The 117,290-nt window shown below is 49.6% G+C and overlaps 5 protein-coding genes across 23 annotated transcripts; 4 read left to right on the top strand and 1 right to left on the bottom strand.

Moving 5' to 3' along the window:
• Positions 1-1,224: 1,224 nt before the first annotated feature.
• LOC130513176 (actin, alpha cardiac muscle) lies at positions 1,225-4,221 on the top strand. The gene is made up of 9 exons (XM_057011827.1): positions 1,225-1,357; positions 2,131-2,281; positions 2,377-2,505; positions 2,699-2,809; positions 2,889-2,973; positions 3,196-3,357; positions 3,442-3,633; positions 3,705-3,886; positions 3,977-4,221. Exons 2-9 carry the CDS (start codon positions 2,153-2,155, stop codon positions 4,118-4,120), a joined length of 1,134 nt encoding a protein of 377 aa, XP_056867807.1. The 5' UTR covers positions 1,225-1,357; positions 2,131-2,152; the 3' UTR covers positions 4,121-4,221.
• A 741-nt stretch (positions 4,222-4,962) lies between these two features.
• On the top strand, positions 4,963-11,257 carry arhgap11a (Rho GTPase activating protein 11A). 2 transcript variants are annotated; one of them, XM_057058795.1, is made up of 12 exons: positions 4,963-5,634; positions 6,332-6,399; positions 6,494-6,590; positions 6,682-6,938; positions 7,030-7,193; positions 7,267-7,407; positions 7,524-7,598; positions 7,866-8,039; positions 8,122-8,251; positions 8,347-8,455; positions 9,060-9,174; positions 9,259-11,257. In XM_057058795.1, exons 1-12 carry the CDS (start codon positions 5,509-5,511, stop codon positions 10,710-10,712), a joined length of 2,910 nt encoding a protein of 969 aa, XP_056914775.1. In that variant the 5' UTR covers positions 4,963-5,508; the 3' UTR covers positions 10,713-11,257. The 2 variants fall into 2 exon arrangements, with proteins under 2 accessions (XP_056914775.1, XP_056914774.1); XM_057058794.1 differs by lacking the exon at positions 7,524-7,598 and having other exon boundaries at positions 4,966-5,634; positions 6,332-6,590.
• A 320-nt stretch (positions 11,258-11,577) lies between these two features.
• grem1b (gremlin 1b) lies at positions 11,578-13,924 on the top strand. The gene is made up of 2 exons (XM_057058796.1): positions 11,578-12,404; positions 12,813-13,924. The coding sequence occupies exon 2, from the start codon at positions 12,814-12,816 to the stop codon at positions 13,360-13,362; it is 549 nt and encodes a 182-aa protein (XP_056914776.1). The 5' UTR covers positions 11,578-12,404; position 12,813; the 3' UTR covers positions 13,363-13,924.
• Positions 13,925-14,405: 481 nt separating this feature from the next.
• On the bottom strand, positions 14,406-46,847 carry LOC130539988 (formin-1-like). Its single transcript, XM_057058793.1, has 19 exons — positions 46,695-46,847; positions 44,475-46,008; positions 40,549-40,715; positions 37,071-37,191; positions 36,380-36,441; positions 34,944-35,617; positions 33,084-33,225; positions 29,823-29,910; positions 27,804-27,865; positions 27,615-27,703; positions 26,859-26,988; positions 26,642-26,788; positions 26,498-26,557; positions 26,306-26,426; positions 22,283-22,375; positions 19,858-19,909; positions 16,802-16,951; positions 15,766-15,847; positions 14,406-15,683 (listed from the first exon to the last, which is right to left on the bottom strand). The coding sequence occupies exons 2-19, from the start codon at positions 45,958-45,960 to the stop codon at positions 15,639-15,641; spliced, it is 3,771 nt and encodes a 1,256-aa protein (XP_056914773.1). The 5' UTR covers positions 45,961-46,008; positions 46,695-46,847; the 3' UTR covers positions 14,406-15,638.
• A 1,517-nt stretch (positions 46,848-48,364) lies between these two features.
• Positions 48,365-114,012, top strand: LOC130540053 (ryanodine receptor 3-like). Of its 18 annotated transcripts, none has more exons than XM_057058912.1 (105): positions 48,366-48,734; positions 60,530-60,649; positions 63,286-63,390; positions 65,990-66,004; positions 66,470-66,544; positions 66,671-66,749; positions 67,098-67,210; positions 68,019-68,118; positions 68,208-68,301; positions 68,988-69,062; positions 69,306-69,462; positions 69,775-69,939; positions 70,208-70,329; positions 70,925-71,105; positions 71,881-72,016; positions 72,996-73,091; positions 73,194-73,312; positions 74,044-74,177; positions 74,365-74,606; positions 74,706-74,898; positions 76,038-76,254; positions 76,329-76,433; positions 77,828-77,931; positions 78,290-78,373; positions 78,660-78,819; positions 79,231-79,378; positions 79,463-79,665; positions 79,741-79,915; positions 80,189-80,397; positions 80,455-80,654; positions 80,731-80,797; positions 80,870-81,030; positions 81,198-81,363; positions 81,765-81,851; positions 82,296-82,522; positions 82,615-83,422; positions 83,787-83,987; positions 85,427-85,529; positions 85,876-86,007; positions 88,391-88,664; positions 88,766-88,880; positions 89,192-89,324; positions 89,496-89,599; positions 89,682-89,817; positions 89,912-90,098; positions 90,198-90,306; positions 90,383-90,503; positions 90,642-90,811; positions 91,349-91,569; positions 91,775-91,865; positions 92,272-92,412; positions 92,908-93,071; positions 93,184-93,262; positions 93,352-93,441; positions 93,539-93,685; positions 93,864-93,926; positions 94,013-94,088; positions 94,621-94,744; positions 94,822-94,937; positions 95,019-95,086; positions 95,163-95,284; positions 95,424-95,473; positions 96,258-96,318; positions 97,042-97,280; positions 97,378-97,459; positions 97,526-97,656; positions 97,740-98,063; positions 98,153-98,393; positions 98,482-98,569; positions 98,651-98,743; positions 99,038-99,052; positions 99,953-100,123; positions 100,207-100,266; positions 100,350-100,484; positions 100,564-100,676; positions 101,297-101,396; positions 102,657-102,766; positions 102,917-102,968; positions 103,043-103,093; positions 103,173-103,272; positions 103,348-103,427; positions 103,503-103,579; positions 103,689-103,762; positions 104,513-104,530; positions 105,158-105,238; positions 105,312-105,400; positions 105,472-105,600; positions 105,675-105,779; positions 106,354-106,435; positions 106,541-107,853; positions 107,934-107,992; positions 108,634-108,808; positions 108,897-108,983; positions 109,056-109,250; positions 109,344-109,474; positions 109,557-109,599; positions 109,682-109,809; positions 109,915-109,975; positions 110,067-110,213; positions 111,185-111,319; positions 111,387-111,543; positions 111,629-111,693; positions 111,761-111,861; positions 112,680-112,731; positions 113,072-114,012. In XM_057058912.1, the coding sequence occupies exons 1-105, from the start codon at positions 48,687-48,689 to the stop codon at positions 113,165-113,167; spliced, it is 14,673 nt and encodes a 4,890-aa protein (XP_056914892.1). In that variant the 5' UTR covers positions 48,366-48,686; the 3' UTR covers positions 113,168-114,012. The 18 variants fall into 18 exon arrangements, with proteins under 18 accessions (XP_056914893.1, XP_056914892.1, XP_056914890.1 ...); XM_057058910.1 differs by having other exon boundaries at positions 78,660-78,834; XM_057058916.1 differs by lacking the exon at positions 101,297-101,396 and adding an exon at positions 101,711-101,807 and having other exon boundaries at positions 48,367-48,734.
• Positions 114,013-117,290: the final 3,278 nt, after the last annotated feature.

Genomic DNA, 117,290 nt, shown 5'->3' with positions numbered 1-117,290 from the left:
GCTGGACCTATTTATTACAGAGCTAACACTCATATCTGCAGCATCAGACTCACCAATCAAACTGTACTGCGTGTTTTTGGTCTGTGGGAGGAACTTTAATTTCAAAACCTTCATGATTTAATGGTGAATACCGCCTCTCTCTACCACGTGACAGATATGCCTGGTCATGAATTACACTCCTTGTTAAAACATAATCATCACATCGATGCAAGCCTTCTCTAGGCATGCACAGAGAGATGCTAAGAGCCCTTAGCTCTGGCGATAGAGTAAATCTGCTAAAAATAGAGAGATCTGGTAGCTGTTGAGCTGAAATAAATGGTCTCACATACTTCTTGTTATGTTATAACTCATGTATGTTATATTTTTGCTTTACAGAAAAAAATGCTAGTCGGTTTCTGAAAGCTTAAAACTATAAATCCCCTTTATTGTCCCAAAGACATGATTTCTCCCTCTTGTCCCTCATTGTATATAATATTTTGTCTGGGAATGAAGTTGTATCAACAAAACAGTCCATCAAATATGCGCATCGTCTTTGCCTGAATGAGATTATTACCACATAAGGTTCAATGTACGTAAATGAAATATATGTTTAAGCGGCTGGCACATATATGGAACTCCCGTTTGCGAACGCAGCTCGAGAACCTCAGCGGCTGCACATTTGTGACCTCGCCTGTTCACCATAACCGTACAAGGAGACAGCCGGACCAATCAGCTGCGAGCACTGACACCAGCAGGCCCAGGGCTCAGACAGTCAGACGAGACGCAGAGCCGAGGCTGCTCTCACCATCAGCTGTTCGGCACGCTGAGGAGGTTTAGCGCTGCCACATGCCAGCGGCATAGTTAGCAGCCGTGCACAATGTTTTCATCCCCGCAAATGGGACGGCAATGACACCGGCCCCACTGGGTCACCACTGTGAGCTGAATATGAGCAGAATCACACCACTGACGTCTTCCAGAACATATTGCATTTACAGTGATGCCTGATCAGATAGTCCAGATGCAAACATGATGCTTCTTTTTACACAGTTAATAAAACGATCTTATCTTAACAAGGAATTTGTGGGACAATTGAGCCACATGAAACCATCGCTATATGTTGATGGCTTACACATTTAATTGTTAATGTTTTAGTGTTTAAACATCATCCTCTGGGTTGGTGCGGAGATTTCCATACATGTATGTAAAACCCACTTTCCTGTGGCTTGATGATTTTTGCTCCAAGCTCTTATTTGGACTTGTGAGAACCCCCTTAGCTCCACCCCCTGGTCCCTAAACTCAGTCTGTGTCATATTTAAGGGGGCTCCTCTCAGCCCCTGCCTTTGTCCCAGTGGAAGCATCCGCCTACCAGTGCACCTTGGTGAGTACAAGTCATGGCTTGATTCTTGGATTCACTGATATGTTGAACTGACCTGAGCTACTGATCCTCAGCCAAAAGAGCAAAAAGTCTGTTGGGTTTTTTAAATGTCGCAGCAGCTGATAGTTACAGACGGAGTTTCAGCTCGGGAGGTTGAACATGCGACACTTTGCTGCTAATGAATAAAAACATATGGGGCGTATCTAAAGCTTATGATGATGCAGGTTAGCCAGATCGGCCTGTGCTTGCATGAATGAAGTGAGGAGACAGCTGAGGTGTGGAGCTGCATAGTAAAACAAGATCCCACGAATGTGCAGACAGATGGGTCCTGGCCTGGCTCTTGATGAGCACTTGCAGACCTGAAATAGCAGGAGATCCATGTGTCACTTGTTTCAGCCCCCCCTACACACACACACACACACACACAACACACACACACACACACACACACACCACACACCAAGGTGTGGAGGTGATGAGCTTTAAATAGAGCACGGTTATCTCTATGTTATGCCCCTTTTTGGTGCTACCTCAGCAGCTCTGAAACTTTCTAGGAACCATTCTGGTTGTGGAGATACGGTTATCAGAGACTGTGCAGCAAGGTTAGCACTGAAATAGCACCTTTAATTAATGTTCTATTGATAGCTGGCTGTTAATGCGGGACATATTCGTGTTGGGAGGTGATCATTTCTTTGGACCAGATTGTGAGCGAGTGCTGAAAGACCCCAGCTGGGGATTTAGAAGACTGAGTCAGTTTGGGTTCTACTCGATTCTAGACCATCCCAGTCAAACGTAACCATGTGTGACGACGACGAGACTACCGCCCTTGTGTGCGACAACGGTTCTGGCTTGGTCAAGGCTGGATTTGCTGGAGATGACGCTCCCCGTGCTGTCTTCCCTTCCATCGTTGGAAGGCCACGCCACCAGGTACGAGCTCAAATTGGTACTTTTGCCAAAGACGATATCTACGACAGGATGCTCGAGTAGCCGTCTGACGTCCAGCGCCGCGCTGCTTTCCTCAGGGTGTGATGGTGGGTATGGGTCAGAAGGACAGCTACGTCGGTGACGAGGCCCAGAGCAAGAGGGGCATCCTGACTCTGAAGTACCCCATCGAACACGGCATCATCACCAACTGGGATGACATGGAGAAGGTGAGCGTTGACAGCGTGGCTCATTGACAACATTGGCAACAGCTGAACTTTGGCATCCTTGAGGATTCACAGCCTGGCTGCTGCCGTTAAGCCTCCTTGTTCCTGCGCTTTATTTAGAAGCGCTGCCTGTTGTTTATTCAGACGAGGGCGCTTTTCAGACAGACATCAGCTGTCCTTTGTCCTTCTCTGTCAGATCTGGCACCACACCTTCTACAATGAGCTGCGCGTGGCCCCTGAGGAGCACCCCACCCTGCTGACCGAGGCCCCCCTCAACCCTAAAGCCAACAGGGAGAAGATGACCCAGGTACTTGATTGTCACCCATGGACCAAGCTCTTGAGATCGAGACTCGCCGTTAACAACCCTTCCCCGATGATTCTTTCAGATCATGTTTGAGACCTTCAACGTTCCCGCCATGTATGTGGCCATCCAGGCTGTCCTGTCCCTGTACGCCTCAGGCCGTACCACCGGTCAGTACTTTCACGCGCATGTAACAAGGTGACATTTCCACAGAGGAGGGTGTCAGTCTGTTTCTTTTTCTGGAGGAGGTGTTAATCCCACTCTGATGGGCTCCTAGCCAAGTGGTTTTAGCAGCATTGCTTAGTTTACCATGTAATACAAAGGTCACGCTTTCTATCCCTCACCAGCCGGTCATGGCTGATTTATTAAGGTCCCTCTCCCGCTTGCTGCAGGTATCGTTCTGGACTCTGGCGATGGTGTGACCCACAACGTTCCCATCTATGAGGGCTACGCTCTGCCACACGCCATCATGCGTCTGGACTTGGCCGGACGTGACCTCACTGACTACCTGATGAAGATCCTGACCGAGCGCGGTTATTCCTTCGTCACCACCGGTAGGGCTGACCACACCGCCCAGGTCGATTTGTTTATATGAAAGGCGTTGCTGTATCTAAACCTTGTGTCCTTGTGTCTCTTAGCCGAGCGTGAGATCGTGCGTGACATCAAGGAAAAGCTGTGCTACGTCGCCCTTGACTTTGAGAATGAGATGGCCACGGCTGCCTCCTCCTCCTCACTGGAAAAGAGCTACGAGCTGCCCGACGGTCAGGTCATCACCATCGGTAACGAGCGTTTCCGTTGCCCAGAGACCCTCTTCCAGCCTTCTTTCATTGGTGAGGTTTCTTTTTTGGCATTTTACTGTATTTTACCAGTGTAAACCTAATCGTTGCCCACCATCAACCAGGTATGGAGTCTGCTGGCATCCATGAGACAGCCTACAACAGCATCATGAAGTGTGACATTGACATCCGTAAGGACCTGTACGCCAACAACGTGCTGTCTGGTGGTACCACCATGTACCCTGGTATTGCTGACCGTATGCAGAAGGAGATCACAGCTCTGGCCCCCAGCACCATGAAGATCAAGGTGAAATAACTATGCAACTGTTTGAATTCCACCGTGTGGTGATGAGTTTCTGTATTTAATAACTGTATTTTCTCTATTAACTGTCTATAGATCATCGCTCCACCAGAGAGGAAGTACTCTGTTTGGATCGGTGGCTCCATCCTGGCTTCCCTGTCCACCTTCCAGCAGATGTGGATCAGCAAACAGGAGTATGATGAGGCCGGTCCTTCCATCGTCCACAGGAAATGCTTCTAAACATACAACCAAACTCTTTCTGACCATGGATTTGTTCAATGCCGTCTCCTGTATATATATCTGTATGTTGTACTGTAATAAAGATGAGCCCTTTGAGAGTATCTTATACACTGTTGTTCTTTTGGACTGACAAATCTGTGGAATAAGCAGTTAAATGTCTTTTTCAAACGACATGATTTAGGCCCATTTTACAAACCTGACAGTGATTTGACTCCCTATGATTAATGCTAAACTAGCTATTAAACTACCTAGTGCTGACAGTAACCCTGACTCCGACCATCTAATTAATAAATGAAGTTGAACATTTATATTGTTGCTTCAAACAGGGTCAGCGTCGCTTTGGCGTTACACTGCCACCCAGTGGCCACGCAGAGTAACGATCGCTCAATTCTCCAAAACAAGAGGCGCTTTCTTCAAGGCAGAACAGAGCAGCTTTTCATTAAACCTCGCCGTTAAAGTTTTCGCGCACTAAACAGCCTTCTCAGTATTTGACGTGCTATGACACTGCATTTACTGTCTTGTGTCTGTAGGGTTCTGTCAATTTATTATTAACTGTAACCGTAAAAGTTTCCGAAATCAGATGTAGGAATGGAATGACTTCTTTTTGACCTGAAACTAAATAAACTTCCATATAATTACGTTAAAATGCTATCAGCACATAAAAGCTATTGTGTGCAGTAATTGCGTTCGTTTATTTAAATGTCCGACTGGTTTCTATCACAGAGTCAGCCGGTAGATTAAAAACGATCGCCTGAAAGTGGCCATTCAGGAACCGCCCCGCCCATTTAACTTTCCCTGTAGATAAAACACACACACCCCTTTCAACGCATTCAACCAATCGCTGTGTGAGACGTAGGGAGCGCCGCTGTTTGAATACTCTGCGGAACAAGACGGCCCAGAAGGTCGACAGAGACTTTTATCAGCAATGCAGTTAGCCATCTACCGACAATAGCAAGTTCGTTTGGACAGGACCTCAATTGAAGGGCGTTAAAAAGCGTCTTCCAGTCGTCCGATAGGAGGACGGACCATTATTCGTAGATCCGGAACGACTTAAACGAGACTCGTTAACCTAGCATGCTAATGCTGGTTAGCTACCTGCAGTGCAAGTGAAGTCATTCGTGGACGCTTCGTGGCATAAAGTTAGGGGAGGCGTAAGTAACCCTTTGGGATAGCCTTGTAGTTCTTACTATTCGGTTATAGTTTCTATTCGGTTATAGCCAACATCTTTTCTTTCCGTCTGGTGTTTTTTGTGTGCGAGCGTAACATGAGGATGAGTTAGCGGAAGTCTGGAGAAAGCAATAAAGTTAGAGAGCCTGGATCGAGTTAAAAGTGCATCCGATGCGGAGCCTGCTTCAGTCCTGGTAGTACATTTAAAAGTAGAGATTACGATGAAAGCCATGGAGAAAAACGTGATGCGCCTGGTGGCCGTGCAGCATTTGCGCACAGCCTACAGCATCAAGACAAAGAACTGGAACAAACACAAAGCGACGAGCTGCAAGACGACCAGCACCTCTGTGAGTAAAACACCCAGCATGTGTCACATCTGTTAGATCACTGGAGATCTGCACCGAGATCTGCAGGTCGCGCCACCATTGTCTTTGAATTCACACATTCCCGAACTCTTTGTTTGGCTTCATTCACACTTTTATATCTTACAAACAATAGAAAACCACAACAAGAAGAAGAAGCAGGAAATGAATCATCTCTGTTGGGGATATAAATCAATTTAGGGCGACGTTGCTGCTCATTTTAAGTCTGCAGCTGCTAAATTGAATAAAGATGCCTCTAATTCTACCTTGATGACCTGGCAGGAGTCACGTGGTTGGAAGCCTTGTGACTTTTTGAAACTGCATTTGCAGCTAAAGCTGTGTTGCAACCATGAGCAAAGTGAGTGACCCCTGAAAGAAATAATTCCTCTTTCTGAGACAAAGGTCATCAGTCTCAGCCAAACTGGGCAGAGTGTGTTTTTTCCAGCCAGCTGGCCGATAAAATGACTGTTTGGACGATGTACCGACACGCCAACATTCCTCCCTCGGCTCATGAATTGTGCAGCGTTTTATTAACGCAGTGGTGAATAAATCGTCACGCTCCTGTTATGACACCGTTCTAAACACCAGGAGCTTTTATTTGGCATGTTCTTTGTGTGATTCCTCGCTAAATGTCCTCAGAATGCTGCTGAATTCCAATTTTTTTATTGCTTTGTTCCCCCAGGTGAAGGTTTTTGGGGTACCGCTGGAGAGTTTACCGTATTATAATATGGACTGTGGGAGCGTGCCGAGGCAAGTTACTTGTACTTGAGGCAACAGCTGGTATGTTTTCCTTCTTGTCCCTCCCCCTTTTACCCTTTTATGACACTCTCCTATTCTCGTCTAGCTTTCTCGTGGACGCGTGCATGAGGCTGATGGCGCACGTTAACACGGAGGGCCTGTTTAGGAAGTCCGGTTCCGTGGTTCGTCTGAAAGCACTCAAGGTGAAGAACCTGAAATTGACCTTGCAGCCTTTAAGGCTACTGGGCCTTGAGAATTCCTACCAATTACAAACCCTGTTTGTTGATCGTCCAGGCCAAACTGGATGCCGGTGAGGAGTGCCTGTCCACCGCGCTCCCCTGCGACATCGCTGGGCTTGTGAAGCAGTTCTTCAGGGAGCTGCCGGAGCCCGTGCTGCCCTCGGAGCTGCAGGAGGCTTTTATTAAAGCCCAGCAGCTTCCCAGCGAGGAGGAGCGGACCTCGGCCACCATGCTGCTCTCCTGCGTGCTGCCAGACAGAAACTTAACCACTCTGCGCCACTTCTTCGACTTCCTCCAAAATGTCTCCAAGAGGTGCCACAATTTCTCCGCGCAGCGCCGTTCCAGCATTTCGGATGCTGTCGAACCTCGCTTGGGCGCCGTTTTAACACCTTTTGTGTGACAGGAGCGCGGAGAACAAGATGGACAGCAGTAACCTGGCCGTGATATTGGCCCCCAACCTCCTCCACTTTGGCGACGGGACGGAAAAAATGAACGCCAGCACAGAGCGGCGCATCAAGCTCCAGGCGACAGTGGTGCACCGGTTCATCGAGAACGCCAGCAGCTTCGGTGCGGCTCAAGAGTCTCCCACGCGTCACTCTGGCGTTGAGCTTCGTGGCTAACTTTCTTTTACGTTTCTCAGGCGTGCTGCCACAGTTTCTTCAGGGCAAAGTTCCAGCCATGATGGGCTGCGAGTCTGGGGTTCTCTCCCCCAACCTGGACGAGCTTGAGGAGCCTGACGTCATCTCTGGGGTGAAGAAGAGAAACAGACGGAGCTTTGGAGGTAAGACTCCGCATGACAGGTCGGTTGTACGGGATAAAGCTGTCCCACAGCCACGATGGAAATAATGTCACGGAGTTGGAGCTGGAGCTTCAAGTTTGGTCTGTCTCACATTTCAGATGTGGTCAGTGGTGCTCTGAATAAGATAAAGAGTAATAGAACCCCCACCAGTGTCCCTCAGTCAGACAGTCTTGGTAGGTACTGAGCGGGTGTAGCATGATGAGTAATTATCTGCTGTGCACTCAGAATACTTCCTTTCTTCTGATGTGCTTCCAATCACGCTTCGAGAGTCCAGAACAGCCGTTTCTATTGGATTAATCAACGCGTTGCCTCATTTCCCTTAAATCGCTCCTGTTCTCTTTTCCTTACTGCGCCGTCTCGCATGGATTAGCTTCAACATCTTGCAAAGACCAAAGTTCTGCCTTTTATTTTGGTTCTGTTCTGCTCCGCTCCCCCGACAGTGTTTTCCTCCGTGACCCCTGTGATCGCAACACCTTCCTCAAAGCGGAAGCTTCCCTTGGAATCCGGTCATTCTTTTGGATTTTCAAACAAGAAGCGTCGATCTGTTAAAAAGAACCTGGGGATGGAATTACTTCCCAGTGCTTTGTTTAGCGGGACCTCGACTCCTGGATCAGGTATCGGTGTTTATGTTCCATCCCCACGTCAACATCAGCGGTTCCACCTTCTCAAATGTTTTCTTATTTCCATGTCGTCCAGCCTATAGTGCCTCCGGGGTGTTGGACTCTTCTCAGAATATCTTATCACCGGCCGGGAGGTCCCGAAGGCCACCAGCAACCTCTGTGAGGAGGAAGAGCCGGCGCCTTAGCAGCCGTAACGCCATCGCCAGGTAAGCCCCGCCCCTCACATTTGGCGTCACAGACCCGGGAGGGACCACACAGATGACACCAACTTGTATTAATTTCCGTCTGCTGTGTTTTTCAGAGTTGAGTCTGGGAGGACCGGCTGCTTTTCTCCGAGCGTCAACAAAAAAGAAGCACCGCGCAAATCGCTGCGCTTGCGTTTCAGCCTGGGGAAGAGCAGCAAAGATGCTGTAAGTGTGGCTGCTCGCTAAAAACTCTCACCCCACCGCGGTCAAACCCTGAACAGCGGTTTAGCCGGGTCGGGTGCCTTTAGGCACGTGTGCAATTAACAGTATTTACTAAACGTTGCATCCTTTTTGGTGCCCAATAGCACTTTTTGAAACTGTGAGCATGTTTACACGGATTTCCACGGCTAAAACACTAAAAAAAAGCTAGATTAGCACATTTTTGAGTTAATCATTTTCCACTTTTTGTAATAATATCAAAGTCGTTTCATTCTTCTGTGGTACAAAAACACTAAATATGGGTTGTGGTGAATGTTTTATATCTTTTTTTACTACCTTAATGGAACAGTGGAAAACGTCATCAGCGCTTAAACAGGATGCAGTAATAATGTGTATATTCTGGGTTCAATAAAGGCTGTTGACCAACAATTCCAGTATCTTGTTTCTTCTGAGTGAATTTTTTGATCCTCTGAAGAACTAACCACGTCAGCCATTGATTAACTTATCAGCATTGCATTCTGGGTAATTCCTCTGGGGTCCTTTTTAACATAATAATCCTCTCTGCCCTGTCTCTTCACCTTTCATCTCATTCCATGCCGGCGACAAAAAGGGATCCGAGTCCATCGGTTGGCGTCTCGCCACCCAGGAGAGCACCACCAGCTTTCGTTGCACCAAAGAGGCGGAGTTCAGTCCATCGTTTCGCCATGGAAACGCCGCGGCTAAAGGTGAGCCGCTGAGCGACCCTTCAGCTGTCTAAGGTGGGAGCGCTGTGGCGTTGCTGTATGTTTACAGCCCTCTCTGTTTTCCAGCCTGCAAGTACATCAGTAAGTCTGAGGACAACTTGCTGACCCCCTGCGGTGCCTCGAGCGCCCATCAGACGTCCTGGGGTGCGGAGACCCCTGCGGGGACCCGGGTGTTCAGTGGGGAATCCTTCTCTGACACTCCCATGAAGATGTGCCTGAAGAGCACCTACACCTCCGAGCCGGCCATGGTCGTGTCCAAGCCTCCGGCCGCAGCCGCACTTCCCAAGACGCTGTGCTGCGCTTCCAGCGCCGATAGCCTGGAGAGCCAGAACTTAGAGCTTAAAGTCCAGAACAGCACCAGTCCCACGCTGATAAAGGTAAAGAACACCGAGCCTGGGTGTGACCTGGGGGCCACAGAGCCCCGTGGCTCTACAGGAGCAAATGCAGCAAAACCATCCGACCGTGTCATCAATCCACCTCCAGAGACTCCAGAGGACAAAGTCCTGGCTGCTGATGCAGGAACCCCCAGTTTTCTGGGCCAGTGCAGATATCTGGCCAGCGATCAGAACATCACGTTTAGTCAGATTGAACTCGGAACTTTAACACCTTTACATATTGACAGCGTCATTTTTGAGCCAGACACATACAGAAGTCCCCCGAGAGAGAGTGAGAGAGCTTCCTTCTGGGTGGTACCGAGCAGGACCAGTTCCATGGTGGGAGAGGCTGAAAAGGAAGCGGAGCAGGTGACCTGCAGCCGGATGGTCGAGGCTCTGGACATCCACGGTCTCTTTGATGTGGGCGTCCACAGCGGCCTGCGGTCCACCCCATACAAGCTGAACAAGCTGGACGGAGAAGACGGAAAAGGGCCTGGAGCTACTTCTCAGACTGGGGCTGTTGCCAGTGCAGAACACACAGTTAATGAAGGTCATCCAGAGGTCGGATCTGAAGTCCAAAACCAACACGTTCAAGCGGCGGGCAGCCCAGAGACAGAAAAGCGCCGCGTGGCGGATCACATCCACCACTTCAACAAGCTCACCCTTCATTCTCCCAGAGCCTCCAGGCTCACCCAGATCCGATCACCACTCAAGTTCCAGCGCACCCCAGTCCGCCAGGCGGTCCGCAGAATCAACTCCCTGATGGGGGACAGCCGGAGGTGCAGTCAGACCCCCAGTCGGGTGGTCAAGGCGGTGAGTCTGGAGAGCGGGCTGTCGCCTCACCCTCAGCTTCAGTCCGTCCACACCGTGGGTCTGCCCAGCAGCGCTTGTCCCCTCAAGAGAGAACCTCCCGTCCCACCCAAAAAACCCAGCACGTTGTCCCGGAAACCAAAGGCCTGCGCCCTGGGTGACGTCACCAACAAGATCCAACCAAAGAGCAGAACAGACGGTTCTGTCTGCGATACAGCTGTTCAGAAACCAATCATGGATCAAATGGAGAAGGACATGAACCATTACAGAGGTTCCCCCAGGAACCCTCTCAACCAGGGACGGCTGATGTCGGCCACCAGGCCTGTAGATTTATAATCCGCTCCTTTTCTTTTTTTGACCTTTTGCTATTTGCTATGCAGCCTCTCGTGGGACCATGTCATATTAAGCGCCTCGTGTTTTTCCATGATTTCAGGAGTCATAATTTATTTTTTTAATTAGGTAGAAACAGAGATTTGGTTTGGGGCCTTAATGGGAAATGTTTGGATGCCTTAAGTTTATTTTTTGAATGTAGTGAAGCTAAAGAACGTGTCAAACAGGCTGTGTTGGGCGTGTGGAGACTAGTGTGTAGGCCAGATTCTGTGACTGAGATGACTGGAAATGTTGAGATTGAATCCCACTTTTATTTATGCATTTTATATCTGTAGACGCTTTAAAAAGGCTCAGCTTTTAATTTGTTACATTTTTCTTAAAGTCTGATCAAATGGGAGAAAACGCACCTTTTATTGGGAGTTTTGAGAAAGAAAAAAAAGAGAGAACCAAGCAGTATTTGTACATGTCCCTCAAATGTCCAATGAAACATTCACAATGTGACCCTTTAAAAAAAAAAAAAAAAAAAAACAAATAAAAAAACCAAAACGGAATATGAAGATTTCTTTTCGGCCTCTTCCCCCGGATGGGTAACTAACGCTGCCACAAGGGGGAGCCATCGAGCCGCGAGAGAACAACAGACCTGCTGCCAACATTTCCATCACAATCTGATGTCTGCCACATCTCCATCACCAGTTTGACTGTTGCCTAAATGCAATCAGAAGAGTTTGATTCCAGCCTCGGTGAAAAATGACCGTAAACATTTTAGACGGCTCGGAATGAACGCTGGCACCAACTGAGGTCATGTGCCTGTTCTGACACAAAGAGCACTCCCCCGCTACCCTGTAGCTTTACATGTGCATTTTCAGTAAAGCGTTAGAAGAAAGGTCAAAGGTCACCGCTTCGCCACAGTCCAGTGGAGATTCTTGCTCGCCGTCTTCAAGGTTTTCATCCGCGCCCTGGCTGAGGCTCCATGTTTACAGACGTGTGAAAACTTCAAATTACCCATCAGGAATATCTACTGACGCCTCTTCTCTCTCAGCTCTCTCCGTTTGTCACACTTGGGTGGAGTTCATAATAAGCAGTCATAAAAAAAAAAAGATGTCTGGATCTGCAGCAGCGTTTAAAACTGCAGATTTCTTCAACAATCATTTCCAGAAACAGACAATCAGTTAAGGCTGATTATCACAGAGCTTTGATTCAACAGGCAACACATGTGCCAAACGTGTCCCTAATATTTGGCTGAATTTACATAAACGTATCTTCTAAACCTCAGATAGCGCCATATCGCATGAATAACTGACTTTTTCCATGCGCGCATGAATCTCGGGCCTGTCCGTTCCCAGCCCCTCTCTTCTCTTCTCTTCCTCCTCCTCCTCCTCAGCCTGCCCACGCCGTTCCTCTGCTGTCTCTTTCCTTGAAGTGGGTTCAGGGAAGTGTTGAGGGGGCGGATAGTTTTGATTTTTCTCCGCGTTGTGCTCGGCCAATAATGTGGAGGGAGCTGTTTTGCGCATCTCAGCTGGCAGACATTTAAAAGGGAGACAGTCCGGCGCTTGAGCAATTTGTATTAAACTCTCTGGCCCCTGTCTATGGAGCTGTTAGTCCCCCACCTCTCATCAGTCCCGCCAGCGCACAGTCGACAGCAGTAGGTGTCGTGAAGGAGCGTGAAGATCACATTTGGAGCACTTGCGGCGCACACAGGTGAGTGGATTTGATAACAGCGGCGCGCTTCTGCTTTTACTTTTAAACCCTTATTTACGTTTTTGGTTTTGATTTAATGCTGTTATTTTATTTCTGTGGCCACGCGTGATTGGAGGGATGTTTTTTTTTAATCAGACAGAAAGCGCTTTCGCTTTGGATGCGTCTTTTTTGGCTTCGCGATGAAGTTACTGGCAGTTTGATTAAATTCGGAATAGTATGCACCGTACTAAGTTTCTTGGTGGATTTGCACAGGTCTGCACCACACAGCACTGACGTTGCACGCCGTTTTGTAAAAAGAGATAGAAAACAATCTCTAACTCTCCGTTTTACGCAGCGTAAAACCTATGACGCCTGCACGTCCAGCCTTGGAAACATTATCTTTACATTATCTTTCTTCTTCTCTCCAAGGATGGCTAACTCGACGCGTATCTTCTGCAGTATGGTTTTCATCATCGGGCTCCTGTTCTCTCCCGTGGACTGTAAACGAAACCGAGGCTCGCAGGGCGCCATTCCTCATCCCGACAAGAACAACCCAAACGAATCGGAGCAGCACCCGCAGCCGGGGCGGGCGGGTCCCGCTCCCCGGCAAAGGCACGGCTCAACCTCCCCGGCCGACGAAGTGCTGGAGTCCAGCCAGGAGGCTCTTCATGTGACGGAGCGCCAGTATCTGAAACGGGATTGGTGCAAGACGCAGCCCCTCAAGCAGACCATCCACGAGGAGGGCTGCGTCAGCCGCACCATCATCAACCGCTTCTGCTACGGACAGTGCAACTCCTTCTACATCCCCAGACACATCCGCAGAGAGGAGGGCGCTTTCCAGTCCTGCTCGTTCTGCAAGCCGAAGCGTTTTACCACCATGACGTTTACTTTGAACTGTCCGGATCAACAGCCCCCCACCAAGAAGAAGCGCATCCAGCGCGTCAAACAGTGCCGCTGTATATCCATAGACCTGGACTAAAGAGAAGCGCCACACACGGGTTCAAAATCCTCCTTTTTTGAATGTTTGAATGACCCTGCAAACTACGACTCTCTTCTCAACACGACGTGTGATCCAACACGGACATGCAACAGACCAGCACCACTGCGCGGGGAGGCTGACTCGGAATGGGCACGTTTTTACGCACGGCTTCCGCGCTTTAAGGGGACTGCATAACCACGGTTTTATATAGCCACTGTTGACGTGGGACCGGGAGACACTCCTGGCCGTCTTTATATTTTGCCTGCATATGTTGTCTGTTGAACTGGATGTTTCCACTGTGTGGAATTTGATGGATGCGTACAGATATCTGTGAAAGGGCGAGAGCGCAAGAACCCGTTATTTTATTTTGTTAGTATTTTTGGTTTTTAAGTTCGGTGACTACTCAACTAGAGACATTCTTTGTTAGTGACAACGGAGGGTGTACAACGGTGGTCTTGGTAAATAGCTGTAAAATGTAAAGCCGTCCTTGTAACCAGTCGGATTAATACGTTGATTAAATTATCCACGGATGATTTAAATAAATGAATGTTGGAATATCGTGCATGTGTTCCGTTACATCCAGAGCAGAGGAGGAAGGCTCTCCGCCACAAACAGCAGTCCCTTCCCCCGTTGGGAGCTGGAAGCACCAACTATCCTAATAATTTAGGTAATTGGTCTTAAATGAGTTGGGAGATTTTTGGGTCATTTGTTTTTAACTGCCGGAATTTAGCATCACAAACACGACACGCTGCATGGAAATAAGTCTGATTCAGCTGCTGATTTATGGACGTTACCACAAACTAACAAACTCGAGATGAAGAAACTCACAGCTCAGAAATGTGCACCTCATTAAATTTCACCATCTGGATTCCCTGATATGAGATATTCCTCCTGCCGGCCATCATCACTTGATTTCAGGCATCTGATGACTCCACTCTGACTCAGTTTATTGACCAGCTGATCAACATTTCACTGTATAATCGTGGCCTCCTCTCCGACATAAATAAATAAATAAAATCATATTAAAGACTCGGACATTCTGATCCAGTTTGTTTGGCATCCGGTAGTTTATTCTTACAATTGAAAACAATTCCAGGTAACACAAATGATCGCAGGCTACAGCAGGTCCTTCTTCAGCGGCGTTCCATTTCCCCCCGAAATATCTACGTCGATATGAATTTGACGGCACGCGTGAGAGAGTTTGGAGGTTTTATTCGTTTAAGGTGCGACTGAGGATGGAGGTCATGAGGTACCTGGGGGGCACTTTTAAACCAAACAACAAGCAGGACGTCTCCAAAACGGCAAAGAAAAGACAAACATCTCCGAAAAAATACTAAAACAACACAAGGAAAGTTCTGAAAGCAGATCTGAGACCCCGGTGCTGATAACAGAAACAAGACACAACAGGAACAACACAATTCCTCTTAAATAAATACACTTTCCTTCCCCCTTAAGGGTCACACCTTTAATAAAACATGAATCATTCGCTTCCTATATTAAAAACAAAACCAAACAGCCTTTAAGTGAACACGTCTTATCCACGTGGGAACCACGCGCTTGCATAGCAGAGTAGGTGCAAAAGAAAGTGTGAGACACCTGAAACGGGTGCAGCTAGTAGCGAGCTCTATGAGACGGGTGGGGGGGGGGGGGGCTTCCGCGAGCAGTAAAGTGCTGAAAGTGCTCTGGCCACAGTGTGGTGCACAGCGACACGTTCAGAGCCAATGTCACGTGTTCTTCAACTGTCTCGTGACTCTTAAGTTCAAAACAGGAGGTCAGCCTGGCGCCGTGCTACATACGGATTCATGCGCGAACACCCTCGCGTGCTCCCGGCCGGCTCGACAACATATTTACAAGACTCTGGCTGAAGGGAACAACGTTCCTCTCAGAGGGAATTCTCAGCGGGGTCTGTCCCGAAGCTTTGACGGCGCGCTATTATTCTTCTGTCGGATCAAAAAGAATCGCTTTCTCGGCTCTCGGAGGCCCAGACTGATTTGTTGGCGGGCTCTGTTGTGAGTCCCGCTGACCCCTCGCGACCTTTCACAAGCCGGGCACTCAGAGGTCACGCCGCGCTGGACGAACGAGATCGACCTTTGGCCTTTGAGACGCTCGTCATGTCGGCTGTGTCGGCCGTGCTCTGGTTCTGGGGGTGGAGGAGCGTATGTGTGTGGGGGGGTAAAACAGGGGTTCGATAGAGGGGACTGTCCGGAAGGGTTGCTGTCGCTGAGGCAGGTTGCGAGTTTTCCTTCACCACGTACGCCCTCCGCCGGGTGGTCTGCTCAGCTGGAGGAGACGCCAGTTTCCTTCAGTCGCAGCCTCTCTTTCTGTGGGCGAAAACACCACAAGAGACTCAGCAGCTGGAAGTTCACCAGCCGGAGATGTCAACCTCTGGTGCGCCGAGCTCACCAGACTGTTGGCGTTGATCTTCTTGGTCTCCACTCTTTTATCCGCCGTGATCTTCTTGATGTTCTCTTGAGCTTCCTTCAACCTGCGACCAAACAAACCCCCCAAAAGATGACATCTCCCGATCAAACGAGTGAAATCCCGAAAAGCCTAAAGCAATAAAAAGCTGGAGTCGATGTGACCTTGTAAAGCTGATTGTGCAGCGTCTGCCTGGGTCAGACGTGAGTGCACACACGCGCACACACACACACACACACACACACACACACACACACACACACACACAGTGGAAAGGAAAGACAGAAGGTTGATGAGATAATGAGGCCACCTTTAAAGAGCACTTGGCTTTTATGAGCGCGCAGACAGTATTTAAAAACAAGATAATTGAACATAAGCACAATCAGCTGTGAGTAATGCGAGACAAACCGACCGAGTAAACAATGAGGAGGCAGCGTGGGTTCACTTCAGCGGCGTGGACGCTAAACGTTAGCAGCGACGACCGTATGTCACGTCAGCACATCCAGCGTCGTTACGCCGTTTATCAGCTCTCCTATAACACGATGCCTTTAACGGCCACCGTCTGCCTGCTAGTAAAGCCAAGCAGCCGCCATGAGGGTCTGCTGTCCCCTCAGTGGAATGCCGCCTTGGGTCAGAGGAGCCGCCATAAATTCAAGGGCCCAGGCCTGCGGGCAGAAGGCCGAGGTCACTCTCGCTGGCCCCCGTTTGCACGGCCTCGCGCTGTGACTGTATTCAGATTCTCAACGTCAATATTGTACAAACAGAGCTACTTTAATGTTGCGGGAGGAATATTGGGAGCCCTATAAAACAGTAAATGAGGGAAAAATGCTGCCTGATATGAGGGCTGTGCATAGGATAATGTCTATTATTGTTTAATGCATCAGTCTTAATGGCCTCAGTGGCTGTGCGATATTATCCTCATTAAAAGTAATGAAGGGGTCTCTACTTTTTCAAGGTGGACAACATTACCCAGAATCCCGCTGTTCCTGACTGCGGCAGACCTTCGACAAGTCCGACTCACCTCTCCTTTGAGATGTTCTTGCTTTGTCGGACCCAGGCGTTCTTGAAGTCGCTGGAAAACTCGTACCAGAGCATGAAAACGTAACCGGGGGCCACTTCTTTGTCTCCGGACTTCGGCTTCACCCCGAAGTAGCTCACCATGTCCTGGAAACTGAGCAGAGGAACAAAAAGCGTTGACGCCTCTGAGTGGCACAGACACATAATGGCAAATAAAACCCGCAGCCGTTCGAGATTTGGTGATCAGATTAATACTATTTCCTGTTTTCTGTGCTTCATTCCTCTCTTTTGAAACATTTAAATGCTTTGACATCTGACACGCCACGCTCAACTCTACTGTCGCTGTCTGCGGCGGTTCCAGGAGCGGCCGCTTCCATCCATGATGTGAGAAAGCTAGTGTGTCCACCCCGCTGGGCCACGGGGGAGAGCCAGTAGCGCCAGCTCCATTATCGCATTGACCTCTGCAGCCTGAGGAGGAAAACACTGCCGGAGGAGCTGGAGACAGGGAGCGCAGGCTGCTGCTCCTCCAGACACAGCAACACGCACGCGCACGTGCGCACCACAGCGACACGTCTGCATTGTGGGAATAGTTGGTCACAGATCCGGGAAGAATCTCCAACTCCTGCTTGCTGAGAGCCGCAGTTTTACTTCTACTCCACCGTGTAACCGAAGCCAAAGTCTCCCGGCAGCTCAGGAGCGTCCCGAGGAGCAGCCTGCTGTTTCAGATTGTCTCTCTAACCCAAACATGAAAGCCATTTTCTACCCTGCCTGTCAAGCGCATGATTCAAGGGATGCTCCGAGTCTGTCCTCGCTGACACCCAAACAGGCCCTGACCTCCAGATGCTAGGTGGCTTTTTGCATCGCTAATCCAAGACAGAGTCAAATATGCTTTCCAGACGCTCCGCAAAGAAAACGTCGGAGCGATTTCCATCCTCTGAGGTTGCATCACTTTGCTTGGATGCTATAAAAAGTGATGTATGCTGCAAGAGGATTCCGGGACATTTCCAACCGTCCGTCCCGGGTAGCTTTGCTGCAGCTGGCCGGGTCTTTGCATGACAAACAGGGTCTCTCCAGCACGCCTTCTCCCCTGACCCTGGGTCATCGTGTCAAAGCAGGCACAAATCAAGCCTCCCTCCCGTACCAAACAAGCAGATACACACGACTTCACTCGAAACAGATGCAAAAACACTCGCACATGCGAGCATACCTAAACAAAATCAAGCAGACCTTCGTCTGAGCACAACAATTACACAAACACACACAAGTCTGCAATCCACAATGCCACCGCAGATAGCGGGCTTTACGGCAGCAGCCAGCATGCCTGTAAAGAGGAACCGTTACCAAAGCGCCAGCCCCAAAGTCAATCAGGGGAGGATCGCAAAGGTTCGGAGCGAGAAGGATCGCAGAGGTACGAGGGATTCATCAGAGGAGCGCCGCTCGCCTCGTACGGTATCTGAGTAGAGTCGCACACCTACTGGCAGCTTCAGACGGGGCGGCTGCAGACGAGCCGGCCAAACGAAACAGAGCACGCTGTGGAAGAGGGAAACCTAACGAGACGGAACGGATGACAGGGGCAGAAAAACCTCAGAGGAACCCAGACGTGAAAGCAGACAAATTGGGACTGCATGTCGGAGAACAAGGCATGCCCCCCCCACCGCCACACACACACACACACACATCTTCAGATGTCACTCTAGCGAGAGGACACCTGTTATCATGTCACATTATGATTATTCACATTCCATTAACCGTATTTAAAAACATTGGGAAATGATTAGTGCAGCCAGCTCCAGACAGCTGATCAAACACAGCCACTAGTGAAGAAGACTTCTGGTAATTGGGATGAACGATTTCCTGCTTTAGCAGACAAAATAATCAAGAAAATTTAATAACAACAACAACAACCACAGAACTCATGACCCACAGAACTCATGACCCTATCGTGTTTGATGTCAGTTTTTGGTCCCACGCACACAATTTGGCTTTGACCCTCCTCCTCCTCCTCCTCCTCCTCCTCCTCTTGAGGCCTTCGGTAGCCATGAGGATGTGATGGTTTCTTTATTAACACTGAAGCACAATCCTGCTGCTGGTATGTGTGTGTGTGTGTGTGTGTGTGTGAGGATCCCTCCCCTCACTCGGTGCAGATGTGAAAGCCCACCCAGGGCCCGGCGAGCCCGCTGACGCCCGTATCCATCAACAGCGTGTCACTTTTACGAGGTGGCTCTGTGGGAACCTGAGAAAGAGTCCCCCCCCACCTAGCGCCAGTCGGCCAGCCCCCACCTCAGATGAAATTAGAGGAAAACTTCATTAAAGCCAAAGGTGCGGGGGCCCTTTGGTGCGAGTTCCACGCCTCCGTTCCAGTGGTGGCAGGAGTCCCTCACAGGACCAATGAGGAGAAGAGATTCAAGCATTCGCTGAGTTCTAGTTTGTCCAAAGCAAATCAACCCCCTAATTGTTTATAGTTTCCATTTTCCTGCCCACTTTCTCCTTTATGTGCTTCGGTGATTTACTTTGGAAGTGGGGGGGGGGTGTTGCGATATAAAGCAAACAGTCCTGCTCGCTGTCCAAACAAGGCGAAAATAATCTTTTTGCTTTGTTTGTCTGCCCCACCATCTTTTTCCAATATGAAATGTTCCAGATATGATTTCAGCTCGGCGGCTGCCAGCGGGCCTCGCGCGCATAAATCAGATGCCTCTCGCTAAACTCTCGGGAGCCTTCTGCGAAAAGAGGGGCAGATAAGAATGATAGCAGCAGCAGGGGAGGGAGCAGGGGCACGGCTGCGTGCAGGCAGGCTGCTGTTGCTGCTGGCACCCCTCGCTGGACAAATCACACTTTGGCACAGGTGTATAAATACAGAAAATATTGCCTCCATAATCACAGTAAATAAATCACAACTGGCACCGAAAACTATACAAACTGTTAAATATCAGCCGGGTTGTCACTAAAAAAAAAAGGTTTCCCAGCGACAAACCAGCGCTGAAGGATGAAATCCAGAGAAGAGAAGCTGCTTTTCTCTCCAAGGACTGATTAAAAAGCTTATCCGTCACCGTGGTTTCCTACCTTTTCTGGGCGGCGTTGAGGCGATCCTCTTCGGCCGAGTGTTCTGTCTGTGCTGTAAAAGACAAACAAAAGAAAAAAGGGAATGATGATTAATCACAGATTACCGTACTTGTCTGTAACAGCAGCTGCTAATAAACCGTCCTGGGCACAGGGGGCGCTGTTGTCATCGGCCAGAGACTGTCAGTAGTGGAAGAGAAGAAGAAAACCTCAGGGTGGAGATCTCATTCACGGAGAGTGTGCGGTCCAAGTCCGGCACGTTGCAAAGCACCGCGATGACGCGGCGAGCGCCCGCATGATGCAGGCGGCGGTGCGTTCGCTGACATGTTCAGATCTGAAGCAGAGGTGCGGGTTTGAGAGCTTTGGGAACTGGAGGCTCCTGTGGACTCCTGCCATGTAAAAGTGTCTAAATGCAAGGCAGATGTGTGCGGCAGGCCGGGCCGAGGTGCAAGAATTTATCTAGGGCCAAAGAGTGCCTGTGATCTCAGATTTATTGCATTTTCCAGATTCATCCCTTTTACAATGATGGGGGACCTTTCCTACTTGAAGATTTAAGAGCGGGAAGTTTCCCAAAAAATTGTTCAAAGGCAGGTTTGGGGGGTCTTCTGGGAGAGGGGTGAGCCTTAGCCTCCGTCCAGCCATCCCTTTCACTTTTACATTCTTTATGCTTGTAAGGGGGCGGAGCCAGGCCTAATGAAAAGAGGTTGCAGCCACGTCTGGGATGGAAAGTGAGGCCGTGACCAATGGCGTTGGTCTCAGCGGGGGTCAGGCTGGCGCCTGAGGTACCCCTCCGGTGCGGCGACTGTGCAAAGGTGGCACTGGAGCCGAGAGGCCGGGGGAGAGAGAGAGAGAGGGAGAGCGGCTCAAAGGGAGAGGATGTGTGATGTTTCTCTTCCTCGACTCCCCGCGTAAACATGAAACCAGTAGTCGCTAACTAGAAAGTTATGAGATGTGCATGCTGAGAGAGGGACAATAAATTAGGGCTTTAAAACTCTGACACACTTTTCCAAGCCGCCGCGAGATAACAAAGACACGGAGAGCGGTGAATGCTGAGGAACGGCCGCCTTCGCCCGAACGCGCGTCTTCATCAAAACCAGCCGCTCGGGGTATATTCTGCCCGCTCTACGTCATCCTTCTGTCACCTGACAGAATGGAATTTTCGAGTTATTGGGGTCTGACTCACTCACAACAAAGGAAAACGCCGGGATGCGAGGATGCACGCACTTCCCAGAGATCCATCCGGATTTGTTTTCAATTAGCCGCGGCTCGCGCACAAAGGAGAAAACTATGGCCGTCAGAATCCCCCAGAGGTTTCAAAGGGATCCAGTTAACAAGGGAAACAACAAGAGTGTTGGGGGGAGGTTGTAGATGCTGGAACAATCACACTTCCATACGAAGGAGTTGGGGAGAGAGATAAAACACGCCGGTGTGAAGGCTTTATTTTTTAAAAATAGCTCGCTGGAACGAGCCAATGTGTGTTTTAACGGCGCAGTGATTCATCCCGACGTGGTTGGAGCAGACTGAGGTGAATAAGAGGAGCTGGAAGGTCGAGCCGAGCTTCCTCCTTCGTCTAATCCTCACGAGCGCTTTCTGATGGTGACGTCACCAGCTGTTCCCCGAACGCGCCCTGTCGTCACTTAACAAGGCCGAAGATTTCATAAGGTCAACGCAAACGAGCGAAAACGTGGATCCAGCTTTCAGAGGAACCTCCGAATATGCGAAATCAGGTGTGGAACACGTGCATCATAATGTCGCTCGTTCACAGACCGGAGGAGACATTAATGGCCTCTGGCGCTCTCTGTATATGAGCTTTGCCTTCTGAAGTCATGGAATAATCACTAACGATGATTATAAAGCGCCCCTGCCAAAACACAGCTAACGTGGCTCGAGGAATCCTGTTTATGAAAGAGAGGTTTACAAGTATTCAGCTGGAAAGCTCAGCCCCGAAACTCCACTCATTAAGGCACATCTCCCCTAAAATGGATGGCAGAAATATGAGCGCTCAAGCTAATATTAAAGAAATCCTATGTGAAAAAAGACGGGACGGGATTATCTTGGGCCTTCTGTGAGGGCGAGGGTTGTGGGCGGGTTGTGTGCTACTGTCACGGTGGTCGCCGGGCCTGATCCGCTGAGGTCGGGCCACGTTTACGAGCCCGCGGCCAGAGACGTCCCGCCAGCTTTATGGAGGCCGAGAGCACACGGGAGCCGTGTAAGAGGCAACGTGATCCCTTCTACAGGCCTGTAGACCGCTGTCTTCCTGCTGTCCTACAGTGTGCCGAGACGCCCTCTCCCACCGCAAACACACACACACACACACACACACACACACACACACAGGCAGAGCGAGTACCAACCGACTGACAGAAAGCGCTGACGTTCTCATTTCAGGTGGGAGTTTTCTCCAAAAACCTCACTGTGGCTGACTCACCAGTAGAGATAAAGCTCTCCATCTTGTCCTTGAAGGGCTGCAGGTTTTCCTCCGAGGAGTTGGCGCACACCTTCTGCACATCTTTCTCACACGCTGGAAGAGAGGAGAGGAGAGCAGACTGATGGAAACGATGACGCTGAGGCGAGAAGGACTAAATCGCAGTTTTGTTAGGGTCTCTCTGCGGATGATGAACGTGATTTTGTACTATAAAATAAACCAAACCGGGTGTATTTATCGGCCTACAATCTGCAGACATCCCTCTGAACTAGATAAAAAGGTTTTAAAAAGAGGCCCAAACTGGGGTTCGCTTAAGGTTAGACCAGGGAATTTTTCTAGTGTATCCAAGCCACTTTTTGAACATGAAGCCATAAACAGTTTTGAGCACGAGCTCATTTTTCCTCTTGTTTCAGCTGACGGACATCATCCCTACAAATCGCTAACACTTGGGCGCCTGTCGTGCGTGTTGCTGCCGCTTCCCGCGTCTTAATACCGCACATATGAGCGCAGCAGATGTGTTTGCTGTCTTTTTAATTCCGTGCGGCACCACATGAGCCGACTCACACAATGCTCAGAGGAAGGAGGGGAGAAGAAAAAAAAAACAAAAAAACAAAAAAAGCCGTGACTGAGCGTGTTCCAGACGAGCCTTTCTCATTTCCTCCCCGCGTTACCGTGCACACAAAGACGCCTGGCCAAAGGAACTCTGGCACAATCCTCCAACCTGTAACTCATTAATGGCTGCAATAAATACCTTCGCTTGCTCATGAGTGCATAGCTACGCGGCTCTGCAACACAACAAGAGCATTAACAGGTCTGACTGCTGTCTCACTTCGCTGCACCGCTGCCGTTTGATCCGGGCTTGGCGCTCGCGCCTTCGCATGTGAAGCCGCCGCACCTGCAGCTCTGTCGGTTACACCTTTTTATTTAGCGGCTAGCGTCGTAAATCGAAGAAAGCCCGTCTCTGCGCGTGAATGCTAGTAAATAAAACAAGAGGAATCAGCAGCCAGCCAAACATTAGAGGTATCCTGTTTGCAAAGACCACATTTCCGAACCAGAAATCCCCCCGACTCAAAAGAACCCATTAAAACAGTGTTCAAAACAGCAAGTCTGCAATTTACAGGCGGTTTTCTCCCAAATGTGGCTCAGACGGCAACGGCCACAGAGGAAACCCACAGAAACGCAGCAGCTGTAAAAAATAATAAAAAAAAGGATGCTGAGACTTTGTCTTGAAGCGACACGCTGACTGTCGGCCTGTACCCGGTTAGAGAGGGGACGTGTACGTGTTTATGGGTCAGAACAAGTCCGAATGTGTGTCAAAAGAGCCGCGAATGTTCATGTGGCGCCGGGAGTCTTTGATGGGACAAAAGAGGAATCAGACTCAAAGGGACGACACGAAGCTGCGGCGGCTGCTTTTAATGGTGCGTCCTGATGGAGACGTATGTATTTAATGTCACTCAAGTTAATGGGAATAATTCGACCTTTGATGAACTGAATGAGAACAGAAACAATAACACAAAGAGACACTGTGTCGTCTCTTCTGCTTTTATGTTTCTCTTTTTGGATTTGATGTTCCACGTGGACGATTCCGGTGATACAGTGTCTGTAGTTACAAGTGTTTTATGTTCTCAGTTTTGTTGTATTTAGGGAAATATTTGATGATAGTGATGATCATTATGGCTATTACGATACACAATTGGCTATTATCCATCTTTTACCATGTATTTAATGAAATATCAAATAAAAATATCTAAAATTTTGACTTTTTGTTCCGATTAAACTCTTTTATTCATGTTCCCATCCACTAGATGGAAAAAACACATTTTCCGGAAATATTAAGGAGCATTAAGGTCATTAAGGAGCTATGAACCAATGTTGAATGTCTCATTACAGAGCCCCCCCCCCAAAAAAGTAAACCCGAGGATCTGGCTGTGGGAGTGTTTGGGCTCAAATCACGGAAAAGTGTGAAACCGGAGAAACGAGCTGGTTGGAAAGCGCTCACGCTCGCAAACATGCGGCGGCATCTCCAGAAGAGCGATGGTCTGAGGCTGCAAACGGAGCCTCTAATGAGTGTGAAGTAAGCAGAGCCAGACGTCTGCTCCGGGATTTACACTGGGAGCATTGGAAAACGGGCCGAGAGAGAGAGAGAGAGAGAGAGAATAACAGAAGTACAAAAAGAAGACCTAAAAATGAGAGTGGTCGGCAGTTGTTTGGCTCTGGGTTCCCTCCGTGACAAGATGTTGGTCTTTTGCTGAAGAGGCCCTTAATCACTTGTGAAAACAACACCTAGCTTTGATGGTTTCCTTTCAAAAGAGCTAAAAATGAGCAAAGTTAAATATTTGCCTCATCCTCGGGGACGCACTCCTGCTTCCTTGTTGGGAAATCTGAACAAAGTGACTCATTTCAAACACTCTGATCTCTAAATGACGCGAGGTTTGTCGTGAGGCACGGCGATTAACCCCACCAGAGGTTCAGCCGCTGCTGCAGACCCAGACACGCTGTGACCTTATTCACACCAGAAAAGAAGTGAATTCTCCGGTCAATTCCCAGTTATCACCATAAAACACACAAAACATTTTCTCCCCTTTGTTGCGCCTTGTAAATCTGTCATATAATAAGCGTGTGCTTTTGTTCTTTCTTCCTGGCCTGCTGCGCACAGCTTTTGCAGGCATGTTGGCAATAAAAGCACAAGTGCAGAAAATCTGAACAACTGCGTCTGAATCCCCGATCCAGCGCCGGCCGTTGCCGACTGCTCTACGCGGGCGCTGAGCAGAGCTGAGGTCGTAAACGCGGGCTCAGGCTAAAGGCCCTGCCTGAACCTGACATTAAAAGCCATTTAAAAATGCGGACACTGTCTGATTCGCCACAGTGATGAAAGTCTAACTTGGTCCAGGCCGTCTGTGAAACACTAAACTCCTGTGAGCAGCCAACGAGCCCTCGGCGATCCCTTTTATAACCGCCGCGCTCCTCCCTCCGCTCCAACCCCCTTTAATCCGTCCGCTTGTATCAGAAGATGCTCGTGATTGGTGCTCGGTGTCGCCCTCTCACCCCCCCTCAGAGAGGTCACCACCTTCTCCCCAAACAGGAAGCCCCATCAAAAGAGGATTGTGTTCCCACCAAGTCCCCACCATTATACCGCCCAAAAAAAAAAAAGAGCGGGTGTATCCTACTGACGGTTCTGTCTGAGGCGAACCCAGCGCCAAGTCGCTTGACCTTTGACCCGAGCCCGGAGGGCAGGACACCGCAGCCGCCACCTCCGGATCACCCAGGTGAGGGGCGGGCAGCCTTATCCCCTCACCATGCGATCCAGTGCTCCAACGTGGATGGAAGCGATCGGCGTCAGCTCCGTAATTAAGACCACTTGCTTTCTTTAGGCAGGTTTATAATAGCCGGGCATAAATATTTATACCTGGAGGCTGAAGGGGATAAAAATGCTGGGAGTCAGAGGTGGAGCTCAGCACACATTCGCGATCCAACGCTCACCCTGTGATGCTGAATCCCTGGAGGACTACTGTGCCAGACGGTGCCGCGGCAGAGATCAAATAGGGCCCTTATGTTCCATTTATTGTCTTCGGCTCTTCTATTCTTCCTCATAAATGAGTGACAGATTGAGGCGGGCCTGGGCACTTCAGCGGGCTCGCTGTGTTTCCCCCCCGGGTCATGCAGGAGAGGACTTTAACAGCGATCTAAAAAAGCGTCGGGGAGAGCCGCGGCGCATATCTAATTGCTTTCATATGCCGTATTATTGGTTGATTTAAATAACCGCAGACACCAGGGCCACTGGGGGACATCGCCTTTAACCCCCACTTGGCCCTGGCCAAGACTGTCTGGCTGGCTGGGGTACAGAATGGCGCCCGCAGTGCTTCAGGTCTAGAATATGTGATTGTTTATTTATTTGTTGCTGCGCTGTGTGGGTGGACTTCATTAAAAGAATGCTTTTGACTGGGTTGGAACTGGAAAGCTCCTGGGGGGGGGGGGGGATTAATGAACGTTGGATGGAATGACTGTGGACAGTAGGACGGGTCCTACCAGTGAGGTCTCTCTTTAGCTTCCTGGTGTCCTTGATGAGGTCATCAAACTTCACCTGAGCAGCCTTAAAGAAATCCTGAGGGTCCGGAAGGGGGAAGACGCTCTTCTCTGTGCCGGCGTGCTGAAAGATCGGGCGCGAGTGAGGAGAAGACGCCACGTAGAAGCTTGTGAACGACGGTCACGGCGCCTCACCTTGTCAAAATTCCGCAGGTAGTACAGGACGACATAATCCACCAGGTTGGTTTTATTGTCCTGCAGAGAGAAATTTCCGGCGGTTAGGATCAAACTGGAGCGGAAGGGAGGCCCGGACGAAGGTGACGCCGTGTGGTCTCATACCCTGCTCTTCACGTCTTTAAGTTTGGGCAGGATCTCCAGTCCAAAACCGTCCGCCTGGCCTCTCGTCCTGTTCCCTCCGTTCATATAGTTCCCAAAGGCCAGAACAAGACCCATTATGTCCCGCAGATGTTCGCACTGTAACAGATCCTGACGGAAACAGGGAAAGACTTGGGGTGAGTCCACTATCCTGGTGTCCCGGCACCAATTCCTGTCTTACCTTGCAGACGTTCGAGACGATGGCCACCTTGCGTTGGATGGAGGAGACGGTGTCCAGGAACACCGACTGGAAGATGATGCAGTGGACCCGGTCGGCAAATTCGGGAATCTGGGAGAGCTCATAGAGAAACCTGGAAAACAGAGAGAAGGAAGGGGGAGGAGGGGGGTTGATGTGTTATGACAGAATTAAACAAAGCGTCCGACAGGAAGAACTATTTCGGGGCCTTGGCAGCCAGCGCGTAACCCCACACAGGCCGGCTGAGTCACTGGTGCTGCTCAGGAAGGCGGACGGCTGAAATCCACGAGCGGTGCCGCGTCGGGCGGCTGAGTCTGAAAGGTCCGCGGGGTCGGGCGGGAGGGGGGAGCAGCGATCAAAGGTAGATCTGGCCTGATGCGGGACGACTTATATAAACAGTGCTGTGTCAGAGGGGAGTGGAGCGGTAACATCCTGTGTGATTAGGCCCGGCTGACGGGGGGGGGCACCGAGGAGGGATGACTCGGGCAGCCGTAGTGACAGCTCTGGTCAAACATGGAAATGGGGAGGCGCGGCTGGGCGGCACCGCGGGATCCAGACCTTGTGAACCAGGCCAGACTGCTTAACCTTGACGGAACTATTAAACCACCCAAGCAAAGAGCAGATAATCCAAAAACCAAGACCTAAAGCTTCCTGTGGTTAATGTCAAAGGACCCCCCCCCCCCCCCCCCCCCCCACCGCCACCTCTTTGGTAGCATTTGACATGATAGGTTCTGATCTTACTGTTCAGGTTTGTCCAGAAGTTTGACCTCATCCTCTTTAGACTTTTCACAATGCCGCACGATCATGTCCAGCTCGTCGCCGGTGGCCCTCTGGAAAAAGACGAAAATCAGAAGACGCAGAGCGGCGACGTAGAGTGACACCGCTCCTTTCTGATGCGTTCTCTGCTCAATATCGGGTGGTGTATTTTACATTTTCATATAGGGCTTCGATGGTCTCCAAATCCACCACAGAGTTGTCCACGGTGAGAACAGCTGGGAGACAAAAGACAAAGAAAGATATAAGACACTATATTCTGATCAACCATAATTAATCAATGGGAACAAATGAAATGATATAGCCAAGGTCGCCACGGCGTGAGCGAAGCTGGCGATGGACTGGAGTCGCCCAAGGCCAGAACTTTGTCCAGCGTTGGTTAGTTTGGAGCGTTGCTGGGGGCAGGAGGTGGGAGGAGGTAAAGAATAAAAACGCCATCAGAGACCCTCAATTGAAAAGAACACTGGAAAAGAGGACGTATCCCCCCCCCCACTTCATCTGCAGGCCGCGTGGATGTCAAGCAGAACAGGGGAGGGAGGCGCAGAAAGGGAGAGGGACTCCTGCTCTGTGTCTGAGAGGTGTCACAGGTTTATTAGTGGTGGCGGAGGAGGGGGGATCAGCTGACAGTCGTCTGGTCGGTGTCAACCGGGGAACGCCGTGCGCCACCCACGGCCCTCCGATCAGTCTTTCCGCGTGATTAAAAAAAGCGTTGACGAGGACTGATGTGGCGGCGGCGACTCGTCCCGCCTTATCAAGGAGGTGGAATAGGTGGTGTCCTGGCTGGACGTGTTGAGATGGATGGCATTTGTTTGTTTGTTGGGGGCATTTATCACGTTTCCTCGCAGCTGTGCAGCGAAACAGCCGCACACGTGCGGCTTCCAGCTAACGAGGCGCCCCCCCCCCACTCTGGCCCCCGCTGGAGCGGAGCTGTCAATGTGGTCCTGATGTGTGGATCAGAGGGAGCGCTGGAGGTCCGTTTCCTACATCTTATTAGAGTGGATTATTCGGTCCCTCAGCCATGTAGCCGTCAATCACACACCAAAGGGGGGCCAGCTCCAGCGCGCACAGCAGCGCTCTGATCCGAGGTGGGGGGGGGCCGGATATCTCTCTACAGCGACAGATCAAAGCTTGCCTCCTGAACGCCTCACACCCTCTCTTTCCACTTTTCACTCTTTGGCTCTGGTGTGTGTGTGTGTGTGGGGGGGGGGGGGCTCTCTTTACCCCTGAACCATGGTGGCCCTTGAGGTCCCCGCAGTCACTCTGAGGGGAGCGCAGGACTCTGCTCTCCCTCCCTAGTAGCTCTAATTACATTACATGTCCCATGTCCTTTTAATTTGGCAACAAAGGGGCGGCGAGTAAAGGCGAGGCAACGGACCCCCCCCCCCCCCACAGGTGCTCTCAAAGTGCTGTCCTTCTCTGTCAGATTCGAGTTATTCATTAGATATCCACCTTCCATTAAAACACAAAGATCGAAGTCCCCCCCCCCGCTGCCTCTGTAAACTAACACTGGAACAGAGAGTGAAAAAAAGGCGGGGGGGGGGGGGGCTCTAAACAGAAAGGGCTTCCTGGCGTTATGTGGCGTTTGGCTTGTGTTTGAGGTGGTTTTATGTGGGAGCGCAGTGTCTGCTCACTGTGGAAGGTGGCTTTGTACATGCTCAGATCATTAGTGGGGTGTCAGTCCCATTAGGCCTGTGGAAACCGTCACTGGCTACAATAAACAGATCTGCTGGCCGCGTGCTCAGACTAGCAGGCGGCAGGCCGGGACAGGACCGCTTCCTAGCCCATCTAGTCCGTCCCTAACACGTGTGCGCGTAGCATAGCCACGGGAGCGCGGCCGCAAAACCCCGCGTTTCAAAAGCTCGAGCGGCGCGACGCGAAGAGTCGAGAGCCGCTCTCATCCCAGTGTCGCCGGCGGTTTGACAAATGGCGGCGTTTTGTTTCCCGCTGCGGTCGCTGGAAAAGTCATCCACATTCCGCTCCGAAACACAAACAAGCCCCCCCCATTAAAAAAAGTCCCTGGTTGAATATTAGTAGCTGTCAAGAGGTTGGAAATTATTCCGCGCGTCTGACTATCTCATCCATCGGAGTTATTGCTGCTGACTAAATAGCAGGTTAAATGATAACATGGCGAGGACGCGTCCCGGCGGGACGGGCTGGTGGCGGCGCGGTTTTCACCATGCTGGATGTCCTTCATCTCCAGATGCAGGCTCGATATGAGGATGCCAACTGCTTGTGAGCGTTTCCCGTCCAGCAGTTTAACAATCTGGAAAAAAACAGAAATAGCCAAATTCAAGCGTTTATTGACACCAAAAAAAAGATTCATTTTAAGATATACTTTAGCTTATTATCGGAATGTGATCTCACTGCCATTTAGCAGAAACAAAACATGTAATTATTTATCTAACGAGAGTTACAGTTATCAATGATTTAGAACAGGTTAATAAACATAATAAGGGTTTATAAATGATGAAATGCTAAAAGCGTTACCATGCACTTTGAATTCTTTTATTTAAGCTTATGTCATTTATTATGGCTGTAAGCTTTAGCTCATATTATTTCTTCAAAGCTGTGTTTATCATCAATTCTACGACCCGAACGCTGACATAAGACAAACGGAGGAACATCTGGTGAATAAAAAGTTAATTTCTGCAATGAGTGGCCAAGTAAAAATTGGTTAGTCACTTCCCCAGCTGTGGAAACAGATGATATATGGTGAGAGAGGTGGAGCGCCCGGTGCCGACCGTCATGGAAATAATCTGGACTGACCCACGGAGACCAGACTCAACGCGTCGGGGACGCGTCGCATCGGTGGGAGGAGCAACGCGGGGCAGAGGGACCGTCCGCGGGGCTCAAATCGACAATATCGCGTCGCGGGGAAAGTACAAAGGTGCGAGTGGCACCATAAAAGGACAGTTTAGAAGAGCAGAGCAAAGAGAAGCAGGCTCTTTATAACAAACTATAAATTCACAGGATTTTTATTTGTGCATACACATGGACACAATTACTTATGACTGAATTCGCCATAAAGCCAGAGAGCGTTTTGGCAAGGTAAAGGCCTGCTCTAAAAGTTAATGTGTCAGGCTTCTTCATTAGGTATTATGGTGTTGTCGGCTACTGGGCCGTCCACTGGGAGCTGCAGAGCAGAAGCCTTAGAAGTGGGTATTGCATTACAGAGCGTTAGTGGGTGCCATGCTGCTTCCAGCACCATTACCTGGATCACTGGGGATCTCCCACTCTAAGGAGCTGAGAACCAGGCTTTCCCAACACCTCTAATTAACCGCTTTGTACGGGCCGCACTAAAAGCGGCCCAGGGACCCGTCGGGTTCATGGCTGCAGAAATCGCCAATTAGTCCCAATGGTCGCGCTAATAAGAAAAGACAACTGATGCTGGACGTTGGGGTGTGTGTGTGTGTGTGTGTGTGGGGGGGGAACGGTCTGATGCTGATGCTGACCCAAGCAGATGCAGAACAGCTAACGGCTCCCCCCTGTGGGCAAAAGGAGAAGGAGCGGCGGGAGAGTGACCGAGCGGTCTGTGAAAATAAACACACTAATGGAAGGAGACAGCGCGACTGTCAGCGGTTTGAGCTGAAGCAGGTGGCTGCCGCTCGGCTGGCGAGGTGGGCTGGATGATGCGGAGGGTTCACACACACACGGCCGAGCGGCCGGGGCCGCTCCACGGTGTCCGTCCGTCTCCCTATCTGTCTGGAATCACCCAGATTTATGGCCGAAATCGCATTTCTTTCAACCAATTCAACGGCTCGATTGATTTCTTCTGATCTCCTTCCATTTCCCCCACTTTCCCCCACCTCCCTCCCGGGCCCTCGAATCAAGAATGCACTGACATGCCGCTCCCCCCCCCCTCCAATTCCTTTAGGTGCCCTGGCTTCATTTTCTCCCCTCGCCAGTGGAACGGAGCCACATGCCTGCAATTACAGCCCCGGTCCAGTCGAGTCCAGTCTTCCAAGACCTCTCTTCAATGTCATCTCCTCTGCTTTGATATGCTAAGTCGGGAGCGAGAGGAGGGCTCCAGAGTAAACAAGAGCTTTGATTTCTCTGTGGCACATATGATAAAGATTAGCTGACTCGCCGCGTTGCCCCTGAGTTTTAACTTTGGCCGCGTGAAGTTGTTGGAAAACGGGCAAATGGTTCATATGCATAATGTACACAGGCATTCCATTCCCTCACACTCACCTCCTCTCACCACAGAACCCCCTTCTCACACACGCAACCCCCCCCCCCCCCCATGATCTGGCAACACTTTCTGAGAAAGTGCATAAAAATGCTACTCGCAAGGATGTGCCATGATCGCACACGAGCTCACGTAGACGAACGCACGCCGACGCACAACCAAAGATGGCGATCGTGGTTGAATTTAAGGTTGGTAAATATTTAAGACCACCAATAGATAATCAAAGCAACGTGGCGGTTATTACACCTTTATAAGCATGTTCTCGTGTGTATAGATGTTGGATGTTTGATATGGGAAATTCCAATCAAATATCTTTTCCACCTGGTTCCCATTGATCTTACTCAGAAAATGCAGAGAATGATCATATTTATGGTTAAATGTGATCGGACGTGGAACCTAAAGTTACAGTATTAAAGGTGCAGCATTATAAATGGGGGGGTGAAAGTAACAAAAGGATTTTCTGCCTAATTTCGCTCAGACTTTCCAGGAATGAACAGACTGTGGGTCAGGGATGCAGGTGTGGAGCCCAGCAGGTGAGGCCCTGCTTGTGTGGCTGCGTGAGGCGTTCAAGTGCAGAACGATCTACGAGTTAGTTTCTGCAGCATTTCCACTGGAGGAAGGGGGGGGGTCAGCTCCTCTTTAAGGCTGATGTAAGCCCTGACAGGAGACTGCTGGCAGGATCTGTGTCTGGATGTGGCTGTCTGAGCCAGAGCTGCGGATGACGATCAAAGTCTGCGAGACACACACACACACACACACACACACACACACACACACACTCAACCACACGGCTGGGCCCTCTGGAGCGGAGTGGAACCCTGACAGATTGATCAGAACGGAGGACGCGTATGGATTTTGGAGAGGAGAGTCTGGGGCGACGGCCGATCTCCGACGGCTCGGACGCCAGCAGTGAGGAGCACGCCGGCGGGCCCAGCTGCTGACGCGGCACGGGGGCCGCAGCAGAGGTGCAGGATTGCAGCGTTTGACATCGGCGACGGGCGGGAGGGGGACCGGATCAATCTGGCGCAAACGCGCGCTTGCTAAGTTTTTCCCATCTCGCTTTTATCTTTGAATCGCTGAGAGAAAAAAACCCCGAACTCCCCCGACGGGCCCGTGTTTGCCCGGACCTTGGCAACGGCAGACAACAGTCTGGAGGACGAGACGCCATCAGTCCATCTCCTTCCCCTTCTGCTATTTCTTCCATAACTCATCCTTAATGGCCTTTTCAAAGACAAAGACAGAGCTACCTTCTTTGCTTTGGCCTTCTTCTCGTAGGTGTCCGACAGGGGCTTCTTCTTGGGCTGCGGCGTGGCTTTGGAGAAGAGGTCCTCGAACTCGTTGGCGTTGGCGATGTGGGGCTCCTCCAGGGATCCCCACAGCGTGTTGTTGCTGCGGGAGAAAAGAGCGGATTCTCCTGCGTAAATCTGCGAATCACAGACGGTGTGTCAAGCCCCAAACATCTAATCCTCGTTAAACAGACGCTCGGGTAAACCAACCCCCCCACCTCTAAGAAAACAACCTGGCCGCCTGTTTATGAGATAGGTGGTAAAAATGACAGAAGTCGAAGCCAAGTTTGTTTCTGTAATAACGAGCGTTTCCAGCAAAGGCGCGGCGATGCGCCGCCGCCGCCGCCGCCGCCGTGTTTGATGAGTTGCCGAGTAACCTGGAGAGAAAACAAAGAGGCTCTCCCAGAGTCGGGAGGACATTCCGGATCTCGGCGCTGCGCTTTTATCAACATATTCCATCTGTTTGGTCAAAATCAACACATCTGTCCGGGCCCCGCTTCCTGTTGACGAGATGACATTAACGGGATGATTACCGGTTCCTCTGATCGTCCCCTCCACTGACTCACGCCGCTCGTCTGAAACCCACGGGTCAATCTGGAGCTGGCCGGTACCAGATCAATCAACCGGGCTGCCAGAGAGTTTATTATGGTTGAGTAAGTCTGAACATAGTCGGGTGGGGTGGGTGGGGGGGACTATTTAGGGGAGCTGTTCTGTTCAGGACGTGATTCCACAAAAACCAGCCTCCGCCTCTGAACAGGGGCTCGGCTCGGAAAAGAAAATTGCAACCACACATTCAAAGACCCGTTTCAGTGCGGAGCGACTTTCCGCCGGAGCCGGTTCTGACAGTAACTGCATGTGATGGCCCCCGTCCCCCCGGAGAGGGAGACAGCCAGGCCCCCGCGTCCCGCCAACTGTAGCATGTGCGTTTGGCCTTCCCTTTTATATCCCTGGCGCCGGTTCAAACCTAACACCGTTCCCCCTCGTAATTCAGAACCGCACTCCATTAACATGGCGCAGCTGATCCAGCTGTAGTCAAACATCCCGGCCCATTAAACGCTGCTTAACCTGGCGCTTTACGGTTCCGTTTACAGCTGACGCGACGCCGCGGCCACGCAGTCAGCCGGTCCTCCTGCGCAGGCCCGGTGGGAAGAGCCGGCACGCGGACCGCAGCTCGGTTTCCCCCTAATAATCCAGCCATGGAAATACGAGGTCATAAAGCTAAAGAAGCTTGACACTAGCAACCGCAGCCGCTCCGAATGGGCTGAATAATCCATTTCTACAATTGCTGAAGATCGACTGCGCCGACCACAGTGACACAGCGGAATCCTAATAAAGCGGGGGCCCGTTGAGCTTCCGTGTCCGACGTGTCGTTGATAACGGGACGGGTGTTCCGGGGGGGGCTCCCTGTCAGATTGGGAACGCGGCCTCCGCGCGCCCACACGTGTCTGCAGAACTTTTGCTGTTTATCAGCCGTGCGAGCGCAGGCACGAGCTCCGGCCAATTATCTGAAAACACCACGTCTAAACATCACTTTATGACACTCTGCAGAACCCCCCCACATCCCCCCCCCCCCCCGAAAAAATCTAAACCTAATGAACTCAAGGAACCTCCGCCCAGACCAAACACCATTAATTATCCAATCAAATGCTCCATGTGTATTCTCGGGAGTTTCCCTCGGCTTTCGCTGCTCTGCACGTTCTGTTTCGATACGTCTGTGAAAGACAGCAGCGCCGCCCTGTTGGGCCTGATACCGGGCCCGTGTACCGGTCCAGAGCGCCCTGCGCTTTGGTATAAATGGATTTAAAGGGCTATTCCACATACTTGTTGTCCTGGATCTGGATCCGGTTCCAGTACAGCGGCTTCATGGGGCAGGTCGGTTCAATGGTGGGTTTCCGCGGGGCCTTCTCCTGCATTTGGCCGAAGCCCCCCATCGGTGGCGGAGGTGGTGGTCCACAGCCTGGAGGAGGGGGAGGGGGAGGCGGTACGGCTCCAGGTAAACCGGGAGGCGGAGGTGGCGGCGGTGGTGGTGGTGGACCTCCACCTGGGAGTGGCGGTGGGGGTGGGGGTGGTGGTGGTGCTCCCATGTTGCCCGGCAGAGGGGGAGGAGGCGGCGGCGGAGGTCCAGGGAGGCCTGATGGGAGAGGTGGGGGCGGCGGCGGAGGAGGCGGAGCCGGTGCTGCCCCGGCCTTCAGGTTCAGTCCAATGGCGTCCAGGTTGAGCTTTTTGGGAAGGGCCTGGGTGGGGCTCAGAGCGAGGCCGCCGGTCCCGTCGGGGCTCTTGATGAAGGTCTCCCTGTCCGTCTGGATGCTGACGGTGCGGCTGCTCTTCAGGACGGGGTCGTCAGCCGTCGACACGGCGACGTCGCAGACCTCGGGCCGGACCTGACCCGCGTTGTACGTCCTGTCCCGTCGCATCCTGGCGATGACCTCCTCCAGGCGAGACACCGTGACGGCGTGTTCCCCCCGGACCTCAAAAATGCGGAGCTCATAGTCGGACTGCGAGGGGAAATTCAGAGACCACCGTTTTATTAAAACCACCAGCGGAACTTAATTATTCCTGCACATTCCAGTTTTTAATGAATTCCCACGTTGCTCTAACCTGAAGATAAATATCTCAGTACCGCGGCGAAAACCTTCGTTTGGCATTTCAAACGGCGGAGAATAATCCAACCAAAGCAAACTATCGATCGGACACAGAAAGGAAATTGTTTTGTGATGAATCGGACACATGGTCCTTGTTAACGTTCTGTTCGTGTAGAAGCGGAATTAGGCACATTCCCATATTTTCCCGACCGTGAAACGCTTTAATGTTCGACATGATATCACAGGCCGTGGAACCGGTTCAAACGTGTCAAACGTGCATTACGAATAGTGTAATATTAGAGTTTAGACATTCTGGCCTCATAGAAGGAACAAAATTAGTAATAATACAATAGAAGAGGTAATAATGCCTTTGTATGAAAATGTTTTCATCTTGAAAAAATAAAAAGAAACTTAAGAAACACAAAAAAAGCCTCACTCTTGTGTAAAACCTCACAACCTGTGACGTCCATGAACATCAGCCCAGCTGCTGCCTTTAAACATGTGCCGGTTTCTTAGCGCCATCATGTGGTCAAATGAGATAACTGCAACTACGTCACAACCCCTTTTCCACAAGTGAATTCAACACGTGCTTTTATCCATCACAATTCGGGCATGTTTGGATTATCTGTAGTTCTTTTACATACTGAATTTAAAGGGATTTTTTTTTTCACTCACGTGCATCCTCTCCAGCTCTTCTTTGCACTCCCGCTTCAGCTGCAGGAGGGCAGCTTGGTGCTCTGCAACACACACACACACAACACACACACACACACACACACACACACACACACACACACACTTATTTCTACATAACATTTAGAAGATGAAGTGAATAATAGTTTATTGTAAGCCAGGAGAGACAACCCACTGCTGGCTGCTTCTATGAAAGAACAAAAGAATTCCGGGCTGGGTTTGAGTGCCACTAAAACAAACAGCCAACCTGTGTTCCGTCTAGGACTTGAATAAAGGGATGGTCACTTTCTCAAGATAACAACTCAGCCAACCAGTTTGGAACGACACAGTCAGCGGAAACAGCATTAGCAAAACAAAATAGCTAAAGGCTAACCAGAGCGGCTGGATCAGGATTTCTATTTACCTCATCTTTGGCTAGTATCCCTGGTAATGAACGCTTTACACCTGGGTCAGAGGTTCCACACCACAATTTTGGCACCCCCAGGAGCAGCGTCGCGTCATGGACGTCCCGACTGGGGTCTTAAGTGCACTTAAAGGATGTTTTACTCCCTGTTACTGTCCCAGCTATACGATATTTGCCCCCTCCCCCCCATAAATTGTTCCGTATCGCAGAATTGGTGACAGATTACAGGAATGTGGGCGTCATGTGACCTCAGCGGTCGGGGCTTCTTACCGGCCTCTGTGTACTTGAGTCCCACTTTCTCTTCTTCATCTCTGGGTTTGGGTGGGGGCCACACGGCCTGCAGGCGGCGCGGCGTGCGGTCCTCGCTGTCCGTGGGCGACGTGACCTCGGCCTGGGAAAGGACAACGCGTGGAGACACTTCAGACAAGGACAACGATTCTGCTCAGGCCTCCAAACGTGCGAGTTGAACTACGATTATGGGGGGGGGGGCTCGTACTTTAACCTCCGTCGGACTCGTGAGCTCTTTGCTGGGAGTTCGGGAGACTCTCTGGAAAATAGACTTGAGGTTTTCTTTGTCGGTCTTGAGTTTCCTTTTGACGGCCTCCAGGTCCACTTCCTCTGTTTTTTCCTTTTTGGCAGCTCTGGGGCCGAAGATGCCCCTGAAGGTCTCGTAGGCCAGGTCAGAGGTCGACCTCTTCTCGGGAGCGCCTGGGCCGTTCTCTCCCGGGGTGTCGTCTCCGTTCTCAGACGCTCTTCTGCCGGCGACGTCCTGCTGCCGATCGCTGGTGTTCGTCGGCTTGGCTTTGGTGGGGGAGGGCGTCTTCTGCTCGGGACGCAGCTTGGCTTTGTTCACGGGCTTCTTGAGGTTGAGGAGGGCCAGGTCGGCGTCCTTCTCCCTCTGCTTGATCTCCGCCGTCGTGTCCCGGTCTCCCCCCACCGCCCCTTTCTTCAGCACCCTCAACCCGCTGAAAAGAGCCGGCATGTGGAAGTTAGGCGGCGAGGGTGGGGTTGAGCCCCTGGAGGAGGAGACTGGGGGATCCGAAGGTTGTGCGTTCGTTTCTGGTGTCCTTGGAGCGGCGCTCTGCTGCGGCTCCGGCTGATGGTCACCCGCAGAGGCGGTTTGATCGACAGAACGCTCATCCAGACTGGGGGCCGGACTGGGGGCCGGACTGGGGTTTCAGGGCCGTCGCAAGATCCCGTCGTTCCCTCCAAATGCTCCGACGGAGAGGCGGCAGCAGCATCCCGACCTGCAGCTTCTGAGCCAGCAGGTCCAGAGATGATGGAAGGAACAGGAGGAGAACAACTGGCGCCGGCGTGCTCCTCGCTCCCAGCGGGTTCCTCCTCCCTCGGTGATTCCGTAACCTCCGGCACGCCGTTGCCGTCGGCTCCGGTTGGTCTCAAACCAGTCTTCCTCCCTGATTTCGCTGCGTGCAGCATGTTTTCTATGCAGGATCGGTCGAGGTTGTGTGTTCTGAACACAGGCACCTCACACGCGCCGTCGCCCTCGTCCCTCAGCTCATCCTCATCGCCTCTGGGCCCGGGGACGCCGCGGTGGGAGGCCTCCTCCTCCTCCTCATTTTCCGTATCACTGTGAGTTTCCACTCTGGTGACCTGGACCAGTTCTGGCTCGATGACACCGTTGGACTCACGTCCTCCTTCCTCGCTCTCTCTGGTATCAGGAAGCGGATCCTCACCTTCCGGCAGCTCCCTGAACGCGGTCAGCACCGCCGGCCCGTCGGCAGAGTCAGACCTGTCCCGACTGAACAGGCTGCTAAAGACATCCCGGACGGAGCTGGCGGGCTGCTTCCCGGACCCGTCCGAGCCACAAGCCTCACTGCTCATTTTCGCTTCACCAGACGGAACCCAAAATAATAAAACAAAACCAAAAGAGTTTTAGCAAGGAGGCGGTGAGAGGTTCATCTCTCCCCCACCTCTGGTTATCCAAGCTGCTCCCGTTCCACCTCCAGCCCGAGCTGGGAACAAAAAGCCTTTGTGTGGACAAATCTCCAGCTCCTCTTACCTCCTGCAGGATTGTGCCAGTTGTACCAACATTACTCCGTAAAAAGCCGCGGCGGCCTGACCCCTGCTCGCTGGCGCTGTTCTGCCTCTGTGAATGAGTTCCCAGTAGGCAGAGCCGTTCGGCGTCTGGAGACGCGTCCTTCCAGAATCTCCCCAGGAGAACAAGAGAGCAGAGTCCACCTGCCTCGCAGAGAAACGTTCCCAAACATTCAGACCCCCGTATCCATGGTTATCCCGCAATACGTTACGTCATGTCAACATTCCTCCAGTTCGGGCCGGTCTTCTTTAAGTTGTCTCGCGGTTGTAGGAAACTTCAGCGTGCTGGTTAACTTCTGGTTGCAGGGGGAAAAAAATGCGTCTCACTGGTCTGCCCTGCGTGGAGACGCCTCCGTTCTGGTTCCTCCCCTCCTGGGAGGAGACCTGCCGGGCCCGGCAGGCCAGGTGTCTGATTACCTTCCGTCAAACACGGAGCAAACGGAGGAGGGGGGGGGAGTGTTCAGGTGGAGAGCGCCATTTACTCAGTGCTGCGTCAGTTAGCGCAATACTGCTTAGTCTAGCTAGCTAGAGTCGGCTTTAGCTTATATGCTAACATGTATTTTTAGCATAGTGAACATGCTGCCGGAGAAATTCATTTAGAGAAGGAAACAGATCACAGTTTGGGTTATTTAGAAGCCATTAGATCATGAATCCATCCAGATACTATGGGTTTCTTGACCAAAAGTTCTTGTCCTGATTTAAATAGTCAAGAAACAGAGTAAGGGCTAGTGCCAAATGTTAATCCAGTTGCCATGGAAACAGAGCAACCCAAAAGAAAATAACAGTTCAGGGATTATTGAATGGAGAATCCGGTCAAATTTTCGCAGTGATAAAACAGATAAGCTGATAAATTGACCCCCCCCCCCCTCCCGTGAGGAGCCGAGGCCTTTCAGACGTGCACGTTAATCCCCAAAGAGGACGCGTGTGTTAGAAACAGGCCGAGCTCACAGAACACGTTCAGAACTCAACACTAATCTGACATAACATGAGCCCAAAGCCGCAGACGCTGCGTGCAAAAGCAGAACCCCCCCCAGCCTGACGTGTGGGCACATTCTACCGCGGCCCCTCCCTTCGTGTTTTTGAGAAGGCATCAGGTAACGCAGGCGTGTGACAACAGCGCCGTCACCTTTAACAACACAACAATAAAGAGTCTCTAATTCTGCACAAGAGGATCCTTGTCGTGGAATGCTGCTTACGCTGAGTTACTGTAGCCACACCCGGGTAATCGGCCTCATCTGGAGCGCATCGGAGACAGAGATGGAGTCATTTTAAACACATTTAAAGTCCACAAACACCTGGAGCCACAGCCAGAACCCTGTCTGGGGAGGACCTCATCCCACAGAAACTGTTTATCTGGTCTCGTGCTCGCCAGACATGTGAGGAAAGCTGGCGTTAATTAATCACGCCGCTAAATTAGGGGGGCCGATTCTCAGGAGATGGAGGGATTTTCCTGCTGTGAGGTAAAGTGGGTTCGAGTGGAATGAACTCTCAGGTCTGGCCCCGATCCCACTCTGAAGATCAAAATCCAGGACCAGCTAATCCATCTCTGAGAATTCACAGTCAGGTGATTAAACGCCCGAGCGGACAGAAATCCCCCCAGGTCCCACGAGGAGGAAAAAGAGGGGTGTTTAAAGGGACGGCAGAGTGTTTCAGAAACAGACATTTCCGTGTGTTTTGTGACTGTGTCCCTCACCATCCGCTCCAGTTTGGGACAGTACGGCGTGTCTCCGATGATGTCGTCCTCCGGGGGTGTGATGCGCAGGAAGTCCAGGTGATCGGGGCGCTGGGCGCGGCGGGTGGGCTCCTGAGGCTCATCGCCATCCAGCATCCATATGTCATCCTGACGCAACAGAGAGTCGTCTACAGAAAGGAAAACACACAGGAAACCACAAGGCCATTACAGCCCATTACTGTGTCGAAAGAGGCGATGACAAACACAAACAGGAGTGATTGTGTTTGAACCAGCAAAACCAAGTTTGCCTGTGTGGAGAACTAAGAAAATACCTGGAGATCAATGTCTGTTTTAATCCACAATCGATCTGTTGTAATTCGATGGAAGAATTCAGATTAGGAAATTCTGCCCCCTTCTGGTCATTACGGGGAATTGCGAGCGAGTAGTAAATTACGTCAAAACATAATGAAAGACTCAATATTGATTCCTCTTCTGCTGTGCTGATGTTGGATTTCTTCGCTGTGCTAAATTTATGCTCTGTTATTTATGCTTTATTCAATTTTTATAACTGCACCCCACAAACTTAATTCAAAGCCAGGGGAAATCCCACAGTTGTCATGTTGCTGAGCAGCAGTATCATGTCCACCCCCCATAGATTTAGTGTTTCTATAATCAGGTACACACTTTCTTTACGTTTAGACTCACCTTATTAAAATTATAGTGGTGGGAAATGAAATTTGCACCCAAATTTAACACACATGTCACGTGTCACCCGGCAGGTTTGGCCCAATCCACAACGGGTGGGCGACACTGCCGCCACCTGGACAGAACGAGGAAGTGCACATCTGTTTTCCTCATCCTCTATCACTCTCACTCACAAACACGGTGACCTCAAACCAACTGACCCGGGGAAAAAGCGCACTTATTTCCATTTAATCTCCCCCTGACTGCTTTAAAAGCCGAGAGACACCGCTAAGCTAACCGAATCAACCAGAAAAGACGCCGCCAACGGTCTTGTGGGGCGCAGCAGTCACGCCCAGCAGGGGTGTTTCCATGCTGCACACGGGATTAGCATTTAAACACTTAGCGTGGAAAAAAGGCTCGTCTAACGTGGAGATGAGACAGTGAGAAGAGTGTGTGGCCGATGCTGAGTCATCAAAACCAGCCGCCCCTGCCCCCCCCCCATCATCAGGGGACGTTTGGCTGGTAGCAGAGAAACCAAAGGGATGCTTCAAAGCATCAAAGAGCAGAGTGAGGATGTTTCTGAGGAGCTGCTGACCATCATCCATCATCCATCCATCATCCATCCATCATCCATCATCCATCCATCCATCATCCATCATCCATTCATCCATCATCCATCCATCATTCATCCATCCATCATCCATCCATCCATCATCCATCCATCCATCATTCATCCATCCATCATCCAGCCATCATCCATCCATCCATCCATCCATCCATCCATCATTCATCTATCCATCATCCAGCCATCATCCATCCATCATCCATCCATCATCCATCCATCTTGTGAAGGCAAGAGCAGTAATGCATCTTGGCGTGAGGGCAGGTCGCTGTGTGTGTGTGTGTGTGTGTGTGTATGTGGGGGGGGGCAGTTTCCCTGAGGCGGACAAGAGGAAATTTGGTAGATTTGGGTTCAGTCCGGCGGCGTGTCGATGAGGTAGATGAGAGGCCGTGAGACGGAGGACAGCAAACATTTAGCAGCAGTTATGGGGGCATGAGAGGGGCCATTGTGAGCAGCAGCCGCGCTCAGCGTGTTTGGCTGAATCCACTTCATTACCCGGACAGAAACGGGCCTCGTGGTCTCCGGGAGGAACAATGCTCCATGGTGGACCCGGTGGAATCTGATTCTGGTATTTTCTGCCGTATGCTAGACGGGAGAATGGGCAGAGAGCGGGTTTTCTGGTACACACCGATAAAAACAAAGGAAAAGATGTTACTTCTGTTATGTGATATTTCACATCCTCAGTCTGAGCAGGTGGTTTGTTTTTCTATTATCTGAGAGTCCGTCTACAGACCAACACATCCTTTTTTAATAACAGCTGCAGCTGATGGGCTGGATCAGATGACACGCAACAACATCAGGTTTCCCTAACAGAGACAACAAAGAAGTTAAATGACACCGTATAAATGACCATTTCACTGACCGACTAAAGGACAGAAAAAGTATTTTCCTTTTCATTCAGGCATGTGAGGGCAATAAAACCCAAACACTGGGTTTGATGTGTGGCGTGATTTGCCATTTTGTTTAAACATTGCCAATGTCCACGGGATATTGTGGGCTATAAAATATATTTGCACAACTGGGACAACATTAAAACCTGGGTGCGAGACCAAACTCCATCCTGCCTCCGTCCATGGGATTGATGCTAATGCTAATTTGTTCGTTACCGTCGAAGCTATCTGCTTCCCAGTTGTGTGTTACTTGTATCATTTTTTTTGGGGGGGGGGGCACGATTACATGTTTAAATAGAAGCTGTAAATGGGCACATGCATTGCATAAACACAGGAAACACGATAATCCTTTTCTATCGATAATTACGCTCGTTAAGATGCACAGAGCCTCAACCAGAGAACTCAGATCAAAAGAGCGGAGTAATGGGTTTGCAGCCGAGCCGTGCACTGACCCACTTAGCCTCTATTGCTGGACACTGTGATGTTCATTTATCCGTGTTAACATCTAAAGTGGACTGCATTAACAGGCTCACTGAGGTCTTAGCAAGCGGAGAAAAACAGAAAAAATGCTGCAAAATCCAAGTGCGCAGCGAGGAGCAGCTGTATCTGATAAGAACCTTTCCTGGACCTGTGCTCAGGAAATTACACACCGAATACACAAACAAGGAATGTAATTAAAATATAAAGGCGCTGTGGTCTGACGCCTGTGTGCTCATAACATGCTCAGGTCAGAAATGAGCTACACTCTTGTTAGCTCAGGCTAGCTTATCCTAGCCAGAACGCTGCTCTGCTTCTCCCTGTTGTTCCCGCTGAGCCAGGCATCTCATCCCTGTGATGTAACAATCCGAGTGCTCTGGGGCGTCCCGGACCACTGCAGCACGCTATCGTCTGGCCTCACGAGCAAGGCGCCCAGCAACAATCCAGATCGATTCATAAATGACGTCGGTAATGAAGGCGTTCGCTGCAGCAGATTAGGTTGCAGTGACTGAGAGGGGTGATCAACTCTGCTACAGACGTCCTACTGCAATATTAAAGAGGCCTTCCTCATAAACACCAGCCCGGCGGCATCAAATGGTGCAGCCGGGACCGATTCCAGCGGACGGGCTTGTAGACGAAAGCCTTCTCCTCCGAGACAACGGTGGCTGGTGTCAGTCATGCAGAAACAGAGGGGAAATAGTTGTGCAACTCCAGAGATTCTAATCCTTTCCTCGCCAGAACTGGATCCTTTTGTCGGTTTCCTGTGAACTGGAGAGGGCGCCTGTTGAGAGGATCCCAGTCGCGGATCCCCCCCCCCCTCCCAAAGGCCAAATTGGCGACGCTTCAGTTAACACTGCGCTCACGAGAACGCCGGACAGGTTGAAACCCGGGTCAGCGTCCAGGCTTTGATCAGGGACACCCCCGTTAATCCGGGCCCTTTCTGAACGGTGCGGGGGGAGTTAAAGGAGGGGGTCGGCGGGGCGACTCTCAGGCACCTCCTCGCCCCTCCTGCAACTCTGCTGGGTAGATTTTAATTTGTGGTCACACGTGCGAGCCTAAATCAGAACACAGCGGTCGGGGAAAACAGAGCACACTTGGGCTGACAAGTATAGGAAAAGCTCCATTTCAGCATCAGCCCCAAACACACACACCTGGATCTCCCGAGACAACTCTTGCTTTGAAGTTCATCAAAGAAGGGAAAATTCTGACAAGCCTTATTTATGGCGTGTTGATAAAAGCGCCGGGGAGCTCAAACAGGCTGAGCCACAACTCACCTGTTGTGGTGGAGTTACTGGAGGAGGTCCACTTGGCGTTGCTGGGCCGCCGGCCGAGGTTCAGGTCCAGACGGGTGGCGGTTCTCTTGTTGCCGTTCCTGTCGACCACCTCGGAGAACAGCCGGGGCTCGTCTGTGTCCTGCTCGTGCTCCGCGTCTTTATCCGACAGGACCAGGATGCGGTGGTTGAGCTGGGGGCTCTCCTGCTTGGAGGACAGTGGGGACAGCATCGGGGACATGCTCTGGAGACTGTTGGAGGCCGGGAAGGAGCTACTGAAGACCCCAGTCAGGGACGGGGACGCAGGGCTCCTCGCGTGACTCTTGCTTTGGGGATACGGTTCGTTGGTGTGCGATAGGGGCAACCTTAGCCCCTCTGGAAGTTTGTTACCTTCTCTTTTCCAGGTCCCTGAATGCACCACCGCCGGCCCTCCCGTCACCGGGCCCGTGCGGGTGACGTGTTGAACTCTCCCGTCGACCTCCTGCACCTTTGCCACCACCCTGGCCCCCGCGTTGCCCCGCTCCCCAAACACCTGCCGAGCAGCCTTGACATTCCCCGACGTCTCACCGGATGAATCGGAGCTCTTGACAGGCCGGAGGTTGCTCCCGCTTTCCCTTCGGTTGAGACCCTCCATCAGGCTGCAGAAGGACGACCCGTAGCCCAGCTCGCCGTCGTACTCGGAGAAGTCGTTGCAGAAGTCAATGTCGGGATCGAAGGCCCGGTTGTCCTCCATGAAGTCCCAGCTCTCCTTGGAGATCTGAAAGGGCTCCTCCATGGGCAGGATGGGACCGCTGGCCACGCCGATGTAAGAACCCGTGACCGAGCTGTCCGACGCATGGGTCAAAGGTCGGACTCCCTGCCCGCGCTTGGCTAATTTGTCGTCCACATTGGAGTCGCCGTTCTTAGAGGGACGCTCAGCAGACGATGCCTCGCTCAGAACTTTCTTCTTCACCTTAATCTGAGAGAAATCCTCGGTGCCATCGGGCCTCTTCCCTCCCAGTTTCTTTAGCCTTTTGCTCTTCGGGGCGGTTCTCTTGTTGTCTGGAGCCACAGCGTGAGAATAGCCGCCGCTGAGCGCCTGACCTCTGAAATGGGCCTCCTGGCCCTCCACGTACTCCTGCAGCCTCCCGTCCTGGTTGCCCATCCTGACGTTTTTGGCGCAGACCTTACACAGCGATAAGAGGTCCGCGAGCAGCTGCCGGTGCTCCTCCGCCAGCCAGCAGAGCTCTGCAACAGCTCCCTTTGTTGCCCGCTGGGCGTCGAGGAGGCTGTCGGAGGAGCGGGAAGACTGGCCCCTTTGTTTGGACCCCGTGAGATGGACCTCAGCGCGGCCATGGTCCTTACTGGCCGTTTCTGGACGAGGGGCGCGGTTCTTGTAGCGGTAGCTCGGGGCCCGCCTCTTGGGGAAGTACAGGCTGATGTTGCTGAGCTCATGGATGGGTGCATAGAGGAGCAACACCGTGTGCCTGCCCTCCATGGTGGGGGCCATGCTAATCACTCAGAGTAAGCGGGAGTCTCCAGGCTTGATCTTCATCACCTGAGCAGAAAACAACCAAACAAAAAACATGAAATAACATCCCAGAACACTGGCTATGTCCAGATGACCCTTCCCACGACCAACACACACATTTCCCCATCAAACACTAACTAAAGTCCCGCAGTGCACTGATGAGGGCAGCGTTCCCATCACTCATTAACATCCCCTGACTCTATTTTCCCCTCCGTCATCATTTCATAACTCGATCAAACCCCCTCTAAGCCGCATTTCATCAACATTTCACAGGCTGCCGCATGAAAGCACGGTGCGTGTCACACAAGGTGACGACACGCACATGCGGGACCTGCGGGACATTCTGATGTGTTTGCAAGCAATGCCGGAGCGTATTTTGCATTGACGCCAGTGCATTTCCTCCACATTTTGCAGCCTTTCTTGACCGTTGCCACCGTCACACTGTCACCTTGCAACAGTCGCGGATGCAGCAATAAGCAGTAAGATGGCAGCCAACGCGGACTAGTTTGGAGGGGTTACTGGGGTCTCTCCCGCCACGCAATCGCTGGATATTCAGCTTTAACTTCTTTAAAATGAAAAGTTAGTGCGATAAGATCGATATTTGCCTCGTGTCCGTTTTACTTTAAGGCTTAGATGTTGAATCAGGAGGCGACAGCAGCGAAACCCACCTGCAGCAGGCGAAAGTGCAAAGGCAGAAGATCAACATCACTTACCCGATTCGGCAGGATGGTGAATGTTCCTCCACATCTCTGTCCTGCAGCCTGCTCGCAGCTCGCCGCTGCTTCGCTGCGCTTCTCCTCTGTGATTGACAGCAGGGTTGGACCAATAGACGAGCCCAGCGTCCGCAGGCTGCCCTGTCATTGGTCCCTTTGCTCTCATCCCCGTCGGGGCGTGAGTCGGTGCGGCTGCAGCCCGCAGGTGGGCCATGTGACGGCTCTGAGAGCTGAGGATACAAGCATTTTACATGATATTTACATATCATCCAGGATACGACATCTGAACAGTGTTTTTAAATACCAAAAAGCCCTGGGAGTCATCCAGGCGTAATATGCACGTCATTATGTAGGAATAACAACTAAACACAAAACAGTGTTTAGTCATTAATGATTGTGTGGGATTTATACATTTGAGATTAAAGTTCCAACACGATTAGATTAATGTTATATTAATAGATAAAAACAGACCAGTAAAAAGTACCCCGGAAGTTCCATATTGTGCTAGTTGGTGCTCAACAGTGACCCCTACTGCCCAAAATATAAAACCACAACTCAATTAAAAGATTGGTTTTATACTTTTCAAATAAATGTATTTGTTTGCCTAAAACATCCATTGATGGGGTTAATCATTAACAAATTATGTGATGATTTTAAGGGGAAAATACGTAGATATTATATTTTTAATAGCATACAAAAAATGTCAGTCACCTTTAAATGACTGTTTTTATTTTGAAAATGAGCACAACATAATAATCTGTCAAGATATAATCGAAACACGAACACAGAAGTCGAAAGGACGCAGGTCCTTGTGATAAATCGACATTATTGACACTAGAGGGAGTCCTTGTACCATCAGATTAGTCAACATGCCTTTCTTTCTTTTTTCCCTTTTGAAACTTGGTCTTTTTTAGGTCGTTTTAGGCAACATCACACTAAACACTTCACACACAACACCGAGTTGTTGCTCTTGCACTGATTTCATTAAAATTGAAAACGAATGCAATGTGTTGATAACGAAGTATTTTACGCGAAGCCCGATTTTTAGACGTTATTCTTGTACGAAGGGAGTGTTTAAGACATTTAGACACCACGATCAAACCAGTTAATTGCAGAGTTACTACCCCTTTCACACATTTTTTATTAACGCATCAAACTGTTGAATATTTATTGAATAAAAGGTGCTCCAACCTTCGCCAACATTTAATTTCACTGCCTTGGAATTTGAACGTTATTAGCAGAGACGTCTACTAATAACGATGATTGTGGGTGGTGGTTCATTAAGCGTGATCATTAAGTGTAACACAGTTAGATCGTTATCCTTCTCATTTTCTCAGCTGTTCTGCCAAATAACGACCGATAATGACAGACTCGGAAAGACGCCGATCCGGGTGCGGGTGCGAGGAGCTGACCGTGGTTCTGATCTGGCAGCGGGGGCAATTACCGCCCTCGCTCCGCGTCGCGTGGCAGCGTCTCGCGCGTTCCTCCCTTCCGCGTGCGGGTAAAGGGCGGGAAAACCAAGCGTTTAAAGGCGTTCGAACGCTCGCGCGGCTCTAATTGATAAAGTCCGCCTGTGACGTAGACGATAAAGACCCCCCACCCCCCCTCCATCCGCCGCCGCGTGTTCGGCAACAGCGCGCGGCTGTCGCCACGCTTCCACTTCCGCACCGTCCTCAGTTGCTCCAGCCCGCCAGTGGCACGCGCACCTCCTCCGGGGCGGCAAGCGGGGATTGGGAACGGCGGCTCGAGTGACACATGCTGCGGTAGTCTCTCTCTCTCCCTCCCTCTCTCTCTCTCTCCATCCCTCTCTCTCCCTCCATCTCTCTCTCTCTCTCCCTCTCTACATCCCTCTCTCTCCCTCCATCTCTCTCTCTCTCCCTCTCTCTCTCCCTCTCTCTCCCCTCGCCGCCGCGTAGCCGTGGATTAGCTGTATGCTAATATCGAGCGTGGAGCGGAGCCAGCGGAGGCTGCTGAACGGGCTCCTGTGCAGCCATGGCTGAAGCTGGAGAAGGAGAGGATGAAATTCAGTTCCTCAGGACCGTAAGTACCCGGGCGGCCGCGGAATACATGTGCGGCTCTTTGTTTTGCATGTGTGCAGGACTCGCGACTGAGACTTGGCCTGCCTCGGAGAGGGGATCCGTCCCCTCCCGCCGGTGGTCACCCTTCCTGCGGGGGTCTCGGAGGCGGCGGCAGCGCTCCATTGTTTTGCGCATCGCTCGTTGACAGCTGTTGTCGGTCCAGAAGTTGACGCGTCGCGTCAAACTTGAGCGCGACGCGTTTCTGACAGCGACCCAACAGACTTAAAAAGGCTCTTCTGGTCACGTCACTTGGGTGCGATTGCGGGTTTGAAACTGTGCGCTCCCGGCGGTCCCCCCCCCCCCCCCCCATGGGTCCCGAGAAGCAGCAAAGGTCTGCGCAATGTAGCGGGCTCAGCGTCTCTGAATCCGTGGACATCAAACCAGTGAGTGTCCACGCAAAGAGGGTACGAGCCCACCTCCTCTTTCATGAATATTTAGATTTTGCACTAGTGTGTTTATTTAAAGCTGAAAATGAGTGTTTTTAGAAACAAATGGCACCGTTTTGATCCAACAGTGGACGGAGATTCATGAGATTCATGTTCTGGTAAAATCCACTGAGAGCAGGAGGAGGTTTTATTAGAATTATCGTCCCCTCGGTGCTGAGCTGGACACAGTTTGGAACATCCTGATGAAATAACGGTGTAATTATCTGAACGGAGACTGGAGATGTAACTGCTGTGGAAAATGCCCCTTCCACCCCCCTCATCCACGCCATAACCTTTTAACCACAGCTGATAGAGGTCACCGCATCAGCATGGCTGCCAGTCCACAAAACGGCTGACATTTCACCCCCCCACCCCCACTCCTCTTTGGGTTTCCAACGTAAATGCCACCGTCTCAGGGACGACCTCCGCGATGTTCGCTGGCCGTTGCTCCCGTTTGTTGTGGTTCCTGCATTCCATCAAACCCGCAACTGTTGTCGTTCGTTCCGAGGAAGGCGGCCAACAGGTTATGGCAAAACAGCTGTAGATATGGGTTCTTCTCCCAGCTCCTGGCTGCTACTCTGAATTAAAGAGACAGAGTCCAGCAGCTTGTTGCGTCCCTCCACATGGGGGAAACAGCTGACAGGCTGGATGGGATGGGCGGACTGTGAGCGTGTGTGTGTGTGTGTGTGTGTGTGATGAATTCAGATGTGATGCTGTTGCTGTGTGGTGCAGTCGGGCAGACCAGACATACCACAGCAGAGCACACAGCAGAAATTATTCATCCGTCCGAGCAGGCGCCGAACAACAGCATGGACAGACGTCTGGAAACCCCCCCCTGCCGCGCTAAATGCCCACATATGGCCCCTAACCCCCCCCCTCAAAAACGCGCCGTCTCTGCTCGCCCCCCTGGCCGCGGGCACCGCCGCAGATTTTTGTGCTGCCTTTTCCAAACGTTCCTTGTTATTGGCATCAAGGCGCTTGATGAAGCAGTTCACAAATTTAGAGTAATTTCCCTGGAGTGGTGGTGGAAATGACCCCTGCTGGGGCCGCTGCCCATAAAAACCCAGCCCGGTTGGAGGAGCGGAGCGGCGCCGGAGGAGAGGCTGGGAGCGAGGGTGTCTCAGCCGTGGGCAATTTGATGTTACGGGCCAGAAAAATCTGCCCTGAAACCGCAGTTTCACCTCTGGGAGTGAAGAGTCATCATGTTCTCCTTTGGTGTCACAGGTTGGAAAAATGGATGCGTCCCAACGTGCGGCGGCGTTAGCAGCACAGCAGCGTGAATCCAGCTCCTAGCTCAGATGGCCCATTATGTAAGAGCAGTTTGCTAAATGAAATGCTTGTCTTGTCTGCGTTGTGTCAGTGGAGCTGATGAGAGAAGGCAGAACTCCTGCAAACTCTCGCCGCCGTCGTTTCATTATTCTGAACAAAAGCCGCGCATGCTAGCCGTCTTTGCCGCGTGGATCCCTGCTAGGTCGCGTATCGGTTTCTGGCGATCTTATTAGCAGCCTGAGTGGGAGGAATGACTTTGAAAAGGCCAGACCGGGGCTTTGACTAATGCGGCGTGGCAGCGCTCGGCTTGTTTATGCGAAGGAGCCCATCTCGCTCTGCGTCCGGGCGGCAAACAGGCGCAGCGGGAGAAGCCTAACGAGCAAATGGAGGGGAAAAAAAATTAATCGGGCAATGCAAGTTAGGGAAAAAAAATGGTAAAAGTTTGTTTTGCGTCGCCGGCGCGACGAGAAGAGACGACGTTCGTGGGCTTCCGGGCTCTGGGCTCCAGTCTGGACTGTTGAAGATGGTTCCTAGCTGCCGCTGACCTTAAATCACACACATCAAAAGCGATTTTCCAGTTAGTCGTTCGTACATAATCTCTCACACGTCCCTGATAGCTCCATATTTGTCTCCCGCTGCCCTCACTTACCCCGTTCATAATTATTCCCAGGATTAGCATGAAATTATTCCCACCGATGGGAATTAAGTCCCGCTGGAGAAGAGCTTTAAAGTTCTTACGACGAGTTTGGCTGTCATTTCACACCCGAAGTCGAAAAATCTGAAGTAATAGGCGATTTCTTTTCTTTCTTTTTTTTTCGGATGCAATGACGTTTCACGGAACAGATGAACTTCAACGTGACTTCGAAGCAGATGTTTCACACGTCCCAGATGTTCCCGCTACTGGGGTTGAACCTCCAGGGTCGACGTCAGCTTTAATTGAGTCGTTGGCGTTCGCTGTTCCATCCTAGACAGCTCGGCCTCAAACTCAAAACGATGCCTTTTTATTTTTAGGATCTCGACGTTTTCGTGACTCAGAAGGGCGTTTCTCTGCGCCCCCTGATGAAGATGGACAGTTGGGATAAGGCTGTGCTGGGGGCGGGGGTGAAGCCGGCCTGCCCAGAGACAACCTCTCGTGAAGCCGCTTTAATGAGCTATCGATCCTGCCGACAAATGAAGAAAATTCTCTCGGATTGATCTGCTGTTTTGGAGCATGAATCTTTAATAAGGATGCTTCCTCCTTAATAAGACCGTGTCCTCTTTGTTTGTGGGTTTTTTGACCTCCAACATGTCTTCCTCTTAAAAGGTCCAGCTCTGGGACCGGGCGAGTCTGCCTGTTGCGGAGCGTGTGATCGATCTTGGGGCTAGGGGCGCGGCGGCGTGACGTCAGCACCGTGGTCCGCCTCATTCACAACGTTCAGTGAATAATTACGTGAAGACGCGTGAGCGTGTTTTGGTGTGGCCGGCGTCTAAATGAAGGTTTAATTATTAAAGGATCAGCGTCCTCTCTGCGTAGTATAAATACTGCATGTTACACTTCTCCTCTGCGGTAATTGCCTCTGGGAGAGGACTTTTTTACTAACTGAGAATAGCTTTTGTATACAATTAGAACCTGAATTCAATCAATAATCAGATTTACCGCAGCGATAACAAAGAATTAGCATCACACTTTACCTCTGGCTGCCTATAATCGGCCTGTACAAATCCACCCTTGGAGCTTTTGGTAGATTTTATCGATTCAAATCAAAGCGGCGGCGTCGCGACACGTGCGAAAGAGCTTTTGTGGCAGCTGGGACCAACCCAGACCCGTATCCAGGGCAGCCCCTCCCCACATGGCACACTTGACTTCGTCGGGGACAAAAGGATATTTTATGTTGCTTGTGGTTACCTGGAAGTTCTTTTGTGCCTCTAATAACCACGGCTAACTGCGTTGGACCAACAACAATGCAGGCCAATTACCAACCACTGTTAGAACACAGTCCCATTCGTATGGCAGCGTGATCGGGCGCCGTGTGGTGATTATTAGTGCAGTAATTAAGAGGTATCGTGCAGTAGATCTGAGCCGTCACTATGGTTCAGCTGTCACCATCTTGTTTATTTTTAATCAACATCAAATTTAAAAAATTCCCAATCTTTAGAGGCTTTTGCACTTCACTCTTCCATGTGGGCGGAGTCTTTATAACGAGGCGGCCCAAAGCGCTCGCGATGCTGTTAGCATGTAAACACAATTGGTTTTGTAATTGGTGATATTTTTGACCCTTTGTCTAGTTTCCAACAAGTTTGTGGCCAAGTCGAGGTGACTGGAAGTCCTTTCTTTTAAAATAAACACTTCCAGTTCTTCCTGCTTGTTCCGATATGTTCCTTGATTGTCCGATAATCGTCTTTAAGTTGTCGTGATATATCCGCTGGTGCCTCTGAGCGGCCGTTGGAGACTTCCAGGTAAACCTCATTTCAGTTCTAACCTCGTAGCTCCATCATCTCCCACCAAGCAAGGGGATGTCCTTGCTTGAAGCGGTGAACATTTATTTTGGAAAAGTAAGAAATATGCACCGTCACTGTTGCGGGGCTTTAAAAATGGCGAGTGTCAAGTTGCTCTTGCAAGTCATCAGTGACGTCAGTCCCGTGGCCAATCAGAGCCCCACTAGGCCCACATGAACCTAATAGCACCTAGAACCCCAGCTAAGTAAGTACGTTTACCTAGCGCGGTAAAAGCCTCTAACCGTACCGTGTCAGGTCGAGTCGCCCTTATGAGGTACTCGTATAAAAGAGGCATTTGTGTCAGAAAATCCCGTTTAGTGTTGATACGTGTGCACGTGTCTGTAAATAATAAGCCCGCTATAAAATGGCTGCTTTTGGGATATACAACGCTGCATCGTTCTCCTTAAAAATGTCACCGCTGTCATCGAACCCCCCCAACAAACAAACGAATCGGACCCGGGATTCAACATCACAGCCTTCCAGCAATGAGATCTGCGGCTCATTTAAGCACCACGCTGATGACATTTGATAGAAAAAAAAATCATTAAAACTTACTTTTGGCTGTTGTTTGTGAGCAGCTCTGCTACATAAAGCTTCTCTGGAATCTGCTGTAATTATATCCAATGTGCTGCCTCCTCTCTCTGCCCCTAATAGGCCATTTGGAAGAGTGTTTACTGCGGCACTCTGCCGCCGTCAAGCCGCACTTTCGCAACAAAGTCGAGCATCTTTCTTTCCGTCTTAAAGGACCGCGACAATTTTATGGAAAAGGAAGAAAGCAATCACTTTGCTCTGGACAAGGTTTGGGAATCCTGCTGACTCTGAACTAAGTTGCGTAATTGAGCGATTTGCCGGATTTGCGCCGCAGCGGGGAAGAAAAAATCCGGAGATGTCGCCCCGCCTCGAGGCAGATGGCAAAAGCCTCTTTTACGTCTGATATCGACAGCGTTTCCCACCTCGTTAAAGATTCATTCCTCTTTAACAGCCCGCGCATGGCGGCAGATGAGGCGACGTCGGCCCCTTTACTGAGCCCCGTTGCTGCAGAGTCAACGGCGTGTGTTAGCAACACAGTCCCCGCTGCCATCAACAAGGGATACATCAGGGATACGTACTCAGCCCGACAGTTTCTAGAACATTGCCGGAGCTTTTCCCAGCAAACCTCAGCATTGTTCCGGGGGATTCTTCTTCTATCCTTTGTTTCCCACCCAGCCGTTTCAACCACCAGCAGCGTTTTGAGAGCGCAGAAGCATTGATGTGGCAATGAGGTTGACAAGCTAACGCTTCAAATGCACCTCGCCACGCTCCTAACGGCCCCTCCTTGAAACACGTGCTCAGTCAGAGCCCGCAGGGCTCAGAGTCGATGCAGTAAAAGTTCTTCGGTGACAGGCGGGTCGTCTCACACCGAGCCCGAATGAGGTGAGATGTCTCTTCTGTCTTTGCAACAGCTTCGTCAAGGTGACGCGGTGCCTCTTTTTCTTCCACCTGGGCACCATCAGCAGTCCCTGAGCGAATAGAGTCTGACGCGGCGGCGTTTCGGCTGCAATTTAGTCTGACTTCACTTCTGCTCCAGCGGCTCCATTCACAACATGTGGATGAGCATGTATCTGAGTCAGGTCAGGCCTGTGAGGACCGTGGGTATTTTTATCTCACTGAAACTGATGCTGGGATCACCTTTGTTGAAGAAAGAAATAAGTGTTGACACGGGCTGCCAGGTGGACATTAAATAGGCTTCTCATGCTATAAAATGTAATAATCTCACTAAAAAACAATCAAATTCGGCTTCTGCATTAAATATCCTCAATATACCCGTGCTCATGTTTGATTGGGTGTTTTCTAAAGGCATCCTTTGATGGTAAACATATGCAGGTAATCCTTAATAGGCAGTTGTACCTTAGCTTCCACAAATAGTCACATATTACAAATGATAAAAGCTCTTTTCATTGAGGTTTAATACACTTTAATAAACACGGGTGAACTTAGATATTTCTGTCTAGTGCCTTTCTTTGAAGCAACAGTAACTGGTGCTGCAGGACAGAAAAACAGTTCTCAGCTCCTCTTGTTTTAATTTGGACAATGCTAAAGCTAAATGCTGAAGCTAAGCTAACCACACAGGTGGTGCAAAATAAAAATGTGTGACCTGCTGATGTGGAAAGCACACTAGTTTTCCTCTTTGAGTCACTTTTCCTGGTGCACCCTGAAGAAAACGTTCATGCGTTACCACTTAGTTAGCATGTGTTAGCACTGGCCACCCTTCAAAGCTCCACGGAAGCTTTCTCTCCAAAACTAAAACACATTGCTTATCAGGAAGCGGCTTACTTCTGTGTCTATGCGCTGTCACTAAAGGTCTGTATTCCCCTGGTGGAAGAGGCTACTCTTTGGGGAGGAAGCAGAGGGAGCTGGATCGTTTAATCTGTTTGTTCCCCCGTGCAGTCTTTGGTTTTACTGTCGCTGTTGTCCTGGTGTTGTCATGTAGACGGGGGGGAAAATGCAACCCTGCATCTTTCAGAGACGTTCAACCTGCCCACAAATCACAAAGGGTCCCCAGTAGCTTCCCCACAGCAAGTTTTTTTTTTTTTTAAATTTCCATCCGGTACAGTCGAGGCTGAAAGCAAAGAAGTGATGAAAACGCTTAGTTAGACTTTCACATTAAAGTCAGGGAGGAGGAACGGTGCAGTGAAACACTTTACTGCCTCCTCCCTCGGTTCCCTCGGTGCTGAACCGTGGAGACCACGTTAATGTCTTCAGACCTGCAGAGGGGGAGGGGCTTTTATCTGCCCTCAGGGTTGACTTAGGAGCACTTCTTTTATGAACTTTATCCTGAAGTGACTTCCTGTTTTCACTGAACTCATCTGCGTTCTCTGACACGTCCCGTGTCACTAGAGAGGCGACCGTTTCCCCCCTTCAGTTGAGACGGTTCGCTTTAGCCTATATAGTCCCAGCTGCAAACGTTCCACCAGCTCTGGTCTGTAGTTTAACTCTGGGTAATTCTACAAACCTCCAAACATCTGGACTCATAATTTACCCCTATGGCACCGTTTTCTGATGCTATACGTAGCAACTTTTCTCACTTTTAGGCAATCTAGACCATTCATTTTGCAAAGCTTAACCCTAACCAAGCTAATTATTTATTAAAATACTCATGATGTGGCCGACAGGACACCACGGCTCCTCTTGCTCTGCCTACCCGGGCCTGGTCTCGACCCGGATCCCCTCGGGGGGGAGACTGCAACCTTCCCTTGTAAACTCTTTCACCTGTTTTTAACCTATTTTAATTGATCTTATCCTTTTTACTATCCAATATTTTAATAATAAGAATTGTTTTAGAACTCCTTTTTAACCCCTCCTCGCAGAGGTGTTGTCACTGCTTTTTATTTTTCATCAATTGGCCTTCTAATCTTTCATTGGTTTCAAAATAAACCTATTAAAAGTTATTATTGAGCCTTGGTGGGGGTCTGCAATTATTTTGCCAGATTAATATGAAATTTTATTGTGAACTTTTATCAGCTGAATTTACTGTCCCTTCGCCGTTGCTGTCATCAAAGAGGTTCAAATTAAGTGTTCCCTCTTATTTATTAGGAATTCTCTCTGGATTTCAGTCCAGATCCAGAGCAGACGGAGCCGAAACGAGGATGTTGGTTTCAATGGTTTCAACAATGGAGCCGCACGTGTTTGTGCTGGTGACTGACTGCCAACAACACCAGTAAATAACCCCAACAAGCCTCTGAAAGGAGGATAAAATGTCTGCGGAAGTTGAGTTTTTATTTACGACGCCACCCTGACCTGGAGGTTTTAATGGTGTGTGTTTGTGTGTGTGTGTGTGTGTGTGTGTGTGTGTGTGTGAGAGAGAGAGAGATGAGCAGTAGCACTCCCATCTATACAGCAAAACTGAGTCATGGGGGGGGCAGCATTTTTCTTTCTTCATGTCAGTGACACATCGCAGGACAGGAGAGCGCTGGGAGCTCCAGACGGATTTCTGAGCAGCGTCACCACAGCGATGGCAGCCGGAGAATCAATGACTGGCCAATGAACACAGCAGTTATTTATATTGAGTTCCTGATGGATCTGGAATTGAGAGTACTTTTATTCATTTTTCCAGAATGAGCTAATTGAAACGGCTCCAGTTTTGTATTTGTGGAGAACATTAATCGAGCTAGAAGATCCCGCGAGGAGTGAGACATCATGTGGTTTCACCATATCTGGAAATATTTCACGTTGTAACACGGTAGCGATGCGTTCAAGTCCAGTTTGACGTTTGGCCTGAGCAAAAATGCTGCTCAGCCGCGCAGCACTTTTGTCCCGCAGAGGCGAAACGCCATGTGAACGCGTCCAGGACGAAGCCTCTCTGGTGATGGAGACTTATTACCCATTTACACAGCAGACCGCTGTTACATGGGGACACAGGCGAGTGGAGACAAGCACTGCAGAGCACGTGCGCGTGCGCCACTCAGCCCTCGATTCACCAGCTCCTCTGGCACAGATTCAATTAAAAAAAAAAAGTTTGAGCGAATTTGACCTCAGAGGAAGTTGCTGCAGCTGCAAAAGTGTGTCCGGGTTCCACGGCGACGGCCCTCACACCTCCTGCTGCCTCTGTCGCGCACGTGTCAGCCGTCTCCGTCGCAGGAAAACGGAAAGTCGGAGCGACATTAATAAAAACGTCACGTTGTCATGTTGCCGCTCCCGCGCTCCTTATAACACTGGTGTTTTCCACGTGGAGATCCCAGAAGAACGGAGACGTGCGACATAGCCTCGAGCACGGCTGAGAGGATTCTGCAACCTGTGGCGAGGCGGGAGGACGTGCTGCCATGGAAACCGACGCTGACCCGCACGAAAACTCATCAGGTGCATCTTATTGAGGCTGCAGGAAAGAGAGAGAGGCTGTAATCACCGTAACCTCGTCAATAGCGATCATTTATTTAGAGGTGTGTAAGTGCAGTGCAGGCGTGCTGCGGCTGCAGCGCCGGGGCTCTGACATGCTCCCGTATACATTTCACTGCATCGATTGGCTCCTCGCCGCCTGGTCAGAGGAGACCTCTGGTATGTCAACCTGTCACTAAGCAAAAATCTCCACCAATGTCTTCATCCGCCGCGCCCGTCTGGGGGACGCGATTGGCTGAACCCTCGGCAGAGCGCGTTGAATTCGCCTCGGCGCGCCTCTCCGAGGAGCTTTAAGCCGCTGTTGTGCGGAGACACACGTCTGCGCACATTTAGGCCAGCGCGCATGCACGAACCCACAGAGGAGACAGCCGTGTGGATTTACACGGAACAAAGGAGCCGATCGAGAGGATGTGGGAGACGGAGAATTAGGAGAGAGTGAAATTGAATCTCAAGGTGCCCTTGGAGAATCAACGCACGTCTCACATTGGAGGCTTGAATGAACGACGGTTTCCTTTAATCTACACAGATCTCACGTTAAACAGGGACCTCACACGTGGTTGGTGCCATTCGCAGAGCTCCCTTTCTGTAATAAATAGCTTTTTTAAAATCTGGAACAGATCTGCTGGATGAATACGTGGCTTTTTCTTCATCACACTGGGGTTTTTGGGCAAATTTAAAGCTGCATGTGACTTCAATCATGGTTTACTACCAGGATCGGTGGCCGCTGTGGCCGCTGGTTGAGGCGATCTTGATAATAAAACAGGAGGTTGTACAGCTGTCAGTGTTATATATGTGTGTGATTAGCCAAAGCGATAGCGCCACGCAGGCTTTATTGCTGTAGTTATGTGGTGTGTGTACAGGTCTGTGGCATTTAGGGGCCTCGCACAGATGTGCAGTAATGTTACAGCCTGCAATGGTGAAGCTGTGACAGTTAAATATTTGTTCAAACAGGCTGTTTGAAATGAGAATAGCAGTTATAAGTAGGTGAATGTTCATCGATGGGACTCATATGCAGTAGGTGCGTCCTAATGAGGTACAGAGCTGCTTTAATTTCCTAGCAGGTGTCATATTTTAATACGTATTTGATTAACCCGCTGATGTAAATCAAAGCGCTCTAATGCTATTTTAATTTGTGCGCAGAGTAAAACGCAATCAGTCACTTTCTTGGAATACATGAAGGGTGACCTGGAAGAAAGAGACGGACAGATGGAAAGACAAATTCTTCAGTTGATTCTACCTGAGGGCGTGCGTGCGTGCGCGTGCACCTTGGCGGTGAGGACCTGTGAGGAATCGATGCTGTCCTGACACGGCCCCGTTCAAGCCTCAGCCGTTCCCTTAAAAAGGAAACGATCACATGTTGATTAAACGAATTTAATTCTCGTCCTGATTTTCATATTGATTCGCCCGCATCACCCTCAATTAGGACAATCTGCAAATATAATTCAATACCACATTATTAACGGGCGTATTATGTATCGCTGCGTGTGACAGCCCTGGATATGATCCCGTCTCTTTATTAAAGTTAATAATCTGTTGATATTAGAATCTTCTGCTGCACATGAGTATCAACCAGGGAAGGAAAAGAAATGCCGAGCGTGCACTTTTCAGACCCCGAGGCCCTCTTCTCATTGATTTCCATGCAGTGTAAAACATCTGTACGAAACCCCACAGACACACACACACACACACGGCGACACGCAGGGGCCGTCGCCTCTTCACCACCTCATTATTCTGCAGTGTAACAGAGAATTTTCTCTGTATCACTGCCACCGCTGCAGTTGCATCGCCCTCCCCACAGATGCCCGTAACAGCATATTTTTGCTTACCCTGCTATCGTGAACGGTAAACAATATCCCATTCTGCATTGGGGGGGGGGGGCAATATAAACACAATCAGCTTATTTGCACAGCAGCAACATTATCAGATGTTTGTTCTCAGCCGAGGACAATAGAAATGCGTTTGGGGTAATTGCCTCCTACCTGCTCTCATAATTGCTTCAAGTAGCAACTCCGCGAAGGAAGACTGGGTGTAAAATACTCAACTTTAGCTTCAATACCTGCCAGAGGCCATAAAAACACCCTTTGGTGTCAGTGGCAAAAAATAAACGGCTTTTATCCCCAAGTCCTGCTGATTTGAGTCCGTGACCTGGGCCGTTCCTGCTGATCGCTGGCGATCAATACCAGGACTTTACACAGCACGTTGCTCCTCTGATGTCTGCGAAACGGCCAAATCCGTGTGTGTCAGATCAGAAAGACGCACTAAATATCAGATATCTCGAGGGAGGTTGCATATTAATGTGGAAAAACACTGTTTGGACCCAAATTGAATAACCAGATACAAATGTTCAATGGCGTGTTGGTGGAGCTGTAATCCAGAATGATGGGCTGGTCTTTAATCTGCACCATGACTGAGGATCTACCCAGAGTTAGCGTCTTGTTCAGAAGACCCATATCCAAATTGAAACTGCTGTTGACTATTTTATCAAGGGGGGTGGACCTTAAAGAGCATCAAAATGGATTTTTCACCTTGATTTTCAAACACAATCCTCAGCCGGGTTGAGGTGGGTTGTGTTCTGCACAGTAGATATTGTGAGTTTTGTGGTCACATCTGTATCTGTTTTTGCTTTACTGGACCAGAGTGGTGACGCACGTCTGGCTGAACGCACACGGACATGCTCCCACGTGCGTGCGGACTGAAGTTTGTTTTGTTCCGACAGGATGATGAAGTGGTGCTCCAGTGTGTGGCCTGTATCCAGAAGGAGAATCGCAAGTTCTGCCTGGCTGCCGAGGGGCTGGGCAACCGCCTGTGCTACCTGGAGCCCACGTCTGAGGCCAAGGTAGGCAAAATAACCCCGAATGTCCCCCACACGTGCTTCTGAGGCAGGATCCAGCTCAGTTATGAGCTGTGGAAGCGAGTGCATTCAGCACTTTTGAAAGAAGTGAGTCGGATGAAAGGATGCATTCACTGTGCTGAGAACTCCATGGAAACCAGACATCCAATTCATTCGCGTCGAGGTCTGGTAAAAGTGAAATCAGGCCGAGATGCACAAAAAAGCAGCTCAGTGTGCTGTCAGAGCCGCATAAAGACCCGCCGAGCTCTCTTGATGAGCTTTCCTTCCGAGCGTTGGCCGCGGCGACGGCACGCGGGCCCAATCACCAGATGACGACTCCCTGAAATTACGCCCCTGGATGCTTTTGATGGATTGTTTCATAAACAGCGGCGCCATTAGCTCTGAATTCCCCACTGCTTTTTATCAGCTGAGCAGCACGGCTGTTTTTACAGTGTTAATTACTGCAGATCGGGTCAATTGGATTTGTAATCAGCGGGTGGGATCTTTCAAAGGCATCCCGGCATCACCCTCTCAGCTCCAAATATTGAAGAAAAAATTTTGCAACGGCAAGATTACGTCTCTTTTCTGCAGCCCAATATGCTCTCCTGCATATACGGTTCTCAGACAATGGATGGTGGGCCTAATGGGCTTTTGCCGCACTAATTGGCTTTTAATCATAATAGCTCCTATTGTTTAAGATTATTTTTTTTCTCAAGAAAGAAAGCATAATGGGAAGAGAATAACATTTGGAAGCTGAAAGAAGGGGAAGATATGGCAACGTCTTCGGCCTCCAGAGCTGGAATATCGGCGTGATTATTTGCCGTAGGGGGAAGGGGGAGGAGTTATTGCGCAGAAGGAGGAAGGGCTTTCACCCCGCGCTGGATGGTAATTACACCCGACAGGTGTGATGGATGCTCTCCCAGCCCCTCCGTTTGTCTTCATTGCCTGCCACCACTATGAAAAGGCATCGCCCCACCTCTGGGACCAGCGAAGAAGAGACATAAGATGCCACTTCACAGTTGGGCCTGGGTGACCGAAAAACAATGCCTGCTTCCCTTCGGCGCGCCGCTCTAATAATGGCTGGCAGACGAAGGAGGACAGGCTGCGAACGATTTCAAATGTGCCGAGCTTAAACGGCCACAGTCAGACCTTTAGAAGCTACTCGATTGTGATGTATGACCAGCAACTCCGGCCTGTAAGGGACTCAGAGTGATGACCATTGGAGGGCAGACATCCATGCACATACCTGTTCTATGCACGATGTGGGAAACATATGATTCTAGCCATGTGCAATCATTTGCTTACACTCTTAACGGGCAGGAAACACGCAGGAAGTGGTCTACGCAAACTGTGTATGTGCAAAAAGGATTTGCTTTTTTCCCCCTCTAAAGCCTTTAAGAGCAGCGAGAACAAAGCGGCGAAACTGTGAGCCAGGAAACAAACATAAAGAAAAAAAGAGTCTATCATGAAAGAGCTGCTGTGTGGATGCGCGCCTGCGAGGCAAATGTTAGAAATGATTTGATCTCGTATCACAAAACTATCGACTTGCTGATTCAACAGATGCTTTGTGTGTATTTCTGCTCTACGACACATAATCAAAAGTATTATTTTACATAATTCATATGTCCGTCCACGTGTGTCCTTTTAGATTTAATGAAATTACGCCATGTTGCTACATTTAAGAGCAGCAAACTTATGTACATCTCCCATAAGCGAAGATCTTATGAAAGAACACAAGTTATTGTCTTTAATATGCTGATGACACACAGATTTACATCAGTGTTTCCCCAGTAAACTATAATTAATGAGTGGGCCTGGAAGGTAATTGTCTCCAAGCTGGGTCTCTATAGTGGCCTCAGTCAAGCATTCAGCCCACATCTGCTCTGTGTCCCCAAAACCAGAACTCTACAGGAAAGAAGAGGCTTTTCATCTCCGTCTTGACTTTGATATCACAAACACCTTTCTGGTTATTTTTGTCTTTCTTGGTGCTGAATCTCTCCTTTCTTCCTGTAATTGGGTTGTGCAAAGTTTGTGTGAATGAACCAGTTATAGTCGGGATCCTTTGAAGGAGGCCAGGGTGGGTGTTGAGGTTACTATCATTTATCTTCAGACCTCGCCCTGCTTTCCCACCATTCTGTCAGCCAACAGGCCCCATTGGCACCTGTAGCATTGTCCTCCTTTGAGAACCTATTTAGCATCTTTTTCGCGCCTGAGGCCTGGGTGATATATGCGTGTGTGTGTGTGTGTGTGTGTGTGTCCATCATCCTCATCTAAAAAAGGACAGTGGTGCTGGTGATGGGCTGTCACTTCTGTGGAACAGCTAATATTTTCCTTTACTGGCAAATTACGGAGATGTTTTCCTTTAAGCTCAGCTGAAAAAAAAAATCCATTAAACTCGATTGTGAACTTGATGACCTGCCTGTAGGCATGTCAAACTCAGTCCTCGAGGGCCACGATCTTGCTGGGTTTTCTAACCCACTGAATGCATTTTCAGCCTGGTCGGACAGAAAACCCGGCAGGATCGTGGCCCTCGAGGACTGAGTTTGACACATGTGATGTAACGCGAGGCTATTTCAGTGAGAGTGGGGGTGATCTGATATCAGCCGGGCTTTGAGGCGTGTTCCTGTTTGTTGTCGTTGCAGTATGTTCCTCCAGACCTGTGCATCTGCACCTTTGTGCTGGAGCAGTCCCTGTCGGTCCGGGCGCTGCAGGAGATGCTTGCCAACAGTGGACAAAACAGTGAGGGGGTGAGTGACGGTGAACACACACACACACACACACACACACACACACACACACACGGAAATAGGAGGCAGTTTTTCTCAAAGTCTCCTACAACCAAGAGAACTGCTGCTGGCATATTTGCGTGTGACAAATTTAAAGCCTTTCCAGGGGAGGGGGACATGTTCACGTCTTCATCGCCTTATCTGTCCTCTCAGACGCGCGTGCTCGTTACTCTCGCTGCTGCGAGAGACGTGTAATTTTCCTGTCTGTTTCGTCTACCCTCTCTGTTAATCCTACATCTCCCACATAAGACACGCCGCCCGGATCGATGGGTGCGTTCGCCACTCATCACCATTCCCTCCCAACCCGCCCAGTCCCAAGAACAGGACGCCAGCAGACGAGTCACATGACACGACTCACTCTCTCCACCAACCCCCCCCCCCCCCCCCCCCCTCCCCAGGCTTCTGTATCTGCAACAGCTGAATATTTGTCCTCGCATCCAAAATCAATAAAAATGCAAAGAGGATTCTGCACCGTGTATGATGGTATGGATTTTCTCTGCTGGATCCTGGCTGAGAGGATTGGGTGTGCGCTCCCAGCTGACGGAGACAAATAAAGTTCTGTATGGATTGACCAATAACACAACTCACTTCCTCTGCGGGAGAAGTGGCACAAACTCTGAATTAGAGTCAGATTAACACGAGTCGCGTCCTCATTTGGTTTCTACAGACGCATTGGAAATGCATCTTATTCTTCATTTCTTCTTTTACTCTTGCAATCTTTGCTGTTAAAACATGATTTTCACTCAATGTTGGCCAGTGTGGTCTGATGCCACATGTGTAATGTATTTATTTATTTTTTAAATAACCTGGGATAAGCCAAAAGAAAGCTTAATATATTTCTTTGTAATTCAGTTTGGGGAGATTGTTGCTGTATTTCTGCCTGTATTTTCTCAAACATCATGAACTCTGAGCAACATAGCACATTAGCTTTCTACTAAAGTTGCCAAAACTAAAGAAAATGTCAATAAAAGCACATCTCAAGCCATGTGATGACATGACCGTGCAGCACCCAACAGGCTTTTCAATGGCTGGCAATGGTTTGCTTTTGCTGTGTTTTAACTTCAGCTTTCTCTTAACTCGCATTTATCTGTTTTCGGTATCGACCACCCTACTCAATCATTCTCTGCCTACGCTGAAATGCCACTGGAGGAAGTGCCATTAAAGGCGAAACGGAGGTTGAATATGTCTGAGCGGCGCATCTGAAATCAATGCGTCTTTGAGCAGATGGGCTTATCAATGAACAGGCAGGCGTTGGAGCCGATGAGGGGCTGCTTTTGCGACGTAGGGAGGAACCGCGCATGCTGACAGCCTTCGTAAATGTCAGCCAGCTTTTAGCCGAGTTTCCAGTAACCCAGGGTGAGAACGCCAACTGCCTCGCTCACCTAAAAAGTGCCGACCCCATAAATGCAGGTCAGAAGGGTGAAAGACGTAATGAGTCTGTGGAGCTAAAGAGCATCTCCCCACATATTTGTGTTGCATTTCTTTTCCTCTGTAACACAATAACAGTCGGACTCCGGTATATCGCAGCATACCCTGATACTGGTCCACCTGGCACTAGATTCAGATGATCCTGTATTTTCCAGACTCTGATTTCAGCCAGCTCACAGTAACCAATACTGTATACTGTATATTGCTCATTTTCAGGCCTCTCGCTCTCTCAAAGCTTTTAGTATGGCTCCCATTAAAGCCCCTGTTGTATCTTGTTGAATATCCTGTTGATAAACAGCTTTTCAGCTTATGGCCGAAGCAGAATACGTCATCATTGATAATGCACCATATATTGCCTCTCCAATACTTTTTGATTTTTTTTTTTTTACATTATTTTCCCTTTAGATTTGATTTGTGTGTTGCTCCCTTGGTGTAGCTACGGGCCTCCTCATATCTCTATCCAGGTGTTAAGGTGTTTTTTTTTTTTTTACCCATCGACAGTAGAGCTGTCTATTTCATCTTTAAAGGTGTTTCGTATCCTTGCTGCAGTGTGTGCCCACGTTGATATAAGCTTCCGTTTTCCCCTCCCTCCACCTCCCTCCCTGCAGCGCCCAGTTGTGGTGTGAAACGACAGGGAGAGACTGGGGGTTTATTGGTTGTGGTGACTGCAACTGGATGCGCCTTGCCGCATTAAGCTTGGCACCTCGGTGTGCAGCGGCAGATAAGAGCACAGAAGGAGCCTGGGAGGCAGCGCTGCAGTCCGCACGACACCACAACATCAAATCACAGGCAAAAAAAATCAAAGATCGACGGTGAAGCAGAATCAAATAAATGCAAAACACGGGCTGAATTGGTCCGTCTTCAGATAAGGTTTTGACTGCATGTTATTAGTGTCCTGCAGCGCTTCAGTGTGGCGTTTTTATAGTTAGACCTCACTGTTTGATATCTGTTCAGCAGCGATTTTGTGCCAGTGGCGTTGCATTGAAAAAGGTTAAAGAATCTTTTCCATAATCCTTTTCGCAAGAGTGACTTTTTGGAAAACACGTGCACCCTCCAGGACTTTAATCACTCAGAGAGAGAGCCGTCGTTCTTTCTGATTAATGACAGTCTTTCTTACCTTAATGCTTCCTAGAGGCTCATAAGGAAGGTGAGTCACAAAGAAGAAGAAGGCCAAGCAAAGCTCTGTATCCTGCTTGCATCTCTACCGGTAGAGATACCATCCGTGCTCCCCCTGCATTTTGATCCAAACCCACATGAGTCACTCTCTGCTAATGCTGACAACGTATTGGAGCGCCGGTAGTGGCTGAGCATCCTTCCCACATTCCAGTAGTCGGGATGCTGGAAAGATGACCCTGTATCCCATCTGCTCATGAATAAGATGCAGCCGGGAGCTCCATCTTAGCAGATTGCATGTCTTCACTGGAGAGGGGTTGAAAAGCTCCCCAAGGGAGTTGCAGTGCCTGAAGCTTGTGGTCACCATCGTTGGTGTGAAGGCCCTGATCTCAGCACTCAGTGCCAGAGATCAGCCGGAGACTGAAATGAATGAGGGGGGGCAACTGGGACGGCGAGAGCTTTGCATGTTGTATCTAAATGCTTTTTGTGTGATTTGCAGGCGGCGCAGAGCGGTGGACACAAGACCCTCCTGTACGGACATGCCATCCTCCTGCGGCACTCCTTCAGCTCCATGGTAAGACTGACGCATGACGTTGCCATCTCGGGAACCTACCCGACGGGCGGGGAGTCAAACATCACAGCAGTTTAAGGTGCCACCGTCTGATTGTGTGTGACAGCCCTCTCTGTTTCCTAAACCCAGTACCTGGCCTGTTTGAAGACGTCCAGGTCGCAGACAGATAAGCTGTCTTTTGATGTTGGGCTGCAGGAGGATTCAACAGGTAAACAGGACAACTTTCACACTGTTTGATTTCATTTGGCCTGTCCCTCGATGCGACAGATTAGTTCGCACGAGTGCGTTTCATCGTTATCTCACTGCCCGCTGAGGATCGTGGTTGACAATTCCTGCCACGCATTCGCTAGGTCTCCGGCAGCGTCCTGATAGGTGCACCAATTTGCATTGTTATTATTTTCACGCAGCAGATAAGCAGCCTCGGTGACTCGCTCTTAATTTTCATTTTCGCCTCCACTTTTCCTAATCGCTGATGTTAACGGTCTTCTTTACATCCATTTCCTGCCGGGACAACCTGTGGCGGCAGCAGATACAGTCAGTGCATGTGTCGTTGTAGGTGAGGCCTGTTGGTGGACCATCCATCCAGCATCCAAGCAGCGATCCGAGGGAGAGAAAGTTCGGATCGGTGATGACCTCATCCTTGTCAGCTTGTCCTCAGAGCGATACCTTGTAAGTTTTTCCCTAAATCGTCCTTGTGATACGTCCCCGAAACTGTCTTCGATAAGGGTCCTGTTGATCTTCTGAACTGTCCCTTTTGTCCGTGGGCTGTGTTCCGACCTACAGACCCTCTACTTAACATCTATCGCTGTGGCCCGATAACCCTGGGAAATGTGTCTGCCGTGATCCGTGAATTTTCTGACAGCAGCCAGATCTTTTTAACCCCTCGTCCTTGCCGGCAGCTGGGGCGCCACCAGATTATCACTATTGCCTCCTCTAATGTGGACCGGGAGGTTCTGTCCCCACTCCTGTCTGACAGACAGAAACAAAAACAGTACATGTGCATTAGAGTTCCTTTTTTTAGCTTTACACTGATTACAGATGTTTGATCTTATTTTCTGGTTGCACAGACCAGTTTGAGCAGCCCGTAGGCAACAGTCTGCTGCACCTGTGCGCACCAAAACAAAGGATAATGGGTCCTGTAGCTGTAGCTGTGCAGGTCCAATCAGCACATTTTCTAGAATGAGAAGTCTCATTTTAAAGTCTATCTAAGGGTGCTGCTGTTACCAGTCTCCCTTCCAGATGATCTCTGTTCTACCCAAGGTCAGTTTTCCGTGTCAACCAGACTGTTCAGTTTTTCGTTGAAACTGAAGAAGCCGTCTGAATAGAAGGCGAAACGTCTTCAAGAGAAGAAAAACACAGAAACCTCACCTTGGATAACTATGACCTGGATGATTGAGAATCTACACATCTCTGTTCTACATACAGAGCGACTGCAGTGAAGTTAATGCTGCCTGTGTTTATTCCATCTCCCCTGCAGCATTTATCCATCTCCAACGGCAACATCCAGGTGGATGCTTCCTTTATGCAAACCCTGTGGAATGTCCATCCCATCTGTTCTGGGAGCAACGTGGAAGAAGGTAGAAACACGCACACCTTAAACTCTCTCTGTCTCTCTTTCTTTGCGTGAGTCACCCGAGTAAACCTCCTCCCCTCCTCCCTCCAATAGGCTACCTTTTGGGCGGTCACGTGATACGGTTGTTCCACGGACACGACGAAGTCGTCGCCATCCCGGGGTCAGACCAGAGCGAAGAGGAGCAGAGGTGCGAAAAACAGCTCACAAATAAGCAAGGCAAATTACGCCTTGGCGTCCGGGCTCACACGCCTCACCCGCCTGGTTCCTCTGCTGTCCCTGTGTTCATTAAAAAGAGCTTCTGACCGCTGGTGCGCTGCATTCGAGGGGGGCCAAAATTGTTATTTTTGTCAGCAGTGTGGCTGCCAACACAGACGTCACCCCCGCAGAAACTGGGCTTCAAGTGGGGCAACAAAAGCCCATTTACACTCTGCCGGGTCTCTGCAGATGTGTCTCCCTTTGCGGGGTGCACATTTAGTATCTATTTTTAGAACAGAGTGATACAAGTACAACACGGGTCGCAGAATTAGACCCAAATTTGGCAGCTTTAGCTTTAACGGACGGAACTGACACGATTTTCGAGCTGTCACCTGCCAGGCTGTGTTTTTATCTTTAGACCCAGTCACCCGTATCACTGAGGGACAGCGTAGCTCTGGGTTATCAGAGCTTCTCGGCAAAAATACGCAACCTTTCAGTCAGAGGATTAAACCGAACCTCGGCATTTATTTACACGTCTGAGGGAATAAGCTGTGGGAATCCGTGTGACAAATGACAATAAAGAGGTGGCGCTCTGCTAGGAGGCCACGTGTGACCTTGACAGCCTCGGCGGTGAGACGTTTGGTAGCCTCCCTCTTATGCCTATCTGGTTTCCCCCAGGATAGTCAACTATGAGACAGGCAAAGCCGGCGCCAAGGCTCGGTCCTTGTGGAGGCTGGAACCACTCCGAATCAGGTGTGTTGAGTCTAATCCGTCCTTCAGGATCCTTCCTGTCTTTGCTCCTGTTGTGCATAATTAGGGAAATTTGTCATATTTGATAACTGCACTGGACGGCTTGTTTGATAATTAACAGCTGGCAGCGATGCTTGGATCGGCTAATTAGCTGAACAGCTTCCAAGGGTTGTGAAGGACAACCTTTGTAGTGCTTTATATCTGTCTCTGTGTTTTATTTTGTAATTATTGTTGCGGCTCTGATAGCTGGAGCGGGAGCCACATCCGCTGGGGTCAGCCTTTCCGACTCCGTCACCTGACCACCGGTCACTACCTGGCGCTGACGGACGACAGAGGTCTGGTGCTACAGGACCGAGAACGCTCTGACACAGACGCCACCGCCTTTTGCTTCAGAGCCTCCAAGGTGAGGGCGCGTACCACGCACATGTTTGTGATGAATGTGCTCGACTCCAGGTTTTAGCTCAAGGTGACCTGTGTCACATGGGCTGAATCACTTAAATAAATAAAAAACATTCTTTTAAAGTGCAAATCATTGGAGTTAAATAGTGCTATGAAGGGTCACTGAGCTAAACTTTGAAGATTCTATTGAAATTTCTTTATGAGCGGAACATCTGAGCCAGTTAGGAACAACTCAGTAATATACATATAAATCCTATGACCTGCGTTTCCTGACAGCTTTGACACATAAACTTTCTCCACCCTCTTCCCGAAACAGGAAAAGCTGGAGCAAAGCCCCAAAAGGGACATCGAGGGCATGGGGGTGGCGGAGATTAAATACGGGGACTCGCTCTGCTTCATCATGCATGTGGCCACTGGACTCTGGCTGTCCTATCAGGCACCTGACGTCAAATCAGCCCGACTTGGTCCTCTGAAGAGAAGAGTGAGTGGAGAGGAACACCAACATAAATATAATGAATAACGGAATAGATTTGCTTCCCCAGAGCGTTTTGCTTAATATAAACCTTGGCTGTTGGCTCTGGTGACAGAAGTGATAGAGGCGCCTACACAATGATGCTTGACAACGTGTCCTCATGCTAACGCTGACAGCGTGTCAGCACCTGTGTTGCAGACACTGTGGCTCAGTGTCGGCTACAGACCTCCCCTGCCCTTTCTTCACCTTGTCATGTCTCCCCCCCAACCCTCTAAAGGCGTGCTTACATACTGAAGGCCACATGGATGACGGGCTGACCCTGCAACGGTGTCAGCACGAGGAGTCCCGTGCTGCACGCATCATCCGCAACACAACGCTGCTCTTCAACCGGTTCGTCAGGTGCGTTAAACAGCGGAATTCCACCGTTTTCATGGTAATGAGAGATGGCTCAAGTGGACCTGTTCGTGTCCAAAAACATCTCAGATGTGTCATGCCAGTGATCTTTAAAGCATAATTACTAGAGGTGTGGAGGTGCGGTGTGTGTGTGTGTGTGTGGGGGGGGGTCTCTGGTCCGGCCGTGTGTTTTCAAATCGCCAGCATTGCAGCAGTGTTGCTGTTTCAGCTATGACAATAGAAGCTGTGAAACACGTAAGTGCCCTTATTTGTTGTCCAATAAGGCTGCGGCCCACGGGGAGGCTCGGGGGCACTCATGTCTAGGACATGTGAGTGTTTCAGCTTTTCCCCTTGTGGCTATGACACACACTCCCCTCCCGCCTCATCACCCACGCTTACGACAGCAGCTATTTTTAGCCGACCAGAGGAAATCGGCATTTCAGCATGGGCGAATCTTGAGACTATACATTATTAGTCATCACGACCTCACACCCAGCCCGCTCTGTCTCCCGTTTTAATGTGTGTTATTGAAAACTGGTCACAAATGGCTGAGACTGATATATATATAATTATATATATATTTGCTTCTGCATTCTCTTAGAGACCTTGACTGTCTGGGTGTTAAGAACAGGGCAGTGGTCTTTCTGCCCGTCGAGGAGGTCCTCCAAACCCTCAACGACCTCATCGCCTATTTCCAGCTCCCAGACGTTGAGCTGGAGCACGAAGAGAGGCAGATCAAGCTGCGTTCGCTCAAGAACCGGCAGAACCTTTTCAAACAGGAAGTATGTTTTATTAGCAAGGTAGCACATTCTCAGTTATCGGACCATTAAGTAAGAGCATCGTGAGCTATGAATCAACGCAAAGTGAAAAAATACCAGTGTTAGTGAAGCAGTTTGAGTGGCTATAAATGAAACAATTGGCCGACTTACAAAAAACGAGAATGCGAGAGGCGACGCTAATCTTTAATGGTGTGTTTGAATGCTACCATGTAGTTGGAGGCATTGGCTGTGATGAGTTTTCTGAGCGTACTAAAGCTTTCTGCTAAGCCCCCGAGGGCCTAAATTGCTTTCATCAATTACCAAATGTCAGCCTGCATGCTGTGAAGTCAACAGCCCAGTCCAAACTTTCCCTCAGCTTTAACAGGTCAGCATACAACAGTGGGAAATTAGCCAAATGAACTACTGCTTGGCAGTCTGTTCCTATTATTTTTTTATCAATATTTGATATCAATATTTGCATATATCAGCAGTTTATCTAATTTGATTCCTCTAAAGTGTATGGGAATATCTCCTCTCTGTATTCCCTGTAATATATTACATTTAAAAGGTCACTTCGGGACTATATATGGCTGACTACTGATTTTTTTGGCACTATAAATCATCTCCCATTCCCATTTTATCTCCTCACAGCCAGGTTTTAGCATAACTCATTTTGGGTTTCTCCCCAGTAAATTACCATTGCAGAAGCTTTTACTTTAACAGGAAAGACTCACAGTTCTGTGTTCAGAGAAGATTGTTTTCTGGTTAACTGGTCTATGTTATGCTAATGTGTTGCCAGGGTATGCTAAATCTGGTGTCCAACTGCATCGACCGTCTCAACGTCTACAACAGTGCTGCCCATTTTGGGGAGTGTGCCGGGCAGGAGGCCGGGGCGGCCTGGAAGGACATCCTGAACCTGTTGTATGAGCTGCTCGGTATGATGGGACCAGTATGTTGTCAGAATCGTCTTCCATCCGGCAGCATCCAGGCTCCATGACTCTTCCTAACAGATTTAACTTCGCTTCAGTGTGTTTAGCACAAATTAACCAAAGGAGACGGCGTGGAAACAGGAAGTCTATCTGGCTGATTTAAAAATCCATAACTTGTTGCTTCGTGTTGCCTACACTCAAACAATCAAATTACTTCTGCCCCTGAAATTTGGCCTGCAGAGCAATGAGACGGCAGCAGTGTTGCTGCCGTTTCTAGCGCTCGTGCACATGCACGTGCAGGAGAAGACACAGCGCGGTGTTAATGAATACCTTCCTCATTTAAGAGGTGTTCCCGCGGTCATCGCACACACCCTCAGGCATGCAAAGGTTGGGTGCCGCCTGTGGACCTGTTGACATTCCGCACTTGTCGGCCCTGCTAATTCCCTTTCACCTCTCTCGTAATGTTGCTTTTTGGTGCTCTTTCACCGCGATTGGCCAGATTATTTTCCTTTCTAAAATATTTATAAGCCATGAGCAGCCGTGCCGTTTCCCCTGCGTTTCGGCTCACACCCTCCCTCTGCTGTAACCTTCATACACTTATTTACAGGGAACACACCTCCTGTTTTGTATTAGCGTTCCAGCCACGTCTCCCTCTTCCCTCCGTGTCCTCCTCCACACACCTGCTCCAGTGCACCTCTAAGTAGATTTGATATGCTTTACTCTTTTCTTCTCTGGCTGTCTTCAGCAGATGACCCATGTGAGGCGGGGGGAGGGGGAGGTGGCGGTGGGTTGCTGCTGTGTGTGTGTGTGTTTTTCTTCCCTCTCTGTCCTTGTCCTTGTCATTTCCATCTCCATCCTTGTCATTTCCTCACTGTGTCACTGACATCTTGTGAATATGTATAAGACATGGACACATTTTCTTATTATTTTTGGACCCGTCACGCCGCTGTTTTGACTCACGTTAGCTCGCTCTTGTCTCCGACAGCCGCATTAATTAGAGGGAACAGAAACAACTGCACCCAGTTCTCCAACAACTTGGACTGGCTGGTCAGCAAGTTGGAGAGGCTCGAGTCTTCATCGGGTACGCTCTCAGTCAGCCTGGCATCTTCATAAACACCGACGAGCATCGTCTTTCTGCGGGCGTCGGTGACTCGATGTGTGCATTTTTCCCGTGTGCGTGCAGGCATCCTGGAAGTGTTACACTGTATTTTAATTGAGAGCCCTGAAGCCCTGAACATCATCCAGAGAGGTCACATCAAGTCCATCATCTCGCTGCTCTACAAGCATGGGCGCAACCACAAGGTGAGCATCCGGAGGGGGAGTTAAACTCCTTCAGTTGACTCTGTGATACTGTGAGCTCAAAGCACAAAGGTTATGGGTTCTATTCCAGACTCCAACACATTTCTTTGTGCAGTTTGCGTGTCCCTCAGGTCTCCAGGTACTCTAGATTCCTCCCAGTCTAAAAACATGCGTGTGGATTCTGAAGACACTCAATTGCGTGAGTGTGTGTCCGGTCTAGGGTGGACGTCTGCCCCTTTGTAAAAATTTGGCCAGCTCCAACAGAATACTTCCTACTTTTTTAATAGAAAGCAGATCTTCTGTTTTAAGATAAGAGATTTTATAATGTGCGTATTTACCTGAAAGAAACACAAAATGAACTAATTATACGGCGCATCCATATATCACATCCCATCCTTGTGCTCATCCTCTGTAAGCATGCACAGCAGCATGCTTTCATCAATAAATCAGCCAGATGATGCTAAATCAATGGCTAGTTGGGCTCATCAGGCTCAGCTGAGGGTGGTTAAATTGAAGGCTAATGTCAAAATTATATTACTGGATGTTTTCCCTTATTAAACATCTGAGTAATTGTGCAGCGTTTGCACATTGGGCGTCCTCAGGGCACCGGTCAGGGAGAAAAAGAGATCATAAATCAGAAATAACAAATCCACAGGGAGTATTTTCATATCCAGGGAGAGAAACGTTGCGTGATCAATTGTTCCGAAGACGATCTGTTGCCGTATCTGTTTCAGATTCTGGACGTGCTGTGCTCGCTGTGTGTGTGCAACGGCGTCGCTGTGAGAACCAATCAGAACCTGATCTGCGATCACCTGCTGCCCAAGAGGGACCTGCTGCTGCAAAGCCAGCTGGTCAACGTCGTGCAGAGGTGAGAAAATCACATCTTTTGATGCTTTTGTCTGGTTTTTCCATCTGCAAGGTCGGATTTAAGGTCCCTAATTCAAAATTACATCAGCAGTGTTGTTGACTTTTCAAATCGATATATAAATGCATAACTGGGGAATAATTGGTCTGTCGAGGTCAAAATACTGGATTGCTGGTGTTTTATTTCCTAGTATGAGACCAAATATCTTCCTGGGCGTGAGCGAGGGCTCTGCCCAGTATAAGAAGTGGTACTACGAGCTGATGATCGATCAGGTGGACCACTTTGTGACCAGTGAGCCCACCCATCTGAGGGTGGGCTGGGCCAACACGAAAGGCTATGCTCCCTACCCCGGTGGAGGGGAGGGCTGGGGGGGGAACGGCGTGGGCGATGACCTCTACTCGTTCGGGTTCGATGGACTCCACCTCTGGTCAGGTGAGTCGAAACTATTATGATGGAAAAAAGCTATTAAAGGTGAGTGGGATCGGCGGACTGACCCCACCGTGCACGCGCACGTGCGTGTGCTCTTCGTAGGACGCGTCCCGCGCGCAGCTGCCTCCCTGAACCAGCACATTTTGACATCAGAGGACGTGGTGAGCTGCTGTCTGGACCTGGGGGCTCCCAGCATCTCTTTCAGGATCAACGGCCAGCCCGTCCAGGGCATGTTTGAAAACTTCAACGCAGACGGACTCTTCTTCCCGGTCGCCAGCTTCTCGGCGGGGGTCAAGTGAGTGTTTGTTGTTCTCGCCCGTGCTGTGCAAAGGGAACAGACTCGCTGGGATGATGAATGAGCCACACAAAGGCTGCACGCAGATGAAACGGACAATCACAGGAATAGCGTGAACACACAGCCTGCGTGCCACACACCGCACATGGAACTCCATCTGCTACACCTCCACTTTCCCATCTACGTTCAGGAAACCTCAGGTTGGGGTTGGGATTGAACAATATGCTGGCTTCATTCTCCACACCGCTGCCGTTGTGACCGCTGATAGCGTGACTGACAAGAGTTGAAAATGAAATTTCAAGCTCCAGCAGTCTGTCTGTGCCTCCGTAATCGATTCTGACTACATGCAGCAAAGCGGCCTTTTGCATTAGGAGGTCTCAGTCGAAGCCAGAGCCCCTGGACTCCAAGAGGCCAATGTTGTATTTGACAATGGAGTTAATTGAAAATCAGATCGATCAATCAATTTATTCTCCAACAGCCAGCTGATAACCATAATGAGTCTTATGGAAACCAATCAATGCGGTTAAATATCTTAATCAAATTCAGTGAAAACATATTATCTCAGTACCAAGATCACTGCATGGATACAGAGGACAAAACTATTTTTGAAAATTAAACAATTATTTGGACCATCTGATTATTATTTGAAGGAAGGAAAGTGGACTTTACCCTGGATGTGCATTTTTAGTGACCTTTCACCTCTAGGAGGAGAGCAGGGATGCAGAGAACTGATCTTTTGGTTAGATTGTGACCCTCCGCTGTGGGGAGGAGCGCCGACACCCTCCGACACACGAGCCTGACCCACTGAACAGAGCGTGCAGCTCTGTGGAGTTTTAATGTGCCAGAAAATGACAACCTGACATCTTTCTCTCTTCAATAATTGAGGTCTGGGCTCAGAATGGATTTTGGTTGCGTCACTGCTACTACTTGAGCAGCTATTTTGGGACGGCAGCTGGGGAGCCTCTCCACGGTGATGGCCTGAGATGCTAAACTCGTCCCTGCTACAGTCTGACGGGGACGGAAAGAGGCTTAACCTGCGCGTTTGTTCATTTTTCCCTGCTTGCATTGATTGGTTTTTGATGTATGGATGATATACGCTGCATGTGAAATAAGTCAGATGACCTTTGACCTTCCACCAGGGTGCGTTTTCTGCTGGGCGGCCGACACGGCGACTTTAAATTCCTGCCTCCGTCGGGCTACGCCCCGTGTTATGAGGCCCTGTTGCCGAAGGAGAAGATGAAGGTGGAGCCGGTAAAAGAGTACAAGAGGGACGTGGCTGGGGTGCGAGACCTGCTGGGCACTGCACAGCTCCTCTCCCAGGCCTCCTTCATCCCCACACCTGTGGAAACCAGCCAGGTAAAGACAACGGTAGCGCCTCAATAGGCCGTCACTCAGATAAGCAAGCTCAGTCCTTCTGCTCCTCCTCTCAGATTATTATGCCACCTCACTTGGAGAAAGTCCGAGACAAGCTGGCAGAGAACATCCACGAACTGTGGGGGATGAATAAAATCGAGCTGGGCTGGACGTATGGAAAGGTGAGGACACCTCAGAACCGTCTCTTCCGCTCGATCCATACCTTTGCTCACGTTGGTTGCAGAAATAAGCATCATTGTGGAACCCTTTTTTCAATTTATAGAAGATTAAGTTAAACAGCAGGTGGAAATGCATTAGTTGTTGAATGGACTCATCAGAAGCCTGTACGTCATCTTGCTTTCTCTTTTATAATTTGCGGTTCACGCCAAAAACAGAGGGTAAGTGGAAAGAACACTCTCACACCTCATGTCCCGTGACGCTTTTCATTCCAGTCATGTAAATGCTCCATCCCAGTCGGTGTGTAGATAGCGGAATCCTTTGTGTCGATGTGTTAGCCAAAGCCGATGAACTGGATATTTCCAAGAGGGACCTTCGGATTTTAATTCCGTATCCGTATTTAGTTTCTCCTCTTTTCTCCTGTTGAAACACGAGCGTAGCAGCTGTGCGGCACGAGGAGGAGGAGGAGGAGGAGGAGGAGGAGGAGGGGGAGGAGGAGGAGGAGGGGGAGGCGGAGGAGGCGGAGGAGGACAGTAAAGGGAAAGACAAATGAGGACCCACCAACCACAATAACGTAATGCCTCTGCAACTGCAGTCTATGAGAAGCGTAATGTGGCCTAACGACAGTTTTGTTCCAATAACCTGGTCCTGGTGGAACCTGAATTTATTGCAAAACAGCAGGAATTAGTTTCTGGTTCTGTGCACATCTTAATATTTGAGTTATAAGATGCTGGCACACGTCCAGCGAGCGGTTACACCGTAGCTGTGTGATGCTCATCGGTTGTGTCACGATTGTGATTAATTACAGCAGCAGTCAAGCAGAGCGAGAAGGAAAGTTGTGAAGGCTTTTTTTTTTTTTTAAATTCTTTTCTTTTGGCACCGCTTGCATGAAAATCTTTCATTTGCAGTTTGTTCAGCAAATGGAATTCTGAGAGGGAAAGAGCTGCCAGGAAATGCATTTACTGCGCAGTTCTTGACATCAGAAAGAGCACACATGAACACACACACACACACACACACACACACACACACACACACACAGCCCTGCATGTTTTCTTGGTAAACCACCTCTAATGTCCTACTGCCTCCTCTCAGCAACACCATCTCTGAGGCTATTTGGTGCAGCCTGGAAACCTGCCAGACCCTCCAACTTTACTCACCGAGCCCTAAAATCTTTAAACTCCCCCAAGAAAACATGCTCCACTGTTGCTCTTTCTCTACATCAGCAGACTGTGTCCTCACTGCAGCCTCTAGTTGGCATCTTCATGTCTGTGTTGGCTCACAGCGACACAAACAACTGTGTTTCATGACCTGTCTGACGTGATGTAAAGTTACCGCGCTTCAAAGCTGCAGGCAGCAGGATTATGGTGAACGTGTTGCTCCGTGACTTCTCTCCTAGATCAGGGATGATAATAAGCGCCAGCATCCGTGCTTGGTGGACTTTTCCAAACTACCTGAAACAGAGAAGAACTACAACCTGCAGATGTCAACAGAAACTCTGAAGTAGGTGGAATCTTTATATTTTGGAGACATTTGGTTTAATGCACAAGGGGATTCTACCTATTCACTTGAACAGCTTTCTGAGCTGTCTATCATTTTAAGAGGAGCCTGTGTTGCGTCTCCCCGCCAAAGTCTGCAGGCTCCGTTCTGTCCCACTGAGAATTATCGCTAGCGCTCTGCATAAACACTCTTCAAACGACACCAGACAAGAGCGAGCTCTGCCCCGCACCAGTTTCCCTGTTACTTCCCTCACAAAGCCTTTAACACCAAGTTCACTCCTTCCTTCCTGTACTTTGGGCTCATTTGTCTTCGGATGTAGCTGTCGTCGCCTTCACTCACTTTATGTCCTCTCCCTCCCCAGGACCCTGCTGGCGCTGGGCTGTCGCGTGGTTCAGGTCAATCCAAATGCTGAGAACTCTCTCAAAAAAATAAAATTAACCAAGAAGTAAGTGCGTGTTGTTATATTAGCTAAATGAATGATAGAAACCCACATTTTTCTGTTTTAAAAGCTCTACTGCCGCTCGTGCTCAGCCTTGTCTGTAATTGAAAGAGCAAGGCGATTTGTATTTTTTACCATGAAGTAAAATATATTACTTTCTAGCAGAACAGCTCATATGAAATATTAAATCAATGTATAAAGCCAAGGGGTGTAACTAGTGTTTACAGCACAATAAATGTGGTTAACTACTCAGACAGGATTTATGGACACCTGTTTCTCTCCCTGCCTGTAGCTACATGATGTCGAACGGCTACAAGCCATCTCCACTGGACCTGTCTGACATTAAACTGACTCCAGGTCAGGAACTGCTAGTGGACAAGCTGGCGGAGAACGCCCACAATGTGTGGGCTAAGGACCGCATCAAACAGGGGTGGACGTATGGAATTCAGCAGGTAGTCCAGACGCATGTATGTATTCAGGGTGTCGCTGCTGCAGTTTCAAAAGTCTTGCTTGATTGTCACCATAACATCTAATTTACTTATGAAAGGAGGTTGTAATGCTTTGACATTTATAAGGCAATAATAGTCTATATGTTAGAAACTCATGGTTTTTCAGGGAAAAGCTAAATACCAAACAAACACGATTTAGCTCCAGTGAAACCCAACTATTGTCTGTAATTGTCTGTAGTCCCAGTAGAATCTCTGAAGACTGAACAGAGGAAGTAACAGACAGGAGTGGTACAGGAGCAATAAATGACATGTTAACATCTCAATTACGGAAATTGACAGCTTACTTGTAACCAACACGGCAGCTGTCTGCGTTAATCAGGCTTCCGTTTCCCCGACTGCCTCCTCTCCCTGCAGGATCTGAAGAGCAAGAGAAACCCTCGCCTGGTTCCTTATGTCCTGCTGGATGAGCGCACCAAGAAGTCCAACAGGGACAGCCTACGGGAGGCCATCCGCACTCTGATTGGCTACGGTTACAACATTGAGCCCTCGGACCAGGAAGGCGGTGAGCCGCACACGCTGCGACTCGTCCCAATGCGCACGTTAAATTTAATAGTGGTGTTAAACTCAGAATTTCCCCCCGAATCAGGTCAAACGGTGGAGCGGATCAGCGTCGACAAGGTCCGCTTCTTTAGAGTTGAGAGGACCTACGCGGTAAAGACCGGGAAATGGTACTTTGAATTTGAGGCTGTGACAGGTGGAGACATGCGGGTCGGCTGGGCCCGACCCGCATGTAAACCAGACGTGGAGCTCGGCACGGATGCGCACGCTTTCGTCTTTGATGGATACAGGGTAGATTTAAAGAGCTTTCCTGCTCTCTGAGGGACTCGGTTCTTGTTCTTGACCACATTTTAACTCCGCCCAAAGGGTCACTGTTTGCACACGGGAGGCCGCCTGTTCGGGCGCTGCTGGCATGCTGGGGACGTGGTGGGATGCATGATCAACATGCAGGATAAGTCCATGATTTTCACCCTGAATGGAGAGATCCTCATCACCACCAAAGGTTCCGAACTCTGCTTCACCGACTTCGATACCGAGGACGGTGAGTCTGCTGTTTGAGGCTGAAAGTGGTCATAGAGAGACATATTTAGAGGTCATTTTTTTAATAAAGCCTTCTGAGAAAATAACATACATTTGGACACGTAATGATGCAGGTCTGTGAAAAAAAATAAGCAGCTCCCTGTGATGAAATCACCCTTATTTAATGCGCCGGTTGAGAATTGCCTTTTGGAAAAAGCTAAATAGATTTCTCCTCCCCGCTGTTTGCTTTCTCAGAGGCTTTATGTTCTCCCCCCTCTCTCTAACTGGGCTATAGGGTTTATTCCAGTCTGCAGTCTTGGCCTGGCCCAGGTGGGACGCATGAATCTGGGCAAAGATGCCAGCACCTTCAAGTATTACACCATGTGTGGACTTCAGGAAGGCTTCGAACCTTTCGCCGTCAACATGAACCGGGAGGTCACCATGTGGTTCAGCAAGCGTTTGCCCACTTTTGTCAACGTCCCCAAGGACCACAACCATATAGCGGTGAGTAAAAGGTAAAATCGGCAAATTGGTTTGGACCAATGTGTGTGTCGTCTGCAGGTGACCAGGATTGACGGGACCATCGACAGCCCCCCGTGTCTCAAAGTCTCCCACAAGACGTTTGGGAGCCAGAACAGCAATGCTGACATGGTCTTCTGCCGTCTCAGCATGCCTATAGAGTTCCACTCCGTTTTCAAATCCAGTCCTATTGCAGACGTCAACGGCATTCACGAGGAGGACGTCCTGAAGGTCAAACACAGGTACTCCTCCTCACACTTCACACATGGCAGGTTGATCTGCTGCACGCCCTGAAATCAACAATACCGTGCCTTGTAGATATCCCCTGAGATCTGTGAGGCACAGCGACGAAAGCAGACGCGTGGACTACAGTAACATCACTACGGTAACCATCCAGATTAAATTTGTTTGGTCCAAGACCTGCCAGCTTTACCAAGTTTCCCGTTTGCCCTTTCAGTACTACCACTCCGTTAGGGTCTTTGCTGGTCAGGACCCGGCTGGCGTGTGGGTCGGATGGGTTACGCCTGATTACCATTACTATAGCAACAACTTCAACCTGGGTAAAAACCGGACAGTCACGGTAACCCTGGGCGACGAACGCGGTAGAGTTCATGAGAGGTAAAGAGTCACAGCACTTTCCTTTTGTTTTAACTACTGTAAACGGATTATTTAAATCTGATTATAAGAACTGACTGAAGCTGAAACCACGATGTCAACCATTAATTACATGCACACCGGCTGTGTTTAGCTTTCTGAGTGACTGACTGTCTTTTGGGCTGGGACAGTGTGAAGAGGAGCAACTGCTACATGGTCTGGGGCGGCGATGCGACCAGCGCCGCTCACGCCTCGAGCCGCAGCAACGTGGACCTGGAGATCGGCTGCCTGATAGATCTGGCCACCGGCCTGGTGACGTTCACCATCAACGGCAAGGAGATCTCCACCTCCTACCAGGTAGTCAGCAGGATATGGAGGATACGACTGGATCCATCAAACATTAGGGATGCCTCTTGAGTTCATCTTCTCTCTCAGAAGATTTTCCAGACGCGTATTTCTTCAAGCCTCAAACTCTGTTCTGGAAAATAAATTTAAAAAAATCTGTCTAATCTTCTTATTTTCTCCTTCACTGATACTTGGTGATGCCCGGCCTCGGTGCTGACTCATCCTGCCAGACGACACGTTCCGCTGATTTCAGACACACACACACACACACACACACACACACACACACAGACAGGAGAGCGTGATGACGTTTAGCTGCTCCTTGAGTCACTCGCTCTCGCTGCTCCTCTGTTTTCTCCCCTGATTGCTTCCTGTTTGGGTCAGTTATTATTCAGTCGTGTCATCTGTGACAGGTGGAACCGAACACCAAGCTCTTCCCCGCCGTGTTTGTGCGACCCACCAGCGCCAACCTCTTCCAGTTCGAGCTCGGTAAAATAAAGGTAGCAAATTTCATTAAAACACTCTTTTATGTCATATCTGGAAGTTGTGGACCTGTGAGCGCAGTTAATTTAACAGAAGGCCTTGGATCTGGAGCAGGAGTATCTGGATTAGAGGATAAGCACATTACATATCGTATTTAATACCCCCTCGATCGATTATCACTTGAAGTGGAAATTGTACTGTTCTGCCATCTTACAAGCTGACTCGAAGCTTTTTTTCATGCTCGAAGGAGCGAAGATAAGTAGCAATGAGATAGCTCAGAACAGCCTTTCCACTGAGCCCAGCAACGGACGTCCACATCAGTTAAGCAGCCGTTGGCATTGTGACATTGTGTGTGGGTGGGTGGGGGGGTGGGGGGCAGTTCTGTATAGAAGAATATCGGAGCCCATTAAATTAAGATTTCTTCCAGCGCTTCATCCTTTTTCTGTCACGTTTCCCTCCAGAATGCCATGCCTCTCTCGTCCGCCACCTTCAAGAGTGAGCATAAAAACCCGGTCCCCCAGTGCCCCCCGCGACTCGACGTGCAGACCATAAGCGCTGTGCTGTGGAGCCGAATGCCCAACAACTTCCTGAAGGTGGACACAGCCAGGGTCAGTGAGAGACACGGCTGGGTGGTCCAGTGCGTGGAACCCCTGCAGATGTTGGCTGTGCATATCCCTGAGGAGAACAGGTAGAGCACCTGCTTTCTCCTGTTTATAACTCGGGTCGTAAGAAAGTAACGCTGGTGATACTTATCAACACGCCGCTACTGTTTTGTCTAAGATGTGTCGACATCATGGAGCTGTCTGAGCAGGAGGATTTGAGGAAGTTCCACTACCACACGCTGAAGCTCTACTGTGCCCTCTGCGCCCTCGGCAACACCCGCGTGGCCCACGCCCTCTGCAGCCACCTGGACCAATCGCAGCTCTTATACACCATCGACAACCAGTACCTGTCAGGCATGCTGCGCGAGGGCTGCTACAACGTCCTGATCAGCATTCACCTGGAGACGGCGAAAGAGGCTCGCCTCATGATGAAAGACGAGTTCATCATCCCGGTCACACCAGAGACGCGCTCCATCCGCCTCTTCTTCGACGCTACCAAAAAGCACCGGCCGCCGGGGGTGGGGCTCAGCACCTCCCTCAAACCCCGCTTCAACTTCGCCCCGCCGTGTTTCATCAGCACCAAACAGGAGCAGCATCTCTACAGCCCTCAAGTCCCACTGGACACACTGAAGGAGAAGGCCATTTCCATGCTGACAGAGGCTGTTCAGGGAGGGGGGCACCACATCCGAGATCCCGTGGGAGGATGCGTGGAGTACCAGTTTGTGCCTATCTTAAAGCTCATCAGCACCCTGCTGACCATGGGAGTGCTGGCCAGCGAGGACGTTCATCAGATCTTGCTGCTGATTGACCCGAATGTCTTCAGAGAGACGCGCGAGGAGGGAAATTCTGGAGCCACAGATAAAGAAGGACTCGCAGGGGCGGTGGACAAGGCAGTGGAGGCTGGAGAAGAAGAGGCAGCCAAGGAGGCAAAGCAGCCTTTAAAAGGACTGCTGGAGAAGAGACTTCCTGAGCCCGTCAAACGACAGGTAAGAGCTGAAACCGCATCACTGGTCAGCATCGGACCCTTAAATGTCAGCTCAAAGCTGATTGGCTGCTGTCGATGAGTAAGCCCCGCCCATCAGATTCCTAACAAGGATATCTGGGCTAGTTTAGTACTTTTCCCAGAATTCCTAAAAGAATTAAAGCAACCTTTAACCATTCAACTGCATGATTTATTGAAATGTGATGAGATGATAACATTGTATAGACTTCAGTTTAAAATGAGTGTATGTCCTTAATCATCTCTGATTTACACATGTATCTTTAGCGTGTGCATGAAATCATTTGGTCATTTCTATGGTTTCTGCATCATTGACGCAGATGTTTTGTACCCCCCCATCTGTTTTCCAGATGTGCGAGCTGCTGCACTATTTCTGCGACTGCGAGCTGAAGCACCGCATCGAGGCCATCGTTTCCTTTTCCGACAACTTTGTCTCGAAGCTGCAGTTCAACCAGAAGTACCGCTACAACGAGTTGATGTTGGCCCTCAACATGTCCGCTGCCGTTACCGCGAAGAAGACCAAGGAGTTCCGCTCGCCGCCTCAGGAACAGGTCAGAAAGGACTGGAGTCAGTTTAAATGACACTAGAATTGCTCATTATGCTACGCAGAGCTATGCTAATGGAACATTCTTCACTGAATTTCATAGGTTTATATCATCACCTGCTTTTATTTTGAAAATGGAAATTTATACATGCGGCACAAAGGGGAAAGGATCTATTAGAGAAGCTCGTGTGGGAACGAATCCTCTGTGAGCCTCACTCAAGGCGGTTTGACTGTGGACCAATAAATGTGAGAACCAATGTAGCTTGTAGCGCTCGTTCTTTTATGATTAAGAACCTAATTTTGTTTGATGACCATGACATCATGGTTCTCACTATAGCTTACTTTATGATCTTAGAGGAGGTAAAGGTGTGAATAAGCCACAGAAGGGAAAGTAGAACGATTGCCGCTGTAGTCGGATCAGGTTATTTTGACGATAAAGCGTGCATGACTCCGTAGTATTCAGCCAGGGAGAAAGGCCAGAGGCTCACTGCTGCAAATGATGCATGTAAGCAGGGAAATCAGGGGGAAATGTTACATAACTTCTGTCATCTGCCTGACATGCATGGGAGAGCTGCGCCTGGATTCCATTTCCAGTGTGTTTCTTTGTTTCCCTTTCTGTGTGTTCGTGTACAGTACATAAACGCATTTAGCTAGCACAGTGAGGACATTGGGACTGGTCCCATCAAGTTGAAAGGGTGTTTGAGGATCAGGACTTGTTTTTAGGTTCCGGTTTGAATTAGGTTTAGGTTAGGGTTTGGATAAGGGGATAATTGAGTCCTCACAAAAATAGAAGATCTTAGACTACACATTCATCTCAGTTTTCTGTCTTTACTGGATTTTGGGTGTAACATGAACACCCAAAACAAATGTAAGTATGGGGTCATTTGAATGAGGCATATTTTGCATCTATTTATATGTATAACCTTTTGAAATATGAAAGTGTTTAGATTTTACAAGCCACCCCTCCCTCTTTCTGCTGTGCTGTCTGCGTGCACCCATTCACACTCCCATTTCTACCCTGGCGGTGGCTCATTAATGGCAAATAACCACTCCTGCACACTCACATACCGAAGTTGCGGCTATTTTGGGTTCAGGGACGTCATAACATGTATAATGCAGGTGTTGAATGGCCTCCTTATCACTGCACCTATCAAAACCATTGTGTTATTGGTAATAAAGAAATCATCTCCTGTATCCACACTTGATGGTAACTTGTGACAAGCAACTTTTCTGGATTGTCATAATGGCTGTGATGCTTCATAATGGATTGAATCCCCCAAAAACATAACACAGAGATTAAGGAACCCACCAATCCAACCCATTTACACTAAAGAGCAAGAAACACCAATTTAAAACCAGACTGAACCAGTACAGCTCAATGAACCCTGGGTCCTGGCCAGCAGCTCTAAAAAGGAAGTTGATTTTCACTCTTTTCTCATATTTCAGATCAACATGCTGCTGACCTTCAGCACTGGCGATGACTGTCCGTGTCCCTCCGACATCCAGGAGGAGCTGTACGACTTCCACAACCAGCTGCAGCTCCACTGTGGTAGGACGCTGCTCTGCGTGTGCCCGTTTCAGCGTGTACAACAGCACAGTTGACGCTGGAGCGCTCTGCCCTTATTCCTCCGTCTCTGAGCAGTTCCAGTTCACCGCTTCTCTGATTTCTCTTGAAATTTTGACGTTTTGATAAATAATTAAATCACCCACCCCTCCTTGCTGCAACCGAGCTGATGGCAGTCTCTTCCTCCGAATACCGCCGGCCTTATTGCACCCTCTCTATAGAAACTCCTCCAATATACAGAACTTGCACCGGCCTCGGGGGAATCCATTCTAGACAGATCTAAAAATATGATTTCCTCTTCTGGTAGATGCCGTCTGTTTGTGTCTGGCAGGAATCCCTATGGAGGAAGACCAGGACGAGCACTACACATCCATCAGGGGTCGCCTCCTGATGCTGGTGAACAAGATCAAAGGCCAAGCTCACAAATCCGAAGAGCCGTCGGAGAAGGAGCAAGCTGCACCATGTGAGCAAACCCCCGGTTTCATCACAATAGGAACGATGCTATAGCTAAGACGTGCCATGGCTGTAGCCGTCGTTTGTAAGGAACGTTTTCCTTATTTTTGATGGGGGGAGCTCTCACACACATCTGTTCGCTGCCAGCTACTTGATAATGGATGTTCTTTGCAGCAAGTCTTAAAAACTGCAGCTTTAACACCGCCAGCTCTGCTTCTATCTCCCCGCCGGTGCCGCACAGACTCGCTCAGTTTTATTATGCTAATGCGGAGCCGAGAGAGGATCTCGGCATCTTTTGTCGGCAGCTCGGGAAGAAGAACAAAACAAGGCGGTGATTACACGGAACCCCTCACCTGCTGAAATGGTAGCCACGTGAGCACAATAAGCAGAACAAGGAACCCATTTGCTTGTGACAAAGATACAGCTACTCCCAGTAAAAAGCCTTCTCTACTCACACAGACCATAGGACTATTGTACAGGCGGATTCACTTTTTATACACACACGCTTGTGGCACATTCCAGAAAAGTCAGATTATCTGATTAATCCTTTTCTTTTGGTAATTGTGAGACATTAGTTCCACCATTTTGGAAGGCATCAAATTCAGAATCAGCATAAGTTTATATGATATGCTGATCATTAGAAAGACGGTCTAATGTACCCAGAGTTCGTTTGGAGGGACGCCTTTGTGCGTGTGTGTTAAGTAAATCCGATTCCTGTTATTTATGAAGAGACGACAGTTGGCTATGACTGTCTTTTCAGCGTTTGTCATACGTCACTTTGCATCTATGTATTCGGAAAGAAATCCAGTAAATGGACTGAAACATAGAAACCAGGGATGGATGGATGTTGAGGATGAGTCTTTTCATAGGATAACCAAGAAAAGTGTGTGTGTGTGTGTGTGTTTAGTTGCCGGTAGGAAGATTATCAGACTGTAAGAGCGGTGCAAGGCAGCACATTTCCAAACAGAGCTGGCGTGAAAAGAATTGCAGGTGGACGGATTCCGAGCGGAATGAAGTGCTGCTGACTGCGGATGGCGAAAGGCAATCTGCCCGCCGGGACTTGGTGTGAGTCTGGAGCGCAGCGCGTGAGACCACCGCATTGATTACCCGGGGAGAGGCCAGGATGAAATACAGGAGCGTGTGATTCTCTTCACAGCAGTTTAGGTGGTGGTCTGTGCACAGCACCGTCGGCGGGGTGACTGATTGAACGGCTGGTTTGCGGTGGCAGCCCCAGTTCGGGCGCTTCACACCTGTACACACTCGCCTGGCGTGTTAACGCAGCTACGCCAGATCTCAGTAGCCCTGTGTGTTTTATATAAGCTGCTTGGGCTTCGTGGTATTCATTTGTTATGATCAAATGATGAAGGGCTCCTCGTTTTACTGGCATGTAAGAGGTTTCATTTTGGAGACAATTCTAACTGTAACGCGCCATTTTTCCCTTTAGGTCAAATTTACATAAATAGAAAATGATGAAGCGGCGATATTTAATGTGAGCCTCATTTTCAATGACACCCTATTCCCTGGATGACCCCCCCACTCCACACACACATGCACACACGCACGCACGCACGCACACAGGCCCTTACAGTGATTGACAGCCTGGTGTCAAACAGTCTTTGTAAATCCAGTAGATCCAATCAGCCGTATAGACGCGGGGGTCTTAAACCCGCAATCACCTAATTGCACCAGTTCTAAAGAAATCCATTTTGCGTAACTGCCCCAGCGTCCTGGTTGTTTTGAATTGTTTAATTGATGTAGTGTGTGTTCCAGGCCCGACCGGCTCACAATCGTATCCACGCACACACACACACACACACACACACACACACACACACACACACACACACACACACACGCTATTGATCCATTATTAATAGAGCCTAAAGGCGATCCCCCATACTGAGCAAACAAATGTAGCCACGGAAGAATAATGTTGGTCCATACAGAATAATTAATGTCCCTTTTCGCTTTTATTTGTTATTTGCATATATTTACGACATGTAAATAAAGCCCGGAAGACATAGTGATGCAATTTGTTGTCATATGAGGATATGCTGTGTGTCATTAAATCCACTTCAATGGATTTTTGTCACAAAGAAATCTTGTGTTTTGTCAAAACTGTAGTGATATGTTATTGCTCCATTTACGCTGCCTGTCCTGAAGAGAGGATATAAATAAGTGATGTGTGAGCGACACAATAAAAATTGGGGTTTTGAGCTTCAGTAAAGATGTCAGGCAACAAACAAACATGAGGATTAATGGAAATGTAAAAAGCTTCCATTAATCTAAGTAACAGGCACAGACGGGTTGAAATATGCATTTTTATCTGGTTATTTTGTTTTGATGACTAAAAAAATGAAACTGTATTTTGTCCTTTCTTGCTTCCTCTCCAGCCAACCTCAAAGAGCTGATCTCACAGACGATGGTCAGCTGGGCTCAGGAGTGTCACATCCAAGACCCGCAGCTGGTCCGCAAGATGTTCAGCCTGCTGAGGAGGCAGTATGACAGCATCGGGGAGCTGCTGCGGGCCATGAGGAAGACCTACACCATCAGCGCCTCCTCCGTCCAGGACACCATCAACCTCCTGGCCTCCCTGGGACAGATCCGATCTCTGCTGTCCGTCCGCATGGGCAAAGAGGAGGAGAAGCTGATGATTGACGGACTCGGGTAGGTCATGGCCGTCTGTCCATTCCACCCTTCGCACAGGATCTTGGTCTCATTGCAAACATGAACTCAGCTGTGTTCTTGTTCTTCCTTTTCTTTCCCAGGGACATCATGAACAACAAAGTGTTCTACCAGCATCCAAATCTGATGAGAATACTGGGCATGCATGAGACTGTCATGGAGGTCATGGTCAATGTTCTCGGAGGAGACAAATCTCAGGTTTCTCACTTTCTGCATTTACTTCCTGTCACATGTGCCAGAATATTGATCATCCTCACTGAGAAACCCGTGGGCTAAGGCTAAAAGCTAATTATGGGCTCATGTCTGGCTGTTTGAGGCTAATGAAACACACGAACAAATGTATGTTGCTGAGGCAATTTCCTGACCAAACTTGTCAGAAATTGCTGCCTATAAATACATCATGTAATTGCTTGAAGTGATTTAGAATGTATAGTTGAAAATTGCTGCTTGTTTTTCAGTGCTGTTATAACAACCTGGATGCTGTGTACGATGTTTGTGCTGCTCCACAGGAAATTGCCTTCCCCAAGATGGTGGCCAGCTGCTGCCGCTTCCTGTGCTACTTCTGCCGCATCAGTCGCCAGAACCAGAAGGCCATGTTTGACCATCTCAGCTACCTGCTGGAGAACAGCAGCGTGGGTCTGGGTGAGTTTCATTTTAGGAAGATTGTTCATTCATTAATGTTAAAATAATACTGAAGGATGTTCAACTGGATGAGCTGCAGGGGATTTGGGAAGGAGTGGGCATGCTGCCCCCTGCTGTTCGAGCAACAGTCGCTTGGCACTGAATAACGGTTGCTTTCCACCTGTGCTCTAGCGTCACCATCCATGAGAGGCTCCACTCCTTTAGACGTGGCTGCTTCCTCTGTGATGGACAACAACGGCCTCGCTCTGGCTCTGGAGGAACCAGATCTGGAAAAGGTAAGAGGAGAATATTGATCTGTCCTGGATTAATAAATTGCCTGTGAATACGTAGTGATTATTGTCTGTGCTGTACTCGTAGGTGGTTACATATCTGGCAGGCTGTGGGCTCCAGAGCTGTCCAATGCTCTTGGCTAAAGGGTATCCAGACATTGGCTGGAACCCCATCGAAGGGGAGCGCTACCTTTCTTTCCTGCGATTCGCCGTCTTCGTCAATGGTGCGTCTTCTCCTCTTTCTCGTCCTTCTTCTCTCTTCTGTCTCTTCTCCTGTCGGCTGGGCTGTTGCTTCACCTTCCACATTGGATTCTCCAGGTGAAAGTGTGGAGGAGAACTCCAGCGTTGTGGTCAAGCTGCTCATCCGCCGCCCCGAGTGTTTCGGGCCTGCCCTACGAGGGGAGGGTGGAAACGGTTTACTGGCTGCCATGAAGGAAGCCATTAAGATCTCTGAGACTCCGGCTTTGGACCTGCCAGGTTCTGTGCACGGCGTCTGTTCTGACGTGTAAGAGGACTGAGAGACATTTATCATTTCAGTGCGAGAGACTGCTCATCCTTTCACTTCTGTCCACCTTAACAAGCTCCGCCCCTTCTCTGCCTTCAGGTCTGCTGATGGCGACGATGAGGAGGAGGTGGTGCACATGGGCAACGCCATCATGTCCTTCTACTCTGCACTCATCGACCTGTTGGGACGCTGCGCACCAGAGATGCACGTGTGTATGATATGGAACTGTGCCTTTTCATTTTGGATTTCCTGTTTTCAGCATCTGTTTATGCACTCTTCTTCAGCTCATCAACAAGGGGAAGGGTGAAGCTCTGCGTATCCGTGCCATCCTGCGCTCTCTGGTGCCCACAGAAGATCTTGTGGGAATCATCAGCATACCTCTCAAAATGCCCATCATCAACAAAGGTACCAACCGGCAGGCGGCAGGCTCCTTTAGCTTAGCATGCTAATGTCAGAGAGAAATATTTTAGGTAGTAACAGTTCCAACTTTTTTACAGGACGTGAGCATTTTCTGTACTACAGGACGTCTCTGTTGTTTTTCAGATGGCTCGGTGACGGAGCCAGACATGTCAGCCAGCTTCTGTCCAGACCACAAGGCCCCCATGGTGCTGTTTTTGGACAGGGTCTACGGCATTGAGGACCAGAGCTTCCTGCTTCACCTCCTCGAAGTGGGTTTCCTCCCAGACTTAAGAGCTGCTACCTCTTTAGATACGGTAGGTCCACTTAAACACAGAGTTAGACAATTAGCACGCGCTTCATCTGGGATTGTGAGATTACGCTCTTGTTTTGAGCCTCCGGGATCTATCTATGCAGACTGATGTTATCAGCACGTCTGTGGTGGGAAAAACACATAATACAGCCCATAATTTAGCCCTAAGTGGAGAGAATGCTGAATATTTCAGATTTATTCACACCAATGCAAAAACACATGTTTTCGTGCCCAGAGATAGAAAAATAACCACCCCTCTTTAATTTATATTACGTGGTCACAATATACTCTCCAAGGCGATGACTGGAATATTATTATAATTTAGGACATCAAGTCGTTGCAGGGCAGGAAGGAAGGATGGATGCTGATGGCGCTTCAGTAGAACTTCAGTAGAATAAACTTTTGGTAGCATGATAGCATGGCCACAGTAATAATGCTAAAATGTTAGCCTTCAGGTAGCCCGATTAGGGATCCGATTCGCTGCTGTTAAAAGTGCGTTGTTTAAATTTTAATGAAAATACCTGACTATGTATCCTTAAAGGAGGGTCTGTGCACCACGGAGACGGCCCTGGCCATGAACCGATACATTGGATCAGCTCTGCTGCCGCTCCTGACCCGCTGCGCCCCTCTCTTCGCTGGCACCGAGCACTACGCCTCCCTCATTGACTCCACTCTGCACACTATCTACCGCCTCTCCAAGGGCCGCTCGCTCACCAAAGCCCAGAGAGATGCTATCGAAGAATGCCTGCTGGCTGTGTGCAAGTAAAAACATATATATTATTATTTTCTTTCATTTTTGAGATCAGCTTCTTTCTCCCTGCTTTCTAACACACATTTATTATAGGTCAGTGCCCTGTTTCCCCTCAGTGAATCAGTGAAGGCAAATGATTAGAGTCTGAAGATGTTCTGGTTAAAGGGGTCCTTGGGGCACCGGTGCTCTCATCTCTGTGTCTCACCTCATTCACAGACACCTCCGGCCCTCCATGCTGCAGCAGCTCCTGCGCCGCCTTGTCTTTGACGTGCCCTTACTGTCGGAATACTGCAAGATGCCTCTCAGGGTGGGCGACGCTTCTCTCTATTTCCCCTCCTCATTTTAAATCACTTTGGCCTTTGCCGATCGATCCATTTGGTTATTTCGTTTTGTTCTTTAAACTACAGTGTTCTCGTCACAGTGCTCAGCTCCCCCGTTGCAGATGCAGCTTTCATGTGTCGTTGTTAACCTCTCACTCCTCCAGCCACACACTCACACACACTCTGGAAGCGGTGGGCAGCTGCTGGAGGAAGTACAGGACAGACTGGAGGGTTTTGTCTGCACTGCTGTAATGGTGGCCATTTAATAGGTGTTGCCTGGCCTGCAGGGTGATGGACACACTTGTTTCCAGCTTTCAGTTGAAGATGTCGCATATTCTTTTTCCATGAGTTCCACAGGTTCCACAGACGTCATGACCTTTGTGTCTCTTCCAGCTGCTAACTAACCACTACGAGCAGAACTGGAAGTACTACTGTCTCCCGTCGGGCTGGGGGAGCTACGGCACGGCATCCGAAGACGAACTACTGCTCACCAAGAAGCTCTTCTGGGGAATATTTGACTCCCTGTCACAGAGGGTGAGCAGGGGCTCGAGCCCCTCGCTTCTTGATTTCACACTTACTGACGCGTTAGATGCTGCGTTCAACATCGACAAATAAATAAATAAAAATAAGAATAAACAAATCCATCAGCTTCTTCAGCATCGGTCTTCGGTGTTGTTTATGTACGCGACATCATGGTCGGAACGTATCGACGATGCACATGGCTGAACTCAGCGCATCTCTAAGTGCACAATCACAGAAGGCTTTGCGGCGGGGCGTTCCGAAAACATCAATATCACCGCAGCCGCCGTCGATTCACAGCCGCCGGCACCGCTGGACATCCAGCCTTCGGAATCTTCATTAATGTTGTTCCCACCGGCGGCCGCACTGTTGCTCTCGCCTACCGAACCAAAGCCAGAGACTTTAGTCCGCAACTTACACATGCAGCTATGAGGCATTTAGGGTTAGAGTTAGACATTTAGGAGATGGTGTTTAGCATTTAATCAGTCATTTTTGTCTTTTGCCATCCAGAAATACGACCCAGAGCTGTTTAAGATGGCCATGCCTTGCCTCAGCGCGATAGCTGGAGCTTTACCACCCGACTATGTGGATGCCTCCATCAGCACCGCTGTGGAAAAGCCCGTCTCTGTCGACGCTCAGGGCAACTTTGACCCCAAACCAATCAACACCGCCAAGTAAGACCCCTGGCCGACACCAGATCTTACTTTCTTTTTTGCGAGCTTGTTGCGTAACGCCGAGTAACTACAGTGGACGTGCAAGATGACTAATTACTCCTTGTCTTTTCAGTGTTTCACTTCCAGAGAAACTCGAGCACTTTGCCAACAAATACGGAGAGCATTTGCATGAGAAATGGTCAGCAGAAAAGGTAAAGGAGAACTAGTGTTCTGCTCAACCAAGCACAGCTGAATTCATTCCGCCCTCACGCATGTACGACCCTCTGTGCTCGTGCTTCAGGTGCTTCTCGGCTGGAAATATGGAGACTCTGTAGATGAGAAGGCCAAGATTCACCCCCAACTCAGGACCTACAAATCCCTGACGGAGAAGGTGGTGAATGTAGAATCTGAAATTCAGAAATCTTCGTTGTGAGATGCAAAGCTGTCAGCAGCTGGACTTGATCCGCCTTCTTCTCTCGCTGCTTCAGGAGAAGGAAATTTACAGATGGCCAATTAGGGAGACCTTGAAGAGCATGTTAGCGATGGGCTGGAGTATCGACAGGACTAAAGATGGAGAAAGCATGTCTCAGCAGAGGGAGAGCGAGAAAATGCGGAAGATCTCACAGGTCTCGCAGGTGAATTCACAAGTGGGAGAAAGAAAAGGAAGTGGAATGTGCTCCTGTATTTGAAACTTGAGACTCAATTTCAAGTAAAGCATTAGCGGTAGCATGGTATCATCCGAGGACAATGTTGGTTGCTTCTTTTGTTTATTGCTGTTTATTTGTCAGTCCAAACAATAAATGTCTTTTTTAGGCAAACGGCTTCAATCCTAGTCCCACGGACACCAGCAACGTGGTTCTGTCCCGAGAGCTGCAGGTGAGCCTCCTCAGCTTACTGATTTGTTTAAAACATCAGGGTGTGCTTGGCGCTGACGCACACTCTGGCTTTGTCTTTCATCCAAGGGGATGGTGGAGGTGGTGGCTGAAAATTACCATAACATCTGGGCCAAGAAGAAGAAGAGTGATCTTGGAAGCAGAGGTGGTTTCCTAATGAAGTTGGGAAGTTTGCATTACTTAGTTTAGAGGTGACCTCGCACTCGCTTCGACCCGGCGCAGCCGAGGTGCAGTGGAGGAACCCTTGTGTAGCTGCAGCAGCATCAATGGAGTAATTCAGAGTCTCTAGGCTTCATTATGTCTTTAGATTGTTTGAAGGAATTCAGGTTAATAACTAATGTGCAGAAGCTGCAATTACTTTACACAAAAGGGGAACAATTAGAAAAGCTTCTAGCATCGTTTTTTTTAGTCATGGTGCGCAGCACGGCCACATTCATTACGCACAGCCGTATCGGCACTTTAATCAGTTTGAGTGCGGAAAAATTTGCACGCTTCCAGATTGAATTTATATATTAACTCGGTGCCGATGTAAACATGTTTCACCCCGTCGCTGTTATTATAAATGACTTCCATCAGGTGTTTCTAGCTTTGCATTAATAAACACAAAATGGAATGTTTTGGGGAAAAGAGCCCTGACTCATTGAGTCCTTGTAACACGGGCGTGTCTGCGGTTAAAGGAGGAGGTCCACACCCTCTCCTGGTGCCCTATGATACCCTGACAGCCAGGGAGAAGGCCCGCGATCGGGAGAAAGCTCAGGACCTCTTCCGGTTCCTGCAGATCAACGGCTACAGCATCACACGGTCAGCCGCTTGGCCCTTTTACGCCTCATTTCTTGGTGGTAGAAGGTCTTAACAGGGACGGGGGTCTTCTGTTCCAGAGGTCTGAAGGATTTGGAGCAGGACTCGTCCTCCATGGAGAAGAGGTTCGCCTACAAGTTCCTCAAAAAGCTGCTGAAGTACGTCGACCAGGCTCAGGAGTTCATCGCTCACTTGGGTACGCTGACGTTCCAGACGACCAGGCGAGACCTGCAGTGCTGTTCATGACTAAATCTGTGTTTTCCTGCTCTGGCTGTAGAGGCCATGGCAGCCAGTGGCAAAACGGACAGATCCCCTCACGAGCAGGAAATCAAGTTTTTCGCCAAAGTAAGAGCGAGACTTTAACAAACGTTCCACAGTTACCGCTGGACTGATCTCACTCGAACCTACCATCGTTCCTCAGGTTCTTCTTCCGCTCATCGACCAGTACTTCAAGAATCACTGTCTGTACTTCCTCTCCTCGCCCAATAAGAACCTGAGCAGCAGCGGGTACGCCTCCAACAAGGAGAAGGAGATGGTCACCAGGTACCGTTCACCTCTGACAGCGCTGCACCATCCTCCTGATTCCCCTTTTCCTTCCTCTTCTTATACATTTGAGTCCTATAAATGGAGTCCTCTGTTTTTAACCTGATTTCCGTCCTTTGTCACTTCTCCACACCTCCAGCCTGTTCTGTAAACTGGCAGCTCTTGTCAGACACAGGATTTCTCTCTTTGGTAAGCTGTGTGAGTGTGGCCTAACTGGGTGCTTGAGGTTGACAAAATCTTGGAAAATAATCTTATTTTGAGGATTTTTACCGTAAAAAGAAGTATGTAAAAGATGATGTGCAAAATCCACCGTCCTACAGGTGATGACCAGGGTCTCTTATTCCCTGAAGGATGTCGTGTCTTAAATCCCATTTATGTGTCCACCTGTATCCACAGATCCCAGCGATGTCATAGACACACCCGCGCACGTCAAACACAGCAGACCAGTGGCTGCATTATGAACCTTTGGCTTTGAAATACAGTCAGATTTTACTAGCCAATGTCAGTCAGAAAAAATTAATTCTCTCTCTCGATGTTACACACAAGTGTGTGACAGGCGTTGTAAATGGGGCCCAGACATCTGTGATGTCACAGGTCTCAGTCAGGACGAGAGAGCAGCTCTTGCATGGCAGAATCAAAGATTCCAGCGTGTATCAGCACCTTCTCCAAATAACCTACCTATACCCCCACCCCGAGCGTAGCAGAAACGCATGCGAATGTGCGTTACCACGGCAACCACACAGGTTGATTAGGTCTGCCCATACAAATGAGGTTTGACCTCTTGCAGCCGTGAGATCTGATCTGGGAAAAGTCCAATTTGCTGCTGAAAACCACCTGAGTTTATCACCGTGTGTGTGTGTGTGTGTGTGTGTGTGCACGTGGACAGTGAGTGACTTGCTGTTGGGGCTGAGTCAGGAACGTGTGGTCGTGGGCCTGTCCATCTCATCCAGACGGTCTTTGTGCTGTTTCACAGGGAGCGACTCCACCACCATCGTGAGCTGCCTGCACATCCTGGCTCACACGCTGGACACCAGGTGAGACAGCAGCACCGAAGTCTCGGCTGAAGACAAGTCGAACGCAAATCCCTAACAACCTGATTATGTGTTCATAATTGTTGGAGCATCTTATTTTTTTTCTCCCTGCGTGTAATCTGCACGCCCTGAAGAGATGCACGTCTGTCTGCAGCTTTATTTTAAAGAGTTATTACTCTGCGGTCTTAGGGGAGGCTCTGGCCTTAATAAAGAGCATCCTGTGGCATTTAAATGAGCAAAACAAATTTATTCACACACACCATGTGTTGCTGGAGGCTTATAACATTCTTTCTAAACCAACGTGCTGTTTGTTAATGAAGCGCGCGCATAATGAGGGTTAAATCTGCAATGTAATATTGTGTCTTGTTTATGCTGCAGCTCGTGGCCACAGACTCATTCTTCCACTTCTCCCCTCTAATAGGACACATCTATTTTTAACAACGAGAAATTCAATTAGCAGCTTTATTGCATGGGCTCTTAAAACAGACTAATCGTGTTAGCGCAGATGTTGTTACTCCGACGTCGACAATCGAACAATCCTTGAAAGAATGCGCTAAAGTTTTTCTATCAGCTGTCAGTTTGTTTTGCCACAGCTCATATTTCATTACTAAAGCCTGCGACCATTCTGGGGCGAGAAGGTCCCGGCACAACGAAGGTCACCCAGTTGCTACAGCTCTCCCCTTTCTTGCTCGGTTCGAGCCATTCATCACGGTCGTCTCCACTCAGGACGGTGATGAAGTCGGGCTCGGAGCTGGTGCGGCTGGGGCTCCGGACGTTCTTTGAGAACGCCGCCGAGGACCTAGAGAAGACCTTCGAGAACCTGAAGCTGGGGAAGTTCACTCACTCGCGCTCGCAGATGAAAGGCGTGTCTCAGAACATCAACTACACCACCGTGGCCCTGCTGCCTATTTTAACCGCTCTGTTCGAGCACATCACGCAGCACCACTTCGGGGTCGACCTGCTTTGTAAGGAATCAATAGTATAGAAAGCCAGCATGCTAACAGTGTCTTTGCTAAACATGGGCAAGTCATGATAACAGATTTTTTTTTCTTCCTTCCTCAGTGGAAGATGTCCAAGTGTCCTGCTATCGAATCCTGACCAGTCTGTACGCGCTGGGCACGGGGAAAAACATCTATGTAGAGAGGTAAGACAGTGTCAGAGAGGGGTGTTGGTGTAAAAGGGCCAGCGTTCATCGCCTTCCTCTCTGCAGACAACTGCCGGCTCTGGGTCAGTGTCTCGCCACGCTGGCTGGAGCCATGCCGGTAGCCTTCCTGGAGCCGCTGCTCAACACCTATAACCCCTGTTCTGTCTTTAATACCAAGAGCGCCAGAGAACGGGCCAGTGAGTAATGAGGAAGTCTTTTAAAAGAGAAGTGTCAGCTATTAGAGGTCAAAGCAAACTGCCTTTTTAATGTTCACGTCCAGTCCTCGGCATACCGGGCTCAGTTGAGGAGATGTGTCCCGGGATGCCACGTCTGGACGGTCTGATGAAGGACATCAACGACATGGCGGAGTCTGGAGCCCGCTACACGGAGATGCCCCACGTCATCGAAGTGGTGCTGCCCATGCTGTGTAACTACCTGTCCTACTGGTGGGAGAAGGGGCCGGAGAACCCGCTGTCCAGCGGGGGCAGCGTTTGCTGCACCACCGTCACCTCGGAGCACCTCAGCGTCATCCTCGGCAACATCCTCAAGATCCTCAACAACAACCTGGGCATCGACGAAGCCTCGTGGATGAAGAGGATCGCAGGTGCGCCACTATATACGAGAGCACTTTAGTAAACGCCACTAAGCTGCTGTGATAAAGGGAGATTCCATGCCTGTGTTCCTACCGTGCAGTCTACGTGCAACCCATCATCAGCAAAGCTCGTGCAGATTTGCTCAGGAGCCACTTCCTGCCCACGCTGGAGAAACTGAAGAAGAAGACGGTGAAGGTGGTGTCCGAGGAAGAGCTGCTGAAGGCTGATGGCCGGGGGGACACCCAGGAGGCCGAGCTGCTCATCCTGGACGAGTTCGCCGTCCTCTGCAGGGACCTCTATGCCTTTTACCCCATGCTGATCCGCTACGTGGACAACAACAGGCAAGCTGGAGAAGCTCTGAGACGCAGAGCCGGTTTGACGTAGCATCCAGGAGGAGATGAAACTGATGTGTTAACATTTTGCCTGCAGGTCCAGATGGCTGAAGGAACCAGACGCTGATTCTAATGAGCTCTTCAGAATGGTTGCTGAGATATTTATTCTCTGGTGCAAATCACATGTAAGTTCCTCCCTCATACACTTAACTCCAAAATACACACACTAATTAATATAATGAAATCCACTTCCCCTTCATCCCCAGAATTTTAAAAGAGAAGAGCAGAACTTTGTGGTTCAGAACGAGATCAATAACCTCTCCTTTTTAACCGGCGATAATAAAACCAAGATGTCTAAGGTAGGGTTTTGTAGCGCTGGTAACGCCTAAACGATCCACCTCATGACGTATTTTCACACACGAGTGAGTCTGTGTGTGTGTGTGAATCTGCACGCGTGTGCTTGTTCAGACACGCCACAAACTAATACTCATACCTCAGTGAAATTATAATCCTCCACACCCTCAGCATTTTGATTTCATTTTTGTCTGCCTGATTCAGCTGTTTAAAGGCAAACAAATGCTTTTCATTGCAGTGCACAGCCACCAGACTGTGCACCTTCTCACCACCTTCTTCTCTCTCTTTGTCTCAAACAGTCCTTTAAGGAGAAGGTAGAGTGCTGCAGTGCATGAGCTGTTTACCCGCCAGCTTATTGGCTTACTGTATGTGCTCCAGTTACCAAGCAGAAGAGCCAATAGCTTGTGCCGCTTTGCTGTAGTCTTTAGCAGTGTAGATATCTAGTTTCATGTCTTCAGTCCATTTCTGTTCAGTTATCATGTTTGTGACACAGAGCCTCAGTCTGGAGTAACCCCCCCCCCCCCCCCCCCTTCCTCCCATCCTCTGTAGGGAATCATGTGATCTTGTGTTACTGGCGTGTTTGCAGTGATGAAGTGCGGTGCTGTGACGTGTTTGAGTAATAGTTCCCTCAGGCTGTGGTTGTGCTCGGTGTATGTACTGTATGTTTGTGTGCAGTTTTGGCAGAGCAAACGGCTTCGGCCGGACGGGCGAGTGTGGGTTTTACAGACTGCTCCGCCTGGCAGCTGAGACATGAGAAACCTTGTCAACTGTTGAGGGAACCTGTTTATCGGCTCTATCCTACGCTCACCCGCAGTAGCGCTGCAGTGGCGCGAGATGCAACGGTTCATTTTCCAAATTCAACATGTCTGTTCATCCACCTTTGCTGAGGGAAGGAGGTGTCCCGCATTTAACTGCCACTTTTTTGTGGCTGAAGATGCGGTCAAACGTGAGAAACTCGACTACCTTGACCTTGATCTACCGCTGGTACACAGACTGTCTCGCTAAAGTCACATGACTTGCGTGCACCTAGCCAGGATGTGCATAGATTACTTGTCCTCCTCATCTCACCACATATGCTCAGCACAGGTGGAGCTTTTGACGCCGTGGATTTGGAAAATGCATGTGGGATAGCAGCGCTAGCTTGGTCCACAGCGGTCTGATCGCTCATAGATAGCGCCGCACTGTTGAAGGTAAAGCCAGATGTTTTTTGCCAGTCTGGAGGACAAGACCAGGAGAGGAGACACAAGAAAAGGCGTGGCGAGTTCTACTCCATTCAGACTTCGCTGATTGTGGCAGCTCTGAAGAAGATGCTGCCCATCGGCCTGAACATGTGCACCCCAGGAGACCAGGAGCTCATCTCTCTGGCCAAGACCCGCTACCTGCTGGTAGGACGAGTCCAGATGAGCGCACGGACTGTCTTCACGTGCGAGCAAACCCTGAAACGACACGTTTGGTTTATGTTGATTAGAAAGACACAGACGAAGAGGTCAAAGATCACATTCAGCAGAACCTGCATCTTCGGGAAAAGGTGAGAGCGTTACCGTGCCGATATGAGAGGAAATGCTTCAAAGGTTTTATCCATAGTGTGTTCTTCATCTGTCTTCGTGCCAGTCTGAGGATCCCGCTGTCAGATGGCAGCTGAACCTGTACAGAGACAGAGCTTTGAGATTCGAGGGGCCTCCGGACCCCGAGAAGGTCCTCGACCGCATCCAGAGGATCTCTGCTGCCGTCTTCAACCTGGAGCAGGTCGGCCGTCGCCTCTTCTTCCAGCTGCGTTGCCGGACGCGCCGCGCATAGCTGCAGTGACTCTTTCTGCTCCGTTCAGGTGGAGCAGCCTCTTCGATCAAAGAAGTGTGTTTGGCAGAAGCTGCTGTCCAAGCAGAGGAAGCGAGCTGTGGTGGCCTGCTTCCGCATGGCTCCCCTTTATAATCTGCCCAGGTACAGCCTCTCATCTTAAATATTTTTAGCCTAGATAATGACAAACAACGAATTAGACGATGGCCAACTGTCACACCGATTCAGGCCTCAAATCTGTATTTACTGGCCAGATATAGCTGCACATTCTTCTTCCCCACTGCTCTGATCTCTCTCCCTCGCCGGGCTCTGACTATGTATTAATGTGCAGCCTCCCTCCCTGCGTGTGTTGGACAAATGTCTGGCCCGCAGCTGTTATCAAGGAGCAGAAAAAAGGGGACACTGGCAATTTCATGCCCTGCTGCTCAGTAACTCAATCACAGGAAGTCGGGCAGAGAGTTGCAGCAGGGAAGAAAACAATTAGGAGGCCAAACCTGGGGGCGGTCGTCTTCGATATTTGCCTCGCTGATACCTCCCCGCCCGCGCCGCGGCATCTCATTTATTCAGAGTTGTTGACAGTGGACCATGACGCAGCTGATCTCTAGTAGACCGCGTGGATGACGCAGGCATAAATGAACTCTTTTGGTCCGGAGCGATAGCTTTGTTAATTTGGAGATGCCATTTTCTCTTTTCTCTCTCTCTGTCCAGCTTTTTTTTCCTCCTCCCCTGAATTTCACACTTTATTGTACCTGTACCCTCCTCAGGCACACAAATAATAATTACTTCCTGAATGCCTACCAACATATATGGCTGGAGCTAAATCATGAGAACTCAGACTCGGGCAGTCTGCTCTCCATGCTGACGGTAAAGTTGATGTTGCCACCGTGTGACCTTGCGTGCCCCTCGCTCTCCTCCAGACATGGGTTATAATACAGATTTAACTCCTACATATTCATATATTCTTGCAGTTTCTGCTTGTCTGTAGATGAATTGATGATGTATTTCTCCAAATGTTGCTCACCTGTGTGTCAGATCTGTATTATAAGCAACTTGTAAGGTTCCTCTCAGGTGTCGGTGTCCTAAACTAACCAATATTAACCTCTGGAAATGGGAGTTCCCTCCCCTCCTCTGCTCTGCTCCTGTCTAACCCTAGCTAATCTCCTCTCACCCCTCCTCAGGCATCGCTCTATTAACCTCTTCCTCCAGGCCTATCAGAGAATATGGATAGAAACAGAGGAGTACTCTTTTGAGGAGAAGCTAGTGCAGGATCTGGCAGTAAGTACTCGCGTCCGTACCAAGAGCTGTCCCCTTGGTACCCCCGTGCCGTGGATAGCTGACCACTTGTCCCGCGCCTGTGTCATTTATTTAAGTGCTTGAAGGCGTCCCGGTCCCATCACTGGGTTACGAGCCTTTAAATACATTTTTGGCAAGCCTGACATCGCCGCCGATGTCAGAGCCTGATGGTGTATTCAGCATAGGTAAGAGGGCATCCGTGACGATGCTTTCACTTACCGTTGGAATTTCTGTTGTGATGCGATCCCTCCTTTATAACTTCTGGAATTTACAGTGGAAGTTTGGCGCGGACCTGCTTTTCTTGACAAATATGTCTTTTTCTGGCACTTTGTAGCATCAGCAAAAACACTGAAAATATCGTTAAGGCATCCCGCAAATCGGCACAGCCCGTTTTCCTGGTTGTAGCTATATTTTTTTGCCTTTTTTCAAAACAAAGGGCCACATAAAAACAATAAGATAGAATATTTCCCTCTAATCTGAGCCCAGTTGGAACGTGTCTACTGTCATCAGCAGTTAATTGTAGGACCCATAAGATGATGTGGAAACTGGGCTGATGGGGCGATGGTGCTTATCCCCAGCATCCACCTGCTAACACCGCTGAGAGTGCACGTGTGTGTTTTCGGTGTGGATGTGCTGGCTTTGTCCACGCTTGTCTGCATGTTGCCAGTGGATCCAGTTGTTGTCTTTTTCCCAGTATAAGCAGGTTCTCTTGAGGTAAGCTCTGCCGAGCTCAAATGGAGCCCCTGCATGAGTGACGTGTCAGACCTCAGATTTCCAGTCCACATTTTGACCTCGGTGCTCCAGGATTGAGCCGTTTTTATGTTTCCACAGAAAACCCAGCCCAAAATGGAGGAGGAGGAGGAGGAGGAAGTCAAAAAGCAGCCGGACCCTCTTCATCAGCTCATTCTGCATTTCAGCCACAACGCTTTGACTGAATGCAGGTGAAAACACCTTTAGCAATGGAGCAAAGTGGCTTTTTTTACAGTATAATGCAGAAACATTTCTCATTTCTCATCCACTTTGTCATCACATTGTATGAAGTTTCTATCGAATTCCTGTATGAAGTTGTCACATCTCTCTCTTTTTTTCAGTTCCTTGGAAGAGGATCCTCTGTACATTGCGTATGCGGACATGATGGCAAAGGTAAGGCATTCCCCACCGTGGTTTGATCGTCTCCTGATGTGCGAAACTCTGCAGGTCCCCGTCTTCTGTTTCAGAGCTGTGCTGAAGGTGAAGAAGAGGAGGAAGGAAAGGAGAAGACATTCGAGGTGACAAAACTGCGGTTTGGGGTTTCTTTTTTGACACGTTTCCACTGGAATGTGTCTCACTGTCCCCGTCCCCATGCAGGAGAAGGAAATGGAGAAGCAGAAGATGCTGTACCAGCAGGCCCGGCTGCACGACCGCGGAGCCGCAGAGATGGTGCTGCAGATGATCAGCGCCAGCAAAGGTGGGGAACTTCTCACTTCCGTTTCTTCCAACCTTCCCTCACGTTGTCCTGACTGCGTGATCTTGTCGCTCCCAGGCCGTCTCGGTGCCATGGTGACCGTCACCCTCAAATTAGGCATTTCTATCCTGAACGGGGGGAACATCCTGGTCCAGCAGGTACATCTCCGAGCGTGCTGCCTCTGTGGAAGTCACAGCTTTCGTCTGTTCCTGACTGCTTTTGCTTTGCTGCAGAAAATGCTGGACTACCTGAAGGAAAAAAGAGACGTGGGATTTTTCAAAAGTCTGTCTGGGCTGATGATGTCGTGCAGGTAATGAAGCGGCCGATGCTGCCGCCAGACAACAGTCATGGTTCCCACATTTGTGCGCGACATTGCATATTGCTGGCCGAATTTGAACATAGATCCATTTTTCCCCCAGCGTTCTGGATTTGAATGCTTTTGAAAGGCAAAACAAAGCAGAAGGTCTGGGCATGGTGACTGAGGAAGGGTCAAGTAAGTCGGGATAATTCATCAAACAGCGAGAATCGTGTTATTTCCCCCTCTTAAATCACACTGACTTCCAGAACAGCACATATAGATGTGGTATTGAGCGAAAGGCGTGTCCTGATATGATTTAAGGCTTCGCATCATTGTGCAGAAAAGTGCAGCACAGACAGAAGCTGACTAGTGAGGCTTCAGCAGTTTATGTGCCGCGCGCTTTCTGCTGAAACGCTGATCTGCCGCAAGTCGCTTTATTTATGCCGCAGATGGACCTTTGTGTTTCATTTTCACTGCCCAGGTCATCGCTGGCAGATGTCATGGCAACGCTTGACTGCTCGACAAATGACCGAACACGCGCTGTTTGTCATGTTAGCCCATCCTCATGTCACCCAAGTGCTGTGCTGCTGTATGTCTCCGTCCTGTCTCGACTAAAGAACACTGACATCCACATGAGAATCCACATTTAATCAGGCGACTCTTTGCCATCAGATGGGTAGCATACAGTCTGTGAAGCCATTTTCCTCATGCCCATACGCACCCATTCTCATAAGCTCAGGCATAAGTGATGGTAGTAGTAGTCCAAACAGAGGCCTAATGAGCAGATCGTCCTGTGTCAGTGTCTGTAAAGATATTTCTATAGTATATCATTCTCTCCTGTTCCTACTTCTTATGACTGAATCTCACTGTCTTCTCCTTTGCTTATGTCTGCTTTTTGTTCCGTTTGTTTTCCTCTGATCACGTTTTTTATCTCATCGGTCGCAGTCAACGTGAGTGAGCAGGGTAAATACATGGTTTAGATCTTACTCATCCTTTGCAATGCTGACATCCTAATTGCTCTGGTTTCAAGTCCCTCCCTCCTTCCTTCCTCTCCGCATTCTCCTTTAATCTTCCTCCCATCCCCTCATCCCTCCTCCTCCTTCCTTGCCTTGAATGCAATAGAACCACTTTTCTTTTATACTTTGGACTGAAGGAACGCATGCATGCTCCTCTGGGTGGCTCTGACTGCTCCGTCTTGGGTCAGGTTCCCTCAAACTGACTCTCCACTTTCCTTTCCTTCTTTTGTAAGACCTCCGTGCTTGTCATTTATGTTCATTATCAGTTTACGATACTAACCAGCGTGTGATAAAATCAAATAAGAATTCCCTCAAAGCTTTGTGTGTGTGGAACAACAAAGCTTTGCTGGTGTTAGAAAATAAAGCTCAGTTCGATTCGTCCTCTCTTCCTCTTTATTTTCTGAAACGATTCACTGACCCTTGTTTTGAAGCCCAGTGACGGTGAACATAACTCTACTGACCAAACAGCATCTAGACCAGCTTAAAGCTAACCAAACATTCTACTGGCAATAAAACTGGGTGTCTCTGATCTTCCTGCCACAGGGGGGCAGTTAATCTGGTCTTCTGTCCTCAGGTTCCAAAGTGCTGCAGGATGATGAGTTCACAAAAGATCTTTTTAGGTTTCTGCAGCTTCTCTGTGAGGGCCATAACAACGGTAGGTCTCCTGCACAGCTGGCTGGTTGTTTTTGAGTCGATTTAGCCTGATCTGACTTTATCACCTGTTCTAGATTTTCAGAACTTCCTGAGGACTCAGACTGGAAACACCACCACGGTCAACATCATCATCAGCACCGTGGACTACCTGCTGAGGCTCCAAGTATGGCCTCCTCACGGGCAGATCTGGCGAGGTGAAACTATTCATTCACCCCTCTCGTTTTCTCCCATAAGGAATCCATCAGCGATTTCTACTGGTACTACTCTGGGAAGGATGTTATCGACGAGGCAGGTCAGAGGAACTTCTCCAGGGCTCTGGCGGTGGCCAAGCAGGTCTTCAACTCTCTGACAGAGTACATACAGGTAACCTAGAGGCGCGTTAAAATCCAAATCCTGAGCTGAGGAGAGTCTGACGGTGCCTGCACGGCTGTCTCCAGGGTCCGTGTGTTGGGAACCAGCAGAGTCTGGCTCACAGCAGGCTGTGGGACGCGGTGGTGGGCTTCCTGCACGTTTTCGCCAACATGCAGATGAAACTATCTCAGGTATGTTCTTTCAATCACGTTCTTTTCTATCCAAACATTTTCAATTTTTAAAACAAAAAAAATTTGCGATTCGCAGTAAAAAGAGCCAAGAAAATAACACATGTAGCCACTAGAGGTCCCTCCAGGCTGGCGGATAATCTCAAGATACTGCTGCACGTTCGCTCAGCTCTGGGTTGCATGTGTGGAAATTCCAGCCCTAAATAATCCGTGCCTGATTCGAAATTACCCACCTAACCTTATCATGGAACGGCTGGGTGTAACAGAGGCCCCGAACAGGTGGAGGAGTCTGAATTGACTGGATCAGAGTTGAGCAAAGATTTATGGCATGCCAAACGAGGGCTCCAGAGAGGGACTAAATGAATCAGACTGACCGGACCATCTGCTCCGACGCAGTCAAACAACATTAAAATAGGTCTGATGGATGGATGTAACCTAGAAGGCCTTTCTGGGCCTCAGCAGGGCCGTCGTGGGCCCTCACGGTCGCAGACAGCCTTGATCTCTCAAGGATACTGGAGGAGCTGGTCCAACGCACAGCCTCCTTGGTGCTAACAGCGCGTTTGTCTTCCCTAAACAGGACTCTAGCCAGATCGAGTTGTTGAAGGAGCTGCTGGACCTGCAGCAGGACATGGTCGTGATGATGCTCTCGCTTCTCGAGGGTTCGCCTTTTCCCCTATTTTCCACTCGAAATCAAACTACACGTCACTGTTTTTGTATAGGATTTTTTTTTTAATTGTCCATTCATAAACTTTGTGTCTTCGCAGGAAATGTTGTCAATGGAACAATTGGGAAGCAGATGGTGGACACCTTGGTGGAGTCTTCGAGCAACGTGGAGATGATTCTGAAGTTCTTCGACATGTTCCTCAAGCTAAAGGACCTGACTACCTCCGACAGCTTCAAGGAGTACGACCCCGAGAACAAAGGCGTGATCTCCAAGAAAGATTTCCAGAAGTCCATGGAGAACCAGAAACAGTACTCCCAGTCGGAGATAGAGTTCCTCCTCTCCTGCGCGGAGGCAGATGAGAACGACATGTTCAACTACAAGCAGTTTGTGGACAGATTTCACGAACCGGCCAAGGACATCGGTTTCAACGTGGCCGTGCTGCTGACCAACCTCTCGGAGCACATGCCCCACGACGCTCGCCTGTCCACCTTCCTCGACCTGGCGGAGAGCGTCCTCAGCTACTTTGAGCCCTATCTGGGTCGCATTGAGATCATGGGAGGGGCAAAGCGCATCGAGAGGGTCTACTTTGAGATCAGCGAGTCGAGTCGCACCCAGTGGGAGAAGCCTCAGGTGAAGGAGTCCAAGAGGCAGTTCATCTTCGATGTCGTCAACGAGCGCGGGGAGAGCGAGAAGATGGAGCTGTTCGTCAACTTCTGCGAGGACACCATCTTCGAGATGCAGCTGGCCTCCCAGATCTCAGAACCGGATCCGGTGGAGCGTCAAGAGGAAGACGAGGACGACAGCCAGAGCGTGCAGGAAAACCAGGAAGAGGAAGAGGGGGAGAGCGTGCTGCTGGAGTCGTCCTCGGCCTTCACCGTCGCCTGCATCTCCATGAGAAAGAGTCTCTGCCACTTCCGCCAGCTGCTCACCCTCAGAAGCATTCGCCGGCAGTACAGAACCTTCAGGAAGATGACCGTTAGGGAGATGGTGCAAGGATTTTTCTCCTTTTTCTGGATCATCATCACAGGCTTCCTCCATTTCTTCTACAGCCTGGTGTGGGGCTTCTTCCACATCCTGTGGACCACCATGTTTGGAGGCGGCTTCGTGGAAGGGGCCAAGAACATGAAGGTGACGGACATTCTGGGCAACATGCCAGACCCCACCCAGTTCGGGATCCACGGCGACGTGTTGGAGCTGGAGAAGATCGAGGCCAACGAGGCGTCCGCTCTGGCGGAGATCGGCCAGATGTCTCAGGGAGACGCGGCGGAGGCGGACCTGATGGCCGAGCTACTGAACATCCATCCCAGGAATCAGGGAAAACACGGGAGTGAGCCCGGTCTGGGGGACGTGTCAGAGATGGTGGTGGGGGACGCGCCATCCATCGCCAGCGCTGTCAAGCAAAAGAAAGCGGAGGTCAGTAATCTTCTGTGAGTGACACCTCAATAATAGCAACGCCTTGGCACCACAAATGTGATTATTATGGTTTGTTGTAGATGGCTGCAAAGAAAACGGCTTCAAATGGAGAACACAAGTCTGATTCCGAGAAAGCCGAGTGAGTAGCCAGTAGCGTTCCTCCTCCGGGAGGCACTATTTAATCTATTTTAATTGCTGTAATATATTGAAAATGTGTCATTTTCACACTTGAAAGGTGTTTTGATTTTTGCTGCCAAAACCAAGTATTCACCACTGATTGGATGCGACTCAATAACATTTCTCTCAAAATTCAACACTCAAGAGTTTATATTTGTCAGCTTTGGAGGGCACCAGCATGAAAGCCCTTTAATGAAACATTAACACTTCTTTTCCTCTTTAGTCACGTGCAGGTCTGAGTTATTGCAGCTGAGGCACAAATAGGTGCTGATGTCAGGGTTGGCTAATTAGATGACCTCACTTCCTCTAAGGCTGCTGCTGCTATTCACTGCCGTTGATATACAGCAGCCTTTAAAAAGTCTTTAAAAAGGGTGGAAAATGTGTCAGAACACTAAAACAGAGGCGTGGAGCGTTCTGGATAGGTCCGGTTTGTTGTAATGTGTCCACAGAAATGGCAAATCGCCACAAGTGTTGGGGGAAAAGAGCTCTGAATAGCAGCGTTGCAGCACAGGGCAGCACTGTGTTATTCCTATACAGACCTGCAGCCCTGTCACAGCAGACACGCGTCCGTCGGCCACACGGTTGAAACTGATGTTGTTGCAGTTTGGAGGATGGGGAAAAGAACAACCACGCTAAGACAAAGGACGACGCTCCCCAGGGGTCCTCAGTGGAGGAGAAGAAAGCTCCAAAGAAGCGGCCGGGACAGAAGAAGGAGCCCCCTGAGGCCTTCATGGCCAGTTTCCTCGCCAGCGTGGAAATCTACCAGACCAAGATACTAGTCAGATACTTCCCAAAGACATAAATGTCCAAAGCTGTTAGCGAGAGTACAAACACGTGCAGGAAACAGAAATCCTTTCTTTCCACAGAACTATCTGGCCAGGAACTTCTACAACCTCCGTTTCCTGGCGCTCTTCGTGGCCTTTGCGATCAACTTCATCCTGCTCTTCTACAAAGTAAATTGAGGCCGCAATATTGCTGCTGCCGCTCTCGGCCGCCACGGCGGTGACGCTTTCCTCCCTTTCCAGGTGACGGGCGATTACTCAGATGACGAGGACCCGTGGGACGGTCGCCGGAGGAGCGGCGAGGAGGAAGAGGAGGGTGCGCTGGAGTACTTCATCCTGCAGGAGAGCACGGGTTACATGGCGCCAGCCCTCCGCTGTCTGGCCATACTGCACACCATCATATCTTTCCTGTGCGTGGTGGGATATTACTACCTGAAGGTACCACAGAAACAACCTCAGCATGATCACACGTCCCATGGCGCCACTTCCTGTGTCGCGTCCATACGAAATAAGAAACACTTTATTTTCAAGGTGCCCCTGGTCGTGTTCAAACGTGAGAAAGAGATCGCGAGGAAGCTGGAGTTTGCCGGCCTTTACATCACGGAGCAGCCGTCAGATGATGACATTAAAGGACAGTGGGACCGGCTGGTCATCAATACTCCGTGAGTTAGCCGGAGGAGAGTCGCTAAGGTTAACGGCCTGACCTTTCCTTCACTCACTGGCGTCTCCTGCTGCTTCTTTCAGCTCTTTTCCAAACAACTACTGGGATAAATTTGTCAAGCGCAAAGTAAGTGTCTCTCGTCCTCGCAACCAAATTGTCGGATGTCAGTTGGAATGACGTCCGTTTGCGTTCCGGTGCCGACTCGCAGGTGATCAAGAAGTACGGAGACCTGTACGGAGCGGAGCGGATCGCCGAGCTGCTGGGGCTGGATAAGAGCGCCCTGGATTTCAACCCCACGGAGGAAACGGTCACCAAAGAGGCTTCGCTGGTTTCATGGTGAGAGCGGGCAGATGAAAAAAAAGGCTGATGGGTTTACGCTCCCTGTAGCAAGGAAAATACAGGTCAAGCAGAAAATATCACATCAGAACTTTCTTCTTTAAGGTTGAGCTCGATCGACACGAAGTACCATGTATGGAAAATGGGAGTGGTGTTCACGGACAACGTGAGTGGGAATACTGAGAGGGAAGGGGTCGCAGACTTGAAGGCTGGCTGACGAAAATGCTAACGCGCCATTGTCTTCGCTTCTTTGCCAGTCGTTCCTGTACCTGGTGTGGTACACCACCATGTCCATCCTGGGACACTACAACAACTTCTTCTTTGCTGCGCACCTGCTGGACATCGCCATGGGCTTCAAAACGCTCCGCACCATCCTCTCCTCTGTCACCCATAACGGCAAACAGGTAAAGAGGAGGAGGGCGCAAGGCGTCCTCCGTACAGCAGAGGTCGCTGCAGAGCCAAATCTACTCCTTTCATGAGGAATCACGATCCTCCTCACAGGTCACCACCTCGGGGTGACGATCCTCCTCACGGGTCACCACCTCGGGGTGTTGATCCTCCTCACAGGTCACCACCTCGGGGTCACGATCCTCCTCACAGGTCACCACCTCGGGGTGTTGATCCTCCTCACAGGTCACCACCTCGGGGTCACGATCCTCCTCACAGGTCACCACCTCGTGGTGTTGATCCTCCTCACAGGTCACCACCTCGAGGTGTTGATCCTCCTCACAGGTCACCACCTCGGGGTCATGATCCTCCTCACAGGTCACCACCTCGGGGTGTTGATCCTCCTCACAGGTCACCACCTCGGGGTCATGATCCTCCTCACAGGTCACCACCTCGTGGTGTTGATCCTCCTCACAGGTCACCACCTCGGGGTGTTGATCCTCCTCACAGGTCACCACCTCGGGGTGTTGATCCTCCTCACAGGTCACCACCTCGGGGTGTTGATCCTCCTCACAGGTCACCACCTCGGGGTCATGATCCTCCTCACAGGTCACCACCTCGTGGTGTTGATCCTCCTCACAGGTCACCACCTCGGGGTGACGATCCTCCTCACAGGTCACCACCTCGGGGTGACGATCCTCCTCACAGGTCACCACCTCGGGGTCACCTCTGCTGCACACTGCCAGGAATGATGTAGATTCATGATTTGCTGATTATCAGTATGTCGTTTTCTTCATGAGTTTGAAGAAGGAACAAAATTCTCCGAGCTGCAGCTTATTTTTTGAATTTCTTTTTTGTCTCGAAGCTCTTCCCAACCTGCCGTCCTCTGGGGCCGTGTCTAAATGTGTCTTCCCACCCCTGCTGATTCTAATGTGTTTCCGCCCACATATGTGAGCGTCCGTAATGCCGCTGTGCTGTTTCTCTCCAGCTGGTGCTGACGGTGGGCCTGCTGGCAGTCGTGGTCTATCTCTACACGGTGGTGGCCTTCAACTTCTTCAGGAAGTTCTACAACAAGAGCGAGGACGAAGACGAGCCCGACATGAAATGCGACGACATGATGACTGTAGGTTCAACGTTGAAGGTGCACAGAAGCTCCGACGTCATCGCTGACCCCCCCTTTCTGTCCGCAGTGTTACCTCTTCCACATGTACGTCGGGGTGAGGGCAGGAGGAGGCATAGGGGACGAGATCGAGGACCCGGCCGGAGACCCCTACGAGCTCTACCGCATCCTTTTCGACATCACCTTTTTCTTCTTCGTCATCGTTATCCTCCTGGCTATTATCCAGGGTGAGTTCATCTTTATTACCCACCCAGTGGAGCTGTTTAATTGGTTCAATATTTATAAGTGCAAAGTGATTTTTTGTGGTCGCAGGTCTGATCATCGATGCGTTTGGAGAGCTCAGAGACCAGCAGGAGCAAGTGAAAGAGGACATGGAGGTGAGATGAGCATGACCTAACGGCACAGTCAGGAACCTTCACTCTAATGAGCTCTTTTTGCCTTCAGACTAAATGTTTCATTTGCGGGATCGGCAACGACTACTTCGACACAACGCCTCACGGCTTCGAGACTCACACGTTACAAGAGCACAATTTAGCCAACTACCTGTAAGTAACGCCACCATTTACAAAAAATACATTTGTTTTATATGCGTAAATCTCCCAAATCACCTGCATGCATTATCCCAGCTCTTTATTGTGAAGGTTTTCCTTCCCAGATGCTCTGGAGGCTAAACATATGTTTTAGACCGTGACCTTTGACCCCATTCAAGCCAGAGTTCTTCAGAGTCTTAGTGAGACTTAAATCAGCTTGTTATTGTGTGTCATCACACTCTGACCGTCATCATGCACATGGAATATGTAAAATGATGATGCTCCGTCCAGCCGGCGTTCTCTATGGACGTCTCTATTTCTCTCTATTTGGCGCCCCTTTTGTCACGTGAGAATGTCAAACGCGCCTGCAGCAGGTCACTGAGAGCCCCGGCAATCCAGAACAATTGACGCCTTCAGGTATTCTTCCCCACCAGCCTCCAGGTCACTCCCTGACTGGTCTGTGTTTCCCTGTCCCGTCGGCGAGCGCGGAAAGTCACGGCTCATTTGAGGCAGGTTGAGCAGAGGATATGAAAGCAGCCTCATTAGGTTGCTTCATTACTATTAAACGCCGGGAACTTTAATGGACAACAGGTTTGTGGTAACCTCCTCTCATACAGTATTCATGCCCAGGCGACCTGCGGAGCTACAGCGTTCCATCTACACGTGCGTCAAATGTTGTCTCCTAGTAACACAGAACGTGACATTTGCTGATGATTCAGTTTGCTCCCAATAAAAGGTGCATGTGTGTGTGTGTGTGTGCGTGTGTGTGTGTGTGTGATCAGGTTGTAGCAGTGACATTTGTGACGCTTCTCATCTGTCTCGCTGCTCTTTAGATTTTTCCTGATGTACCTTATCAACAAGGATGAGACAGAGCACACCGGACAGGTATGACATCACGGCGAGGAACCGTCAGCCAATCACAGATAAGCCAGTCTGGTTGTCCAACCAGCAGTCTTAACGTGTCCCTTTTGTCCCCAAAATGGCAGAAATGTTCGAATGCAGTTCAAATCAGTTCAGACTTCGGCTGCAGCTCGAGCTCAATATGTTAAGAAACGAGATAAATCAGAAAAAGCTGAAAATGGCAGCCTAGCTAACAAACTCCATCCCCTTGTAGTTTGACAGGAAACAGTCAAATAAGAAGGAATAAACAGTGGAGAATATTACTTTACATCCGCTAACGGTGTTGCACAGCCTCACAGCCTGTTCCGCTTCTTTCCAACTGTAGGAGTCTTACGTGTGGAAGATGTACCAGGAACGCTGCTGGGATTTCTTCCCCGCCGGAGATTGCTTCCGTAAACAGTACGAGGACCAGCTGGGCTAGAGCGGAGCGACCCGGCTGCCCCGGAGCGAGTCCGGCAGTGTTTCAGACTGGATCTGAAGATAGAGAGATTAAAAGAAATGTGTCTGCCTCCCTCTAGACAGTGGAGAGACAGCGAGCTGTCACTCTCCTGCCCACTTCCTTTATACATGTATTTCGGACCGGGACTCGTTTATGACAGCGTGCTGCCTTTTACTTCACATAACCCCTCGATCATTGCACAACTTTTGTTCCCGGACGTTGTTTTGGAGAAACCCTGGGTCGCGTGGGGTCAAGGGACGAAGTGTCGCTCACGCTATGCACCGGAAACCCCAACTTCAATATTTAGAGAATGTTGACCTCGATGCCAAAAGAGTTTTCGGCGTGTTGGCCCGTCCGCCCGTGCGGGCCTCTTTCTGGTGCCGTTCGCCTGCGGTGGAATTGATGAAATGGGGGGGGAGGTTTATATGATAGGATTTTAAAAATGCCTACATATTTCAACAAGTGCCTTACAGTACTGTATCTACATTACAATGAAGCTATGCAATTGTTGTTTCTTTTTTTTTTACTGTGTAAGAATTTCTCCTGAAGAGCAACACGTAGCTGAGCAGGTGTGTAGATCGTGGCTGTGTTCCTTTGGTTTCTGGAAGAAGAAGGTGCATCTTGATTCCGGTTTATTTTGGTTGTTTTTTTCTCTCCTGAATGCAGCAACCCTGCAGATATGGTTCAACGTGTAAAAATAACAAGCCAGAAGATCTCCAGACTAAATTGAACTTGCTATTGTATGGCCATTTGTATGTAGTAGCTTTGCTGATCTGTGCATTTGTTTTAATGGGGAAAAAAGTGAATAAATCAATGCAAGAATGTCATGTGACAAACCCTTATTCAAAAGCGCTTCGGCCGCCGCAGCGGTGCATTCAGGGTAGATGGGCTCCTCTGTTTCGTCGGAGCGGCGGGACGGGCCCTCGGCTGTCGGCTCGGCGTCGTCTCAGTCGTTACCCACGGTGCCACCTGTCAGCTCGCCTCATGTCAGCACACCTCAGGCTCCACGCAGGGCTGCAGCGCGGCGCTGAGAGCAGCTCCGCCACTGTGGACCGTTAAAGTCTAACATGCTTCGAGGAGGACGTCATGGTTTAGTCATTTTCCAGTAGAAAGAAACAGCTGAACTCATTTTAAATGGTCTAAATTGGGTTTAAGATTAGCAGTAGTGAACAAAAATGTGTCAAATTAGTGATTTAATCATTCTCAATAATGACATAAGCAGCTATAAAAAGTCATTTTCAATATGAAATTCCAATAAGCCGTCAAATAACTGCTGCCTATGATTGAATTCTTATCCCCCTCTGTTAGCGAAGCAGCAGCAGAATGACGTTAAGCCTTTTATAATTTCCTCTCAAATGGGCTGTTATTGGGATTTATGCGCATTTTAGATCACATTTCATGCAATTAGCAATATTGGATCTATGCTTTTAAGTATTATCTCCACATTCAGCTCTGGCTCCCAACAATCGGCAGAAGAGCCAAATACGCAGTTTAATGTGATTTCCTGGCTGCTGCAGCAATGAACAATTTCCCTCACTAATTGTTCAACTCCCTGCAAAAGTAGTCAATGTAGAATAGTAGTAAGCATTTTATTACAAAACAAACAAACAGATCATTCGGTCTGAGATGCAACTAGCGTTGTTGTAGCGTAGCCTTGCTAAAAACCCATTCGGGCCTCGTTGGCCTTTGAGCTAGCATCGGTGGCGTTTGTCTCTCATCTACAATAGTAAATATGTCCTGCGTGACCTTTTCTGTGGTTGAAGGAATTTGAGCCGCCAGTCAGAGATTCTGTGGACGTCCAACAATTCCTGCCTGAACGTGTCTCTCTCTCTGGTCACGTACAGTGAACTTTTGCTAGCATGCAGTTAAAAGTCCTTGTCAGGCTGTCATCTGACACCCTGCGTGGTGCACACCCGTGCGGGGGTGACGGATGTGTCTGGGACGAAAACAGGAGCAGCTTGACTCACAATCAACGCCGTCACCTGCAGCGGCCGTCCTGCAGAGAAACTTCCAACGGGTGACAACTCGGCGCATATGGTCGCGGGGACGCACCCCGCTAGTGTCTGAGGCTTTTTGAGACAGTTAAACATAAACAGTTCTGGGAAGGAGGGGAGAGGAGGAGGAGGAGGAGGAGGAGGAGGACTGAGCCTCATCAGTAAACCAGCTGAATCAACTCCCTCTTTTTTTTTGACTGAACTTTGAATGAACCGAACCAAAACTCCTATTGTTGTCATGTACAGCATATGGGCACGTGCGTTTGTGTGTGTGTGTGTGTGTGTGTGTGTGTGTGTGCTAAGATAGCCTTCCATCATCAGTTTGCACACTGCAGCGCCAATGTTCTATTTATTAGCAGATGTGTTCCTCCCTGAAGGCGCTTTTCATCAAGGAGCTTATCGTAGATTTTAAGCGTGTGTGTGTGTGTGTGTGTGTGTGTGCGCGCGCGAGTATTAAAAAAAGGCTCTGAAAAATCACATCTTTTAATAACACTGTAACAATAATGTAATAAGCTTGTCTAGACCTTTTGCATCGCATTTCCAGCAGCGATCTCTGGTGTTCCTACGTTGAACCTTATTTCCGGCTGCTCCTGACAGTCCCAAGGTCAGAAGGAGACACTTTAGCCCGTGGCTGTCTGAGTTCTCTGGGTCCCACCAGGCAGAAACAGCCGTGACGCAAGGTGAGTGATGCTGAGGGAGGGCGCCAAAGTGAGCTGGGCGTGCTGCTCCGCAATCAATGGGTGTTGTTTTGTGCTGACGACCAGGGGACGGATGGTCCCTGACACCAGGACACACACCAGCAGAGGACAAATGTGACCCTTCACGGTGAGAGACGCCAAGATTCTCCATCACCTGGAGAGCTTAGATCTACCACAGCAAAGGGAGAGGAACTATACCAGGAGAGGAACTATTTCTAGCTTTCCCGCCAACATCAGGAGCTGTGACGAGACCTAAGATGGCCGACGGCGGCGTGATGTCTCACAACGACACAGTTAAACGTACAGGACACGGCCCTGTGTGTGTGAGGGAACAGTGTGTGTGTGTTCTGTGATGTACTGCTGACCTGCCCAGGGTGTGTTCCTGCTGTGAAAGACAACCTGCTAATTGGCTGCCAGGTAGTTACCAAACATGAGCATTTAAAACCTCCCCAAAAGACTTAAACAATGGCAGGTCCATGAAAAAGTGATTTAAAAAGTCAAATGATGGCGATGATGGCGATGGTGGAGACAGCGGTTGCATAATTCACCCGCGCTCGTCGCTCCAACCATGAATAAAACATGTTATTATGAAGGCGGAGGGCCAATGGGGCTGACACAGATGCTGACTAATGTGAGCGCGGGTCTGTCTGAAGCTCCCTCCATCCTTTAGATCTGCGCTCTCACCTCTCCTCTGTTGGACTCTGGCCAGGATCAACCCGATGACGGACGCTGAGAGGCGCTTTCTAGTGGGCTGGACCTGCTATAATGATGTTGTTAATGTTAATAATAGTGCTATTAACGCTGTTATTTTGTCCTGTTAGCAATGGTTCAGCTCACTCCGATAGCGTTCGCTATGTCTCTCGCCTTAACGAAAACAAGCCCAGTTGTGACTCGGATGTGATTTGATAATCATGTGGGAAATATCGCATCGATCCCTTCAAAAGGCTCCTTTCAAAACCTTCAGGAAATCAAAAAGCCCTTTTCCTGCAGGAGCGCTCGCTTCCCCACCCGAGGCACAAATGCTGAGTGATGTCAGAAGAAAGAACATGAAACACTGAAGGAAATCAGCCTTCTGTAGCTTTCCTTATCTCCCTCCATCCCTCGGGCTAAAACCGAGGTGTTGCCGCTACACTGGGGGTGGAAAAAAAAAAGAAAACGGAAAATGGGTGCAATAATTTTGCTCAATCCCACTGAATCCTCCAGTGCGTTTCCACGGGTGATTGGGGCGGCCGCACGGGCCCGTAATGACAATTTATGGTTGTTTTTGAGGCGGCTTTATTAAATTTGGTGCTGGAAGACTGGGTTTGCAGCTGCGGGTCAGCGCGCACGTAAACACAGCGCAGGGAGGCGCCACCCGAGGAGAGTCGTCCCATAATGCTTTGCGCTTCTGCAGGTAGGAGAAAGAAAAGGTTT

The sequence above is a fragment of the Takifugu flavidus genome, chromosome 16 (assembly GCF_003711565.1).
Source record: "Takifugu flavidus isolate HTHZ2018 chromosome 16, ASM371156v2, whole genome shotgun sequence".
Taxonomy (NCBI): Eukaryota; Metazoa; Chordata; class Actinopteri; order Tetraodontiformes; family Tetraodontidae; genus Takifugu; species Takifugu flavidus.
The sequence above is the reverse complement of the archived record's forward strand: the minus strand, read 5'-3'. Positions and strand labels throughout refer to the sequence as shown.

What these genes read in the sequence shown, in the direction of transcription:
- LOC130513176 (XM_057011827.1), top strand. Translation starts at nt 2,153, where the DNA reads ATGTGTGACGACGACGAGACTACCGCCCTTGTGTGCGACAACGGTTCT. An exon ending in TTATTCCTTCGTCACCACCG is followed by an intron (nt 3,358 to 3,441) that starts GTAGGGCTGACC and finishes TGTGTCTCTTAG; the next exon opens with CCGAGCGTGAGATCGTGCGT. An exon ending in CTTCCAGCCTTCTTTCATTG is followed by an intron (nt 3,634 to 3,704) that starts GTGAGGTTTCTT and finishes ACCATCAACCAG; the next exon opens with GTATGGAGTCTGCTGGCATC.
- arhgap11a (XM_057058795.1), top strand. Translation starts at nt 5,509, where the DNA reads ATGAAAGCCATGGAGAAAAACGTGATGCGCCTGGTGGCCGTGCAGCAT. An exon ending in AAACAGACGGAGCTTTGGAG is followed by an intron (nt 7,408 to 7,523) that starts GTAAGACTCCGC and finishes CTCACATTTCAG; the next exon opens with ATGTGGTCAGTGGTGCTCTG. An exon ending in TGGAAACGCCGCGGCTAAAG is followed by an intron (nt 9,175 to 9,258) that starts GTGAGCCGCTGA and finishes TCTGTTTTCCAG; the next exon opens with CCTGCAAGTACATCAGTAAG.
- grem1b (XM_057058796.1), top strand. Translation starts at nt 12,814, where the DNA reads ATGGCTAACTCGACGCGTATCTTCTGCAGTATGGTTTTCATCATCGGG.
- LOC130539988 (XM_057058793.1), bottom strand. Translation starts at nt 45,960, where the DNA reads ATGGCCCCCACCATGGAGGGCAGGCACACGGTGTTGCTCCTCTATGCA. An exon ending in AAGAGCTGGAGAGGATGCAC is followed by an intron (nt 35,618 to 36,379) that starts GTGAGTGAAAAA and finishes TTCCCCTCGCAG; the next exon opens with TCCGACTATGAGCTCCGCAT. An exon ending in TCGTCTCGAACGTCTGCAAG is followed by an intron (nt 26,789 to 26,858) that starts GTAAGACAGGAA and finishes TGTTTCCGTCAG; the next exon opens with GATCTGTTACAGTGCGAACA.
- LOC130540053 (XM_057058910.1), top strand. Translation starts at nt 48,687, where the DNA reads ATGGCTGAAGCTGGAGAAGGAGAGGATGAAATTCAGTTCCTCAGGACC. An exon ending in AATGCCCATCATCAACAAAG is followed by an intron (nt 90,504 to 90,641) that starts GTACCAACCGGC and finishes GTTGTTTTTCAG; the next exon opens with ATGGCTCGGTGACGGAGCCA. An exon ending in GAGCGCCAGAGAACGGGCCA is followed by an intron (nt 97,657 to 97,739) that starts GTGAGTAATGAG and finishes GTTCACGTCCAG; the next exon opens with TCCTCGGCATACCGGGCTCA.